The sequence below is a fragment of the Amphiura filiformis genome, chromosome 14 (assembly GCF_039555335.1).
Source record: "Amphiura filiformis chromosome 14, Afil_fr2py, whole genome shotgun sequence".
NCBI lineage: Eukaryota > Metazoa > Echinodermata > Ophiuroidea > Amphilepidida > Amphiuridae > Amphiura > Amphiura filiformis.
Window position 1 is genome coordinate 63,125,852 of NC_092641.1, and position 116,458 is coordinate 63,242,309.

General features: G+C 37.5%; 2 protein-coding genes across 2 annotated transcripts; one reads left to right on the forward strand and one right to left on the reverse strand.

Moving 5' to 3' along the window:
- Positions 1-1,255: 1,255 nt before the first annotated feature.
- On the forward strand, positions 1,256-10,726 carry LOC140170423 (uncharacterized). Its single transcript, XM_072193794.1, has 7 exons — positions 1,256-1,735; positions 3,332-3,590; positions 4,348-4,576; positions 5,353-5,478; positions 6,025-6,253; positions 7,702-7,840; positions 8,377-10,726. The coding sequence occupies exons 1-7, from the start codon at positions 1,620-1,622 to the stop codon at positions 8,824-8,826; spliced, it is 1,548 nt and encodes a 515-aa protein (XP_072049895.1). The 5' UTR covers positions 1,256-1,619; the 3' UTR covers positions 8,827-10,726.
- A 20,612-nt stretch (positions 10,727-31,338) lies between these two features.
- Positions 31,339-95,082, reverse strand: LOC140170424 (steroid hormone receptor ERR1-like). Its single transcript, XM_072193795.1, has 7 exons — positions 94,769-95,082; positions 43,290-43,438; positions 42,336-42,466; positions 38,789-39,059; positions 33,112-33,292; positions 32,452-32,645; positions 31,339-31,524 (listed from the first exon to the last, which is right to left on the reverse strand). Exons 2-7 carry the CDS (start codon positions 43,372-43,374, stop codon positions 31,466-31,468), a joined length of 921 nt encoding a protein of 306 aa, XP_072049896.1. The 5' UTR covers positions 43,375-43,438; positions 94,769-95,082; the 3' UTR covers positions 31,339-31,465.
- Between the last annotated feature and the right edge of the window lie 21,376 nt (positions 95,083-116,458).

Sequence of the window (116,458 nt, forward strand, 5' to 3'; positions counted from 1 at the left end):
TTTCAACCGATAAGCCCAAGTTTTTCAAATGCCCTGGCAATAATCCCAAGTTTTTCATGAACTTGAGTTTTCGAATTACTTTATACTGCACATTTTGCGTCAATAATCCAAGCCTTTTACGATAGAAAATCCAACTGTTTTTCAATTGCTCAGTCGATAAACCAAGTTCAATTGAAAATCTTAGTTTATCGTTGAAAATCTTGGTTTTTCAAATCGAAAAATTTGGTTTACAAATACGAATTCGAAAAACTTCGATTTTCGATCGTGATTCAGTTTCAGTGAAAAACTTTAATTTTCGAATGAGAAACAAAGTTGTTCGATTGAAAAACTTGGTGTATCGACGAAAGATTTTGGAATTATTGCTCATTTGAAATGATATTGGCCTTATTCAAATTTTACCATTTTAAAAGTCATTGATTAATAACAAGTATTGAAGAAAGCATGGTCGTTCTAAAGATTTGGTTCCGGTGCCAACTTATCTTCAACATGTTCAATGATGAGCATTGTCTTCATTGAGTGAAGACAAAGCTTATTTCGCTCTGAATTTGTTTCGTTTACTTGCCACTACTTTTCACTTGAATTTGTTCTTATATAAAAATGTAGTTTTGCCGGGTTTCGGATTCAATATTTTGCTGTTTGACCCTGCAGTTTATCTCTAAAGTTACGTTGGGTGTTTTTTTTCTCTGTGTCTATTTGGTTTGAGTTCGCTTGCTTTTAATTATGTACACGGTGCTTGTGCGCGGTATAGGAACTATAGTATTAATTTCCATCACCTCAATTCGGAGGTTTATCCATCCATGGAAATAATTCTCTTATTTCCATGATCCATCCCAAGCTCCATCACTTTCTTGTTCCAGTGCACTTTTGTATTCACGTATATTGCATCTTCTTTGGGTTGATTACCCTTGGGCCGGCCGGTCTTGTCGGTTCAAAGTTCTATTCTTATCGATATATTTACTTTTATTTATTTATCTACCCTCTTTGTTTATTTTGATTTATTTACATATTGTCCATTGTCACGCATGGGTTCTCTATTTTCTTCAGCTGATCGTGCGTTGATGTCCCGTTGCTATGATCAATCCCATTGAGGCCGTCCGCACCAATCAAAACAATAACCTCCCAATTGGGTGATAATCTTCCTAAGCACGCCCATTATTTTCTATAGTGCCACTATGAATTGGGCGGATCTATAATTGGTTTGGGTGTAAATTGGGTACACAGGCCACCAAACAGATTGTTGTTGCATAGTAACCAAGCCTCCCGCTACCAGATCGATACTAGCTTCACAACTTCATTCACATGTGTGTCAATTGTTTACGATTTCAACACAGAGAAACACAACCGGCTGATTTGCTAGTTATGGTATAAGTCCATACAAGAAGAACTTTGTTTCAACTTGGATAAAAGTGAAAATAGTCATATTTTAGTTAACCTTTGCGTTTAAATATACGCATACCGTTAATTTGGTGGCTACCTCCACTGGAATACCACGGGGATCGTGACTGGTGTTACCCCGCAACGTTTTGGCTGGCTACAATAGGATATTCTTCAAATAGTATTAGTGGAGAAGTTATAGGCTTCGGAACTAGTATTCTTGGATTTAAGAGTTTCTTACCACCATGCCTTCTGAAAGTAAAGGAAACAAGTACCAGACCGACGATGAAGATGTAGATATGGGACTTCTGAATCAAAAATTTCCAAAGTTCAATTGCATCTGTGAGCTGTGCGACTGTGGGTAAGTCTTCATTTGCAAAAGCATCTCTCAAAACGTTTACTGGAGCAACTTTACATGTAGGCCCTATGCAAATCAGACCTCTGAGACGAAAACCCCCCCAAAACCTTCGAATTTTCGTCTCAGATCACTATCTATATTGTAAATCAACTCTAGGCTAAAGGCCTAAAACAGAGCAAAGGAATTCTAACTTTGTATCTTTAAAAAAACGGCTTATGTATGCATGTGTATTTTTCAGAACTTGAAAATACAACAAAAATTAAAACTGGTTCCAACTTGGTGCAAAATAACAGTTAAAGAATTATTTATGAACTGATATTATTTTGATGATGATGGTGGACTGGTAGTGATGATAATAATTATACTATTATTAAATAAACAATGATGATGGTTGAGATCATGACCATGTTGATGATGATAATGATGCCATCATCACCATTATAAGGGATACTCACTATGATAATGATGAGAACAACAATGATGATGAGAATGATGACATTATGCATGAATTATGATCACCATGATAATCAAATAACAATGGTGTTGATGAAGATGATTTATATGATGGTGATTTAATGAATAGCTTTTAACAGGCAAGACCGCATAGAATACACAACAATGATGTAATGTGCAATGATGAATACTGTGAACATGTAGTAGTTTTAAACATTAAATCAAAAGTTAAAATCCACACATGATCTTTTTTGAAAGACAGAGTGTGTGAATCAGTGGCGTAGCCAGGGAGGCAGTGAGATGTCTTATCTCCCCCGGAATACTTTTTTAAAATTATTTTTGACCATTTTCGTCAACAACCCCTGGAAATTTGCCTTGCTCCCACTCTCTCTCCCCTCTGAAAAAGTCCTGGCTATGCCACTGGTGTGAATTTCAAAATGTAGTTGCTGGTACCAAAATGGTGACTCCATTTGAAATCTACACCCCCTGTGTAGACGATCAAGGTCATTTCTTTCATAGGGATTTCAAATGGAATACCGTATATAGCCCTATATCATATGGTTGTCCTCATCTTTCTAGAATTTTCTTTCCAGTATTGGAAACAATTTACATAATTAATTCCTTTCATTGTAACCATCTTCATTAATCAACCATCATACAAAGACAGAGGAAGCAATACTCACACGGTGATACGAAACCAGCCAAACTCATTTCCTCACATCACCTGCCTCCTTTGTATTCACTCATTGTGTCTTAATTAATTTCCATTCAAAATATAATGATATGGACCACACCATATCATAACATCTAAATTAGTTTAGGAGTTAGTACGAGATGGCCCCATATCTGCAATACAATAGCTACCACTGGGGTTCATGGGGCATACAATTTGTTCTCTCCCTCCCCCCACCCCAGCCAAGACAAAACAAATCAAAGAAATCCACTATTTTGGGTTTAAAGTTGCCCAAAATAAAGCCTAAATTAACTAATTTGAGGACAATTGTCCCCCCCCGAAAAAAAAAAATTCTGGGTGACAGCCAATTGCGGGCATGTTGCCCACCTGGACTGGGAAGCCCTTGGCTATGCCACTGATTATCTTAATGGAAGTCTCTTTTTAAATTAATCATAAAATTTCCATTTTTATAGGTGTGTACAACGAAAAGGTGGGCATTCCAAGAATTGCAAGAAGCAGCATCACAAGAAGCTGGGAGATGACAAACCTTGCATGCTATCACACTACCAACAGACCTTCCAACGACCAGGAAAGGACCACAGTAGACGCCTACCAATGATTCCTCCACCAACTCCCAGGGATCATGATAGACCCCCTATGGATCTAATGACCACGCAGAGGGCGGATTTTACGCAGAGAGGGGAGGGTCAACGAGCAGGACTCCTGAAAAGAGTAAGTTGTTTACAGGCCCGTACGCAGGATTTTTTTTGGGGGGGGCTGATTTTGAAAAAGTGGACTTTTTTCCAAGGGGGGGGGGCGATTTTGTGAAAAGTGGACTTTCTTCCCCAAATTTGGACCTTTTTTGACCAAAAAAGCATAAAAAACCTGATTTTTTTGCTCGCTACGCTCCCAAATTCTGAAATTTTGGGACTTTTTGTATACTTTTGCAAATTTGGGGAGGTGCGGTTGCACCCCTCCCCCTGCGTACGGGCCTGGTTGTTTACAAAAGGAGGGAATTGAATGAAATGTAGGAAAAAAGAATTGCTAGATATTTGTAAATGAGGGGGAAATGGGAGCGCCTATAATAAGTACTGGAGGGGTAGAATTCTAACCACCCCCACCCCATTTAAATTTTCTGTATTTCTTATTTTGACTAGGGAAAATTAGGGGGGTTTTATAAAAGCATAAAAACAAAAATTAACTAACACAATTCAATTCTACTACATTGTAGTGCTAATTTAAATTTGTAAAGTGATACTTTTGTTTAACTGATTTAGATCAAGGGACAAAATAAAAAGTTAATTAATAAACTAATATCAGTTTGCTTAAGTCACTGGGTGGGCACTTATAGGGGCATGGGCAGTTAATGGAACAAATACGGTACATGAGCGTACATAGCTTTTTACACAAGAACATACTTGAAATGTTTGATTTTTATCTGCTGATAATGAATACATGTTTTAATTGAGAGTTCGTCTTTATATTTCAGCCTGAGAATTATGAAACAAGTGATGCACCCGTAGAAAACAAAACCAGTTATAACCAGTCATTCCAAGGCCAAGCCTCTTTCCCCGCTATCAAGATGACTAGACCCGGCACCCAACACAAGACACGTCTCGTAAACGCTAAATTCGACTCAAGAACCACAAATAAGGAATCATTTAGAGATTGGATACCAGAACCAGCGATCGGTTTTAAAGACCTTCCTTCTTTTGCGGGTAAGTAACATGCACGGAACTGACAAACAATGGGCTATTCCATTTAAGATCCACACTACCCCAGTGAAAGATTTAGTTAAAGTCTGCCACAGAGGGAGTATCAATTTTGAATAGAATAGACAATTGGGTAACTTCCATTTGTGATACTCACTCCAGTTGTGGGAGATATAGGTAAAGCCATAATATAGGGGGAGTATGGGTTTCAAAATGATTACCTCTGACCAATTACAATTGAAAAACATACTCCCTCTGAGGAAGATATTTCCAAAATCTTAACTGGTTTAACTGGAATAGCCCAATACAGGTGCCAAAGTAAGGCTGCATATTTTTACATTTTGTTAATGGCACTTTCCATGTTGCACAAATCATAATGTCATTGTACATTATGAATTCATATTCATTATGTTTAAACAGTATGTTTGTATATTTACATTATGATTAAATCAAAAAGTAACATTAAAAGCAAGAAAAGAGGGAACATAATGGTCAACAGCTAAATGTAATATTGAATTCCAACATAGTACAATACCAAAGATCTACCACATTAATCTAAATTTAAAATGTTACAATTGGGGGTCCAAAAATGTAACCTTGTGGAACACTGCCCATTTAACCCACTGGACACTACTGGTCATCTAACAGCATTTCTGATTGGTTGAGAACTTGAAATGCTCATTTCAATTGGTTCAAAATTGGACACAATATTCATTTTAACCAATCAGCAGGTAGTTTTCATGTGGTTAATTACCATCTAACCCTTCCTATTTCTATGTCAGGTTCTATTCTCTATCCTGGCAAGACACTTTGTGAGCTGCAATCAACAACACAAGTTGACTTTCCTGGAGCGGTAGCACCCAGACCTGAACAATCAAAGATGGCGCCTGGAAATATCACTATAGAAGGTGTGTAAAATGACAAAAAGTTACTGTTATTTCCGAACTAAATGCTGCGGCTTATACATTATTTTTAGAGCCGCTGAAAATCAGTGTGGCTTATATGGTAGTGCGGCTTATTCGGCAATGTTTGAATATAAAAACCACACAAGGGAGAGAGAAAAAAACGTTTTTGATAAGGATCTTTTAATGCATAGTGCCTGTACATAATTATATGGATTTTTTTTAAAATTCACAAACTAACTTTCAAATCATTTTGCACTTAGCAAAAGAAAACAATTAAGAATATCAGAGCGACAACATGTTATTATATGTAACTCACAAATTCAATGCCTAAAGTAACTGAAATTGTGAAAATTAGCTTTTTTCAGGGATATCTAATGAAACAGCCTTAAAAAAAAAGTTTTAATCATTACAGAATTTCAAGAACTAAAATTCCCATTCCAAGGACTAGTAATTATTGGCATGCAGACTTTTGAGGAAACGTTGCATTTTACAAACCTTGCAATAGATCAAACCAACATAATTTTTTCATTACTAAACTTTTCTTTACAGGCTCACAAGATCACTCCACAACTAGTAAGCTTGCGTACGTTGACATGGGAACAGGACATAAAGCTACCAATATGAAGAGATTACCGCAAATGAATACTAACCGTCATGCAAAATTTGAAAGCCAGACACAAACCATGAAAGATTACAGCCGCGTGGCTAGGAGTCAACCGTCACCCCGTAAACCTGCTCAACCTCATCCAGAGACCATCAGATTAAGTTTTGACTCTAGGTGAGTTGGGATAATTTTTGTTCCGAGGAGGAGGGGCATGGCGAAGTGAAGAGGGGGAGGGGGGCAAAATCTTGCAATTTAGCAATTTTTGTCCAAATTAGTTAAAATGTTCATATTCTTGTTTTGATTGGGGTAGGGAAACTTGGCTAGTTTTTTAGAGGAGGGCAAGTGCCCAGTGGCAGCACCAGGAAATGTTTTCAAGGGGGGGGGGGCAAAATCAACAAATTTTGCGCAAAATTGCAGCAAGAAGTGGACATTTATGTAATTTGGGGGGGTTTGCCTCCAAAAGTGGGGGGAGCTAATGCCCCACCCCCCATTTGAAGTTAATACAACAGGGAAAGGGTTATTTTGAGTAGATACATGGAGTATAACAATTAAAGCTTACTATCATCAGTATAAGTAAGTAGAGTAAATGCCACCTTCCAAATGATATCTTCAGTAGCTATGTGTATCTTTATCAAGAGGAATGCTATCTTCAGTAGATATCCAAATTATTTAAAATACTATCATAGTAAGCATTATTGAAATTGCTATCTTCAGTATTAAAATAATATCTTCAGTAGATAATATAAAAAATTAAAAGCTATCTTTAGCAAGTAGAAAACTATCTTCAGTAGATAACAGAAACATCTAAAATACTAAGTATTATTGAAATTGCTACCGTAAAATGGGGTAACTTCGGTCAGCGGGGTAACTTTGGTCGGTCAAATATATTTTTTGAAATGGTCATATTTTAGTAAAGCAATATTGTTTTTAGTCATATTTTGTGTCAATTTGTTAAGAAATATATTTGGTAGAAACAATAGTCGCTTGTGTCCAATTTCCTCGAAACTTACGAAAAAAATTGTGATTTATATTTTTTTCAGAAAAATAAAATCGATATTTGTGAGCAAGAATGTGTGTTTGATTAATTTTACAAGGGGTCAAATGTCACAAAAAACAACAACTTGCCCATATACAGCGAAGATCAATTTTTTTGAATTTTTTTTTCTTCATGGAATGTAATGCGGCTATTTTAACCCCTAGGGCACCCTTACAAAATTATTAAAAAATCTTTTTCAACGTCAAGGTGTAGAAGGGAACCCTAATGTCATAAAAAAGAGATAATTAGAAATATTATTGGTTTTGTTTGGAAGCAGTGGTTTAAAAACTCTGAAAAGTGCCCAAAGTTACCCTATTTTACGGTATCTTCAGTAGACAGGCCTGCAGCATTTAACAAAATACTGTTAAAGTACAAATGTTTGGGCGATTATTTTTTCACGCTTTGCAAGTTTCCTTACATTGACCTATACACAAAAGCAGCTTCTATTTAAAATTCAATTTTCTTCAGCCTGACCATCATTCTAACCATGTTGCTGATTGGCTCAATAAATCATAAAAGTCTTCTTGTAACCAATCATCATGTAGTACTCATGGGTTTACCATGTTTTTGTTTCTTTATTTTTTAGGTTGGATTTCACAACTGAGCAGAGATCTGAATACGAAGGTCATGACACCAACGTTCATAAACGAGCAGATTTAGCAAAGAAAACACAGGGAAATATTGACAGGCCTAACGTCAAATTCCACACTAATACCACTAATAAGGTTCGTATAGACACTTTCTTTTTTTATTGCAGTGAAATACTAAAAGCTAGCTTAAAGCCAGTTAGAATCAGCTTTTGTGAATTATTTGTGGGTTGATAGATGACCTTATGACAGTGACCGCTCCAGGGTTCAAATCATCAATCGGATACTAAAAACCTTGGGGTGTGGGGCTCTTCAAAAATTTTGTACAGGGATGCGACACACAGATTTCAGATCCTGATTTTCTCTTTACCTACATTGTACTTTTTGCTATTTTTGCCACAATTTTGCACAAAAGGCACCCAAATCATTCTAAGGTGCTTTTAAGGGGACATTTGCCCAAATGCACCCAAGCCATCATTTAAAACCCACCCCTCGACATAAAAATTGCTAAGTACCTCAAAAACTGGTACATCCCTGTACACCGTGCACCCAGAGAGAATGCGGGGACTAAAAATTGGTTGCTCATGGCCTAAATAGTTAAAAATTCTGTTACTCTTCATCATCACCTTAAATTCTAATCAATTTATTTCATATTCAATTCTTTTTTCTTACAGGACACATACCGTCCCCTTGATGTGAGAGAAGGCTACATACCTAAATCAAAAGCTATAGAAAGGGCACGAAGGATACCAACGTCTGCCAAATTTGATGACCAAACAATGAACAAACGTTATTTCAAGAACTGGGGCGCCAAACCACGTGTACGCTATACTAACATACGTGAATCTATGCGATACATTCCACCGCGGGAACCCATGGAGACCGAGACATCTACGACGTCCGTGTACAGGACACCGATTTACATACAACAACTGGATACTTTTAAACCTGTAGAGCAACCTATGGACCATGCAGGCAAGCAAGACTTTAGGACAGTTCACAAGGAAACATATCAAGGATCAAGACCGAAGCCTTGTAAAGCGACTCTGTTTTTATTGCAACAAGAAATGAAGAAACGCAGAGCAGCTCAATCGCATCAACATCAGCGAACGCTTACAGTGTAATGAACTATGGAGATATCATTCTATTTCTGCAAAGTATTTGACACATGAAGTGCTTTATAGCAGCCAATCAGAAAGGGCAGACAAATATGAGGAGTATGTTAAAGCCACGATTTCTCCGTGATACGGAAAAACAGAAAAATTCACGGAATTCGGGGTTTTGGTCACGGAAATTTGAAAATACCACAAAATAGTGAAAAACTGTAAAATGTCTAACTTTTGTGTTGATTTGCAAAAGAAAACAAAGAAAAATGATAATTTAGCAGTAATCAACCATTAAACAATCCACTAGCATTTATTCTAGGCCTACGATGCAAGATTCTGGCCGATAAGTACACACAAGGCAATTGATAATGCTTAATTTTAATGGGGATGTTGAGGGGAGACTACAGTAAAAAGGTACATAAGACAAATTACACTTTTAAAAACATGCTTGTATTCACTTTTCAGTGCTTTATAATGTAAAACGGAAAATCACGGAATTGTCCAACAAGGAATTAAAATTTTGCAACACGGAAAAATCGTGGCTTTAGAGTATGTGATGATGTTTCACTCTATATACCATGCACAGTGCTTTTGCATTGTATAAGACTGATCTCATTTCCTTGGAGGTGGATACATTTATATTTGCTTGTATTTTCTGATATTTTTAGTGAGCATTTATGATTTGTTATAAAAATAGCAAAAATCATGGGATTTTTCTCTCGTGTATGAAATAGGTTTTAAATATTTGTTGCTCAAGAAGTTGGACAAATAATTAATTGCACACTTTGAAGGCTTCTATAAATAATTATGCGCAATGCATCAACATCACAGCATGAGCGCATTATTTTGTACAAACAACAAACGCACTGTCAGTTATCTAATTAGTCTAGACAGTTAATGTCTAATTTTAGCATTCAACTGATTTTATTCAACTCAACTGCTGTAAAAGTAGACCATTTTGTGCTACATTTTTTTTGCACTTTTCTCATTCCAAGCTGCTACAGCAAAAGTAACAATGGGCCATTCCACTTAAAATTCATACACCCCTATGGAAGACATGACCTTTATCTCCCACACAGGGAGTGTGAATTGCAAATTGAGTCACCCATTCAGGTAGCCCCATTTGAAATTCACACTCCCTGTGCAGAAGATTAAGGTCATGTCTTCTATAAGAGTGTATGGATTTCACCTGGACACACAATTATATTTTTCCTCGGTGTATATGTCAATGCAAAGAAGTTTAGAATGGCAAAATAAATAAAAAAGGAGTGAAAGAGTTCAAAATTGAAAAAATTTGAAAAATTTATAGCATGCAAATGTCTACTTTTTACAGTATTATCTATGATGCTGTATGAAGCATTAATAGTTATAAATAACTATGCAATTTTGTACGTACTTATTACTATAAATTTTATATTTGTGCATTATGACGTGTGTGTTTGCTTTCGTAAGAAGCTGGTCTTCAAAATGTTGAAGTAATGTGGATGATTTTAAAGCCATATTTTAAGATTTACTCCAGATGAGGCCCCAATTTTTTTCAAAATCTTGATTTTTACTCTTATTATTATGTACTTTTTTGATACCCTGTGAAAAAAAACCACAATTTGTTTCTTTCATTTTACCTCATAAGTTTGGCTCAAGTGAAAAGCAAACCGATATTATTTTCTCATTTTACGAAGAACAACAATTAAATTTGGTTTCTAAAAAAATTTAGTAATAAAATACTTGCATCGAAAAATGCTTTGCCAAAAGTGAAAAAAAATACATGCTGTATATTTTTTTTCCAGAAGAAAAAAGCTACGCACTTGTGGGATTGATGATCCACTGCTTCTTGCTTTGCTTTGCAGCCAAATATCATTCTCCTAAAAACTACACAATTGAACAGTGGCAGCACCACAGGGAGGGGGCATGGGGGACAAATGCCCCCAGTCAGAACTCTTTCCCCCCTGTTGCCCCTAAGAAAAAACCTAAAATTACAGAAATTTCCACTTTTTGCGGTAATTTTGCACAAATTTTGTTGATTTTGCCCCCTGAAATTCACTTTTCCACACAAAAAAAAAAATTCCTGGCGCCGCCACTGCAAATGAAGAGGCCAAACTTGACCCACATACATGTATGTAGCTACCACCACATGTAGCTACATGGATGAATATAAGATTCTGAAACAACCCGTTTTGTTTTTTTGGGATCAACTTTCATCACGCAATTAATTGGGATTTTCATTTTCACATACATTTGTAAAGCCAAAATCGTATTTCATTTAAGGCCATTCCAATTGACACCCATACACAGTGGGATTTTCACACAGGGTTACCTGAATGAGCAACTCCAAATCTACACCCCCTGTGTGGGAGATTAAAATCATGTGTTCCATAGGGGGTGTATGGATATCATCTGGAATAGGCCATTCGAGGTGCTTTCTATGCTGATTACTTTCAATTTGTCATATCGTCACCAGAGTGACAAAACCCCATCTCTCCTGAACATTTCACTTTTTGAAGATACAGAGTTTTGTCACCACAGCGACGATATATCGTCAGCATACTACGCTAATTGCCTGTAAAAATGACATGTAAAAATGACTTAGGCAATTAGCGTAGCAGGCTGACAATATGAAATTCAACATTCCTATTTCACTGTATTTGTCTTATGTATTATTCATACTCAAAATGTTGTTAAGAATGTAAGCTGTACATATGGTGAAATAAAAATGCAATATAAATTTTAATCTGAGTTGTGTGTTTAATAATACGGTAATTGAAGTCGGTCAAGCGAGACAGAATGAATTTGCTTTTAATCAGGCTCCATTCGGGGGAACTGAACAACCTGCCCCCCCCACTTTCAATGTGCTGTGCACGCCACTGAATTTGAATACCGTAAAACCTTGTCTACAAGCATATAGAAATTAGAATGCTTCTCATGAAAGCTAAATTATTCCAGGTGCCATTATGGAGTTTGAGCAAATAAATTACAGATCCAATCATATACAAACAAGTATTATTGTAAGACTAATCTATTGTATTGATATATTTACACTTATCGCATATTAATACGCCGATTTGGGGTTTAACTTTCTCAACCGGAAGTCAATTTGTGCCGAAATTCCTTCCTACAATGCAATAAGCGTTTTGCATAACAATAGATACAGTTCGGAGGTTAAGCAATATTCTTTGTTATGCAATACGCATATTGCATTGTGGGAAGGAATTTCGGCACAAATTGACTTCCGGTTGAGAAACCCTAAATCCGCGAATTAAGCTTTCATCAAAAACACTATGCTTGTAGACGAGGTTTTACAGTATGTCAGAATTAAACCAAGCAGCCAATTTTAGCTCTAATTTAAGACCTTACTTGTTGAAATGGTTGAGAATTAAAGAAACAGTGATCTAAAACCTAATGAAGAAACAAAATCAAATTACCTATATATTCCACAACTGGAGTGAGTACAATGGATGCATCTTGATGTGGAAATAAAATAAACAGTTTGTTAATAACTTTGTATATATTTACAAAATACAAAAATTGTGCATACAATGTATTTGATTTTAACTTGTTCACTTTGTTCACCCGATCGGAGTCAACAACCTTTGGAAAAGGGTCAATATGATGGATATTCTTCATATGTATCGTTTTGTTGTGCAAAAGACACAATCACAGTACTATCTGCCAGCGTTAGATATTAATTAAATTATTTGTAAAAAAATTAGAGCAATTTGATCATTTTCAGAAATATGTCAGATATGATTTCCACATAGATGTGGGCAACCTTTGAAATCAAAATTAGCCTTCCTTTTCAGGCCGTTTCCCACATACCAATCTGTATTCGCTTTAACCAACACATCTATAAAGCAATGGCGTAACTAGCGGGGGGGGGGGGCATAGGGGGGAAACGTGCCCCAGGCGCCACTCTTAGGGGGTCGCCAAATTGACTAATTCAGCATCAATTCTGCACCCCTCCAAACGTTGAAAGTCAAAAAATTTCGCGCGCATTTCAGCACAAAATCAATTGAGAGAACATTTTAAGACCAATATTCAACATCCAGTAACCAATATTAATTAGACGTAGGCCTTATTTGTCCAAAATTGTTTAAAGAAAGGGGGGCATAGCCCTGGGCGCCACAACCCCTAGCTATGCCACTGCCCGTGTCTAAAATATTCTCGGGTGGGGGGAGGGGTAGGGGCGCCAGTTTTGTTTCTTGCCCCGGGGGCTACCAACCCTAGTTACGCTACTGCTATAAAGCTACCAAAAATCACACTTCAATCATAAACATTGAATATACATGGGTAATTTCAATTTCCTGGCACGTAATAATAACAGAGATGTAACGATGGAGGTAGAACTTTTTGAATGACCCTTGTATTTCAAATGGAAGTTACCCAATTGTCTACTCTATTCGAAACTTATACTACCACTGTGTAAGACTTTACATGTACAGGAGTAGTGTGGATTTTAAGTGGAATATCCCAATCCTCACGGCAATGGAAAAAACAAACCCTTTTCTACGTGCATATGGAACCTTCCAATCATAAGGCTGCTGGAGACCATTATAACCTTCCAATTAGGGTACGTTGGTCATTCAAGCGCAAAACTGATCAAACTGTTGACATGTTCCTCTTGAGGTTGTGGGTTTGAACTGGAATGGCCCATTTAAATACCATACTGTGTCCTTGGAATGTAAAAATAGGCCATTTCAAAGTACCATTTTGTCCGTGTTTTGGGGGTAAAAAAGTGGTAACATTTCATGAAATATCCTTGTAATTAATTGCGAAAGGGGGTATTTCGAACTTTTGGTAATGGTCATGTGCGTCACCCTCCGCAGGGGAGTGACCCCACCGAGTTTACAGGCTGCTGGAGACCATTATAACATTCTAAAAACTATTTTTAAACAACAATGCAGGGACTTTGTAACACAAATGTTATACATTTATCATGTAACACAAAATGTAAATTGCTTTACATATTGTGATAATGTACATGTAGTTTATTTATCATAATTTAATCCAACACCAATACGAGTTTACACGTACATAATTATATGTGCAGTGCCATACACAGTGCTGTACCAACCAGGAGGCCTGGCTAAAAATAACACATAAAAAATTGGTGAAGCGCATCTTCCTGTTGGCATGCCTGCCCGAGGCCACAAGTATCCACATGTTGGTCCATTTCATCATTTAAATTACACATTTGTGACACGATCAAGGGAATGAGTGGGATGTCGCTAATATTGATTTTGAGATATTGGCAAAGAAAGTGTTAAAATTCTTTTGTTTTATATTGTTTTCAGCGATTGATAAATTGACGTAACTTAGCAAAGAAAAAGTCGTATCAATATGGGGTTTTCAGTTTCTGAAAGCACTAAATGTCCTCTTTAGAAACATATGTAAACCTCATTTTCGACCAGGGTCGACATGTGACTCATTCCCCTTGATCATGTCACATTTGTGTGCACTATTCGCTGCATGGACTCAATGATTTTGTAATTTTGCCTCTTGCAAATTTTGGCAAGTTGCCAAGTCATACATATTTATAGTACACTAAAAGGGCTATTCCAGTTGAAATCCATACACCCCCTATGGAAGATATGACCTTAATCTCACACACAGGTGGTGTAAATTTCAAATGGAGACCCCATCCAGGTTACCCCATTTGAAATTCACACTCCCTGTGTGGAAGATTATGGTCATGTCATCCATGGGGGTGTATGGATTTCAAGTGCAATAGCTCAGTGTATGTCCCTGAAATGTATTGAGTTCCAAAATTCAGCTGTTTTAGCTCAATAAAACACTTCCTAGCAAATACAAACTGTTTTCATAAACATATGCCTTAGGCCAAAAAAAAAAGTTGTTTGTTTGTCCTCCACCGCCCACCTCCGATTAAGGCCTGAACAATTTATTTTTTTTTCAATTTTTTTTTTAAATAAGTAAAATTCATTTTTTTTTCGATTTGGAGTATCTCTGGACCTAGCTAGAGCTAAATGCTAAGATCTTTCATGGTTGAAAATAAAATAAAGCCCCTCCAAAAACATTTTATGTCTTCAATATGCAAAGTTATAACTTCATGTCATAGTCTATTATTTTTAGTGACTTCAAAATACATTGGATTTGAAATCATTAAAAGACTTTGACATGAACACAAATTATAACTTTAACTGCATATTAAAGAAACAAAATGTTGGGTTATTTTTAAGTCACCATGAATGATTGTAGCATTTAGCTCTAGCAAGGTCTAGGAATACGCCAAATCCGAAAAAAAAATTTTAAAAAAAAATTCTGCCCGCCCATACGCCCTCTTTCAAAGCTGTGGAGGACAAACAAACAATTATTTTTTTGGCAGAAAACATTTAACTGTCTGGTTATACGATAAACATTTTAATAACATTCATAAACATTTTTTAAAACCTGATGCAAAACATTCTAACATAATTCTAACAAAATTATTTAAGTGTTGACAAAACAATTTGCACAAATGTTTGCGAAAAAATATTTAGAGAATAAATGATAGGATTTTGTCTTTTGCCTATAGAATATCGTGTCATAATGGATGGGCTGGCCAGTATCTACTACGATAAAAATATTGGCCAGCCCATCCATTATGACACGATATTGGATAGGCAAAAGACAAAATCCTATCTTTTATTCTCATTCTTATTAAGTTTTAATGTAATTTTTGCGAGAAAAACTGCCTTTTTCAGAAAAAAATAAAGTTACTTTTGTGAGGACATCCCCGTTGTTTTAAATGAACGAAACCATCACAAACATCTAAGCCGCCGAATCGCGTTCTTAGTTCTCGCATGTGTATTATGCGAACGCATTATCGCATGATCATTGAGGAGCAACAAGCGTGCCGCCGTTGCATGGCGGCGCGCGCCCTGACTAATATCACTATCAACTATTGTGAGATATTATACACCAGAAAACCAATCAAATTATGTGAATTCTTTACAAGACGCACCCATTGAATAAGAATCTAAAATAACATTTTGACAATTTAAAAATATATTTGTAGTGGCTTTTTCCCCTTCAAAACATATTTTTAATGTTTTCATGACCTTTATATAACCCAACATTTAAATATGGGTGTAGTCGATTTTTCATAATTTTAATGCCGCAAATATATTATGCTTTACAAGTCGCTACCCAAAATGTATATTGATTTAGAAATTGTGCAAATAACTTTAAGCATCATGGTCAAAAACATTTTGATATTTGGAAATTAACGGTTACGTACCAATCATTTACTTGCGGCCCAAAATGGGCTGAAGTCCACACTCTTCCTGTGGAAGATTTTGGAAATATCTTCCACAGGGTAGTATGAATTTCAAATGGAATGAGCACAGTAACCAACTCTATTTGAAAGTCACCCTCCCTCTGTGGAAGATTTTGATTGAATCTTTCTCAGATATTGTAAATGGAGCTTCCATCTAAAATTCATACTCTCCCTATAGAATATTTCCAAAATCATCCAGATTTATTAGGAATACACACAAATGTATTAGGAATACAACCAAATGTATTAGGGATACACCCAAATGTATTAGGAATACAGCCAAATGTATTAGGAATTCACCCAAATGTATTAGGAATACACCCAAATGTATTAGGGATACACCCAAATGTATTAAGGATACACCCAAATGTATTAGGAATTCACCCAAATGTATTAGGAATTCACCCAAATGTAGTAGGAATACACCCAAAAGTATCAAGAACACACCCAAATAGCACAATGGGAATGCTTTAAGTCGTCCTACGGTAGCTACCATACTGAGTTGTAACAAATTACATAGTTAAAAATTTAAATAAATTTAAATTGACAAAGTTACTTAGCATGACAACAATTTGTTATGTCAGTGCAGTAACGTTGTAAGTGATTTGGCAAGATAAGCATTTTGGGGTATCAATTTTACTAATTTTATTATTTTTTCAACATTTTAATCATAAAATTAAAATATAATTAAATACTTTCAAGATGTAAAAAAGCTTAAGATGTGTCCATGTTCATAATCCATTAATAGCTCAATTTCGCCCAAAATTTCACTTATGACGTTGTTGCACTGACACAACAAATTACTAAACTGGCCTCGAAAAGAAACTTATAATTTTTCACAAGGTCATATCTTAAAATCCTCTCCATAAAAATGAACAAAAATTGACACAGGATTATTTCAATACTCTACTCTAAACACTGGTCAGTAACCAAACAGTTGTCCAACTGACACAACAGCAAAATGCACTGACATGGAACACCTTCCTGGACCACATTCACAGCCCAACAGATTTCTTTTGGTGGGTTCCAATTATTCGCCTGTACATGAACAAAAATTACACACAGGATTACTTCAATACTCTACTCTAAACACATGTCAGTAACCAAGCAGTTGTCCAACTGACACAACAGTAAAATACACTGACACGGAACAGCTTCCGGGACCACATTCACAGGCGAATAGTTGGAACCCAGCAAAAGAAATCTGTTGGGCTGTGAATGTGGTCCACGAAGGTGTTCCATGTCAGTCCATTTTGCTGTTGTGTCAGTTGGACAACTGCTTGGTTACTGACATGTGTTTAGAGTAGAGTATTGAAGTAATCCTTGTGTTTAATTTTTGTTCATTTTATAGACAGGATTTTAAGATATGACCTTGTGAGAAATTGTGAGTTTCTTTTTGAGGCCAGTTTACTTTAAGTATGACATAATATATATATATATAATATTATATTTTGATTTTAAAATATTGACATATTGTAAATGTGTACGTATCAAAAGGATGCACTTGTCAGCTGCTACATAATGTCGCTTTTACATAATAGCTAGGAATAAATACCAGACTCATCTCAAGTGGATGTCACTTCAAATTATCCCTAAGTAACATGGTTTGGAAATACAAAGAACATTTGTAGTTATTCAATAGAGAGAATATAAAGAGATGTTAGGCTTAAGAGATATTAGGCTTAAAGAGATCTCTCAACTCCGTCATGGCTATTCCTGTTGAAATTCATACACCCCCATGGAAGACATGATCATAATCTTCCACACAAGGACTGTGAATTTCAAATGGGGTAACCGGGCTCCATTTGTAATCTACACCCCCCGTGTGGGATATTAAGGTCATGTTTTCCACAGGGGGTGTATGGATTTCAACTGGAATAGCCAATAATTCACTGAAAGTGAGACTAAAATTCATTAGAGTCTGGGGCTGAGACTATATAATGAATTGTGCTCACAGCGCTTACAATTAAGGTCACACACTGGCTGATACATTCATGGACAAAAAAGATAACAGACCATGTACAAGCAGTCAAAGTCTCAGCATCACCTGATAATGAGGGCCGATTGTTCCATGAAATGCGATAGATGAAACTGCTACACAATTCCCGCATATTTTTACGGTCTATCGAGTAATTGCGAAGGCACGCAGCGCTCTATCGAAAATACCCAAGGCACGCATAGCGCTGGTGTGATTGTTAGACACGGCACGATGGAACAATCGGCCCCATGAATATGCGAGAATTCACAGCGTACAATGCGTGGGGACTTTGACTGTTGATACATGGTCTGTAGTAGTCTGTGGTTACATTGACTAGTATTATACAAATATTAACTGTCTATGAGTGTGATGGTCGAAATATAATCACGAGGTGAAAGATGGATTGTTCCATTCCACGAGCGGGAACGGCGAGTGGAATGGAACAATACATCTTTCACCGAGTGATTATATTTCGACCATTACACAAATTTAAGACAGTTAATATTTGTTTTATATCACTCATGCATAAATTCTATTACTAAATTACTATTTAAGGTAGGAATACATTTTTTCATCAACATAACACCATGTTTTGCCGTGATATACTTCACATTTTGGGGTCCACCCCATACCTAAATCGGTGAGTCTAAGAGTCAGCGCACGGCTTGGCGCAGGCGTACTACGGCAGAGCACTATGATGGTAAAGACTATCACAAGAGAGGTTGATGGTAAAAATGGTAAATGGTAATCAACCAATGAACTGTCTAGAATTTATGTATGAGTCCCGGGGGGTCACTCCCATTGTGGCCTGTACACCATCCGCGATAATCAACTTTTGAAAAGCACCCTAAACAAGGATTTAACCCTTGGCTAAAACGATACCCTAAACAGGGATTTTCAAACCATAAACAGGGATTTATTCCTTGCATCAAATTTCATACCCTAAATTTCATTTCCGCGTATTAGCCATTGCAATTTTGCTACCTTTTTTCCTGATTTTTCATGTTTTTGACACCCTATACGTATCGTGCCTACCCACGAAAAACTACCCTTTTACAGCGTTTTCATTATCGCGGATGGTGTACAGGCCACAATGGGAGTGACCCCGGTATGAGTGATATAAATAAGGCTGACATCTTCTGGTTCCTTTATAACCTGTACAAACCCTGTGGCACCATGCTCTGAAGAGACACACGTCTGATTTTTTTAATCCCACCCGGTTAATTATTCCACACACAAAACAAATTACCAGCATTCCAAGCACTGCAAAAATATTATGAAACATGATCTTCATATCGGCATCGTCTTTTTACAGACAGTTCTTGTTTTAAATGTTTGTGCACTGATACTTATCTGACACCTGGTATGTTTAATACAACCGTGATTTACTTATTTTCCTGAAATGTAATTAATTCAAGTTTTTCTGTTTGAAAATGAAAAGTTGAAGATCATGGGTGCGTTTTGTGATATATGTGTAATTTCAGCTTCTGGGTGTGTATTTCCACCAATCAAAAATCTAAAACTGTTATGCATGACCAATCAGACTATTTGTTTAGGAGATGAAGGAACCACAAACAGGGTTGCCAATTCCCTGATTTGGTAGCCCAACTGGGTGACTTTTGATGATCTCCACCCCGTGCAACTTTTAGCAATTTCCTGTCCCACAGAAACCAATGGTTAAGAAATAAATTGAGCAACTTCAACATTGGCTACCGCGACTTCTGGTAGTTTACTGTCCCAGAGAAACCGATGGTTAAGAGAAAAATTGTGTGACTTTTCGATTATTTGACTCGTGATTTGGGCTGAAATTTTTTTGGCAACCCTGCAACTGGAACAGACTCTAATACAAGGCCACACATGCATACAAAAATATGAAGATATACTCTATAGGCTATTCCATATGAAACCACGTCCCCCTGAGGAAGATTTTGGATTTCTAACAGTTTCAGACATTCCAAATCCAACATTTTCATCAAAAAAAAAAAAAAAATTGGAATTCCATACAAAATTTCTAAATATGACCAAAACTGTAAAATCCGACTAGATTTCAAAATGGGCTATTCCTGTTGAAATCCATACACCCCATGGATGACTTGACATTAATCTCCCACACTTGAGTGTAGATTTCAAATGGAGTCTCCCATTCAGGTAACCCATTTGAAATTCATACTCCCTGTGTGGAGTATGTCTTCTACAGGGGGTGTAGAATTTTCAACTGAAATAGCCCAATTGTCCATGTTTTTATGCCGAATGTTAACATCGTTGTTGGGCAGGAAAAACCTCCTGTGTGTCATTGGCCCCTGAACATGTTTAAACCAAAATCCCCTGTGTAACCTCTTGGAAGTTTTGTTTAAACAAGTTTAAGGGCCACAAGTACATAGTGGTTCAAGGCAGGGCTGTCAACCTTTTGGAATTGCTTGGCGTGAGACAGAGCCATACCGGGATTTGTCGACTACAATGTTCATTTTGACCCATGATTATTTGAGCCATGGCGTTCGAAAATTTGAAAGGGGGGGTAGGGACAACAAATTATTTTGATGATGCGTGAGATTTTACTCATTTTCCAGCATTTTGCGTGACATTTACCACCTAGGAGTGAGATTATACTACCTTGGCGTGAGATCGTGAGAAAGTGACCCAATGCCTGAGAGTCTCAAGGCCAATGCGTGAGAGTTGACAGCCCTGGCCCAAGGACGACATATACAATTATCTCCACTTGGAACTTAGATAGACTATAAAGTTCAACTGTAAATAACATAGCAGTGACATCTCGTGGAAAAATTGAGTTAGCTTGAAATTCCCATGGAACTTACTGCTAATTGTTTCGTTGTAACCCATAACTCGGGGACCTGATCCTGGGTGCGAAGGTTATTTGTGGAATGTCTAGGGTGTGCGCTCTTGTAGCAGCAAAGTCCCTGAATTGTTGTTGAATGGGTTATGGAATGATGTAGGGCCGTATTGGTCAGCGACAACCTGTAAAGTGTGCCGAGGCTTGTGGAAAGTCAATGTCTAGATGTTGTGCTTGTGCTTTTTTTAATCTCCCACATCAGTGGGAGTGTGCATTGCAAACAGAATAGCCTATTATCTCTGTTTCACATTTACATTAATCCTGATGAAATATACAAATATATCTTGATTTTTACTATAATATACATTCATATGTGACACAATCTGGTCCATGGAGGCCAAGGAGGCATTTTTGAAAACTGAGTTATCATAATTATTACCTTACTAGATTTTGCGGTTCTCGGGTCGGGTGGTTCTCGTGATAGGCCTATTTCTAATTACCCAACACCCGCTACCCACCTGCCCTGACCTTTTAAACTACTATGAAATGCGTCTCTCAATGATCGAGATGCAACTTGACACAACTTAATCAACTCTGTTTGTTTTGTAGCTCTGATGTTTACTTCGGTAGGCCTACCCATAATCTGGAAACCAATCATTCGCCTCTTCCAAGCCTAGTCCTGCTAGTTGGAGGATATATGTTGAAAATAGGCCTATTGGTCCGATGAGATGCACACAGTAATGCTTTCCGATGCGCGCACTGTACTCCGCGCACACTCCCGTTGATACTCCGCGATAGCGCACCGCGAGCATTTGATAGTGCACCGCAAAAACATGAACGCGATAGCGCGCGGACGGACACTCTGTGATTATTAGTATTATGATACAGGCTATCAAATACTGAACACACCAAAAGTCTAGCATACTTGTTTCTAAAGTTATGACATTTTGTGATGTCTATTTTCTTTTGTATTTTATTGTTGTTACTCCATATTTTTGCCTTTATCCCAATTTCAAATTTGCCGTCTTTAGCCTCCATGGACCAGATTGTGTCACATATTATTCGGCATGCAATCCATTCATTGCCCATTTATCAAAGTACTTGTCTTCATAACTATTTCAGAATGATTTTTATAATTGGAGTCAAAGACAAATAAACTAGTCCGTCATCACCTGTCAATCAAACTCGCAAACGGTTTGTTGATTGAAATTTCTGAATACAGCCAATCATAACATGCCCTATGGTTAGTTTTTCACTTTCAAACATGCATACCATCTCAAAAGTTAGGTCTTAGTAATTAACTTTCTTTCCTGAAGACACCATGTTAACAATGCTTTGAAAAGTTACTTTTTGCCTTGTAAAAGTACCGACATCGTTTCGCCATTTTTTTGCGATTCCTTATCTCCGATGGAGGAACCAGATGATGCAACCTTCCTTTTACGCACTATAATGAAAGACAAAGATAAAAAGACTAGTTTGCGTCTGACGTCACTGTCAATCAAATTCTCTATGATCCTTGATTGGCTAATAGCGCGTATAAGGAAGGTCGATTCATCTGGCTGGTGCCGATCGGAGAAAAGGAATAGCAGTGAATGGCGAAAAATTACGTGCTCTTACAAGGCAAAAAGCAACTTTTCTAGGCATTGTGGACATGGTGCCTTCGCCAAAAAAGTTTCCTACCATTAAGACCTAACTATTGAGATGGTTTGTATGTTAAAAGGTGCAAAATTAACAATAAGGCGCCCGGTTTTACCGCCGTGTTCAGCAACTCATATCATCACGATACTTGTAAACAAAGACGCAAACTAGTCTTTTTATCTTTGTCTATCATTATACTAACCAACCACAGGCTGTGGGGAGTTGATTGTCAGACACAAAATATTTTCTCTGACCTTTACTATAACTACACCATACATTAATCCGATGGCTTAATGCCATCTTTGTCAGGGGGCATCCAGATAAATATTATCTGGTGAAATGGGGAGACGGAACATGGAAAATTAACCCTCTGAGCACTTCCTGCCGATCTAAAATTGCCTCTGATTGGTCAATTACATGATATTTTCACTTTAATTACCAATCAGAATGGAGCTTTGCAAATAATTCACCCCATTTTTTCTGTGTGGTGAAATTATTCTAACAATGTTGCTGATTGGACCAATTGATAATGAAAACTTCTTTTTGGCCAATCGGCAGGTAGTTCTCATGGGGTTAACTGCAGCATCTTCTTCACATTTGTTTCTGATTTTTCCGAAATATACAAAGATATCTTGATTATATATATTCATACTATATTCAACATGCATCTTTTCAATGCCCAATTATCAAAGTACTTAATTACTGCAGAACAAAAGTAGTCAAACAATACATTGACTATAAATGAAATCAGAGGAGGCTTAAAGGCATTCCTACAATGCACTATGATTGGGAAATTTGATCAATATAACCTAATTTTAAAGGCAAAGTCCCCATTGCCACACACACAAAATGGTAATTTTAAAACTGCAGCCAATGAGCTAATAGTTGAGACTTATAACTTATATAAATGACTTTCTTACAGGAAACATTCATATTGTCCCGCTGCATTAATTTTATTCATAAGTCTCGATGTTTTGAATGTTAAATAAAAGGATGAAAACACCAGATATTTGCACACAATCCCAATGCAAGGTATGGTCAACTGTTCCACATGTGTACAAAAGCCAGACATACCAAGGTCAGAAACCCCATTGGGTTTTGGGAATGCCTTTAAACATCCTCCGATCGTAAATAAAATAATGATACCTTTCCTTTTCATGACCACTCATTTAAGAGAATTAAAAAGAAAAATATGTTACACATGTAATCTCATAAATATTAAAATGCTTGAAGAGATAGTCCTTTAAAGCCATATTATAACATTTTCATACAAAATAGATTAGCAATTCTTTGCCATAAAATGTTAGTTTTTACTGTCAGATATATCCCCTTTTATTTTTGAGCCGAACAACTACGGCAAAGCAAAGAAAATTGGAATTTACTACCAGCGCATATGTCGCCAATATGTACCACTCCTTCGGTCATGTTATGGTATGACCCTTTGTTGTGTAGATCACCGTCCGCACGCCGTGTACATACTGTGTGTTATGAACATTGTGTATGCGTTCAACTAATAATTCCATCGTAATAATAAAACGCCGGTTCCATCGTTTTATTCAAAATCTCAGATTTTGACAAAACTACAGCACCTAGAGTCTTGATTTTTGCAGGGTATATTGGTTTAATAAAGTACAATATAATCGTGTAAAAATGAATTTAAAAAAATCAGTGAGTCGTCCTCCTCAGCAAATGTTATAATATGGCTTTCGTTTGACATTTAAAATGTTTAAGATTAACATCTTCATACCGTAAAAACTTGATAGCATAATGTGCTTTCTATCGAGCACTTTTGAAAACATGAAATTGTACCAAAGTCTGGCACTTTACCAACTGAGCTAATGGGGTCGAGACACAAATTTACAGGTTTACTTGTTAGTATATAACTATGTGTGTCAATGATTTGCTCAAAACTCTTTATACTTTTGTGGATGGGGCACTTCATGTTTGCATGTTTTAAAAGTGCTCGATAGTAAGCACATATATAACTATCAAGTTTTTAAATTATTTTGAAAGAAAATACAAGTTATGATAAAAAAACCCTGACCCAGCATGCTACTCAATTCAACTCTTAAATATTTTCTTCATATATTTATACCAATAAAATAGGACACCCTTGAATGCAGTTTCAATAAACTACACATGTGCCGTTTACTCCATCGTGGATTTAGTGGACGGCTGCTATCACACACAAGCATAATATTTCTCCTGGAATTGAAATTATCACACTATATGTATTTTCCCTAAGATTTTCATAACACTAAGGCCTAAAAAAAAATTGTTTGATTAGGCGTAACATAAAAAAAATTTTAGGGTAGGTAGGTCGGGATTTTTTTTTTTTTTTTTTTTTACTTTTTAAGCTGTAAATTTCTTTTGATAAAGGCTTTGTAACTTTTTTTCTCCTTTTTTTTTAAATTTATTTATTTTTATTTATTTTTTAAAATTTTATTATTATTTTTAATAAAAAAAAAAAAAAAAAAAAAAGTTAGGGTCGGGCCTAATTTTAGGGTAGGTCGGGTTACGCCAATCAAACAATTTTGTTTTTTAGGCCTAAGCCTTGGACCTGATAGAATATGTTGCAAAGCTCAAACGTAACCTGTTCAAAGATTTCATCAATCATTTAATGTTCATTAAACAGGGGTATGAGTGATATCTATTGAAAAAAGAGGAATTTGTTCAAAAGCACCGAAATATGCTCAAAATGGGCTGAAAATGAAAGAAAAGGCTATAATTTTGCCTCAAAAAAATTTCCAAAAAGAGGAATTCAGCTTAAAAGAGGAGATTTCAAGGAAAGGATTAAAGGAACATTCTGGCAATTACAACACTATGCCTTACATATTGACCATAAAAACAAATAAAACAGTTGTGAAAATTGCCGGAGTGTTCCTTTAATTAAAATAGAATTTGTAGCATACCACCTCATTCACTGGGGTTGGGTCACATTATATAATTTGTTTAAATAAAATATCTTTCTTTATCACGATCTAATCTCCACATCTAAAACATTATTTGTATTTCATACCTTACACATAAATTATTTTATAAAATTAATATCAATACCATATATGTAATTCAACAACCAAGCAGTAGTGGCACTACGGGAGGCATTTGCCCCAAATATTTTCTTTGTCCCCCAGTTCCCCCCACACACACACACTTTCAATGCAAAAACTCCAAAATTACTTCTTCTTTTTTGTGGCAATTTTGGGCAAAATTGTTTGATTCCCTCCCCTGATATTCACTTTTCCCCTAATGCCCCCTCCCCGAAAAAACTCCCCGGTGCCACCACTGCAAACAAGCGCACAAATATCACCCTGAGCTGAAGTCAATTTTATTTCATTTGCTAAAACTATTTTTATAATGATCTGTAATAGGTTGATATCATAATGAATACAGTTTCTACCATGTTTGCATGTCGCTCATAGAGGGAGGGGGAACTATAACTTAATTGGCCATACACCTGTTAAACTCCTATCTTAAATGCATGCTTGTTTTGCAATGGGCTATTCCAGTTGAAATCCATACACCCCTTATGGAAGTCATGACTTTAATGTTCCACACAGGGAGTGTGAATTTCAAATGGGGTTACTTGAATGGGTGACTCCATTTGAAACCTACACCCCCTATGGAAGCTATGACTTCAATCTTCCACACAGGGAGTATGAATTTCAAATGGGGTTACCTGAATGGGTGACTCCATTTGAAACCTACACTCCCTGTGTGTCATGTCTTCCATAGGGGTATGGATTTCAATTGGAATAGCCCAATCTGTCTGTAATACATTGTAACACAAATGTGCACTGTACTATTTTTTATCTTGGCAAGTCATCAATGCGTTGAGGTAGCTTTCTGGCACCATCAATGCGGCATCTTGAACATGTCATGTGCATGGATATGCCAAGTGCTTGTGCGAATGCTCAAGATTTGAAGCTGCACTTAACCCCATGAGAACTACCTGCCGATTGGCCAAAATGAAAATTGTGTCCAATTTTGAACCAATCACAGAGGGTATTAACAAGATCATCTGCAAATGCAAGTTTGACCATAAATAGTTTAAAGCCTAGTCATAATTGGCAATTGAAATGAGCATTCCAAGTTACCAACCAATCAGAAATGCCGTTGGATGACTAGTAGTGTCCAGGTGGTTCATGAAATGTGCACTGACATTATCAACTTGTGTACCAAGGTTAAAAATAGTACAGCAATCATTCGCATACACTATAACACACGCTGTATTTTGGGCTTTTAATTCTTTTGCATCTGAACCAAAATAATACACATTTTCTTCTAGGACAAGACTTTTTTAGCCTTAAAAATTAAAAGGAATTTTGTTTATAAAAATACTGATGATAATTCTTCTTCTAGTGCTAATGTGTATACCAAAACGATCTAGGAGTACCTGTATGTTCCACACAGTTGTTTGATGGGATCATTTATTAATTTTTCAAACAAAACATCATGTACAACCAAATTTTAGGCTTAAACAGCTAAATGTGATATCATGCTAATGTATACACATTTTTATAGCTTATTCGGGTATAAAATGTATCTATCAATGAAAAAATTGGTGGCGCTATTTAGTTACTGGAAATTACTCTTTCAAGCTTTTAATACAGATAATTCCTTTTATTGTTTGATGAAATATGTTTATAAAATTTCTATGTTGATTGTTTCACCTATTCCAGCTGTTTTAATGGCAGTATTAATCACCTACCCCTTGCAAATAAAGAAATATGATTTAGGATAAATAGCCCCATCTATAGTTTGCATTTAGTTAATAAATGAAGCCAATTCTATGTGCATCAAACAACCGTGTCCACTCCACGTGCAACAAGCAGAGATACCAGAATTTACCTTGATAACATGATTCGCAATATCTAGACACTTTGAAACAAAATAATATAAATTACATATAAAGCAGTTAAAATATACTTTGTTTATCCACAACTAACAATATTGAACTTTTTTAATACAGAAAACATTTACATCATAATTGACAAATGGAAAAATTCTCTCAAAAATTATGTGACACGATCAAGCACAATCTGTGACATTCAGTTGAAATCCATACACCCCTATGGAAGACATGACCTAAATCTTCCACACAGGAGAGCGAAATTCAAATGGGATCACCTGAATGGGTGACTCCATTTGAAATCTACACTCCGTGTGTGGGAGATTAAGGTCATGTCTTCCACAGGGGGTGTATGGATTTCAACTGGAATAGCCCATTTTTGATTGCATTTATATTAAATTACAGCTGATTAAAAGTTCTTCACCATGAAATATTCTGAAAATATTATATATATATAATATACTGCGCCAATAAAGTATCCTTACACTTGGAAAAATAATCACAATTTCCAAACTGAACAATAATGGGGTAAATTTGTTTTTTTAATAGATGCACTATCTAATCCTGCACATTATGGCACCAAATTGAATCCAACATGACTTCAAGAAGCAAAGTTACAAGCATTTGATTAGACGAAGGTCCCTTTTTAAAAGTGACAAATTCGCCTATTCAAAACTCCACAGTCTAGACTTTTGGTTTGAGAGTGGTGAATGGCTAATTTATGCGTTTGGCTTTAATTTAAAACAAAAGAAACAAAAGAAAACTGAAACAAAATAACTAACAAATAAAATGAAAGTTATGAAAAGTACAGAGAAGTACAAACTGAAATAAAAAATAAAAACTGCTTTAAATAACGCTTCATTGAAGAAACTGTGTTGTCTCTTTGTTGCGCTTGTTGGAATCTTTTTGTATCTTGTATAGGCCAGTTTGTCACTTTTAAAACTGGACCTTCGTCTATTCAATTGCTTGTAACTTTACTTCTTGAGGTCACGTTGGATTCAATGTGGTGTCATAATGTGCAGGATTAGATAGTGCATCTATTAAAAAAAAAAAATTTAACCGCAATATTGTTTAGTTTTGAAATTGTGATTATTTTTCCAAGTGTAAGGATACTTTATTGGCGCAGTATATATTTAATAACACAAGAGTTATATCAGTTGCAGCAAAAAGTGCTTGATGTTGTAATAACCTAAATTTTATGTTACATATATATATGTGCCCATCCACCACAAACTGGTCGTAAAGTCGGCATTTTCCATTTTGAGATACAATCAAAAACAGTATATGGATTTCTATGTAAAGTATATTAGGAATTTGACCTTTGTTGAACCATAACTTCACTTCCAGATGTCCGATGAAGCTGGTTGAGGTGTCATTTTAAAGCTGAAAGTGCATTCTTTCGTAATCTGCAATAAACAGAAAATGACCTAGAGCCGACTTTACTACCACTTCGTGGTGGATGGTCACATATTTATGTATATCATTTTGCTTGATCAGGATACACATATTGAGTAACCATAGACAATCTGTGACATCTAAACTTTTTGTGATACAAAACAGCAACATATCCATCAAATGACAATTCTGAGATGCATGTCAATAATTTTATAGTCTCCTCCGCAGTCAGTGACTCCGCTTGCCACTGTCTGTAAACTTACACATATAACACCATTTCTGATTGGCTATTTGGCTATAAAGATCTAATAAAAAAAATTATATTAGTGTCCGAGTTTGATACTAAGTAGACTATGCCATAGTCGATTTTTGATAAATAAAAATGTTATTAATCATGATGAACGCATTCAGTTGAACTCGAAATTATACGGATAATTAGTACATCAAAATACTAGTATAAAATGGTTATGAAAAAGTTTAGGCTATATAATTATATTTGTGACAGTAAAAGTAAAGTATAGGCCCTACGTAGGCTTATATTATTGAATGCAACATATGAAGAGCTTTGTTGCAAAACCCCTTACATCCACTTTTGACTTTTTGAGAAAAACAGCTTTTTTTAATTGTGCAAGTATTACTTGTTCGATTTGATTCAATTTGGGATTGGATGAAGTGTTGATGAATAGAAACTAAAAGAATAGGTTTGGGACAATTTTCAAGACTTCCTATTTATTTTATTATTTCTTTTATATCGCACCTTTTGTGGATGTAAGGGGTTTTGCAACAAAATAAATTTACCCTTTTCTAGAAACCACCTTTGCAATCAAATTTGAGCCCATTTGTTTGCACTACATTATGTAACTTGACTAATGCTTTGAAAATCAAAAAGAAAAATTGAAATATCTTATTTACTTTTTCAATTATGAATTTTTAATTAAATTCGGGAAAATGGCATTTTTTGGGTATTTCCGAAGCTACACCTTTTGTTAATTAAAATGATTTTTTCAAATATAGTGACCCAAAAACAGTTCCTTTTGGTTTTAATAGGTAAAGAACATTCCAGGCTACCATTATACATCAAAAATTGAAAACAAAACAATTCTATATTCATTTTAAATTCAGATTTCGGAAATTCCTAAGATTTCCCAAACGGAAATATGCGATAACTCGGAAGGGAAGGTAGTATGAAGGTCAAACAACCACCAAAATGTGTATTTTTACCCACACTATAATATTATGCCAATAACTCAATTTGGCCAAAAGTGGATGTAAGGGGTTTTGAAACAAAGCTCTTCATATCATAATGGCATAATTATAATGACACTTCAATACTGAACAATTCTAATTTTAGAATCTGCCAGTTTATTATCCGAAAAACCGACTATGGACTTTCACTTTTAAGCAGAACTTTACCCGGGACTCACACACTGTCAATCATACTTGTTTATCAATAAAATCTAACCACAAGACTGAGCATGGTGGTACAATACGCGCTAGATGCATACGTTCATCCACCAGCACAAAAGCGCCGCATTCCCTAGATAGTTGTGTACCATGTATAGTTATAATGGTACCAGTACGCGTTGGGAGGATTTAAACAATAACGAGATCTGGGCGACCAATCACAAGCCAGATTCATTTTTAAAGATGCATTACATCATCACCAATTTTAGTTAGGCCAGAAATTGGCCTAACTCTCAAGGCAAAGTCAGTAGTCCACTTGGGAAGCTAACAAACAGAGGGCGTATGGTGACTGAAAAGATCAGTTGTGAAAATCTATCAATTGTGCCCACATTAATTAAATCAGAGTTTTAAGCTTAAATGTAATAGCCAGAGTAGTGCACAATTGGCAAGTGGACTACGGAGAAGTCTAGATACTAAGAAGCTTAAATCACTCCCGCGTGAATATGGTCATGACTGATGGAAAAATTAGCAGAATATCCTATCAAAAGCCTAGTTTTAAGTCAGAGTTGATGACATTGTAGGAGAGATTTCAGTCAATCAAAGAGGGCTTGTAATGATATAATTGGCTTGTGTGGAGTGAGCGGATTCAAATCTGCGGTGGAGACTAGTGCATTTACCAACAAAATAAGCAAAACACCATTGCAATTTGTCCATGAACTGTTCACATTGGCCTATTCCACCAGTTGAAATCCATACACCCTATATGGAAGACATGACCTTTGATTTCAAATGGAGTCATCCATTCAGGTAATCCAATTTGAAATTCCAACTCCCAGTGTGGAAGATTATAAGTTATGTCTTTCATAGGGGATGTATGGATTTCAACAGTAATATCTCATAAACTTGCTTCACCAAATTAACCCAATGCTTAATTGAAAGAACTTCATTACCTTCAATGAATGAAGCAATTTTTAATCATTGTCGCACGACAAATAAAACCTTGCATTCACATCAGGAAAATTTCATTTTTAACGTTTGTTGAATCGTCATCGAATGAAACAATTTGTGAATCGCGCCCATTTGTTGGGCGCTGCACCGTAACATGTCATCTTGCGCATGACTCAGAAAATACCCTCCATCATCTCTGTTCATCGTAGTCTAGCATCTCCCCAGCCAATTTGTCCATTTGTAGCATACCATCCATATTCATTCGTAAGAAGCTCTCCTTAGCTTTTGCGCTGATCTCCCGTAATATCGGCAGGCGTTGCAAGATTTTGATGTAGCGTTTTGTCTGTGAGGGATAGGAAGTGGTTATATGGTACCGAAGACATTCTAATATTTTTGATTGGAGTTCGGTGACTTTGCTTTGTTGTCTTCAATTCCTTTAGCATCTGTTACAAATAATAGAAGAAGAAAAACTGAAAACTAAAATACAGCAAAAATTCAGACATGGATGATGTCAATTGACATATAGACCAAATTTAATTGCATTTTTATGTTTAGCAAATAGATTGGACCAAAGAAAACAGGCAAATCAGCCGTGTCGTTTATCAGGATAATATTTTAGTTATTAACACTACCCTATTTTGAAGTTTTCATTGAACTATGGTCTAAATTTTGCCACAGTTTTCCCCGAGTATCGCCGGTTTACATGTTGACTTTTCCCATTCCATTTTACCATGCGATTCCCCGTGTTGTTTTAGCTCCACTGTCCACATCTGGTAGCCAAACGCTTTTGAACCCATAAATGAGCGACTGAATATTGACTGATTATGGACTGATAAAGTGTAGAGCAAATGTGGACAGCAAGCTGTTACGTGAAATCAGAGTTAAGCAGCTCAAATTCCAACGATGGTTTCGAGAACCTAGTATTGACAGGAAGGATAGAAGGCACAAGGAACAGAGGCAAGAAGAGAGTGATGTGGTTATCAAATCTAAAGGTCTGGCTAAAAGAAAGGGGAGCTGAGCATAAAGCGACAGAGCTTCTGGAGATGGCTTATAACAGAGAATTGTGGCATGACATGATCGCGAACGTCTTGGGATATGGCACCTAGCTAAGAATGAGATTGCTTAATTATGGAGTATTGGTTACAATTTCAGCAACATAATCAGCAACTTATTGGGATATGTTAGCACCAATGAGCTGATTACAGTACAGTATTACTATTCTATAATCAGCAACTTACCAGGATAAGTTGGCACCAATGCGCTGATTACAGTACAGTATTACTATTCCATAATCAGCAACTTACCGGGATATGTTAGCACCAATGCGCTGATTACAGTACATTATTACTATTCCATAATCAGCAACTTACCGGGATATGTTAGCACCAATGCGCTGATTACGGCAAACTCAACACTATCTATTTGAAGACTTTGTAACTGATTGATGTACTCCACGGTATATGTCAGCAATTCCATACTCCACCCAAGCATAGATGCATCATCTACACTTAACACTAGGTCTTGTCCAAAACGGATTTGATTTGTGCCAGCTAGATCGAGGGACCTGAAAAACAAACAAACAAATTGACAAACATTACAGTGAAAGGGCACACATTATACACATATGCCAAACAAGCATCGACGCATCATATACACTAGACTACAATGCTGGACAAAATAGGTTGGAATAAAAAATAGAATGATCGAATGTGCACCTTGTAATGGCCATATTTTTGTTATTTTTAGAGTGATGAAATGGCGCTTTCTTTAGTGTCAAGTCTAAATATTACCCCCACCCCCAATACCTAACCCACCAATCAATGTTGGCTACACTTGAACAAAATGTCAGGATTCAACATTGATTGGGGGAACGGGGCTCATTTGCAATACCGTACTAATTTCATTCCAACAATTTTGTCCAGGGTTGTAGGTCTTGTCCAAAACTTAGAATTGATTTGTGCCAGCTAGATCGAGGGACCTGCAAAACAAACAATTTATGCGTTTCTTCATAAGCGCCGTGTGTTTCTTACCTATATGATACTCTCAGAACATTCAGATCCATGAAGCAGGCTTTCAGTAAGTTCATCTGATCCACCATGTTGACAGTTTTAAATCCTGGCACCTTCTTAGCCCATTGGATTATCATGCGTAACTCCATATAGCCATATTTCATCATTTGCATGCTAGTCATGCTATTAGGGCTTGGCGGCCCTGAATGGAGGGAAAATAAAAGATAATGAAAGGAAAATGGAATGGGTTATTCCATCTAAAATCCACACTCCCCCATGGAAGATTTAGCTAAAGTCTTCCACAGAGGGAGTATGAGTTTTAAATAGAATAGATAATTGGTTAACTTCCATTTGAAATACTCACTCCAGCTGTGGAAGATATAGTTAAAGCCATAATAATGGGTTTCAAAATAATTAACCCTGGCCAATTACATTTGAAAAACATACTCCCCCTGTGGAAGATATTTCCAAAATCTTCCACAGGGGTAGTGTGGATCTTAACTGGAATAGCCCAATGAATACAATGATAAGAAATTCTTTACTATACTCCTGGTAACCATGCAGAATGTTGGTTGGGATTGGGCCCTTTATCAGGAAATTCTTGTTCAGAAAATAACGTACGGAAATTTACATCAGTTTCATTGTGAGACGATTTCCTATTTCAGAATACGATCAATTCCAATCTCCTCCGATCCATTATACCCGACTATTTCCGGTCCATTCATGTCTGGTCAGAACTGGTTTGGACAAAAGAAATTGATTGCAAAATGTGCACAAAAAACAACAACCAAACTTCAAAAAAAAATTGGATCGCTATACGATTCTGAAAAAATGAACATAGGGCAAAAAAAAAGAAAGAAAATGAAATTACCGCCAACGCGTAGCGCTAGGCGCTAAATTGGATTTCACATAGCAATGCGCGCGGGTGTCTGAGACATACATTCTTTTTTTCTTGGCCTTAGTATATGCATTCCAAATAAAACAGTATTGAAGGACACCTTTTGATTCTCCTAGAAATATTGCACTCATTAATTTTAATCAAGACAAATGTACTATAAATATATTCTGAATACTAGTGGATGATCCGGTGAAGGTAAAACTCATTTGTATTCCAAATAAAACAGCATTGTCTGAACAATATGGAAATACAAGTATTACATGTTGACAAACGTGACGAAGCCAAAGCTCTGCTCTGCTTTCGTAAGGGAGTAGGCCTTTTGTTTTGAGGCATTCTGATAAAGCAACTCTACACTTCTATTTCCTCTGAAATATTCGGTGAGGATACATGTAGGAAAGAGAAGCTTTGCCATGATGTTTCTGGCGACTTAATTTCTTCAAGCCTATTAAGCCTACCTCCCGGGCGTGTGGCCTAGGCTACCACCGGACCTAATGCTTGGGCCTAACCACCGGACCTAACTCTTGGAGGTCTTCTTAATCCTATCTTATGAAGAATATCTACCTGTTCACTTGTTATGTGGAAAAACTATAGGTTGATCCACTTATAAGAATATCTTATCTGCTATCTTATCTTACTACTTCAAAAAAGAATCATCCGCACATGCACCAACTCCCTTTGGCTGGTCCATACAGAACCACTCTTTAATGCTCTGCGTGCTAGCCATGCGCTTCAATGGAAAAAGTTTGAAATATTTTCTCAAAATATCAAGAGCTATCTTAAGAACTACTGGATCAATACTAGGCATGTTTGTACTCATTTTAATGCATTTTTCATGCTGATTCCAAATATGGTCATGAAAATTTACATTTCTGAAATTTTTGAATTTTTAAAAACTTGTCGTCTGCAGTCAACACCAGCGTGAAGAGAGTTAAGCAACTAAACACACTGAAGATTCAAGATATATATTTTCATCAACTGGGAACATTCATGTTCAATTCCCACCACAAATTATTTCCAACTGACTTGACTCTAAATAACCTTTTCATTACAAAAATAAAGACTTTATAGTTGCTGTAGTTTTGTCAAAATTCGAAATTTTGAATAAACCGCCCGAATATTAGCTGAAGGTGTACACAATGTTCATTAAGGCGACGCAATCTTTTGTTGGTCGAAGCAACAAAAAAAAATTGATTTTCATTGTGTAAATCAATATATTATTGAAAAATGCAATTTTTGCCAAAGCTCACTACCATTCGATAGATACTGTGTGAACTACAAAATCGCAACAGTTTAAAATAGTTGCTAACCTTAGTTAAAGCCATATTATATCATTTCTGTAAAAATAGATTAGTATTTATTTTCCATAAAAAGTTAGCTTTTACTGTCAGATATGTCCCCTTTTAATTTTGAGCCGAACAAGTGAGGTAAAGCAAAGAAAATGGGAATTTATTATTAGCACCAGTGCATGTACTCCAGCGGTTGTAATATGGTACGACCCTCTGATGTGTGTGTGTGCATGTGTATCCCGCACGCCCTGTACGTAGTGTTATGTGTTATAACATCGCATACGTGTTCAACTAATATTTCCATCGTAATAATAAAGCGATGGTTCCTGCGTTTATTTAAAATCTTGGATTTTAAACAAACTAGAGCACCCTAAAGTCTTGATAAAGTCATCATCATCATCATCATCAGCCCATGTCATCCCACTGCTGGGTAAAAGCCTCTCCCAAATTCTGCTAATTTCTCCTGTCTCCTGCAATTCCTGTCCAGGCTGTTGTTCCCAGGTAGCTGACCAGCTCGTCTCTCCATCTAGCTCGAGGTCTTCCTCTTTTCCTTACTCCATACAACGGTTGCCACTCTGTTGTGAGCTGACTCCATCTTCCATCTGTTATCCTACTCAGATGTCCAGCCCACCTCCATTTAATTCTTTTTACTGTTGTTAACACATCCTTTACTCTTGTTTGTTCCCTAATCCAGCTGTTCTTTTTCCGGTCTCTCCTTGTATACCCCATCATCATCCTTTCCATACTTCGTTGTGTAGTCTGAAGTTTCCTTTCCATATCTTTGTTTAATGTCCAAGTTTCACTTCCATATGTTATGGCAGATAAGATGCATTGATTGAAAAGTTTCCTTTTCAGACAATTTGGCATGTGTTTGTCTGTTAGTATATCTTTGTGTCTGCTGAAAGCTGCCCATCCTGCTTGCGTTTTTCTCTTTATTTCCTGCGGCTGATTCCCATCTGGCCAAATCTCTTGTCCTAGGTAAGTGTATTTGGATACACGTTCCAGTGTTTCATTTCCAATTTTGATTTCCTTATTATCTGCATACATGTTGAACATGACCTTTGTTTTTGACATGTTCATTTTTAGCCCCACTTTCCTACTCTCATTGCTCAAATCAGTTAACATTTCTTCCAACTCGGCTGCATCTCCAGATATGATTACAATGTCATCTGCAAACCTTAGATGGTTTAATTTCTTTCCATTTACATTGATGCCTTTTTGCAGAGTATCTTTGTTAAATACTAAAGTACATCACTATTATTGTGTAAAAACCAGAATTAAAAATTTTCTTGAGGGTATTCTCCTCAGCAAATGTTATAATATGGCTTTAAGGCACCAGAACCGAATTTATTTGATCTTTGAATCGACCATCGATGCTGCTTTGATGCTTGTATTATTATCAATTACTGAAACTGAATTAATGGTAAATTTGGATTGATAAATTATCATTACATGCACAGATTCATATACATGTGTATATATCACAATTTACAATAGTCAATTAATTGATTTTATATATTTATTGACCAAGTATCAATGGTCGATCAAAAGATCTTGAACTAATTTGTTTCTATGCCTAAGTAGTATGTACATGGCGTGCGGGAAAGTCATACACACATCAAAGGACCTTACCGTAGCATGACCGATGGAGTGACATGCACAGGGTCTTAGCTAGCCACCCGTCTGCTCTGGCCGTCATTTCAGACGGGGATTTATTTATTTAATCTTTCTTTATTCTGGATAGCTCTTTCAATACATATGTACTGGTCTCCCAAGAGGTCCAGATAACTGTTACATACAAAATGTTAACAAAAATAAGTATACAAAATTACAAATAATACATATAACATATTGAAAAACAATCATGCGATTATGAATCTTACTTAAACAATAGCATTTTTAAACATGTGCAGACTCAAAGTGTCATAATCTAAACGCACACCAACTGGAAGGTTATTCCACAACTTAGTTCCTCTTTATTGTAAGGTTTTTTTACCTAGAGTGTTCTTCCAAAGTGGAACAACTAAAGTTTTTGAAGATTGACTACGGTACCTTTTGTATGCATACATTCGGTAAAAATAAATTGAGAACTCAAATAAGACGGTGCTGAACCTTGAAGGCACTTAAACACTACAACAAGAAGCTGATTTTTCCACCTTTCATCCAGTTTTGTCCAATTTAAAGATTTCATTAAGTCATTTATTGGAGTTCTTATGTCAGCAGCCAGCAGAATCCTTGCTAATCTATTATGCAGTATCTGAAGAGAATTGGATAAATGAGCACTACAATTTGACCAAACAGTACTGCAATAATCAAAGTGTGGCATTACAAGTGCATTGGCGAGCATGTTAAGTGTTCTTGGAGGAAGATAATATTTAACTCTGCGAATAATACCAATGCGTTTGGAAATATTGGATGATATACGATTAACGTGACTGTCCCAACTTAGTTGTGGATCAAACACTAAACCTAAATACTTAAATGAATCTACTCTATCCACAACATTATTTGCATATGAAAGTGAAATATTATCAAAGTTACCAAGTAAATGACTAGTACCAAATACCATAAGCTTAGTTTTCTTGATATTAAGTGTGAGCTTATTTTCATGAAACCATCTAGCAATACTGTCCATATTTCTGTCAATTTCAGTCTGTAGTATACTAGGGTCAGATGAGCTACATAGCAGGGTAGTGTCATCTGCATACATAATACATTTAGAAGAAGTGCTATCAGGCAAAGAGTTTACATAAATGATAAATAATAATGGTCCCAGTATGGATCCTTGTGGAATGCCAATATTAATTTGTTTAAAGTCAGACAGAGATGAATTTATGTTAACAGTTTGAGATCTGTTCTTTAAGTATGAGACAAACCAATTTAAGGCATAATCTTTGATACCATAGTTATACAATTTACTAATAAGAATTTCATGATTTACAGTATCAAATGCCTTTTTTAGGTCCAGAAAAATAGCGGCAGTTGCTTTCCCGTTATTCATATTTTGAAGAATATGATCAGATACATCAAGAAGATTGCTGCTGGGAAGGGCAAAATTAATGCCTGTGACAGATGCTATGTGTTGTATGTTTTGAGAAGCTAATTGACCTTTTTAGTAGGCCCAATTTGTAGAACAAGGCCATATCAGCACATATTTGAACTCTTTGACCCCCCCCAATGGGCTATAGACGTCTGGTAAAAGTTTTGATGGTCAAATTAGGACAGGCAATTTTATTCAAGTGAAGGGCAACCCTCAATTTCTAGCTAAGACCCTGGACACGCAGTGGTGTTATCAGCGCTGGTAGTATATTCCAATTTTCCTTGCTTTACCTCAATTGTTTGGCTCAACATTAGGGGACATTCGGACATATCTGAGAGTAAAAGCTAACATCTTATGGAAAAGAAATACTATTAATCTGTTTTTTATGGAAATGTTACAATTTGGCTTTTTAAAGCCAATTTAAGTTTGCTATTGTTATTGTTAGATGAAGCAGAATACAAATACAGCACTTACCGGCATCCATTGGTGGCATGCCAGGTGGCCCCATACCAGGTGGCCCCATGCCAGGTGGCCCCATACCAGGTGGCCCCATGCCAGGTGGCCCCATGCCAGGTGGCCCCATACCAGGTGGCATCCCTGGCATACCACAGACTTGAGGTATGGGTGGACCATGAACATCCGTATCTGGACCAGGAATCAGGTTGGGTTTTGAGTCCACAAGACCTTGAAGTATAGTCTGAAGCTCTATGGATTCACCTCTAAGGATTGGTTCCGACTTCATACCCTATCGAGAGGAAAATACTACAAGGTGACAACATCAACTAGAGCTATTGTGGCTCAAGAGCCATGAATATCAGGTGGTGACTGCTGACCTCATTCGACCTTTAATCTCATGTTGACTTTTTCATGTTCCCCTCATATAAAGGATGCTTTGCATCAAGATTTAGCCCAGTTTAACATTCTACCTCATTTGACCTAACCTTTGACCTTAGGAGACCTGAGGTTGACCTTTTCATCGAGAATGCTTTGCACAATGTTTAAGCACAAACGGGCCCATTGTAACATTTGACCTTGGGTGACCTCAAGTTCACCTTCATATTCCCCTTAATATATCAAGGATGCTTTGCACCAAGTTTAAGCCAAATCTGGCAAAGTTACAATGTTGCCTCATTTGGCCCATGACCTCGGGTTGATGCTCAAGCTGAGGTACAATTTATATTAAGCTTGTGCCAGTGGTTCTTCTGACCACGTCTGGTGGTCATAGCATGCAATTTAAAGGAGGAGTAGCATTTTCAAGATTTTCACAAAATTACCACTAATGACTTTTGACCCCTATCTGTGTACAACTTATATTAAGCTTGGGTCAGCGGTTCTTATGGCCATGTTTGGTGAAATTGGGACAAGCGTCTGGCACTAGTGGCATTTTAAAGATTTTCACATAATGACCTAGAGCTAATAACCCCTACATTACCTTTCACCTCTAACTGCGTACAACTTTTGTTTTGCTTTTTGTAGCCAGGTTTGGTCGAGTTTGATCCAAGATTCTGCCACTACTGTCCGTTCAATTAGCTTAGATTCTTGAATTTTTAAGATATTTGAAAAAATAAAAAATTGTGGTCAAAGTCATCAAAGAAAAGTGTTAGCACAGCCTTAGACCTAACATGATTTATACTTTTCAAATTCTAAAGTTCAATTTAAAACCCCATTTCTTTTCAATTTTGGTCTTTTCCCGCGATATTTTTATAAAAAGCCGTAGAACGTCGGGTACCATAAACTTTTGGAATCAATCCATTTAGAGCAATGGGGACGAACGTCACAATGCGCAGAGATGGTATTTATTCGACCATCCGCATCAGGAAGTATTGTCCAGCAAAATATTTGCCAGTATGCCTAATTTGTGTTGAACCCCTACTGTCGAAAGATTACTTTATTATTTATGGGAACTAAGGTTTTCTAAAATAGGCCCATCTTATATAAATACATTCCTTGTGTATTTATTTATTTATTTATTTATTTATTTATTTATTTATTTATTTATTTATTTATTTATTTATTTATTTATTTATTTATTTATTTATTTATTTATTTATTTATTTATTTATTTATTTATTTATTTATTAATTAATTAATTAATTAATTAATTATTGATTTATTGATTGTGCGAATGGGTCTGAGAATGGGTCTGAGAAGGTGTAGGCCTATTATAAAACTACACATTTATTTTCAATTTGTTATTTCGTTTTGTTTGTTGAATACAAACTGAAAAAACTGTGAAACAAAAGAACTTTTATACAAGAAAATATTACTTAGTATTTAAAACTATCAGGTTACAGAAAACATTTCTTGTAAAGTTATTGTATCTGAAAATGTCAAGCGAATGCTGATATTCATGGGAAGGAATGGTGGTATTAAACAAAACTCAATTTACATTGTAAACCAGTTGAGAACGAAATCCATAATTTTAATGTCCTTGTTTAGGAAAAAATAATGCTCAGAATAATGTATGTTATGCATAAAACGTAGGCCTACTCGCGCCATATAATTTCGTGTAACAAAAACCGGTGGACCATCATCACCTATAGAACCTATCCAATAACCGGAACGGTATAACAATTGAAATGGCAGGACAGATTGGTGGACAGATTGTTTTGCTAAATTGGATAGGGTCTATGCCCTAAGTTGAGAATGGACCGTCCCACTCGATTTGTAAAAAGGTCACGAACCCTTCGGTGGACCCAAGTAACTGCCCAAAATGAGGCAAAATTGAAAAGAAATGGGGTTTTAAATTGAACTTGGGAATTTGAAAAGTATAAATCACATTAGGTCTAAGGCTGTGCTAACACTTTTCTTTGATGACTTTGGCCACAAGTTTTTATTTTTTCAAATATCTTAAAAATTCAAGAATCTAAGCTAATTGAACAGGTAGTAGCATTTTAAAATATGGTTTGACGAAAGAATCATCAGAAGCAGAAGAATATTGACCTGCTCAACAATATATCAGTGTGGCATTTCATGCCACCTGATATAATTCATTACCTCACAAATACTCGCATGATGCATGCCATCAATCATATTTTATCATTTGTAAACACGCTGACACAAACGCCATGCCAGACATTGGAAGTTTTATAACGACCATGTCATGCGACATATGACATTAATAATACGCTTTATAACCACAAATACCAACTGAGAGTTTTACTTTCGCATCAGCACAATGCGCAGCATGTTTCACAGATACATGTACTTGGATTGGTCAGGCCCGTAGAACAGGGTTTTTTTTTATCGTCGCTTAAGTTCCACCTAAAGATTAGGATTGGGCTATATTTCATCTGGATTCATATGGTAAAACACAAGATTTTTAATCCCCCAAGAAGCTCTCGCTCGTTGTGGATAGCCGGAGTACGCTTTCAAAACAGTTCAGAAACCTAACAAACCAAAAGTCAATAGTCAAACTCAATCCAAAAGCCAGGGTTTTGTGTGCCTCCCATATAAGCAGGGCCTCTCAGAAAAGACCAGGAGAATTTTCAAGAAGCACGGCTATCAAGTGAATTTCAAACCTCACAAAACACTGAGAAAACATCTTGTCCACCCTAAGGATAAATGTGACACCAAAACAACATCTGATTGCGTGTATGAAATTCTGTGCTTAGGGTGCCCCCCTTAATTCATATATCAGCGAAACATCAAGACTTTTTGGGATACGCATGAAAGAGCATAAAACTGAATCTGATTTGGCATCGGAGAAACCATACACCAGGGCCCAACAAAAAACATCAATTGAAAGCGCCCCCAAGAAATCCGCTCTCACGGAAGCCAAAATAAGAGACATTAAAACCAACATAAAAAGGAGACACATAAAGGAATCAATATGGATGAGAAAGTGGGGCAAGCTAATACACCCAACAGGGATTGTGGCAACTACTTCCTTCCGCATATTTATGTCATTTAGTCATTGAGGTTTGTCAACATCACCTTTTTTGTAAGAACATTTTATATAATATATATTTCAAAGTTCTGGAACAGACCATTTTTCTGTCATCAGTAAAAGTGATCTTACCGTGGCAGACACTGATGATGAAGCGGCCATTTTGGTGGAATCTGATTGCAATGATGATGACTCTTCTTCTGTACTCAGTTTTGCTTTCTTCTGTCTTGGTTTGCCACCAGGGGCTCTGTCTTCTCTCACAGCTGTTAAAGGAAAATAGGATTATTTAAATTAAGGGGGTACTACACCCCTGCCCCAATTTGTGCCTATTTTTGCATTTTTCTTACAAAATATATCGCATTGGGGACAAGTAAGATATATGTATAATTTATGATTTAAACTTTTGATCTCAAATCTTGTGTTGAGATCAAAAGTTTAAAATCATAAATTATGATGTCTACCAACACAGATGAACTTTCATGCTAAGATATGTATATAGCTGCATAAATTATAATCATAATGAGATGTTCGACAGTTCTAAGTAATTTGAGTTTTTGACTTTTTATCTTGTGGGAATGTAGTTCGTCAACAAGTCAATAACACCAATTTAATGATGATTTATGGACTTTATGATTACTTGTTGGTTTTGTGTTACTATTGGTAAGACAATGACTAACATTTTTTCACATTTTTCGCAGTTTATATGTTAGTATTTGGTTGGTTTTGGTGTGAATAACTGGCACTTTTAAAGTAATTTTTAACACAAAAATATACTTGCATTAGTCGACTTTTGGTTTACAATAGTCGTAGTCGCGACTATCAGTAATAGTTGCGACTAACGATTATTGGCGACTTAGTCGCCCAACTCTACCACATGTATACAGTACAGTAAAAATGCTCTCCTAGTGCTCTCCTGTTACACTCAAGGAGACTGATTAAAAGCTCCCCTGCAAATTTCAAATGGCAAAACCTGCTTTTTTTATTCTTTTTTCATCCGGGACATTTACGTTTGCAACCACACATCGATATACAGATCACCTAAAACATCTTTGCCTATGACCCATGGCTTCTATTTGATACACCTACCATCTACAAGCATTCCCATGGCTAAACATTTGTTGAAACGGCAAAACTGGCAGTTATTGCGACTGGCTTTGGTTATGATACACATGCCCTGAGCACCAACACCCCTGCAATGGTACACCAACTGCTTCTGTACTGTCCTCTTGAAGAATCTGCAATGAAACATTCAAAATTAGGCTGGATAAAAATATTTGTGTGTTTCCAGTCAAAATGACTGACCCCCGAGGGGGTACTCAGTACAAATGACCATACGGGTACGTGCTGCAAATATGGGTAGCATTTTCAGCCTTTTGGTATATCAATGACCCCTTTTTCAAAGCCTATTTTGGTATGAATGGGTCCTTTTTTAAAAATTTCTCAATTTTTTCGGAAAATAGACCAATTTTTCCTTATATTCTAGCCAAAATTGTCAAAATTGTCCCAAAATTTTGGGAAAATTTGTAAAAACTAAGACAATTTGGGTTAAATTCGGCTGAAAATTTTGACTTTTGGTATATCAATGGGTCCAAATTTCTTGAAAAATTGGTATATTTGGGCCTGTTTCAAAATGGGTCATCAACTTGCTCAATTTTGAAACTTCCTTCTAAATGAAGTTACAGTACATTTTATGTAAGATTCATATCTATCCTTTCATAAAATAACATTTTTCTTGTGAAAACTACAAAATTTCTTAATTATTTTGATGTTTTTTCACAGGTATACAAAAAACGCAAAGCATGTCGGACGAATTTTTGGAAACAAATAACAGGGGCTCCTTGAGCACTTATAATTCAATTGTTTTATTTTTTTGTACTTGCACAATAAATATACACCTTACTAAGTTGATAAATATAAAAATTAAAACCATATGTCATCAACTTTAGATTTCTTGCAATTTTAGAAATGTAAACACTAAATTTTCCGTCCGACATGCATGAATTTTCCAATAAGTTTTTCCTGTAAAAAACTACTCAAAATTTTATTTATTTATTCCTGTGAAGTATCCATGAATTTAATGTAGAAAATGAATCAATAGTTGTTTTAGTCAATTACCTTTAAAAAAATGGACAAATTAAGGGCTACATTTTTTTCCGTCCGACATGAAAACCAGCATGTCGGACGGAATTCTTTACAAGGGCACATTTTGCATTGCCCCCATGCAGGATAATGGCATATTTCCCACTTAAAATGACCAGTTTCATCACATGTACTTTCCTGCAGTCTGATTGGACAAAAGTAGGATGTTCTGTACAATGTACACGATATGCAAATTAGCCTAGGATAATCTGTCATTTGTGCAGAACAAGGTGTACAGTATGTACAAATGTAGCAGTTTTTCTGGCTTCTAATCTGCTCACACATGTCTGCTTACACTGTATGTGTGTGTGTTCACTGTGAAGGTTTACAAGCTCATATTTTAATTCCAATTACTGACTTTTTTACATTATTTTGTGTAATTGAAAATAGATTAGTAGTCTGTAATTTTAAATCCCAACACTTTTCATGATAACTAAGGGCCCTGATGTAGGGCCTCAAGTACATTGAAATTTGAAATTTTTAGCTAACAAGTTACCGCTTCAAATACATGTGTAGGCCGACACACTCACTACACTGTACAATGTACACAGAGAAGAAAACATAAAGTGCATGCATGTCAGTTTATTATGTAAATGTTGAAGAAATAAATGCCACTATAGACTAAATGACTCATAGCCAAAATAGCCACTCTGAGTGTATATGGAGACTCGAGGCGGGTATTATGGTCTCAGGTATGGCATGTTTTTGTTTGTTTTAAACATAGTTTTCGCTAAAATCTACATCGATCAGAAGCTCATTTTGCCTGATACTGGTATCTTTACAATTGCACAAAATAATGTAAAAGAAGCCAGAAAGACTGCTCATCCCACAGTGCCCTGTGCAAAGCATGTATTTGCAGTCTGCACATAATTATGTGCTGCATGTACATCTTGTTCTGCACAGATTAGGCTAATGAAAGTTGATTCTTAGTTTCCCGTCACCCGCCCGCATCGCCTTTTCAATTTGACCGAAACTTTCATTATTTTTTATAAAAAAGTCAATTATCTGCAAATTGAAATGGCAATAACCAAAATTGAAACTCTCAAAATATCTGACATCCCCTGCTGATCATAATCAGCATTTTTCCTTAGTTGTAGGTAGAGGATGTAGTAAATAATGGAATTTAAGGGTTACTTCGTCATGTTTCAAGTGCCTACAAAAATTGTAAGCACTTTAAAAAAAAAAAAAAATTCAGATTTTTTTGCAAAAATGTCTGTAATGATGATCTTAGCATTAATACCTGTTTTGAGATGGTCTTTCATCAACAATATCTAGGTAATAGCCATATAAACAAAAGTTTTGACAATAATGAAATTTTCCAAAATAATGAATAATGAAATCATGACCTCATATTTCACTGAAAAAAATGTGATTGGAAACTAATCATTTCACTTCATTAGCCTTATCCTAGGCTAATTGGCATTATTGTGTACATTGTACAGAACATCCTACTTTTGTTCAATCAGACTGCAGGAAAATACACATGATGAAACTGGTCATTTTTAAGTGGGAAATATGCCATTATCCTGCATGGGGCCAATGCAAAATGTGCCCTTGTAAACAGTTGACCGTCCGACATGCTGGTTTTCATGTAGCCCTTAATTTGTCCATTTTTTTTTAAAGGTAATTGACTAAAACAACTATTGATTCATTTTCTACATTAAATTCATGGATACTTCACAGGAATAAATAAATAAAATTTTGAGTAGTTTTTTACAGGAAACACTTCTTAGAAAAGAAAATTCATGCATGTCGGACGGAAAATTCAGTGTTTACATTTTTAAAATTGCAAGAAGTCTAAAGTTGAAGACATATGGTTTTAATTTTTTATTTTGATTAACTAAATAAGGTGTGTATTTATTGTGTAAGTACAAAAAAATAAAACAATTGAAATATAAGTGCTCAAGGAGCCCTTGTTAATTGTTTCCAAAAAATCCGTCCGACATGCTTGTGTTTTTGTATACCCATGAAAAAACGTCAAAATAGTTCAGAAATCTTGTTGTTTTCATAAGAAAAGGTTTATTTTATGAAAGAATAGATATGAATCTTACATAAAATGTATTGTAACTTCATTTCTAAGAAGTAAGTTTCAAAATTAAGCAAGTTGGGGACCAATTTTCAATTCATTATCATGTCGGACGGAATCTAGCATGTCGGATGGAATTTGTCAATATTTCCATTATTACATCTTTAATAAATAGAGGTCAATACTTTTTAAGTATATACAGCATTAGTACATGACCTTATCTTTATAATGCAGGTAAAAAATATTAAATTTTGAGAAGTTGCTAAAAAAGTCAACATTTCATTCCGTCCGACATGATGCATTCCGTCCGACATGGCCCATTTTTGAGATGTTGCCGTTTCCATGACAATGATTGTTGAATAAAGATTGTATGAGAAATTGAATTTATGAATGTTCCTTTGACTATTTGGCAGGACTTTATAAGATATTGTTGTAACTTTCAATAGAATATCAATTTGAATGTCAAAAGCCTGGGAACCCCATTTCTATCGATTCCGTCCGACATGGTCACTTTTTCCGTCCTACACGAAGCCATCAAGGATTTTTCAGACAATACTGCCATAGCATGATAGCTATGTACCATATCCATACCCATGTAAAATAAAACCAGTCCAGTACTTCTGGAACAAAAATGACAGCCATATTTGCTATCAAATTCCGTCCGACATGATTACGACAATTTTGAAACAGGCCCATTTATGGGTCTTCTTTCAAATTCTCAGTGGCACGTCCCTACCAAAACCAAACTTAAGTACCCCCCCCCCTGGGACTGACCCCTTCTTAACCCTACCAACTAAAAATATCTTTAATTTAATGTTCCAGCTCTTTATTGCTTTATTCCGTGTGGGAGTAACTGGATTTTTGACAAAAATTATGCTCGCTGCTACTGCTGCAAGAGAATGAAGGTTTCCAACAGGTAGACAATACTTTTGACCCCACACAGAGAGACACTTCCGTGGGTCATGCACGCTTCCCGTAATTTTCTGGGAGTTTCCAAGGCAGCGGGATTAAACAGGACATTGTGAAAAAAATCAGGGTCCAGGGATATGCAATCTACATGTATGCTTATTAGAAAAACTCATGCAAATGAAAGACAATCTATTAATAAGAGAAATCCGAAATTGTTTCCACTTGTCACCATACAAACTGCCCAGCCGTGTAAAAAGAAAGGGAACAGTAAATCAGTTGGCTACAATGTAATGATCGCCGTATAGGCATGAAACCCTGTGTACCAGCTCATAGCTGATCTGTGTATCAGAGAAGATGTAATAAAGAGGAGGTTGATCAAGCTATCCTCAAACAAAATATGTGTGAGACCGCTCACTCAAAGTAAATGATGAATCACCCTATTTAGCTGCTTTCCTTCCTTCCTTCCATATACGTGCTTACCTCAAATGGTTGAGTATCAACGCACGGGCTTTACGTGCACAGTTTACCTATGCACGATCCTGGAACCTAGGATTGATTGCAGATATCAGAACCGGGGATGGTCCCCCTTCTCTTTTCGAATAGCTCTGACACTTAACATGCACAGGGTTTGACTCTTCCTGTACACGGACCAACGGCTTTACGTGACTTCGAATCACGGATTTGAAGCACATACACTACCTATATCTGCACGTGATAAGCAGTGTATGGGGCGAGAAGAAATTCTTCAATTAAATTCTGAAATTAAATTTCTGAACTGAATTGAAGGATTCCTGACCATATAGGAACTTTTTGGGAGGGAAGAGAATTTTCACCTAAGGCAAGCCCAAGGCTCGATCCCTCATCGATCGTATCTCCCGGTCGGCAGCGCAAAGCCTTAACCACTCGGCCATCTCGACCAACTTTACAATAGAATACCACAATAGGGTTTGAACCCGGGATGGGTGTGATACACAAGTTGCAGCTAACTGCTTTTAGGGATAGGTCAGTGTGTGCATGTCATCATGCCATACACACCATGCATGCAGACCCTGTCATCTTGTCAGATTTTAGATAAAATATGACTGAAGTTCCATGGCAAATTATAATTTTTGCTACTTGTTGCCACTTTCAGACTCCATTATTTATGATAAAGAATGTTATCAATATTATCCGAATATCTTTATTAGGTTGGCAGGAAATGACAGGAAAATACATAAAATAATAAAATGGAAATGATCAACAATCATCACCTCTCTAAAAAATCCTAAAAATTTCTTCTTTAGAAATTTATATTTACAAAAAATGGTGGATTTGGGGGAAAATTTTTACAGCACTTGATTTCTTTCTTGTATTATAATCCACATGTGGTATCCCATCCAAGCAGCAGGTCCTTAACATACGCGTTTCATACTTTTTAACAAATTCTCTATAGAAACATTGGAAATATTTTCAATTCTGAAGAGAAAAATTGGTCAACCATGGGCGGTCACACACATAACATCATAGGATATTTCAAGTGGATGTCTAACTACTTGAGAATATGACTATGAATAGATGCGACAGGAGTACCTACGGGATTATCTCAAGGATATAATTCCGTTGACCCTCCTCTTTATTACATCTTCTCTGATTATATTTATAATATTTACACTATCACCTCATAAAGTAAAAACGTCAGTTTGAGAGTGCTCGATACGCAGATGGATAGAGCTGCAAAATACAAAATAATATGGTTTATTCGCTGTCGTAGTGCACGTTAGTAACCATTGGTTACTGCTCCAAGCCTGGGCTCATACACCTGTTCCGAATTTTGATATGCCATAGGCTTTGTGTTGTGATCATTTCGATCAGTGGTTCGTAACAAAGAAAGCGTCACTACGACAGCGAATACACCCGGTGTCACAACACAGTGCACAGCACAGCAATCCTCAGGTGACTAATTACCAAACACAAACTACTTCTTTAATACATGGCTTGATGGTCTGCTGCCATGCCTACATGTGCTTTATTAGCTCACTTATTCTGTCTATTGATATGTTTTTTACACAATATTGTAAACTTCTGAGTTCTCCTCCAAACACAAATTATAAATACCTGATTTCCTCTTGAAAGTATCTGATTTTTTTAACAATGTTCCAATTGATTGCATAATCAACCTCATTATCCTTCAACTTTCATATACTGTATAACCACCCGGGTATAAGCCCACCCCCCTAGATGGGCGATTTCACTCAAAAAATGGGGTGGGCTTATACCCGGGAGGGGCTAGTATTTATGAAATTTTTTTTTTTTTTTTTTTTTTAATTTGTATAATATTTATGCCCGATTTTTTTAATTAAAAAAGGTGATCATAATAAAGTTATCAAGTCAAGCAAAACATGCACAGTGTCATTGTATCAGCAGTCATACACAGACCAGTGAGACCACAACCCCCCCCCACCCACCATGCCAGTATCAAAAGCTAAAACCCGGCTCAAGTTTGTGCTATGCATGTACCAGTACATGTACAATCAAATGTTTTCAATTATGCTCCCCACAGACCCGAGAAGGCCCCTGTAGAAAGACCACGAGGCCCGGGTATAAATGCCCAGGGTTTAGCTAATGCCACATGCTTAGACCATGCAGCCCAGCCAATCAACACTCAGGTGGATTACTGACGTTTTAGTGGGTGGAGCATAGTGATTGACAAGAAGCACATGTGTAAACACATATTCACGTGCTCAGACCATGCAGCCAGGCTATTCAGCCAATCAATACTCGGGAGGGTCACTGGGCGGAGCATAGAAGCATGCTGTAATTCAGTCCGGGAAATCAGTAGCCAATTAGAGCATCAGTCAAATATGCAAAACATTTGATTGAACATTGAAGCAATAACAAAACATTGCCAATTGATAATGGAGCAAATCCAGGTGCATGACCTTTCATGGTCGTGTTTTGACATGTTACGATATTTTATTATGAAATGCATGAATGGGGTTGTTAAAACAAATTCAATTGGGATGCTTTTAGAGTAAACAAACACAGGGACAGACTTTTTCTTGTTTTCTTGCTAACATTCTTTTTCAGTAAAAAAGGATAATTAAAAAAAAGACCTGCTACCGTCATTAATATTTTTGTGTACTTTTTGCTTTTTTGGTCAAACAAAAAATGGGAAAAATGGAAAAATGACTAAAATTAAAAAAATAAATCAGACGGTACAGGACAACCTTGCAATGCTATCAATTTATTTTGATGCAATCTAGCGCAATGACTTGGTTTTCGTAATTTATCAAACATGTTCTTGTTGGTGTTTTGTTTACTTACAAAGTGATTAAATTTTAATGCCAATTTCAGCAAGTGGGCGAGGCTTAAGGAGGCACACAGGATCACTAATTATCCATTATTATTCACCTCATAACTCGAAAACTATTTATGTAAAATATATAAAAGTATACATTTTTTGAACGGAAATGACCTCATAAATCCATTTAAAATGTCAATTTTGGGTCAAAAAGTACAATTTTTGAGAAAATCCAAAAAAACAGCTTTTTTGACCAAAAATTTTTGGTCCGCCATAAAAAATTATTTGAAAAGCAAAAACTGTAAAACATGAATTTTATTAATTTAGACAAATAAATCTAGAAAGTGTTTTTTTATTTTTTCGAAATTTTGCTTAGTTTTTAAAATATAGGCAAAAAATCAGTAAAAACGTTTGACCCGTGTTCAAATTTTTGAATCATGGGTGATAAAAAAAGTTCTAGGCCCTAATTTAAAAAAATGAAAAAACACTATCTAGATTTTGGCCATATCTAAACGTTTGACTTAAAAACTTACCTCAGTGATGCTTCATCTAGACGCTATGGCGGACCAAAAATGGTTAAAAGTGGTCAAAAGTGAACTTGCCGAAAATCGCGATTTAGAAAAATACGGCGGATTTTAGGTCCATTTTTGAAGATTATTCCATAAATATATAATGCGGTGACTTGTGACGTTTGGCCAAGTTAGAAAATGAGAAGGGGCGTCCTACTGCAGCAGATTGGCATTTTTTTGGTGATTTAGAAGGTAAAATATACAATATGACAAAATTATCCGTGCACATTCGGCAGATGTTTATCCACATGGTGTAGCCATTTTATTTACTGCAGTCTTGTTTCCATGGTGCAGCAGAGCTTCCGGCAAGGTCGCGGTGTCGCGTCGGTGTTTTAGGAGCGACAGGGCGCGCGGACAGACAGACAGGTTACGCGAATAAGTTGCACAGTGCATGGTCGTGTTACCGCGAACGAAACCATGATTATTTAAGCACAATTTTGTCCTGTTCCGTATAAAAAAAAGATCATGCTCTGTATTAAAATTTGCGGACATCAGAACATTACAATTAGCATAGAATAACTGACAAGCAATTATTTTAGCAGATAATCAGGAAGTTTTATGAAATGAAGAATAAATTGAGACATAATCATGATAATTGCGATTTCTGTTTTGTACTAATTTTCATAATTTTGCTTTAAAAATGCAATGTTTTTAATTTATCGTTTTTGGTGATTTTCTTTTTTTTGGTGTTGACAAATATTGCACTACTTATGTTCATTGTCCTTTTCTGAACCGCAAACACGATGTTGTTACTACTCGTTGCTTTTTCTTTTTAGTTGAGAGGCACCACAGCGGCCCGTCCGCGCCAAAGATAGGCATTTTAACGCCCGTTATAGCTAGGTCTACACCACAGGAATCCCAAGTAAAATTTTAAAAGATTCTGATGTGTCGCATTAGGCCTACTCAATATTCCGTTTTCTTATTGTAATTGTTTGTTGTTATCATATTTTATTTTTAACTTTTTACGGACTATCAAACACGTACAAAAGTCATAGGCCTATTATAGGCCTAAAGCCACAATAAAGTTGTAAAATATTTTGTACCGCATAAAAAGTGAATAAAATACAACAACAAAATTTTTTTAAAAGTGTGTCTGTTGTTGTTTTCAATCAAATAAATATGTGTAAAAAGTGGGGTAAAAGTTGTAATATGTCTTGAATAAACTTCTTGTAAAACGGACAAAAAGTAGGCCTAGGCTATATATATGTTAAACGGGCAAAACACGGAGAGGTCACAAGAAAACTGAAAAACACGGAAATTTACATAGGCTAACAAAACCGAATTTCACGGAACACTTATGGCTTTAAATTAGATTGTGGTTTATGCAGTAGGCCTACCGTATATAGGCATCATGCATGCTATAAAGAGCGTTTTAAAACACTGCATGAAAACATTCACGAAAAATGCTTTAAAGCAGTTTACCTTTTAAAGTATGCAGAAAACATTATAAACGTGAAAGTTGAAAGCCAGACAAACATTGCAAATAAAAAGGCATTCGGCCAGGGGATATTTTAGAAGAAAAAAGTCACTGCACGTTAGCAAACGGTAAAATCTAAAAGATCAGGCTTGAGAGGGAGGGGTTGCTGGCAGAAGGTTGTCTCCCCTCGAGTTCTGTAAACTTTTACAAATCACGCGTTTAAATCACGCATTTTACTGACTCGTTTTTAACGTTAAGGGCTGAGAGCTGAGAACACATCAATCAGACATACCATATTGCATTCTGATATCAAATAATTTTGAATTTTTGAAATTTGCGATATAATACAAATTTTATGATATTTTTTACATTTAATTAACAGTCCTCGAAGTAAAGTTTATCAATCTAATGATATGCACTTAAAGTTGAAAATTGACACATGTCTGGTTCACTAATGTATTTCACTAATTCATTTAATTGACTTGTCATTATTTTTAATTACCTACAGCTCCATGAAAGTACACACTAGGATCATTAATGTCATTAAGTTTATGGTATTGATGGTATTGATATGCAAAAATGAATACAAACTCTGCAAAAATGCATAAAATGCACACAGGTGCCTACAATTGCACGAAATTTATATCTGTAAAATGTCATAAAATTAAAAAAAAAACTCCTTTTGATTTACTGAGAAGGGTAGGTTTCATTTAAAATGACATTCCATTTAATTGAGTTATCATTTTTGATAACTCCATAAAAGTACACAGAACCTCTTTATTTAATGTTGAATGAAATTACACACATGTCCCTACCATCTCTTAACCTGTCGCACAGTAGCGTAACGTTCTCAAAATGTGATAAGATTTTCTGCAACTTAAGTGATGCAAAGGTGCATAAGTTGTCGGCAAAATGAATAAAAAAGCTGCATATAAATTTCATTACAAAAGATTAAACACACTCTTCATGAACTAAATGTCTACACTGCTCAACTTAAAACACTAAGATGTTCAGTCCATAAACAGGGTGTTTATTTTCTACAAGCAATATACAGGGTGAGTCAAAAACGCGCAATAGTATAACCATTTTCTTAACCTCATTGGCACTGAAGTAGAATGGAGCACCCAAAGTTTTATTGTCCCTGGTCTTGTATAGGTTAAATACCACTAAATAGGCCTGGGCGATACATTGAAATACGATGAGGAACTATTTGTTTTCATGGCATTCAAAAGACTGCATTAAAATCGCTGAAATTGATCAAGTTATATAGCCAAAAAGTACTTTTTAGAGTTTGATGCTTCAAAATGGTACATTTTCTCTCATTATATGACATTTTTGATGTAATAGTACCAAAATTCATACGCACGGCTTCGGTTTTTAGTAAATAGTCGCCTTATCATATTGTAACTTTCAGCTTCGAGGGCGCACTGTCATTTTAAGGTGTTTACGGTTCAGTGCGTTAAAACAAGAAAAGTCTCAGGTCAACCTATGTTGAATTTTTGATCATTTGGCATCTAAATCATATACTATAGTTTCACCTGATATTGGTGGCATTGAACTGTGAGAGTTCTGAATATGAGAAATTCCACCCGAAATTAGGCATTTTCCCATTGAAACACGTGTAATACATAATTAGTGGTATTTAACCTATAAGTAGAGGAAACATTACTTTTATTTGAAGAGCTTTGTTACAAAAGCCCTTACACTTACATCCACTTTTTTACTTTTTGAGAAAAACAGCTTTTTTTAATTGTGCAAGTATTACTTGTTCGATTTGATTCAATTTGGGATTGGATAAAGTGTTGATGAATAGAAACTAAAAGAATAGGTTTGGTACCATTTTCAAGCCTTACTATTTGTTTTATTATTTCTTTTATATCGCGCCTTTTGTGGATGTAAGGGCTTTTGCAACAAAATAAATCTACCCCTTTTCTAGAAACCACCTTTGCAATCAAATTTGAGCCCATTTGTTTGCACTACTTTATGTAACTTAACCAATGCTCTCAAAATCAAAAAGAAAAATTTAAATATCTTATTAACTTTTTTAATTATGAATTTTTAATTAAATCCGGCAAAATGACATTTTTGATCAAAGCTATAGCTTTCGTTAATTACAATGATTTTTTTTCAAACATTGTGACCCCAAAACAGTTCCTTTTGGTTTTAATAATTAAACAACATTCTAGGCTACTATTATACATCAAAACAATTATTTTCCTAAAATTTTATATTCATTTTAAGTTCAGATTTCTAGAAATTCCCTAAGATTTCCCAAAAGGGAAATATATGATATCTTCAGAAGGGAAGGTGGTATGAAGGACAAACAACCACCAAATTGTGTATTTTTACCCACACTATAATACCATGACAATAACTCAATTTCAGCCAAAAGTGGATGTAAGGGTTTTTGCAACAGAGCTCTTCATTTGTTGTTACTTTTCATATTTACCCTTACATTAAAAATGTTCATTCTCTATAAAAGAAACATACACATTTATGGGCGGGTTTTTCAAATGTCGAAAGGATGCGTGCAAATTGAAGTGGTGTGAATTACAAAATATCCAGTATAAGTTGGACACATTTCAGGGAATTGGACAATTGGAGTTGGAGTTGGGTGAGGTATGAAGGACTTAAGTAATATTAGAAAGTTAGTTTGAACCGAAAAAAGGAATTGAAAGAACAATAAAAATCAACCTTGATTTAAGTTTAAAAGCCAGTTTCAGATCTGGTGTCTTTATTTCGCATTGTGTGCTCTCATTCAAATTACACGGTGACTCGTGGACAAAGAGTTAAAATGGGTATCGCCGTAAAATGACTCATGAAAGTTAAATGGTTCACTTTTTTCACAAAAGGTGAATATTGAGTGTGGCATCAATAATGGGAAAGTTTAGCGTTGAAATATTATTTAATCATCTTTATTAACAAAAGAAGAAGAACATATAACCCCAAGATCAACTGAGATCCATACCGATCTCAGGCAAGGGTAAACACAATTACAAACAGCAAATATACACATAAACAATGAGGAAATACATCATGGCGGTGAGAAAAAGTTATATGACTTCTTGGACATTCCACTTTGGCTCATATCTTGAGTTGAAGATTGAGTAAGATGACATGAGAACAGATTTGGTAATTTGGTCTTTCAATACCTTGAATTTTTTGGGGTGTTAAGTTGTTTTGACAAACGAGTCAGCCTATTTTTGTTGTCGGTGTCAATCAAGCCTCTAGAGCCGACTTCGATGGCAATTAACGAGCAATCATACCCGGCGCCGGTAATGTCGGAAACAAGGGAAGCGTGCCGATCATGTTTGATAGAGTTGGCTTTACCAATGTTCGGCTCGAATGGCACCGACAGTTCAAATAGAATGACTTGCTTGTCTGCCGCCAACATAAAACAATGTCGGGTTTTTGGGATGTGGCAATTATGTTGGGCGGTATTGTACCGCCACCGATGGTATTATTTTCAATGTCGGCATATACTTGTAGATTGCCACACTTAAATTTAGTATTTATCTCTATACTTTTACCAAGTAAGAGTTTTGAAGAATTAAGAAGTTTCAGAAGAGTTTAAACCGGTTGATTTCACTTTTTTTAAATAATTATCATAATTATGGTTCAGCAGTGCATTTTTTCACTGTCTGGACTCCTTTCTACTAATATATCGCAAATTAATAAATTATATGGTCTTTAAAGGTTTCTTGAACATGTTAAGGAAAGTCGCGCTTTTAGCCTTTTTCACACTAATTTGGCCATAAGTATTGTAAATTTTGATTATGAAAAAGTCCCGATATTGAGCCAGAGGGATTATCAAGCTGCCCCGGTTACCAGGTCTGCATGCCATACAGGCTGCGCACTTGCTTTTTTATTGGTGTCTCCGGTGGCATATCAGCGGTGAGCGGCGATAAAAATGTTCCTGATGGTCATAATTTTTGGCCTGTTTTACTGGGACAATTGCGCACGAAGCGCGCAAAACCTTTCCATTTTACACTATTTTAGCACAAACCAAGGTGATATGTTGTGGTAATTGCACTATTTTTGCCCCAAAATTAAGGTGTTTAACGGTCTATTTCTGTTCGATGGAGCTGCCCCACGCCTGTTGCGGATTTTCTCGTCCAGAGGCTTTCCCCCACGAGTGACCGAAAAATTGGGAGGAAAGGGCGTTACCAGAGGCGTTGTGAGGCAATATTTGCTTGATTTCCCATGCCAATTGAATGTTCGACTGATCACCACAAACTATACAATATAAGACATAGGATTTCCCGACTAGATCAGTCTTACTTTGTGGGAGAACTTCTTTAATTTCTTAGTCATTTTTCGGGCTGAAACTAGTATAGAAATATTTAAGCACGGCTTTTTAATTCTCACTGCACGGATTTCTATTCTCACTGCACGAACGTGCCAGGAGGCACGTTAAAATAGCCCCTGCATTCGGCCAAAACATTCGCAAAAAGTGTTGTAAAACCAAAAGCTTTTATCGCAATCATGGTATATGGTAGACCTAATAGGCCTACTAATGGAAATGTAGTTAAAATTGGTTATGAAAAAAGCACGAATTTGCGTTTTCGATTATATTTCTCTTTTGAAATTATTATTTAGCATTAAAACATTCATGAAAATGCTTTCATAAACGCTGCTTTCGCTATATGCGATTTCAAATATCGACATTTTTGACATAGAGTTGTAGGCCTATGCCTAGATGGTCGATATGATGTATTGAAATGTCAACGTTTTTGACATTGCGTTAATGGTCAATCAGGAGTAGAGAACGTTTGAAAACGAATCTTAATAAATCCGTGTTTTAATATAAACACTTTGAAACATTATTCAGGGCCTTAGGTATCTAATATAGGCCTACCGGTAGTAACTGCTTGCCTATTTTTTATGGTCTTCAAAATGAAGACGAGACTGAACGACCGCAGAGGCTCCCGAACCAAGGCTGGGACTGCATAAAATATAAGCTAATATAATAGGCCTATATTCTTGTCCAACTATACCAACTTGGTAAATCAAATAACAACAATGAAATGAATGAATGAATGAATGAATGAATGAATGAATGAATGAATGAATGAATGAATGAATGAATGAATGAAATAAAACAAATTTTAAACATAAAATAATAAGCCTAATGATGTACTATACGGGCTAAGTCTAGCCTATACTAGCAAAATATTTAGGGCCTACGTTTTCTATCGTATCTACCAGATTGCGTCATCATTACAGGGCTTCTTACGGGTAACTACTTCTTACAGATAAATTGCATCTTTTCAAGTTCAGAATGAAACTTGAAAAACAAAACAAAAACAAACAAAAAGTTCACTATTATGTTCATATAAAAAAACCTATAATTTATACCACTATATCAGCACTTTTTTGGCAAAATTTATCGAGTAGGCCTACTCATTCTGGGACGGGGACGGTGGTGGTCTGTCGGCCCGCAGTTTCGCAATGCAATGGTGCAAGCTTTACCTACCTTGGAAGAGATTAATACGATAAAATACGGTAGTGATCGCGATTGGCGACTCCAGCGCCTCAATCAGTAATCACCTCGCCCATCCAGTTTACCATGTGTGCGTGTCTTTGCTAGCTGTACGCCACAGTACGCGTTACGAGAACGCGATCTATTGCGGGAAAACAATAATTTATTTGCTTTTGCATTTTGACGAATTTTTTAATGAAAAAGGGTCTTTAAAATAGCTTTTCTTATGGTTCAAATTTTAAGATTTCTTTAAAATCTATTAATAACAAGATAAAATACGGTTTGAAGATGACATTAGTGATGAAAACTCAATTTTGGCTATGTAACACTTCACTGATCCTGTGTGCATCCTTAAGGATGTTATAAACTGTCCAAAGACGTGTCTACTGGGCGGGGCTTAAGGGCATATCTGGAGCATCGAGCGTGTGGTCTAGCAAGATCGCAAGTTCTAGCAAGCTGAAACCAGTTTGGGTGATTTGGGGAAATACCCTAGCTGCTCACATATCATTATCGTAACTGCGTTCACTGCAGCTCACTGTTGTTTATAAATTTGAGCATAAATTGGCTTAATAAAACCTCAAAATAAAGAGGAAAAACAAACTTAAAATGAAATTATTCAACAAGATTTGTTCAAGAGATGTCATATTTATTCATTCATCATTGATTTGATGGTAGTATTTGGTCAAAATTAGTACTGGGCTTATACCCGAGTGCACCCTAGTTTCTCAAATATTTTGAAAAATAGGGGGTGGGCTTATAACCGAGAGTGGGCTTATACCCGCGTGGTTACGGTACATACTTGGATAATTCCAATGCTCTGCAGGGTCTATTGTTCTATTGTTTCCGATTAGAGCGCTGACATATTGGAAAATGTTGCCAATCAATATTCATGAGAGTGTACATTCAATGTCCAGTTTTCAAATTGGATGACTTGTGTTTGGCAGGTGTGAAATACATCTGACTGGGCGTTTTAATTACGTAATGAATAAAGGCATTGACATCATCGAATGGCTGCCCAGTGCTGTTATGTGTTTAGTTATACATGTATAATTTGTACATGTATATAGGCCTAATAATTAAAAATGTATTCATCATTCCTTTCTTTTCCCTTCTCTGTACTTATTCTTTCCAAGGCCTATACTTTATCACTCCCTCCGGGGCCTCGCTCTCCTTGTCCCCTCTCACCCTCCCTCTCTCATTCCCATCATTTTCCTTATATGTGACCCCTCGGCGCAACTGAGCACGGGTGTCGCCAGTGCCACTATTGAGATATGCTCCATCGAACTTAACAATAAACAATAGGAAACAAAGGATTTATTGACTGTTTTATTGATTTTTCACTACTTAAATGTCAAGTACTATAGACATGATATACATCATTTTAAAGCTAATTTCAAGAAGAATATTTTGGTTGAATATCTCAAAAATGATGATTGGCGACTTCAGGGCTCAGTTGTGCCGAGGGGTCACATATTTCTATTTATCTACTTGTCTTTATTATATCTCTTCATTTCTTTCTCTTTCTCCCTTCCTCCAGCCCTCTCTTATTCTCCATATCGATCCCCTCCTCCCCTCTTAAGACTTCTCACTGGGGTGAATCTGCCCTCCCCAGCCCAACCCGCCCCTCTTTGGGTACACCACAATTTTTATACCAATCTCCTTCTTAAAATAAAATTAAATGGAAATTTCTTTAAAACAACCTTTATAGGCCTATACTTATACTCAGGTGGTGGCCGCATTGCATTCTCTAAATTCAGTAAATTTTCATCGTCAACCGTGCAATTGAATGGGATTATTTTGACATTTTAAAACGCTTGAAATATCAAAAACAAATAGGCCTATGTTGATAAATAATATAAATACAAGCTAAAACCGTTGGGGTTCGATAATGAACCCCACAAAACTAACTGACTATATTGGAAAATGCCATACGGCCGGGCGGTTTCACAAGTTGCCAGCTCGATCATGTCATCCGCCGCCTGCTTATACTTTATACTTACATTGTGATGTGCCCTGAGTAATTTAATTTGATGATTTATCTTTGTTTACAAAGTTACATGAGTGATGACATTTTGGGAATTCCCTCTCAAATTGAGCAAAACAAGTTGAATCATATCTAATTTGGAATATTTGGAAACCCCCTTCAGATTGTAAAGAGATGACATCATATATGGGATTCCCCTCAGGAAGTGATGTAATGGGATTTCCCCTCAGGAAGTGATGTCATGTGAAAGGTTTATGTTATAATTAAGACTTTGGAATTCCCAGATTGAGCATAATGTGAAGGCAGTAAATGGCCCAGAATAGAATGGGGTTTTTCCCAAGCTTGGTATATAATAAGAAAATGTAAACAATGATTCACAGTTGATAGTGTTGATCTGGGCTATGCTTACAGTCCAATTCCTTGAGAGTAAGGAAATTACAAACCAGAAATATTTTATGTAGTCAAAGTACTACTATTTACCAGTGTTGTCGGAGAAGATCTAGAATACGTCAAAGAACGTTATTCTTCCAAGAAAGGAAATATATTCTTCTGTCGACTTGCTGAAGTCTGGTATTTTGATTCAACGCAACTGTCAGAATAAGTGGGGACAACTGCATCGCAGTCCTGCTTCCTGAAGATATTGTGTGAAAGGTGGAAATAGCACCAAGTTTGGAGAAAGCAGCGCAAGGAGTTAAATTTGGAGAACTGCGCAAGGAGTTTAGCATAGGAGAACGGCAAGGAGTTTAGCATAGGAGGACGGCGCAAGGAGTTTAGTATAGGAGAATTGCGCAAGGAGTTGTAAACGTGTTTGGAGAACACCATTTTCGTGTAAGGATTTTATACGCAAGGAGTTATCAATGCAAGTGTGCAAAGGACTTCGCTGATTGTCGCAGGGACAAGTGAATAGGGATATATTACATCAGTCGTCCAGAACATTACAAGAACTTTATGATCACCAAGAAGAAGAATGCTGGCTAAGTACAAAATAGATAAAGAGAGATTATATTTGATTAATGTATATGTGCATTTGTAGTCATTATATTGTACCAAACGAAACTTGCTTTCAATTAAAGACTTAGATTTTGTTAGCTTAAATGAACAGTGTATTTGTGTTGTGCATTCGTGTGAGTTCGGGTAAAAGGTGATTTTGGCCTTGAGTCAAGTACGACTCGTAACAAAATTGGGGGCTTGTCGTCCGGGAAATACACTGTAAAAAAGTTGACATTATTATACTGAGTCTTGAAAGTGAAAGTACAGTATGACAGAGTTCAAAGCAGAAGAGTTTCTTGAAACTATAGATTGGGAGAAGTTTGATAAGTTGAAGAAACCTGATTTATTAGCATTTGCAAAATACTATGAATTGGATGTAAAGCAAGCCAACAGAAAACAAATAATCAAAAATGCCTTGATTGAAGTTTTGGTTGATGAAGAGTATTTTGAGGAATCCGTTTTGGACAAGAGAAAAGAGGTCAAAACTGAAATCGGGGATGCAGTAAAGTTGAAAGAACTAGAAGTTCAGGTGGAAATGGAAAAAATGAAAATGCAATTGCAGTTGGACATGCAAAAGCTAGATATGAAAAATAAAAAAAAACAAGAAAGATTAGACATGGAAAACAAGAAATTAGAAATGGAAGAAAAAAGCACGCTAAGAAAAGATGGCGCTTGAGCACCACAAATTAGAAACAGAAGAAAAGGAAAAGGTAGCAAAATTGGAACTTGAAAAACAAAAGTTGGAAATGGAAGAAAATTTGAAACAAAAAGAAATTGAAGAAAAGTACAAGTTTGAACAAGAGAAGTTGGCAAAGCTAGGTGACAAATACTCATCAAGTTTCTCCTCAAAGTCAGGGTTTGATGTTACAAAGTATGTAAAGCTGGTGCCTAAATTCAAAGAGAAAGATGTTGACGAGTATTTCCAACATTTTGAAAAGGTAGCTACAAATTTGAAATGGCCTCCAGAGCATTGGACCCTCCTGTTACAAAAGTAGTTTTGTGGGGAAGGCCAGGAAACTTACTCAGCTCTACCAATAGAGAAGTGTAACAATTATGAAGAAGTCAAACAGGCTGTCCTTAAGGCCTATGAACTGGTGCCTGAAGCATACAGACAAAAGTTCAGAGATTCAAGAAAGCAAGCAGATCAAACCCATGTAGAATTTGCTAGAGTAAAAGAACACATGTTTGACAGGTGGCTTGGATCAAAAGAAGTCAAAGATGATTTCGGCCAACTTAAGCAATTGGTTCTTATAGAAGAGTTCAAAAAATGTGTCCACGCTGACATTAAAACCCACTTGGATGAAAGCGCTAGCAAAATTAAGACGCTAAGTGACGCGCGACAATGGCAGACGACTATGGCTTAACTCACAAATTGAATGCGAGTAGTCATAACAGAAGTTATTCAAACAGGTTCAGCCATAACCAACCTAGAGCAAATCAGGGTGGTACACAAGAAGGAGATCTCAGTCTAATCACAGATCCTGGTCTAATTCACAGCATAGTGCTGGTGGTAGAGGGACCCCATGGAGTTCAGGTACCAGACCAACAGGTGGGACTGAATTTAAATCCCAATTAGTTTGCAATTTCTGTAAGAAACCAGGACATACAGTGACCATGTGTCGGAGCTTAAAAGCCAAACAAGATGCACAAAAACAGCAGCAAACTGCTAGTAATACTGTAGGATGTGCAGTGTCACTTGAGTCAAAGAAACAAGTCAGTCAAATCAAGAAACAAGAATTCCCACAAAAGGGAGGTGAGACAGACAAGGTGTGTGAAGAATTTGAACCATTTGTGTTAGAGGGAGTAGTATCACTAGGTGATAATGGTAGTCCAAAGCCCATTAAGATTGTGCGAGATACGTGTTGTGCACGGTCTATGATTCTGGAAGGAACTTTGCCCTTTAATGAGGATAGTTCAGCTGGTAATGCTTTGATCCAGGGTATTGGGATGGAAATACTTAATGTACCTCTCCACAAAATTAACTTGACATCTGACTTGGTTTCTGGTCCTGTAACCATAGGAGTTAGACATGAATTGCCAGTCAAGGGAGTGTCCATGTTGCTAGGAAATGATTTGGCAGGGGGAAGGTTTTCCTGACCCAATAGTCACAGATAAGCCCTGTTTACAGGATGACAATAGTGAGGAAAAGGAGATATTTCCTGCATGTGCAGTGACACGGGCAATGAGTAAGAGAGCCTCATTAGAAACAATTGAGGACAACCAAATTGATGACATAGGCTACAGTTTGGAAGACACATTTGTGTCAAAGTTGAATGAGAAAGAAGATAAACTTCCTTCTCCAGGGGATAAAAAGACCCCTCAAAATGACACAGCCTCTGAGCATGAACAAATTGGGGAAACATTGAGAGACCCATTAAGTCATGACAAGCTAATTCTGGAGCAACAAAATGACCCAGAACTCAAAGAGATCAATCAAAGGGCATTGACCCTAGAAGAAGCAGAACAAAATTCTGTCTGTTTTACAAACAAGATGATGTGCTAATGAGAAAGTGGCGCCCTCCTGATGCACCTGCCGGCGAAGAGTGGAAGGTAGTGCACCAAATTGTGGTACCAAAAGTCTACCACACTGAAGTTATTAACATAGCACATGATAGTCCCATGGCAGGGCATTTGGGTGTTAAGAAAACTCATGAAAGAATTCTGAGACATTTTTGGTGGCCCACTCTCAGAAAAGATGTTTCTGAATATTGCAAAACATGTCACATATGCCAAGTAGTAGGGAAGCCAAATCAGAAAATACCTCCTGCTCCATTGAAGCCAATTCCAGCCTTTGATGAACCATTTAGTAGGGTTATTATTGATTGTGTAGGCCCCTACCAAAGACTAAGTCAGGTAATCAGTACCTTCTGACAATTATGTGCGCGTCAACACGCTTTCCTGAAGCCATACCCTTGAGAAATATTAAAGCAGTGACTATAGTGAAAGCTTTAACTAAGTTCTTCACATTTGTGGGGCTCCCCAAGTCCATACAGTCAGACCAAGGATCAAACTTTACTTCTGGAGTATTTCAGCAGGTCATGTATCAATTAGGTATAGAACAGTATACCTCAAGTGCATACCATCCAGAATCACAAGGTGCACTAGAAAGGTTCCACCAAACATTGAAAAACATGATCAGGACATATTGTTTGGAATTTCAGAGGGACTGGGATGAGGGAGTACACTTGTTGTTGTTTGCTGCAAGGGAAGCTGTTCAGGAAACTTTAGGATTTAGTCCTTTTGAGTTAGTGTTTGGACACACAGTGCGCGGGCCCTTAAAGTTGTTGAAAGAAAAGTGGCTCAATGAGAAATCAGATATCAATTTATTGGATTATGTCTACAATTTTAAGCATAGGCTTAACAGAGCAACTGATATCGCCAAAGAAAACTTGAAACAGGGTCAGGCCAAAATGAAACAATGGTATGATCAACATGCCAAAGAGAGAGTGTTCAAACCAGGTGACAAAGTTCTAGTACTGTTTCCAATTCCAGGACACCCATTACAAGCCAGATATCATGGCCCATGTGAGGTAGAGTCAAAAGTGGGTGAAGTAGATTATATTATCAAGACTCCTGGTAGACGCAAGAGCAGGCAGTTATGCCACATAAATATGCTCAAAGAGTATGTTGAAAGAAGTGACAGTGGCATTCCAAAACCTGTGTGTACAGTAAAACATGCTAATGTAGACAAACATGCCGATGTAGACAAAATCGCCAATGTAGACAAGAGTAAAGATGACAATTCTGATGTCACATTTGACCAGGATAAAGAGCTGGAGCACAAAGAGTATAATGTAAAATTGAACAATTCTGATGTGCTCACTAATTTGGACTCAAAGTTAGATCATCTTTCTCAAGATCAACAAAGTCAAATTGCAAATTTGATTCACAAATTTGACAATATATTTCCTGATACGCCAAGTAGAACAAATGCTGCATTTCATGATGTAGATGTTGGTGATACAAAACCAATCAAGCAGCATCCTTACAGAGTCAATCCATTGAAAATGGAACATCTCAAAAATGAGATCAATTACATGCTAGACAATGATATCATAGAACCAAGTAGTAGTGAGTGGAGTTCACCATGCATTCTTGTTCCCAAGCCTGTTGGTTCATACCGATTGGTCGCATGAACATGAGAGCTGCAAATGTTCATTCAAAGACAGACTCGTACCCAATTCCAAGAATTGATGATTGCATAGACAAAATTGGGAATGCAAAATTTGTTAGCAAATTTGATCTTTTGAAAGGGTACTGGCAGGTTCCACTCACAGACCGTGCCAAAGAGATTTCTGCTTTTTGTACACCATTTGGTCTTTACCAATACAAAGTTATGCCATTTGGGTTGAAAACGCACCCATAACCTTTCAGAGAATGGTAAATCAAATTGTGGCAGACATAGAGGGATGTGAAGCGTATGTAGATGATTTGATTGTTTACAGTCAAACTTGGGAACAACACATGGAACAACTCCATCAATTGTTTAAGAAGCTGTCTGAAGTACAGTTAACAGTCAATCTGGTAAAAAGTGAGTTTTGCCATGCCACAGTCACATACTTGGGATATGTTGTAGGTCAAGGTCAGGTGAAACCTATCAAAGCCAAAGTTGAAGCAATTGAGCAATACCCCACACCTGTAAACAAGAAGGCACTCATGAGATTTCTAGGAATGGTTGGCTATTATAGAAAATTCTGTCCAAACTTTTCAGAGATAGCAAGTCCTTTGACTGATTTGTTGAAGAAAGATGCAAAATTCATTTGGTCAGAACAGTGTGAAAATGCTTTTCACAAAGTCAAATCAATACTCATGAGTTCACCAGTACTTACTGCACCTGAAGTAGAAGGGGAAGGGGCATCCGGGCACAATTCTGTCATTTTCCGTGTAAATCGACCCCAACCACCAAATTACACATAAAATCACAGAAATGCTGTGTAACTGCTGTGTAACCTTAGTACCAATTTTTTCAGGGCAAAATGCAGGGGAAAGTGTAACAAAAAAAATTACACACACATTACACAGAACAAACAAACAACACAGGATTACACAGAAAAACAACAACACAGGATTACGCAGAAAAAACAACAGCACAGGATTACACAAAAAAACATCCTTGCATTTTTAATTCACTCCAATCCAAATTACACGGAAAAATTTCCCCTGCATTTTAACTCATCCAAAAAAAAATGCAGGGGAAAAATTTCCCCTGCATTTTTTTAACCTCTTCATCAAAATCAAAAAATTTTTTGATTTAAAAAAAAATATTTTATTAAAAAAATCTTATAATAAAAAAATGGAATCGTTTAAAAATTATCGCAACATCGAAAAAGAAATTACTCTTGAGTCAAAAGTTGAAAACAAGCATTTGTTTGTATTTTACAAGGATCAGTGGATTCAGCTTAGTCATAAGAAAAATCCAGACAAATTTTTTGGTTATCATACGATGATTAATCGATATGATGGAATTTTGTGTACTGAACTTGGGCTGTGTAATCCGCTTAAATATTCGAAAGAGCTATATTTGAGACACAAAGAATCATATAAAAAGGCTTCTAAAAAATATTATGCTAAAAAGAAAGCAGAAAAAATCAATTTAGAAAAATAAATATTTTGGTTTAAAAAGAATATAATAAAGAATAAAGCTAGAATGATTATTCAGTAAAATTTCAACCGAAAAGAATTTCGCGAATACGCTAGAAAAAACGGATATCGAGGATACTCTAAACTGAAAAAGGAAGAGTTGAGAAAATTAATCAGCAAGCCTCCTCCGGATTACAAGACGATCGAGGAAGCAAAAAATGAAGAAAGACGACAAAGAGGAGAGTACACCAAAAAGGAATTAAACACGCTTGCAAAAAATGCAGGCCTTCGAGGATACTCAAAACTGAACAAAGATGCACTCAATGAAAAACTCAAGGAAAATTACATCCTTTCTTCGAAAATTTTTGACATTCAGGAACCTTCCAAAGAACCTCGTCATCCATTCAAGACCAAAAAGATCGATTCGGCTCTCAGCAACTTCGTCGAACAGTACACGATTGGTGGACACGATGGTTACGACCCCAACACCTTTTTTGCAACTGTCAAGCAAAGCATCATCAGCCTTTTTCAAACAACAGACAGAAAAAAGTTCATTTGGTTCTCAAGTGTCTGTTTGAAAAAAACAAACCTGCAAACTGGTGAAACTGATGCTATAAGTAGCGCATTTCGTTCTACCACGAAGGAGATTCTAGCAGGTACGGATCTCGATGATTTTTACTGAAACCACGACGAGTCAAATTCTAGAGAATATCGCCACATTCCAAAACAGTGGGAGTGGTTGGATATTCAAGGAGATCGTATCCTAGAGATTCACATGGTCAAGTACCAACCGATGCAAGGAGCTTCATATATTCCACTTTCAGAATTTTTAGCGAAAAGCAAGCGATCATCAATCTTAAAAATAGCGATGATCAGTGTTTCAAGTGGGCTATTACTCGAGCCCTCATTCCAGTTGACAAAAATCCAAATCGGATCGACAAAAAGCTTTAAGCAAAAGCGGATCTTCTCAACTGGGATGACATCGAATTTCCAACTCCTCTTTCAAAAATTGGCAAGTTTGAAAGGAACAATCCAACAATTTCCGTAAATGTGGCAGGATTTATTTCAAAGGGTTCGTGCAGAGACACAAAGTATGAATATCTTATCTCTCCTCTAAGAAAGAGTCCTCACATCGGTCGAGAGCATCACGTCGATCTTCTTTTGTTTTCGGGAAAAAAATTTGATGGTGTTGAAACCGTGCACTATTGCTTGATTAAGAGCATGAGCAGACTTCTGCATGGACAAGATTATCAAAAACATGCGAAAGCGATATTACTGCGGAAACTGCTACACATCTTACACTTCCGAAGATTGTCTGAAAGAGCATGAAGAACTTTGTCTAAATAACGAGACCGTGTTAATTGAAATGCCTAAAGTAACGGAAAACAACGATTTTACGATTCAGTATTTCAAACATCATTTCAAATCTCAGAACGTCCCCTTTGTCGTCTCGCCGATTTTGAATCTTTTACTGAAACCGATTCAAACCTGCCAACCAGAAGTCCTTCAAAAAACGACAAAATACCAAAAGCACGAACCTTCGGGCTTTTGCTACTACATCAAGTGTTTTGATGATTCCGTGTACTCCCAAGATCCGGTTGTGTACACCAAACAATTTGAGGATGAGGACATATCTCAAATCTTCGTGAACAAACTTGAGGAGAACGTTAAAAAAATTTACAACAGGTTTTGGAAACTGGAAAACAATCCATACATACATGCGAGAAATATGATCATTAGTCCCAAAGAGCGAGAGATTTACGAGAAGTCCACACATTGTCACATTTGTAAGGAACCTCTAACTCCAAGTAACAAGAAAAACTGTACCGTTAGAGATCACTGTCACTTTACTGGGAAATTCAGAGGAGCTGCTCACAAAGAGTGTAATTTCACTTACAGAAAACCAAAGTTCTTTCCGGTATTCTTTCACAACCTTTCGGGTTATGATTCTCACCTCTTCATCAAAAATCTTGGTAAGACAGAGGTAAAATTGACTGTATTCCAAACAACGAGGAAAAGTACATCTCCTTCAGCAAAAAAAATAGTGGTGAATTCTTTTCGTTCGAAAATGGATCCCATCGATCAGGAAGACGAGTTCACACACTGCTATATTTTGAAGATCCTCTAACCCCTAAAGACAAGAAAAATCTAACTGTAGCTGATGTGTCATTTCCTAAGAAAAAATTCTTAGGAGCAGCTCACAAAAACTGCATTAAACCGGTCGATATCAAATATGAAATCAGATTTCTTGATAGCTTTAAGTTTTTGTCTGCCGGCTTGGATAAACTTGTCGAAAATTTAACAGGGTATGAAGATGCTATCAAAACCTTTGTTGGAGGAAAGTTTGACACCGTCAAAGATTATAAGAAAGCTTATCGAAAACGGACTGGAAAGAGTCTTACGCATCAAGATTATTGTCATTTGTTGCGAAAGAACAATTGTAAAAATCTTCAGCAGTCTTATAAAGATGAAAGGTTAGACCTTCTCCTGAGAAAAGGAGTATACCCTTACGATCACGTCAACTCTCTCGAGAAACTACGGGAAACCAGTCTCCCTTCCAAAGAAGCGTTTTACTCCAAACTCAACGAATCGGAAATTTCCGACGAGGATTATCAGCACGCGCAGAATGTTTGGAATACCTTCCGAGATGGAAACCATGAGGGAGTACCACGATCTGTATCTCAAGTCGGACGTTCTCCTTTTAGCCGGCGTGTTCGAAAATTTCAGAAAAGTCTGCCTGGAAAATTACGAACTAGATCCTTGTTGGTATACACAGACCCCGGATTGTCCAACGACGGCATGCTGAAAACGGCGGATGTAAAATTGGAACTCCTCACGGATTACAACATGTATTTGATGTTCGAAGAAGGTGTTATAGGTGGAGTATCCATGATCTCAACCAGATATTCCAAAGCCAACAACAAATACATGGGAGATGACTATGATGATAGCAAGCCCTCCAAGTTCATTCAGTACCTCGACGCGAACAACCTCTACGGCTGGGCGATGAGTCAGCCGCTCCCGGTCGGTGATTTCAAGTGGATGACTCCGAAAGAGCTAGACTCCTGGGATGAAATCCCATGCACTCTTGAAGTAGATCTGGAATACCCTAAAGAGCTACACGATCACCACAACGACTATCCCCTAGCTCCGGAAAGACTTCTCGTGAACAAAGTGGAAAAACTAATTCCAAATCTGTACGACAAGAAAAAATACGTCGTCCACCACGAGGCTTTGAAGCTGTACTTGAACCTTGGTCTTAAACTAACCAAGGTTCACAGAGGGATAAAATACCGAGAGGAAGCCTTCATGAAATCATACATCGACAAGAATACCAGACTTGAACAAAAGCCAAATCGGATTTTGAGAAGGATTTTTCAAATTGATGAACAACAGCGTCTTTGGCAAAACTATGGAAAACATCAGAAATCGCGTCAATGTCAATCTTGTGACCAGCGAAGCCGAAGCTCGGAAATTAACCTCGAAACCCAACTTCGACCGATACACCATCTTTGATGAAAATCTTGTGGCTGTTCACATGAAGAAAATCAAACTGTACTTCAACAAGCCGATCTATCTTGGAATGAGTATCCTGGATATCTCAAAGACAAAGATGTATGACTTCCACTACAATTACATCAAGAGGAAGTATGGTGGAAGGGCAAAGCTTTGTATGACTGATACCGACTCACTGACCTATGAAATTCAGACTGAGGATTTTTACACTGACATTTCGGGTGATGTGAAAAAGCTTTTTGACACATCCAACTACCCAGTCAATCATCCGTCGAAAATTCCGACCGGAAAGAACAAAAAAGTTCCCGGCATGTTCAAAGACGAAGCCGGAGGAAAGCAAATCACCGAATTTGTTGGTCTTAGAGCAAAGTTGTACTCTTACAAAATGCATGAGGGAAAAGAGGAAAAGAGATGTAAGGGTGTCAAAAAAGCAGTTGTTGAAAGAAAAATTACCTTTGACGACTACGAGCGTTGTCTCTTCGATGAGAAACCTCTAATGAGAAAGATGAATGTGATTAGGAGTTACAAGCACGAGGTGTACACTGAAACCGTCAACAAAGTTGCCCTAGATCCGCACGATGACAAACGAATCATACTTGAGGACAAAATTCACACACATGCACACGGTTACTGTGTTGAAAAACTTGAATAAGAAATTTTACTTCAAAACTCTGTCGGTGGCAACTGTGTACCCTCGGGTACTATCATAAGCTCCTGTCTAACAAACGCTCTCTTTGGTGCTCCCTTCGACAAATAGTACAAAATTGGATCACCCGGTGTCCTCACGATACTATCAACCGTGTAAGTTTCCAGAGACCAAATGGGATCGGTTCTTGCGTCTTCTCTCACCTCCCTCCAACTCTCCGGGAGCGTAAAGATATCTCAATCTCACGTTACCTGGAATTTCAATCTCATTTTTCAACTTCTGTGGAGCTGAAGACATCGTTTCAATCTTTTTCTTCTTGATAGCATCAACCGGTTTCATTCCTATCAGCCGAGTCTCTTCGCTGTTCAAAGCTCTGATCACATCCAGAAGCCTACCCACCCACTCAGTAGACCTCACATTTTTCCGACCACGAGCCTCCATCAGTATTTCCTGCAGTACTGATGACCAAACAGTCTTTCAGCCAAAGTTCTGTTGAATCTTTCAACAATTGCTTGAGCTCTATGTTGACCAGGCAACCCTCTTCTGATATCGACCTTGTGCTTTTTCATCACTTCGTTCACTTTGCCCATGAATTCTCTTCCAGGATCGACCTGCAGAAGCTTGCCACTTTAAAACTCGAGAGTAAATTTTCTCAAATGCCTTAGCCACCTCCCCAGATTCCTTCGAGCTCAGAGGCTCAGCTTCCTTGTATCTGCTCGCGACATCCACCACAGTCAACGCGTACTTGTAAAGCTTTTTTCCTTTACTCGGTCTGTCGTGAGGAGAAACAACAAATCGGCTTGATGAACTTCATTAGGTACACTTACGTTAAATTTTGCTCTGGGAATGTACTTGGAGGTGGTAGGTAAATTTGCCACTGAGTCTGCTTTTTAAAAAATTTTTAGCTTTTTCTTTCGTCACTCCAGCCTCTTTCGCCAGCTTGTCTATCGCAGAAACACCCTTCCAATACCCTCTCGGACTGTAGTAAACCTTAGACATTTTAGTTTCAGCCATCTTTTATTTTTAGCCTCGATTTGAAAATAAAAACAGTTTAAGAAAATCCCGGCTAATAAAAAACAAACAAAATGGCAAAACAATCAAGCATACTGAAGCAAAAATTTGAACAATTGTTAGAAGAGCAAAAAGGATCCTCAATTTTGAAATGGGTTGAACTAGAAGAAGGTGGAATTTACGAAATTACCAATTTTGAGATCATGGAAACCAGGGTTGGAAAATCCGGAGTCATCACTCTCAGTGATGACACTCGAGTTTGGAGTTGTTCTACCCTAACAAAAAGGCTAGAGAACTTGGACTTGGACTTTGGTGAATCAATAGCTCTTGTTAGACCCACGGGCAAAAAAGAAAGCAAAACAACCGGGAACATGTACCACAGTTTTGACCTTGTAGTGAAAGAGTTGGAATATGATGAAGACTCAGACTAGACGTACCGTCCCAAGGTAACCAAACAAAAAAAAATCCTCTTTAGACAAAATAGTCTAAAGAGGATTTTTTTATTGTATCAAAAAATGAATTGTACGAGTAAATACAAGCGTTGTTTTTGCAAATTGTGTAAAAAGAAAACCCGCCTTAGAAAATGGAGCAAAAACCGATTTGTCTATACGGTGCAATTTAATCGGTTGTTTAAAGAACCTGCACGAGTGGAACGAAGTCTGCCAAAATGTGAAAATTGCAGCTCAGAATACATGGTGAGTGACGTGTGTTATAATTGTGGTTTGGAAAATGACGCGCCTCTTACCACGAACTCACCCCGAGTTAACATCGACCAAATTCGACAACCGATAAAATACTGTGAAACCAAGACCCACCAGTTTGAAGAATACATCAAGTCTACCGAGGAAATGTTACGAGTACTTCCCAGATTTTGATCGACAAATTTGTTAAAGAAAAAAAAAAAATTGTTCGAGTCCCTAAGTAAAAAGACTTGTTAAAAGTCTTGAGATCAGACCCGGTCTTTTCAAACACCGTTCACAAGATTTACTACGAAATTACGGGCAATTCTCCCGTTGATTTTTGGCACGATCGGGCTAATTTGTTATGCGATCTTGATAATATACTGAAAATTTATCTACAAAATAAACCTGAGAGAAATAATTTCAATATCCACTACGTTCTCTTCTACCTACTCAAGCGAAGAAATTATTCCGTAACTCTCGATGATTTTCCAGAGATTAGAGGTTCAGCTCCCACTCAAATACTTTTATCCAAAGTATTTGAGAGCGACCACACCGTTCCGAGCAATCCCAGTCCGAGCAAAGCTAATTCCCGTTCTGAATCGATTTTGTTTGATCTTCGTGGAGATACTCTCCATCATAAAGTTGTGGTTCGGGTGGAAAAGAATCCATCAAAATTCCCGTTAAATTATAATACTGTCTCATCGCGTCATCGACGTCCGAAAAGGTTCTCTCCGAGTGCCCATGTTTTTTTAATTGATCGTTGATGTAATCTATTCTTGAAAGACGTGCTAAATTCCAAGAATCTCGGTCGTGCTGAAGTTTTTCGAGAGCGAGATCGTGTCTTTTACGTTCTTCCGAACTACTGAGAGAGTTGAACAAATAATTGCTCCCTGAAAATGCCAAAGCGTTAACCACGGCTCCACCAACCATGAATGCGAGTGACGCCATTTTTCTCTTTATTTTTACAAAACCCTCTTAGCACAGATAGTGCTAAGAGGGTTTTTTTTGTAAAAATAAAGAGAAAATGGAAGAATTCCTTGATTCACGAGCCAATCTCTGAGCATCGTAGCGAAAAGACACTCAAAGTCAACTTTCCGATATCCTCTGCATCAAGCTGCGAGAGATTAGCCGGCTTCCATTTCAGGAACTTTTTCATAACGAACGAGTTAGTCCATACACCGAGACTTATCGTTGCTGCGTGATACGCGCCGTTTACGATCATTTTTACGTTTGGATTGGTTTCTGCCATCTTCTTTATTGTAACTAAAAATCACCGAAAGGATCGACTTTTGGTTGATGATCGACCACTGTGGTCACGGTGGGTGGGCTTTCAGTCGTACCGTTTAAGGTAGAATACCCATATGCCACTATCCCTCCAACGGCGGCGACCGCTCCTCCAACAAGAACTGGACCTGACAACCAGTTTGACACGCCTGAAGACATGGTCTTAGGTGTATCTTTGGATGGTGTTGCTTGCATTGCTTCAGGGGCTTTCATTTTGCTGCCCTTTCTTTGTTTCTTGCGGCTAATGCTTTTCCAGCGGCAACCCGGTTCGGTTTTTGACTTTTGCTTGATTCACTCCTGCCGTCACCTTTGTCGGAGGCGTCGTGTCCGCTGCTGGAACGACCACCTTGGGTGGAACGTCTACCTTAGGCGGAATGTCTACTGATTTGGTTTCTAGATCACTCATCTTTTATTATTAGAAAAAAAACTGAGCAAATTACTCAAGTACCTGAGTAACACCTGAGCAACATTACTCAAGTACCTGAGTAACACCTGAGCAACATTACTCAAGTACCTGAGTAACACCTGAGTAACATTACTCAAGTACCTGAGTAACACCTGAGTAACATTACTCAAGTACCTGAGTAACACCTGAGTAACATTACTCAAGTACCTGAGTAACACCTTAGTAACATCTGAGCAACACCTGAGCAAATTACTCAAGTACCTGAGCAACACCTGAACAATATATTCAGATACCATGAGAATCCAAACAAAAAAAAAATTCAAGAGGAAGTATTTATTCCTCTTGATTTTTTTTGGTTTCCAGGATCTCAATCAATCACATCAATACTTGGGGAGTCGTCTACTGTGCACATAGCTTCTGGTGGAAAGCCAACTGTTTTAAAACCGTTGCTAGTTAACAGAATAGCCTCCAACGAGCTAGCATATGTCCAAAACTATGATACAGCCCACAGGTCCATTTGTTTAAAGCTAAATCAATAAAGGGTCCTTCGTTCAGAGACTCTTCCACAGCATCGCGATCGGTAATCGCCAAATTTTTGGAAGGAAGAGTCCGACCAAATTTACGTAAGTGGTAACGGTGCTTTTTCATTGACCTGGTCACTATCCCACCCATGTGAGCCTCGTATCTGGCGTAGAGTCTCATCAGGCTCTTTTGATCAAGCCTCATCGATCTCAGCGGAGGTTATGGTCTTTCCCAAATACTCTTTGCTTTTTCCTGCCTCTGCTACGCTGATCAACCGTTCCCCGCAGCTGTTCCGTTTTAGCAGAGTCCGTGTTTACAGGTTCCTCCCGTGTAGCCGTGCACGTCTAAGGTAGACATTCCACCTAAGGTAGACATTTTGCCTATGGTAGACGTTTACTCAGGGTGGGCAGAACGCATACGGTCATCGCCTCGTTAACTATATCTTCAATTTCAGTCATCTTGCTTTTTATCTTAAGATTATTTTTGCCACCAGTACTCAGTCGGTTGCTCGGTAATTAGAATTAGTTTGGAATGTTTTTGTTTAGCTAGCTTTTTCTGATCTCTTTCTTCTCTTCTAGAGTTGGGATTATATCGTTCTCCCTTAGAGTCTCGCCGAAACTATCTTGATCTTTTGTGTAAAACAGGGCTGTCCATTTTGTCTGCTCTCTAAGATCGGTAACGATGGAGTTATATTTTTGTGTAAGCACCCAAACGGAGCAATTATCGTGTCTTCCCGAGAATGCTAGCTGAGAAAGCATCTGTTTCTTTTTGGTTAATGATCTGTCAGAGCTGCAGTCGTCGATAATGAAAAGTGTGTGTCCGTCTTGTATTCCATAAGTTTCAGTAGCCAAATTTCAAACAATCGTTCAGCCAATCGTGGGACTTTGGACACCAGTTAGGATCCATTGGAATGACATCAACGTCCTTAAAAAACCAGAATCTGTTTAAAATGCGCTTTGTTGCGGCGTCCAGGTAGGGCAAACGATTATGATGTATTCAAAGAAATTCTTGTATTCCCTCTCGAGTAAATCCAAAACAAATTCAGTCTTGCCACAGCCGGTGGCTCCGCAGATTATAGCCGAGTTCGCGTGTTTTGGAAACATCTTTTATTCTAGTTGTTCACGCTCGGCATTTTTCCGGATTTGATATTCACCTGTGCATCCTGTATGTAGTACACGTAACCGTGCAAAGCGCCTGCCGTCTCGGCTTCTTTTTCGATCTCGATCTGAATACTCTGACTAGTTCCTTCAATTCTCCTACCAGATCCGTGCAACGTGTCATCATCCGTGGTTCTCATGTCCAACCAAAGTCCATACTTGGTCGTGAGATAATCTGGCAAGATCACATCAGCCAATTCTGCTTCCTTGATTACGTGTGGAACTGTTCTGAAAGTTTCCATCCGAATAGTGAATTTGAATTTCTTTGAAGTGATGGTGAGGCAGCATCCCAGAGGAGTACAGCTGATTTGGAATACCGTCGAGCGTTGTTGAAACTTTCTTGATCTTTGGGTTGTAGAACTTTTCGGTATCTCGAGCGTAATTGGCTCCTCCTCCATCCGCAGCTGGGTCTACAAAGAGAATCAGAATACCTTTAATGGACTTTGCTCGTGGTGCTAGAGCGATATTCCAGACGGTGTCTGACTTGTTCAGCGACTCCTTGCTGTGTCTGATGACTCTGTCGCACATGACGACGCTTTTTCCATTCACCTTGTTCCTGAGATCCATCGCTAGCCCAGGATCTTTGACTACATCAAACTCGAGGTGAATATCTGAGATGGAATAGCTGGCTGCTGTATCCGAGGACACCACGACTCTTCCGTAATTGTTGAACGTCAGCTCGTAACTCAGCCTATCCTTCATCTCGTGCTGAAAATATGGATTATGAGAATTCAGCATCTCAAAGTCCAGAGGGATGCAGAACATGTTGTTGTTGCCGAGGGACTTTCCTACAGCAACATCCTTGGCATCTGTACCTTTGTCAATAGCGTCGATTCTTATCTTTCGACCTGCCTCAGACTGGATACCCTGATCAGCGGCGTTCTCTCTTTCCTTGCTCGTCTTCCAGAGATCTTGGTAGCATAGGAATATATCAGCATCGTTCAGAGTGAAGATGTTCTGTCCTTCCAATTTAACCTCAATTTTTGACACTATCGCTCTTCCGAGATTATTTACGATAGTCCTGTCGAGATCTTGGTTTCCGCCGTCGACGGAATTTAGAGCAATCTTGAACCAAAGATTGCTGGTTCCAGGGTATATTACGTCATCTTTTCCAAGATCAGGAAATCTCACCGTGAGAATTCGGTTTGGTCGATGGTACTTTTCGAACGTCGTATTCGAATGTTATGCGTCTTCCACCACCTTTGACTCCTCGCGCTTTGCGCAGCTGTCGGTCAGGGTGAAGTTTATTTCCGTATTCAGTTGACATCTTTTATTTATACGTAAAATAAAACCAAAAGATGTCAGATTTTAATTCTCGAGAAGAGATCCCGATGGAAGATGTTAACCCTAATGACTTCGAGGCCACGGTCGGAGACGTAACGGGAGCAGTTGGTGGTACACCGGCTGAGACTGATTTTGGTGGTAGGCAAATACAAACGGAGGGTCAGAGACGACGAGGAAGCGTCGAGTGGGAAAAAAAATGATATCAGTGAAGATGATATGGAAAACCTTACCCAGCGTCTTAAAAAACTTCGTGGGGGTAGACTTCCAAATTTTACAGTTGCTGAGCTGACTGAAAATATTAAATTCGTGGAAAAATTAGACCTCAATACACAGATCTCCACCATCTGGAAAAATTATATAGAACAAAAATTACATAGACCATTCAAATTAGACGGTGGTAAAACGTTTAAGTCCAGTACAACATGGTCAATGACCGATAAAGGTATTTTTGTTGAATACAATAAGAGAAAAATCAAACTGACCCACGACAAAAATCCTCGAAAATTTCTAGCTCCTAGCACCTTGAAAGATAATTATGGCAGTGGAGGTACAAGCTTTGTAAGGGATATCCTTGGGGTTGCGGACTTTTCGAGCAGCACTAAAAAAACACAGCGACAAGCTGAAAAAGCGTCGGTCAGCGTAAGAGATGTACCACAGCTTACCAGTACACCCGCTGGTATACCAATCAACGCTAAAAGAGTTTTGAAGAGTCTTCATCATTCAACCCAGGACACAGATGGCTTAGCCAATGAACTGGCAAATGATCCTCTTGTAGATCATGAAGAAATCCGAAATTTTTTAACCGAACAAGGACAACTCAAGAAGCTGTCTGATGTCTATGAGCACCTTGTCCGAAGAAGGAATGAAAAGGAAACTGAACTGAAAGAATTAAAGTCTAAGGGCGCAGTTCGGTCAGTTTTACTGACCGAACTTACGAAGGTGATGAAGGAGAGCCTCTGCTACCTGTCAGCGAAGAAGATGCTGAAAGAGCTAGGGAGCTTGAAAGTGATATCAAAGAGTTTGACAACGCCATCGCAGATCAAGATGCCAAGGTCAGAAATTCGCTTCAGCGTCTGCGAAGATCGATCGAAAGTTTCATAGACAGCGATGCTACCACGGGAAGTCGGATTCGAGAACTCTTTAGACGAGAGGGTGTTACCATAGTTTCGCTGCTCACAGCCATCGGAATGACGATAGCAACCGTCGTCGAGGCCATTGAGTTAGCCACCAAATCCGCAGTCTCAGCAATCACACCGAAGCCTCCAGAACCAAAACCAGGTCCTCCTAAACCAGACCAAGGTCCTGAACCTGGACCATCACCAGGACCCGAACCCCCACCAAAGCCTAAAACTTGGACCGATTGGATTAAGGATCAGCTCAAGAAAATAGCCAATCTCCTTTTGAAACTCGGAGACAAAGCTTTGATCGCACTTCCAGGGATCATCGGAGCTGTTGTGAATTTCTGTCTCAAAGCTGCGGGGTCTGTTGCTGGATTTCTAGCTGATCACATATGGACATTAGCTTTGGGTGTTGGAATTTTGTTGTACACTACAGTTATGGAATTTGTCAAAAAGAAATAGAAAAAAAATCTTTTCACTAGAATTTAGTGAGAAGACTTTTTGTGTGTGTTACCGAGTTTAATCCAACTGAAATTGAATCGTCTGCAACGCGTGAGCTAACACATACCCTCATATCAAAAAATTAATTATATCACGCTGATATTGATCAAGATCAAGATCAAGATCAAGATCTTGAGTCAAGGGAAAATTTAATCGACCGTTTGCCAAAAAAATAAGAAAATTGCAGCGGCTGCAAAAAATAGAGAAAGCTTTTTTTCTCATCATGCATTAGAGGCTCTTCAGTCAAGGGTGGACTTTCAACCCTTTCAGTCAAGGGTGGACTTTCAACCTCCTCTAAAAACAACGGACTTTCCTCAGGAGCACTGTCTCCAACATTCAGTCGAGAGTCGGTGTTTACGTCTGAGTTTAGCCCTATCTGCATGTCATCCGTGGTGATTTGGATAAAATTGTTGTATCCGTTTACGGATCCCACGAGGATTTCCATATTGCTCGGAAGCAAGTAAAGTCCGTGACCCACAACAAAATCCAGTTTGCTTTGAGCATACTGAAGAGTTCTTTGGTATCTGTCGATCGAGTCCGGAAGATCCACGACCGAGTTGATCGCATCCTCGACGTTCGCTAGAAATCGTTTCTGAGCGTCGAACGCCTTGCCAGAACGCAGGATGCGGATCTGGCTTGAGCTTGGGATCCGAGAATTGCCCACGTGTAAGTCCTGATGGAGTCGTTGATTCTCGAAACTCCCGCACGTGTGAAACCCTCGTTCCAAGTGTCTGCTCCGAAGCTGCCGATGGCAGCCATGGCATCTCCTTTCCGAATGGATCTGTCGGTTATATCCGGATCGTGATCGAACAGCTGTTCAATGTATAGAATTTTGTCAGTCTGCTTGTCCACGCCTCCGCAGCTGTCCGCATCAAAGTGAACTTTCCAGTCCATCGACTGACTGTAGTTTCCTCCGTTGGTAAGCTTCGACCATTTTTTGGTGGTCACGAATTTCCAGTCGTAAAATTGTTTGTTGAAGAAGTAACTGCCCATTCCGTTGGAAAGATCGAACTTTTGTCTCCAGTTAGCTCTCGTGGACACTCCAAATTCGTTGCAAATTCTTTCGTAAGCGTGGGTGTCGATCCCGTTGTTCAGAGGATTGAAGGATTCCTCCGAGGGTAGTGGACAGGACATTTCCGACAGGATTCTTCTGATCTGATAATATGCGTGAAATCTGAACACGGATCGAATCATCGGATCTTTGTGACTGAGAAGTTCTTTGGACACCCGCATCCTGACGTGGCGCACCAGACCGCGAAGTTCAGCTGGTTTTGCCAAAATTGCAGCTGGTTGGAGAGCCAGTCATCGTACACCTCTTTTGCCGTGACTCTCGGAAGTTTGTACTTTTGCCACAAACTGGAAAATCTTACGTAAAATTTTCCTTTTTTGTTGACTTGAATTTCTTGATTCACAAGACTGAAACCGTGCGTCGGTTCGAATACTCCTCCAGTTCTCATTTTATTGAAAGATAAAAGAAAAATGTTTGTCACAATTACTGGTGAAGGTCCCTACAGACTGAGTCAAACTATAGAAAACACAAACGGAAATCTGAAAATCGGAATCAAAAGTATCAGCGGACGAGTTGGTTGGTACAACATCAAAAAGAACTGGATTGAGGTACACACTTGAAGGAGGATCTCCCTCAGAACCTATAATTATCCCTCCAGGATTGTGGAATTTTGAATCCCTGACCAAATGGTTCACCGACGAAATTGTCGGACTGGAATTTGCACTCAACGAAGAAACGGAAAGATCGTTATGACTATTCCAGAGAACTATGAAATCTGGTTTCCCAAGCAAGTGCTGAATCTATTGGGAATTGATAACTCTGATTGGCTAAGAGCTGGAGAACACGAAGGAGATCGCGCGATCGAGTTCTTACCCAAGGATCGAGATTTACCTTCGACAGCTAAATATTTCGAAAAATCTTTATTGTAACGACAAAGATGGTATTTTAAGGGGTTCACAATTACTCGGGTTTATCCCCCTCTCAAACAATCCTTTCGGTGAATATTTTTCCTTAAATTATAACAAACCTGATTTGATAGCATTGACACAGTCGAGCATTCATGAGCTGGATTTTGACTTCAGAGTAGTTTGGAGATGGGGCGAAAAACTGGATAACCATGAGCAGCCTATGGATTTACGATTATTGATAAAATAAAAGAAAAAAATGAGTATTCGTGGACCACGATTTAAAACTAAGCCACCCTCGGACAACACCGTCCAGGATCTTTCAACCTACGTCAGAAAGACTGGGGCAAGAATGACTGGAAGGATTAATATGGGAGGAAAAAAATAACAAATTTAGGTGAAGCAACAGATCCTGAAGACGCGGTCACAAAGGCGGAAGTAGGAAGACTTACGAGTTATCTAAACGGCATAAAGTTGAACACAGCCGGAGGATTCATGACGGGGCCTCTAGACATGGGTGAGGAAAAAATAACCAACGTGGGAACAGCGACGGATGATAAGGACGTTGTAACCAAAAAATACGTGGACAATTTAGTTCGACATGAGCACGACACAAGTTTGCACACGTTCTAGGCAGATTCATGGTGTGGATGAACGAAGACGGGACGCACTACGCTTCGATTAGAGCTCAGAAGAATACAGATCTGGATGAGAACAAGCTAATAGAGATCAAAGATGGACAAAACACCACGTTCAACGCAAAACCGATGCAAATAGGAATCACCGGGCTAATTTTACAATGCTACCCAATCCTGGCAAGGATCTGAGAATTATGCGACTAAGTAGACCGCTGCAATTTTATTTCAATGAACCACATTCCATCAATCAACCCTGGAACCTTTCCTTTTCGGCAAAACAAGATCATGCTATGTCCACAGTCCTTATGGAATTTCAAACCGGCAGGAATATCAAGCGGATAACCATCTTATGGAATGCTAACTCCGTGAGTTTCAGGATAACGAACGGTGTCTCAGAAAATATCTTTTCTACGTCAGTTACCATCGACTCGAATGTCCTCAATCATTTTTCGATAGAGTACGTCTCTAATAATTTATGTTTTTGGGTTAATGGCGAACGTAGGGAGATGTACAATATATCCCCTCTAGCAAATTTGATCGAATCACCATAGACATTGATCAGCTGGGAATTCTCAGTTTTACTGAAAAGAACCTCAGCAAACAGGAGATCATCCAGCACTTCGTGCAACACCACGTTTTAAACTTTACGGATGATGAAGTTCTAGTTGACTAATTAAATAAAAGGATGAAGAAACCTACAGCACCGCAAATGTACCCTGATCTTCCACAGGGAGAGGACCGACAGGACCAGGGAGTCCAATTTCGACTAAGTAAGATATCCGAAATCCGCAACTCCCTCGAAAAGGAAGTTGACCAAAGAGATCAACTAAGGAGAAAATACAAAACAGTATGGAATGTGTTTTACAACACGGCTCAAGTAGCAGGACTCGTCGCGGTTGGAAGCGGAACGGGAGCTGGCGGGACTCGGGCCACGGGTGTGGGAGCTTTCGTAAGCATTCCTCTCGGAGGAATAGCAATTTTTGGAGGTGTCCTTAGTGGAGCATGCGTGGCTCTCGGAAAAGCAACCATGAAGAAGGTCGAGAAGCACGAAAGCGTCAAAAGAACCGCAGAGTCCAGTTTGAACACGGTGAACGATCTGGTGTCTAGAGCTCTTGAAGATGGGGTTGTGAGCAATGAGGATTTCCATCACATTCTGCGGGAAAAGGAAAACTACCGAGGTCACAAGGCTGGAATCAAGCACAGAACCAGAGCGGATCTAATTGAACTTACGGCTGATAGAGAACGTGAAATTCGTACAGAGGCGGAACAGGCTGGATTGGAAAGGGAAAAAAAAGAAACGATGGAAGCCCTCCGAGATACTCTGAAGTCGTAAACAACATTCTGCCTAAAATAGAATTTAAGTTCGTTTTGTACAAATAACCACGTTTAAATAAAATGGATCTTCCAAATCTAACGGATGACAACTGGGTTGAGAACCTGAAAGCGTACGGAAAGTATCGGAAAGAAATGTGGGATGATGAAAAAAAACCATGCGGTGTTTGGAGATGGTACTATGACGAAAAAAAAACAAAAATGAAGGCTGAGATGGTGTTTGATGATAATTATCCCACGTATATAACATGTTGGTACAAAACGGATTAGTAAAAGCTGAAGGTAGATACAAAGACGGCGCACCTAGAGAACCGTGGGAATTTTGTGCTGGACGGGATCCTTTAGTTACTGGATACGCCGCATTTGTAGTAACCTACTTGATTACAACCATTTTAAACTGGGTGTGGTAAACTACAACAAAAAAAACCTCTTGTGATTAATAATCACAAGAGGTTTTTTTATTTCTGCACGACCTACTCATTCTGTCTCTTTAGCATCGTTGTAGGCTTTTAAAATTTCTGTCATGCGTTTAGCTTCCATCCTGATTCTTCTCTCGGGAGAATCCAAAAGAGCACTAGTAAAAATCCAAAATGAAATTATCATCTTTTATTTCATGAAATTTATCCACAAAACCAAATTTGTCTCGGTAATTTTTAACATAATCGTGTCTTTTTTCCCAATTGGTAGTTCATTCATAACAAAATCTATTAACTTTTCCGATATTTTTATTTCTTAGAATCTCAAAAAAAAAATCCAGGGAGGTTTTAAACACAATTTCATACTATATCTATTTTTGTACCACTTAACAAAACACAATATTAAGTTAACAGCTTGATGTCTAACCTTTTCTCCATTGTACCCGCTTGCCGCGACAAATAAGTTTCCAAGACTAGTCCCATTCCACATGAAAAAATTTCCCTTAGACGCATCTTCTAATTGTTGAAATATTTCATCATCGGAGCATTCAAAATATAGAGAATCAGCCATTTATTTTTCGATAATACAGGACGTGGTCAAAATTGGTAGTGCTCCATTCTTTGCAGAGTCTGACGATGTTTTCGCGTCCACTCAACGCTGCACTTTCTATCGCGCCGTCGAAATCGGTAGCGCCAGATTCTTTGCAGAGTATGACGATATCTTCGTATCCACCGAATGCGGCACCCATCATCGCGCTGTAAAGATCGGTGGCACCGAACTCTATACAGAGCTTGACGATGTTTTTGTGCCCACGTAATGCAGCACACTTCATCGTTTCGTTAAATTCAAGAGCACCGGATTCTTTACAGAGTCTGACAATGTTTTCATTACCGATTATCGCAGCACCTATCATCCCAAGGTCAAAATAAGTAGCTCCCAATTCTTTACAGACTTTATCCATGTTTTTATAATCGTTTGATGAGATGTAAACTGTTTCATCATTATCATTCTTAACAACGTAGTATAACCCCGAGCTAAGTGACTCCGGTGAACCGATTTGTACCTTTTCATCCATGAGTTTTGTAATTTTAGCTAGTGTTTGTAATTGATCCATTTTGTTTTTATTAATTGGGATTTTCTTAAACCAAAAATTATTTTTTATTAATCGGGAAAAAATTAAAATAATTTTTGGAAAAATTATTTTAATTTTTTTTGAGGATTTTTGAATTTTGAGATGCAGGGGAAAAAATTCCCTGCATTTTTTTTTTTTTTAGGTTGTAAGGAATTTTTTACTGTGTAATTCTGTGTTGTTGTTTGTTCTGTGTAATTTTTTTTGTTACACTTTCCCCTGCATTTTGCCCTGAAAAAATTGGTACTAAGGTTACACAGCATTTCTGTGATTTTATGTGTAATTTGGTGGTTGGGGTCGATTTACACGGAAAATGACAGAATTGTGCCCGGATGCCCCTTCCCCTTCTACTCCTGATTTTCAGAAGCAGTTCAAGTTGACTGTTGATGCCAGTGACATAGGCTGTGGAGGTGTTGTGATGCAAGAGGGTGAAGATCAAATAGATCACCCCATTTGTTACTTTTCAAGGAAATTCAACAAGCACCAGAGAAATTACTCCACAATTGAGAAGGAGTGTCTAGCATTGCTATTAGCATTGCTACATTTTGATGTGTATTTGGGTACCACAGTATACCCTGTGCTTGTTTTCACAGATCACAATCCCTCACCTTCATCAACAGGATGAAGAACAAAAATCAAAGACTGGTGAGGTGGAGTTTGACCTTGCAAGAGTACAATCTGGACATCAAACATATTAAGGGAAAAGACAATGTAATGGCTGATGCCTTGTCCAGAATTGCACAAAAACTGACAAACAAAAATTCCTTTTAAAAAGGAACTTGTGTGACAAGTAGTCACTGTGTATGTTGAGTTAAGCACTCAATGTTAACATTAAGTTGAAGTTGATGTAAAAGAAGAAAACAATTAAGAAAGTTTTCATTACATTCAAACTTTCTTCTTTTAAGGGGAGGTGTGATGTGCCCTGAGTAATTTAATTTGATGATTTATCTTTGTTTACAAAGTTACATGAGTGATGACATTTTGGGAATTCCCTCTCAAATTGAGCAAAACAAGTTGAATCATATCTAATTGGGAAGATTGGGAAACCCCCCTTCAGATTGTAAAGAGATGACATCATATATGGGATTCCCCTCAGGAAGTGATGTAATGGGATTTCCCCTCAGGAAGTGATGTCATGTGAAAGGTTTATGTTATAATTAAGACTTTGGAATTCCCCAGATTGAGCATAATCTGAAGGCAGTAAATGGCCCAGAATAGAATGGGGGTTTTCCCAAGCTTGGTATATAATAAGAAAATGTAAACAATGATTCACAGTTGATAGTGTTGATCTGGGCTATGCTTACAGTCCAATTCCTTGAGAGTAAGGAAATTACAAACCAGAAATATTTTATGTAGTCAAAGTACTACTATTTACCAGTGTTGTCGGAGAAGATCTAGAATACGTCAAAGAACGTTATTCTTCCAAGAAAGGAAATATATTCTTCTGTCGACTTGCTGAAGTCTGGTATTTTGATTCAACGCAACTGTCAGAATAAGTGGGGACAACTGCATCGCAGTCCTGCTTCCTGAAGATATTGTGTGAAAGGTGGAAATAGCACCAAGTTTGGAGAAAGCAGCGCAAGGAGTTAAATTTGGAGAACTGCGCAAGGAGTTTAGCATAGGAGAACGGAGCAAGGAGTTTAGCATAGGAGGACGGCGCAAGGAGTTTAGTATAGGAGAATTGCGCAAGGAGTTGTAAACGTGTTTGGAGAACACCATTTTCGTGTAAGGATTTTATACGCAAGGAGTTATCAATGCAAGTGTGCAAAGGACTTCGCTGATTGTCGCAGGACAAGTGAATAGGGATATATTACATCAGTCGTCCAGAACATTACAAGAACTTTATGATCACCAAGAAGAAGAATGCTGGCTAAGTACAAAATAGATAAAGAGTGATTATATTTGATTAATGTATATGTGCATTTGTAGTCATTATATTGTACCAAACGAAACTTGCTTTCAATTAAAGACTTAGATTTTGTTAGCTTAAACGAACAGTGTATTTGTGTTGTGCATTCGTGTGAGTTCGGGTAAAAGGTGATTTTGGCCTTGAGTCAAGTACGACTCGTAACAACATGCATACGTATAGCGATTACTATTATAGAGTAATATAGATATGGACATGGCAGCTTTAATACATTCTGATGTGTAATCGATCAGCAATTTAGCATTCAATTTATTTAAATGAAGTGCCTAAAGTCAGGTGGGTGGTAAAGATGATTGCATCAAGAGCTAAAGCCTCCCTTGTAGACTTCAGACCGACACACGCACACATTTGGGATACATGAGAACAATGGCACCACTTTACACATGACTGCCCTACCCTTACACATGACTGTATTGTGGTCACTTATTGATACTCGCCTGTTGTGTAGAGCATTAAGCGCTCCACAGACTCCGAGTATTGTACGTACAATATTGTATGTAACATATATACGTTATTTAATCTATTGCCATTCTATTTCCAGTAATGTTTTTAGTTCTAACGAATGTTTGATGACGAAAAATCGATAATATGTTACATACAATATCTAGCAGAAATATATTATCGATTTTTCGTCATCAAACATTCGTTAGAACTTAAACATTACTGGAAATAGAATGGCAATAGATTAAATATCGTATATATGTTACATACAATATTGTACGTACAATAAAAAGTCTGCATACCGATTTGGATCTGGAAGGTTTAAAAGGGAAGATAAACTTGGACAATAGAGCTGTCAACTAATTGATGGTTCCGACTTCCTTAGAATCCCAAATGCTTCCCTAGATAGGCAGATGTCTAAATTGAAAAGAAAATGGATTTTGTAAGAAAATGAGAGACAACCAAGCAGGCTTCAGAAAGGGTCATTCTTGTCAAGACCAAATTTTCAGCCTAAACCAGATCATTGAGAAGTGTTTGGATCAACAGCTACCCTGCCTCATTTATTTGACTCAGTGCACAGACCCTCCCTTTGGGAAATCCTCCGCATCTATGGAATACCTCCCAAGATAATTAACATCATAAGGAGTTCATATCGGGACACAACATGTGCAGTGAAAGCAGAAGGACCCTTTCTAGCTGGTTCAAGATCATCACCGAGTCAGACAGGGTGACATCTGGTCTCCATTACTCTTTGGCTTAGCCATTGACTTCATCATGAAAAGGGCTGTTGATGAAAACAACAGAGGATTAATCCTATTGCCAAGGAGGAGTTCAAGATATCCAGAAGAAAAGTTAGCTGATCTGGATTATGCTGATGATATAGCTCTCCTTGAAGAGACTGGTGTCAAGATGGCAGAGACGACCGAAGCCATCCGCGTTACTGCCGGTAAACTAGGACTCCAGATGAGCTATAAGAAGACAGAGATCATGTCCATCAGCCGATCCAATGTTACAAAACCAGCTGTCCACCTAGGCAATGAAGGTCTCATCAAAGTAGTTGACCATTTCAAGTACCTTGATGCCTACTGCAGTGCTGACGGGTCTAATGTCAAAGAACTGAACAACAGAATTGGCAAGGTGTGGAAGGATCGTAACATCAACCTGGAGACCAAGCTGAAGTTCTACAATGCTTATGTACTCTCCACACTCCTTTATGCCGCTGAGTGCTGGACACTCAAAGAGAGGGACGAGGCTAGACTTGATGCCTTTGACATGCGCTGCCAACGCAAAATCCTTCAAATGATATGGTCACAGCATATATATCAAACAGCCGTATTCGATCCAAGACCAAACCGCCCCAACTCACATCAGTTATCAGAAAGCGCCGCCTACAGTGGTTTGGCCATCTGCAACGAATGGACGAAGACCGCATCCCCAAGAGGCTCTATCTTTGGAAGCCAACCCATGGGAAGCGCAAACCTGGTCGTCCTAAGACATCATGGAGAGGCGTCATCCACAGAGACATCTCAAGGCTGGACCTAGGGTGGACTGTAAAGGAGGCTGAGGTTGCAGCTCTGGACCGTAGGACTTGGAAGCATCTCTTGAGCCAGGCAGCATGTGCAGAAATGCATGAAGCTGACTGGTAGGTAGGTAGGTATGCAAAGCAGAGCTCCCTTAATCTTAGTCCTGCCAGCAAGACTTCAGATAGGGACCTGAAGTCTTGCAGCAGTACATAGGGATGCACTGTACGTTAAAAGAAATCCAAACTTCAAGCATCAAGAAATACATACCTTGTATTTGTCAGTTTTACCTCAGAGATGCTGTAGACCCTCTCTACACAGTAAACATCACAAGTAGAATGCTGCTCAATATGATAAATCCAAATCATGAAAATCAAGACATTTTGCAGAGCAATATTTTGACCACTTTTGCACTAAGTAAATTACTCCATGATGAAGATTGCAGGTTTTGCCAACTCAGGGAATTTTGAACCCACCCAAAAGATGAGATCAATGTTGATCAATTACCACAACTTTGTGAGTAGACTACATGTAGTACAGTGGGATTAAAATCATCCACGCATGCCCAAACCCTGGTACAATGGGATTAAAATTATTAGTGCATGCCCAATCTGTCCTGGAGAGAGTTCCTCAGCTACATGTACACTTAGAGCCCAAAATGAGCCCACATATTGTGATGTTTCTTATTTGTGGAATAGATATCAATAGAGTGCACTGTAACTCTAGGTATGACGAGTTACTGGAACTACCTTAATCTTTGTGTGCATTTACTGCATTATCCATACCGGTACCTATAGTATGACCACTTAAGTCACTATTGCCCATGCAGGGAAGAATTACTGACCCAACTTTACCCTGTTTTATGCCAGTGGCATAGCCAGGATTTTGGAACCGAGGGGGCACAACTTGTACATGTACCGACGGAAATATTTTTTGCCGACGGAAGTTGTGATTTGTTGACCCCAATTTTTTTTGCATGGTTTGAAAAAGTGAAGAGCAAAAAAAAAGGATATTAGTAGGGATGACCAATGAACCATCAACTTGATTAGAACACTCCCATAGACATGCAGGGAGCTCAACTGTGCACTGCTTGCACAGACATTTAGAAATTGAGCTCATTCTTTTATTTTTCATTATTTTCTGTAAAAATTGGAGATGTTAATGCCAATTATGTTTTGTAACTATCCTGCAAATTACAGCAACATAACTTATTTGGTTTTTCTGTAAGTGTGAGTCAAAATTGGTCCATCGCCAGAGTGCGCTTAATTGCCAGTGGCCAAATGCAGCACTGCTCAGAATGGCACAAAATATTCAAATGAATAAGATCAGGTGAACACCTTGACCTACTGAGCTGTAATTTGGCAGAGTTGTCGTTATTACCTCTATCATACCCTCTGTAAAAAGGTTTAAAAAAAGTAGATCTCGAGTTAAAAATTAAATCACCAGCTTCCCTTTGGAATTTCCATACACCTTTCGAATCATGTTAAATAGACACCTTTCTGAACATAAATGTGAAGTTTCGTGCTCATTTGATGTATTTTTCACCTGATCTCAACCCTAAACATTTTCTTATATTTATACCATCTGCACTGACTTGCTGCTATACACGCATTGGAGCTGTACTTTTAAAATACTGCGCCTAATCAATAATGAGTCTTTTACTCCATTGTTAAAGTACTGTGCTCCCTGTAGCATATGGAGTGACCAGGCCCTAGAGTGTGATGTACATGTAGCAGATGACAGTATTCATTCAAGCCTATCAAGGTCAGTTATTAGCCACTTGATGAATGGCTGGGCATTATCACTGTTCTTCAAGATAAATTACGTATAAAATATTTTAATAGACTAAGATGCATGTCTTTACATCGCTGGCCTAAATTGCTTTATAATGTCACAAATGTAATGTATATTTCAAACAAAGCCAAACACCTTCGGAGGATGTCACATCTACAAAATGTATTTATTGAATGTGGTATGGATCACATGTTTACTGATATGTCACTGTGTAATAACTGGGTTAACAAATGTATTAATATTCTTATTGATAACTCACATCGAAAATGGGAGAAGAACGCTATGTCTAAATCTTCTTTGTTAGATTATAACTTGATCAAAAACATGCCTCGTCTTGAAGGGTATCTGTTAAGTAACTTAGATTTCTATGCTGCATCTCTTAAATAAAAAGCACGCTCGAACACCTTACCACTCAATGGTAGAACCCATCATTGGAACGATGGTGCAACCCGTATTTGTCCATTATGTAAGAATGGGGTTGAAGATCTAAGGCACTTTATGTTTGTTTGTCACGCACTACAAAATGTCAGAGCCGCTGAATACCACACTCTTGAATATAATCTAAATGTAAACAACTTAGATTTTATCTGGCAGCTTTTTATATCAAGTGATTTAAATGTCAAGACATGTTTTATGTTAGGTATCTCCAGTGATTATTTTCTTGATGTTTATAATATTGATGTTGACTGTTTGTTAAGTATTTTTGACTCAGCATGTAAATCATTTTTAAAAAGAGCCTGGGCCATACGTAATAATTGTATAAAGTAAGTCGACGATCTCTTATTTTATCCTTTACATGTTTAATACTCGGCTCTTCATTCTGTAATTTCACGTATAATATAGTTTGTTTTCTGTGTACAGTCCCACTCGATCTGTCGGACACCGCTGCGATACCTACTCGATCGTAAATCGTTCACTATCGATATCGCCTCACTCAACCCAGTGACTTTAACGTAGCGCTGTTGCGCCTGGGCATCCGCAGCATCCCGCCCGGCCGGGTGTCTAGAGTTCGATTTTGGGCTTTCACTGTTTTAAATACTGTTTTAGTTGTTTAATTTTCTCTTGTTCCTTTTACATCTTTATGTTTTTCTATATTTTGTAATACCTTTGTAAAATTGTACATGAACGCACCGTCATGTAGACGAGTGCCGCTGTTTCACAAGCGTTGTTCAAATAAAATTATTATTATTATTATCAAAGAGATACCTTATGCTGCTGCCAATCACAATAGAGGTTATACATTTTGTTTAAACCCCAGAAGTGATATCAGGACAAAGCTGTGCATGTTAGTACTTGATTGTTTGGATTCCTATGTTGAAAATCCCTTGTAGTACATTAGTATTTTTTCTTATGTGTAGTGTATATTGTTGTGGAAAAAAGTTCACCTGGACTTTTGATTTTGTGCCACTTCAGCCATTATGGATGATTTTGAGCAAATGTTTTCTAAAAGCATGATTTCAGTGCCTTGGGTTGAAGAAATACTTAATGCTATTGACTAGTAAAGTGCCATTTCATAAGAAACCCCTTTGATACTTTCACAATATGTTTTATGCTAAAGTCCATGGTTTCCCTCAAAGTCAAAATAATTATTTTTGATGGGAATGGGTAAAAGCCAAGGGATCACAACATGTAAAGCTAAATGCTATGTAGGCCTACCGTACCCATTATAATTCTGCCCTAAATGACACTTGATGTACCCTGTGGAGCACAGGAGCAGTTACAGCCATGCCAGCCAGTGACCATCTATTTCATTCCGAAAATAACCATAAAACATCATAAAACATGTTCCAGTTATACATTTTCCCCCAAATTAGTGAATTTTATTTTTAATCTTCCTTGAATCCTGTTGATTTTCTTCTGTTTTTCCCTTCTCTTTTTTTTTTTTTTTTTTATGCAAAATTCTTCCCCAAAGCAAGGCAAGGGGTAAAATTATTCCCTCCCCTTTGGGGGCGATTAACGGAAGAATAGACACCCCTGTAAATAACACAGGCCTAGGCCTACCAGAACATTTTGTGATTCTTATTTCATCAAAATAATAACAAGAAATTACAAGTAACACTATTAAAAATCATGATTTTCCTAGTGGGGATTATGCACTTTCAGTTTCCCACGCGTTTGAACGCGAATTGGATTGCGTACTTTTTCGATGTCTAGTGAGCAAATTTCTTCAATATTTAGAGAAAATGATGTCAAATTTTCTATTCTAATATTGTTTGGTAATAATGTCTTTTGCCAATAGTATGTCTAGTGAGCAAATTTCTTCAATATTTTGAGAAAATGATGTCAAATTTTCTATTCTATATATTGTTTGGTACATGTAATAGGTCGCATGTCATAAGTTGGGTATGCAAAAAGGGTGGAGGGATTACACTTTTCTGAAAATTGCGTTACAAATTTGATTGGCTTTCCGTAACCCCATATCCTACAGCAGTGGTTGACACCCTCATTTTAAGCCTAATTTTATACTCTTTCAGTATACCGAAGCATATAATTATACATTATTCAGTAAAAAAATCACATCAGTTGAAATGAAATATGCCAGGGGTGGAGGAGCAGGCGGATGTGGAGCAGGCGGATGCGGTAGTGTACAATAGGGCCTATGAAAATTCACAAGTCAGCATGTCAAAACTACTGGTTACTTTTTCAAATCTAGTGAGGGTATGATGTATTGACAGCTTTGAATGTTGAATTCGTACAACTAAAACAATTACTGACTACTTTGTGGTACTACACCCCCTGATAAATTTTTTGACTAATTTTGCATTTTTCTCAAAGAGTAACTACACACTGGTAACAAAAGTTATGTATATTATAGGGGTAAGGAATCCAATTACTTCACTGAAATTTCAGTGATTCAAGACAAGGGGTTCATTATATATGTTAGGAAATGAGGTACATTCTAGCGGTACCTCTTTTCTTATCATAAATAACATACCGCTTGTCTTGTGTCACTGAAATTCAAGTGTAGTAACTGGATTCCTCAACCCTATAATATACATAACTTTTGTTACCTGTGTGTTATTATTTTTTGAGAAAAATGCAAAAATAGTCATAAATTTATCAAGAGGTGTAGTACCACCTTAAAGGGTTATAATCCATTTTTGTTTCCATTTTTGATGAAATCCTAGTTGAAATTCAGTATTTTTAGCAACATGCTAATGTACATTTCTCTTCTTGATATTCATTTCCTCAATAATAGAATAACCGTCTCGCTAATTACTCGTAAAAAGGTCATTGACCTTCACAATGTAATTAACATACGTACAATTATTTTAAATAGTTCATTTGAAGCATTAATGTATTGAGAACATATCCTCCAAATCTGATGACATTCTTGCATAAAATACAAATTTTACAGTCATTTTTGTAATTGAGGTCCGATTTGAGAAAAACGCATTTAAAAATTGAGATTTACATAGACGCCTGTGTATTAACTAATTAGTAATTAAGCATTATCTCGAAAATTAAGCATGTGTTAAGGTTAAAAAGGATGTTAATTATTAGAGGTTGTCAATATACAACATATCAAAAAATACTTTTTTTGCCATTTTTGACCATGTAATGGAAATTGTACCCAACTTATGACATGCGACCAATAATGTCTTTTGCCAATAGTATATTTTAAAGTTGTAATTTTGTGTTTTTGATCACAAAGATCGGATATTTTCGTTCCCGATTCGAATTCTGAACCCTTCGTAAGGCCAAGGGTGCCGATTTTGGCAGAACTTCCTTTTTGGATACTAAAATGCATTCGATCCTTAATTTTGTTTCAACCGAGTCTTAAATTAGCAAGCACAATAAGGTTGGTAGTATTTGGTACCACTTTTATATACATTGATGAAATTTTAAAGATTTTTTTTCAAGTTTCTAACCGGCGCAAATCGTTAAGTGTGTATTTTTTATTTACATCCAATATGGCGTAAGCCAGTCCTTAATATACATAGGTACGGCGATATAGTACTGGCAAGCGAGGCTAGATTTTCCTTCATTTTTCCTACCCGGCGATCGCACATCAGTGATAACGAGCATAAACGCTGTTTATGCCGGGTCTCGCCAATCACACGCGCCGTTACATAGCGTGTATCCATGGCTATTAAATTCATACTAATACTATATGGAGGCTTGGCCTAATATGCTGGTTTCATACTACCCTGCCGCTTGCCGCTGAGTGGCGTGGCGCACACGTATTGCAGACAAACGGACACAATCAAGGCTTGTCATTGGTTGAAACGCCCTGCCGCTTGCCGCTGCGGCAAGCGGCAGGAAAGTATTCACTCGGTCGGACATCCGGGAGCATTGTCCCCTTCGTCCCCTTTGCACAAGCGCGTGCATAGCAACCAGCTCAAGAAAGGGGAACTGCACATGCGTTGCACATGCGTACACTGCTTTTACAAGGCTATATTTCCCTTGTGACATTAGCCCGAGGTACTCACACCTCCGTCACTACGATTTCCACTGTCCTTCTCCGTACGAAGGTCTGAGACTCCTGAGCATATCTGGTCCAGGGTACACATAAAATACCACTTTTTCTCATAAATACCACTTCCTACCATTCCTCACGTGAAGATGAGACTTAAACAAAACATATTTGGTGCATGTTCGTAAATTTTGAGCACATTTGAGGATGTAAAAGACCAGACTTGTGACTGTTATCGTCGCCGTGTTTTGAACTCTTCCTATAAATAGATGCTGTCAGTGTGACGTCATCACCGCAACGTGTTTTCTCGGTGCCCCGTTTTTACGTACGTAGGGCATTCATGGCCCTAGACCTAGTGAGGAAGGAACAGGGCCATGATGTTTCGGGCTATTGTGACATCAGCCCGACCAAGAGAATGGAGGCTTAGGCCTAATATAAATAATTTTAAATCCTGCATATTTTTATACATGCATGTAAGCTTAAAATAATTTCCATCATCTGTGCAATCTGTTTACGTTTAAATCCAGCTTACCCTTTACATCCCTCACACGTGTATACATTATAATGGTTTCCAGTGGCTCTATCTGTACAAACTCGGCAAAAAAATAATCTCTTCTTCGTCGTCGACTTCGCCTTCCATTTCTACATGTTCTATTACGTTTATATCTAGCGTTCCTTGATCTAGAATCCCCACCCCCGATTCACTGCCTTGTTGCATTGGCTCTGCTGGAGACGAGCCCGGCGAGAAATTCTCCATGATTTTATTTTACTGGTAAATAATGAATGACAATTCAATGTAAATTTATTCCTGATAAAAACAAAGTACGGTAAGCTTAACTCTCTCGCTCGCCGGTACTTGCTGGTACGGAAACAGAACGTTTCGCCCCATACCGGTACGTACATACCACGACCAGTTCGCCCAATACACATAGGCCTACTTACACTGAAATCAATAACCAGAACCAGTTCGCCCCAATAAGGGGGTGCAATGATTATGTGTACCCCGGGTGGTGAATTCTCAAAATGGTCTGCCAAAAATCGCTTGCCCCCCTTTTGACGTGCCAAAAATCTTTGCCCCCCCTTACACATGCAAGATTTTGGGGAACCCGAATTTAAAACCTTAAATTGTCTTATCATATAATGCGAGCGCAGCGAGCAGGAAATTTTGCATATTTGAACGTGTTCCAAACATTTTCCTACGCCTTTTTAGGGCGTAAATATATTGGTACCCAAAATATCTGTGCCAAAATTGCTTGCCCCCACTTTCGACCTGCCAAAATCGCTTGACCCCCTTTTGATTCCGACCTGCCAAAAATGCTTGCCCCCCTTTGGCCTGCCAAAAATCTTTGCCCCCCTAATTCACCACCCCGGGGTACATAATTATTGCACCACCCCTAAGGGGCTGTGCAATAATTATGAGTGCTGGGGAGGGTAGAATTGGGGGGGGGCAAGAAATTTTTGGCGAGCCGAAAGGGGAGGCAAGCATTCAGTCCCGGGGGCACTTCAACTTTGGAGGTGACGCGTATGTAGGGCTGTTAAGACCCCTTTTTCAGCATCGCTGTCACCCAAAGACCCCATATTTTTTTACAAACACATGCTCTGTCCCGGCTCTGTCACCCGAAGACCCCTATTTTTCTATTTGATCTGTCACCCAAAGACCCTCACAAGTTCAATTTGAACAGCAACTTTCATTTATCACTGATTTTGTTACTTATTTTGAAAAAACAAAGAAATTTGACGCTATTTAGAACTAAAAATTCGATTTTCACGGTTTTTGTGGCGCTGTTTCGGTTCTCATCCAAAGATTCCATTTCAAAAAAAGGTCATGCTCTCACCCAATGACCCCATATTTTTTACATTTTGCTCTCACCGAATGCCAAAAATCATGCTCTCACCCAATGACCCCGTATTTTTTACATTTTGCTCTCACCGAATGCCCCTTAGTGCGAAAGTGCCAGCCCTACACCTATATCCATTTCAAATTGAAGTGCCCCCCCCACGGGCATTCAGTTTGGCAAGCCGAGAGGGGGGCAAGAGATTTTTGGCACATTCATGCGGAGCCTTTTTAATAAAACGCTCTAAAAAGGCTTAGGAAAACAGTACGGAATCACTCAAATATGCAAATTTTCCTGCTCGCTACGCTCGCAACATACATCCAGACGTGACCAATTAAGGTTTGCAAATTGGGATCCCAAAAATTTGGCATGTTCAAACATGGGCAAAGATTTTTTGGCGGGCCGAGAGGGGGTAGACTTCTTCGTAGTCCACTTGCCCATCTTGCATACTCTGGCTATTACATATAAGCATAACACGCTGATTTGTATTAATTTGTGTGCAATTGATAGATTTTCACATCTGATATTTTCAGTCACCGTACTCCCTCTGTTTGTTAGCTTCCCAAGTCAAGTGGACTACTTACTTTGGGTTGCGGTTAAGATTCTTAACACGGGACGCTATGGAGAGTAGCTGAGAGTTGGGCCAATTTCTGGCTGGGAGTGTATGCCCCATGCAATGATTCCTACTCAGATGAAGTCAAGGATACATTCTTTGAAGAGTTATCTGATGTTATAAACAGAACAAAGAATCAGGATATATATGCTAGTGGTAATGGAAGACATGAATGGACATGTGGAAAGTGAACGATCACCGTGAGAAGATTACCTAGGACCCCACAGTGCACCAAACTCAAGTCGGAATTACAATGGACAACTCATCTTGGAACTTTGTGCCCAACATGATCTCTTTGTCACAAACACATTCTTCCAACAGAGGAGTAGCCAAGTATTCACATGTACAAGTGGAATGACCTCACCAAAGCTTCTCAGCTTGACTTCATCCTCATTAAAAAGACAGACCGATGCAAAGTGAATAACTCAAAAGCATAGATACTGATCACAGACCAGATGATGGAAACAAGGGTCAGGAGAAGAACACGGCCAAATAAAAGGCAGCAACCTGAGACAATAAACCTCAGAAAATTATCAGAAGAACCTGTGAAGGCAGCCATCGAACAACAGATGGATCAGCTATTCCAAAAACTATCAGATCAGGAAGGAAAGACAGGAGAAGAGTGGGACATCCTGGAATGACATGGTCAAAGCAGCAACCAAAGAGGAGAAAAGACTCTTTAAGAAATGGTCCAAAAGCAACCTGGCAGCAGACTACAACGAATACAGGAAAGCCCGACGTAACTACAAGAACACTATCAAAGAAGCCAAAGACCAGATCTGGCAGAAAAATCAAATAGCTCAAGCAGAGAGTTCTTTAAAGCAGTTAAAGCCTACAAAAAGCGAGACGAGCCTTTTGACCCAACCGCCATCATAAACGACAAGGATGGAAACCCCCTCACAGACAGCTGCGAAATAAATCACCAACAGATGGGGAGAATACTTCGAAGATTTGCTCAACCCAAGCGGTGATGGTGACAGACAACAGCAGCAGCCCTTCCATCCTCGGTTCCAAGAGGAAGTTGATCCACTCATACTCCAGGAGGAAGTCAGAAATGCTATTAAAACCAGTCCCAAAAACAACAAAAGCCATACTTGCTTGTGGAAATACAGGAGTCAAATGGCTGACAAGAGTGTTCAACAGGGCTTGGGAGGAGCGAGCAGTACCCGATGACTGGCAACGTGCAATAATTGTCCCCATCTGGAAGAAAAAAGGGAGTAAACGAGATTGTAGCAAATAGAGGAATCTCTCTACTCAGCCATACTGGGAAGATTTATGCAAGATCTTAGAAAACGAATAAGACCAGTTGTTGAACATCAGCTGAGTGAAGCGCAGTTTGGGTTCAAGAAGAACAGAGGGTGCACTGATGCCATATTTGCTCTGAGACAGCTGTGTGATAGGAGTATTGAGTACAACCAAGATCTGTATACTATTATTCATAGACCAAGAAAAGGCGTTTGATCGAGTAAACAGAGATCTACTCTGGACTATGCTATAGAAGGGCAGCCTCAGTACTGTCAGGACACGGACAGGACTCACCAAGTGGTTTCCTGTGAAGTCAGGTGTCCGACAAGGATGCGTCCTCTCGCCTCTTCTGTTCCTCATTTTTATGGACAGAATCACCCAAGAAGCAAATCTAGATGAAGAAGCTCTCAATGACCTACTGCACTGTTTGCAGATGATATCAATGTCTCATATCATCCATCATGACAGCCTTAGCTTACAAAACCGTACCACAGCACCAGACTGCACGCAACCTGCCAGAAGTATGGCATGAGCATAAGCATCCCAAAGACAGAAACCATGCTAATCAGCCGATCCCAAAAGACCCTTCCTTGGACATCAAGATTGACAACACAACCCTCCAGCAAGCGAAGGAGTTTAAGTACCTGGGCAGCATCTTTACTGAAGACGGGAAGCTCGAAGATAGACCGAGAAATTGAAACCAAATGCCAGAAAGCAAACAACATCACTTTCATGCTTGGGCCTATAATACTTTCCATGCACCCAGCCGTGCCAATGGATGCAGAAAGAACGATCATCAACGCAATCTATACTCCGACTCTCTGCTACCAGGCACAAACATGGGCTATGAACAAAAAGACTGAACGGAAGATCACCACCTTTTGAAATGAAATGCCTACGCAAAGCTGTAAACAAGACAAGACGGGACAAAATCAGGAATGAAGCCATCAGAGACATGGTTGGCACCAAGCCTATGCTAGACCAGATTGAAAGCCATCGCATCAAATGGTTTGTCATCTTATGCGCATGCCCGCAAATCAATCAGCCCTGCGGACCAACAACAGCAAACTGTCCGGTACCAAGCCTGTAGGAAGACCAAGAAGAAAAATGGATTGAGGGGGTCAAGAAAATCCTGACAAGGCACAACACCAACCTGACAGATGCTACCCATGCAGCCTAAGACAGACGTCCCATCATTTCCCCGCGACTCTGAGAGGAACAAGCGGAGGACAAAAGTAAAGTAAAGTAAGATCGTATTGATTGGCACTGGTCGCATGCACGCACTACGACAAAACAGTGGATGGTATGTAATAATTTGTGTTGGGCGAATCTTTTTTGGGGCGATTGTGTTTTGGGGTGAAACGTCTCTCGCAGTCACCATGACCTCGTTATTTTACACTAGAACATTACACAGACTTCTTTATGCGAATGGATTTTGAATGACCGTGCAAAAGCTTGCGCAAACGACTATTGTACCTCCAGTAGGATAAGTCAAAATATACATAAAGTATACGGATGTCGAATTTTGGACGCCTTGTATGTGCAGAATTGATAGACTACAGTGGGACTTTCATGAATTTTAAAGGAGTATTTCGTGATCCTAGCATCCTCTTTTTATGACATTTTTCAGTAGATATCCACGAAAAAAGCTTATTCCCAAAATTTTAGTTGATTCCGATTTTGCGTTTGCGAGTTATGCATGATTATGTGTATTACACTACTCCATAGACAATGTGTTGTAATTTCGTTCTGGTGCACCAGAACGAAATTCAAATTTGGCGATATTTTTGCTAAACGAATTAATCTGCAAGAAATATTTGGTACATAAACCGTATGTAGCCAGAGGTAGGCCTACCCAGTGGTGTAAAAATCTCAACTTTTTTTGGGAAAAGTGGGGGGGGTGAGGCTGTGGATCAGGAGGTCAACTTTGGGCAAAAATGCTCAGTTTGGGAGAAACGCGGATTTTTTTTTTAATATCTAGGATTTTTTTAGGAATTTTGATCAACTTCATCAAAAATTGTTGAAATTTGGGTGAAAATCAGACCTTGTTTAATATGATGTTAAGTTGTAAAATTAAAAACATTTTGTAATACGATAAATTAAAACTCGCCGGATAAAAGAGCGCAGGATGGTCTGAGGGGGGTATGCTACATCACTAGGCCCATACTATCTTCGACAGAATTAGACGAGGTATTGTTGGTCGAAGCAGCTAAAACCAAAAGAAAATTTGATATTTATTTTGTTCACAATTTTAAAACATTTTTCATAATTCTTCCGCCCTTTTTCTTTAATAGGCCTAATTCTTACCGCCCTTCTTCTTCGGTCGCCCTTCTTTTTTTGCCGCCCTTGATTTTACCCCGGCAGGCAAAGCCCCCCCCGTACTGAAATGCATAGGCCTACAGTTTATGTCTTGAGCTGGTGCGATATCCTTTGAAATTAGGCTATTTGGTTTGCTATCTACTGAAGATAGCAAGTGCTTTTGTTTGCTAATAGGCCTAGTAAATGCAGCAAGGATTTAACTCTCGTCATGTGAAGTGTAAGGCCTACTGATGCATTTAATATTAATAGGCCTGATGCTATTTATTTCATATTTTGTGGATACTACAAGTTATTTTTAAAGCCAGTTTTATTATTCCAGCCATCACGTCCGTTCATTTGTATATAGGCCTAGTTCATTATTATAAGAGGGTGGTATATCAGTCGGCTGCTACACCCAGGCTACACCCTGCTGTAGGTATAGGCCTACGTAATTATATAATGCCTGGCTAATGCCCCATAGACGTTGACACCATTTTATCTCGTATTTCCTATATAATATTTATTACTGTCCTCATTAAATATTATTAAGCTGTTGTAGCTGCTATATAATATATCATCTAAATAATGATGAAAAGCAAGGTTAGTCTGACAATCTTGTATATGTGACCGTACACGGCAAATGAGCCGTAAATTCCTCCCCCAGTCAATTTTGTTTTATTTCGTGTTTAAAAATAAACATCATAAACTTAAAATGGTATATCATTTGACTTCAAACGATATCCAGAAGCGGAGTTATGGTTAGTTAAACTTTGCTCCTTCAACAAAATTATAGCTTTTTTCGTTTCTATGTGTGTCTCTTTTTCCACATTGCTGGCAATAAATATCAAACAGTCATAATTGGCGGTTATTTCAAATCATCCCCAAGTCAACGAGGTTTAAGAAGGTTCTCTAATTGTTAATTGTTGGTTATGCATACCTATACAAATAACCCACCACTTGAAAAGGATTTAGCAAAAGCAAACAAAGACCAGAGCTATTAAAAGTTCTATAGCCATCTAAGGTAGAAGCTTATTATCCACTTCAATAATAGGATTATTGATTGGTGTTGTGACTATCCAAATAAGACAGATGTCGCGCCAGCTTAAGTGACCGATGAATACGACCTTCGTACACATTTTACACCATAACTCAGAATACAATTTAGGGAATTTACAGCTCGTTTGTGCTGCCGGGTCACATATATGCAAACTTGAATGTCTCACTGGTGAAAAGCTCCTGATTATCTTAGTTCTACATTCAGTTACTAAATTCTACTCGTGATTATAGTACAAGAGGTAGGCCTAATTCCTCAAATTCACTTTACTTGTTGTTCCCCATTTTAAGAGTAACTACTATGTCTCAGAACTTCATGTTAGAGCAGCTAATCCTACTCTGTTGATGTTCACACACGCTCAAACATTGATTCAATGTCTCATGGTCAATTCAAGCAGGGGGTGATTGATCATTAGGCCTACATGATTGTTTTTTAATATAATTTTATTATAGGCCTAATTTGTTTTTGTATGATATATATTTGCAATGATACTGTAAATATTTCTTATACTTTGCAACAGGGCCATATGCCCATGACAATTAAAGGTGGGTGACCTGATTGACAGCCTCATCCCCAACTTTACCCTATCAAAATGCAGATTTTGGTATCAGGTGAAAGATCATATTTTTCTCATTAACATATTGAAATTAGACGTTCTAATTCAACAGTTTTTTGATGATATCTTCGGAAATACACCGACTTGGAACTTCAGTATATTAATGAGAAAAATAGGATCTTTCATTTGATATCTATTTATTACATGATCATGATAATTATCATTAATAAAAACACTGTAGACTAAAGTTTAAAAGAATTTGATTTTCCAAATATATCAGGTCACCTTCCTTTAAGTGTCTGTCTGCTTTTTACTGAAAAAAACCCCAATGATTTCAGGAAAATTCTATCCGTGATCAATATGCGTTATTGAGTTATGCGTTAATATGAGTTATTGGTTTGGTATAATACAGAAGATAGCGCTTTGCTATCAACTGATTATTACAATATGTTCGTTATCTATATGCTGTTGAGTTGTCCACTGAAGATGGCAAATCTTTTCTTGATATCTCAAGAAGATAGCAATGAATTTTGGTTGATTATCTATAAAGTTTTAATGGTTCTACTGCAGCAAGAATTGGGTTTACTATCTACTGAAGATAGTACAGCTCTATGGTTTGCTATACATTGAACATAAAGGTTTAATGGTTTTACTGCAGCAAGAATTGGGTTTACTATCTACTGAAGATAGTACAGCTCTATGGTTTGTTATACATTGAACATAAAGGTTTAATGGTTCTACTGTAGCAAGAATTGGGATTACTATCTACTGAAGATAGTACAGCTTTGTGGTTTGCTATACATTGAACATAAAGGTTTAATGGTTCTACTGCAGCAAGAATTGGGTTTACTATCTATTCAATTCAATCAGTCTTTATTTCATTCAAAATACAACAATACAATAACAGCAAAACAACACATTTGAATGAGGAGATGCTCAGAAGGCCAAAAAGGCCTGAACAAGCACCCCCTTAACCTTAGCCTAAGTTTCTTAATTTGTCTAATAAAAAACAATTACATACATACAAACCCCCCCCCCCCCCCCCGGCCCTCTTTCATACATTCATGTAGAACGAACTAAGCAGGAAAAAAAACCTGAAGATGGTACAGCTCTATGGTTTGCTATACATTGAATATAAAGGTTTAATGGTTCTACTGCAGCAAGAATTGGTTTTACTATCTACTGAAGATAGTAGTACAGCTCTATGGTTTGTTATACATTGAACATAAAGGTTTAATGGTTCTACTGTAGCAAGAATTGGGTTTGCTATCTACTGAAGATAGTACAGCTTTGGTTTGCTATATACACTGAACATAAAGGTTTAATGGTTCTACTGCAGTAAGAATTGGGTTTGCTATCTACTGAAGATGGTACAGCTCTATGGTTTGCTATATACATTGAACATAAAGGTTTAATGGTTCTACTGCAGTAAGAATTGGGTTTGCTATCTACTGAAGATAGTACAGCTCTATGGTTTGCTATACATTAAACATAAAGGTTTAATGGTTATACTGTAGCAAGAATCGGGTTTACTATCTGCTGAAGATGGTACAGCTCTATGGTTTGCTATACATTGAATATAAAGGTTTAATGGTTCTACTGCAGCAAGAATTGGGTTTGCTATCTACTGAAGATAGTACAGCTTTGTGGTTTGCTATATACACTGAACATAAAGGTTTAATGGTTCTACTGCAGTAAGAATTGGGTTTGCTATCTACTGAAGATAGTACAGCTCTATGGTTTGCTATATACATTGAACATAAAGGTTTAATGGTTCTACTGCAGTAAGAATTGGGTTTACTTTCTACTGAAGATAGTACAGCTCTATGGTTTGCTATATACATTGAACATAAAGGTTTAATGGTTCTACTGCGGCAAGAATTGGGTTTTCTATCTACTGAAGATAGTAGTACAGCTCTATGGTTTGCTATACATTGAAAATAGAGGTTTAACGGTTCTACTGCAGCAAGAATTGGGTTTGCTATCTACTGAAGATAGTACAGCTCTATGGTTTGCTATACATTGAACATTAAGTTTTAATGGTTTTACTGCAGTAAGAATTGGGTTTGCTATCTACTGAAGATAGTACAGCTCTATGGTTTGCTATACATTGAACATAATAGTTTAATGGTTCTACTGCAGCAAGAATTGGGTTTACTATCTACTGAAGATAGTACAGCTCTATGGTTTGCTATACATTGAACATAAAGTTTAATGGTTCTACTAGTACTGCAGCAATAATTTGGTTTACTATCTACTGAAAATAGTACAGCTTTATGGTTTGCTATACATTGAACATTAAGTTTTAATGGTTTTACTGCAGTAAGAATTGGGTTTGCTATCTACTGAAGATGGTACAGCTCTATGGTTTGCTATACATTGAATATAAAGGTTTAATGGTTCTACTGCAGCAAGAATTGGGTTTGCTATCTACTGAAGATAGTACAGCTTTGTGGTTTGCTATATACACTGAACATAAAGGTTTAATGGTTCTACTGCAGTAAGAATTGGGTTTGCTATCTACTGAAGATAGTAAAGCTCTATGGTTTGCTATATACATTGAACATAAAGGTTTAATGGTTCTACTGCAGTAAGAATTGGGTTTACTTTCTACTGAAGATAGTACAGCTCTATGGTTTGCTATATACATTGAACATAAAGGTTTAATGGTTCTACTGCGGCAAGAATTGGGTTTTCTATCTACTGAAGATAGTAGTACAGCTCTATGGTTTGCTATACATTGAAAATAGAGGTTTAACGGTTCTACTGCAGCAAGAATTGGGTTTGCTATCTACTGAAGATAGTACAGCTCTATGGTTTGCTATACATTGAACATTAAGTTTTAATGGTTTTACTGCAGTAAGAATTGGGTTTGCTATCTACTGAAGATAGTACAGCTCTATGGTTTGCTATACATTGAACATAATAGTTTAATGGTTCTACTGCAGCAAGAATTGGGTTTACTATCTACTGAAGATAGTACAGCTCTATGGTTTGCTATACATTGAACATAAAGTTTAATGGTTCTACTAGTACTGCAGCAATAATTTGGTTTACTATCTACTGAAGATAGTACAGCTCTATGGTTTGCTATACATTGAACATAAAGTTTAATGGTTCTACTAGTACTGCAGCAATAATTTGGTTTACTATCTACTGAAAATAGTACAGCTTTATGGTTTGCTATACATTGAACATTAAGTTTTAATGGTTCTACTGCAGCAAGAATTGGGTTTACTATCTACTGAAGATAGTACAGCTCTATGGTTTGCTATACATTGAACATAAAGGTTTAATGGTTCTACTGTAGCAAGAATTGGGATTACTATCTACTGAAGATAGTACAGCTCTATGGTTTGCTATACATTGAACATAAAGGTTTAATGGTTCTACTGCAGCAAGAATTGGGTTTGCTATCTACTGAAGATAGTACAGCTCTATGGTTTGCTATATACATTGAACATAAAGGTTTAATGGTTCTATTACAGCAAGAATTGGGTTTACTTTCTACTGAAGATAGTACAGCTCTATGGTTTGCTATACATTGAACATAAAGGTTTAATGGTTCTACTGCAGCAAGAATTGGGTTTACTATCTACTGAAGATAGTACAGCTCTATGGTTTGCTATATATTGAACATAAAGGTTTAATGGTTCTACTGCAGTAAGAATTGGGTTTACTTTCTACTGAAGATAGTACAGCTCTATGGTTTGCTATACATTGAACATAAAGGTTTAATGGTTCTACTGCAGCAAGAATTGGGTTTACTATCTACTGAAGATAGTACAGCTCTATGGTTTGCTATATATTGAACATAAAGGTTAATGGTTCTACTGCAGCAAGAATTGGGTTTACTATCTACTGAAGATAGTACAGCTCTATGGTTTGCTATATATTGAACATAAAGGTTTAATGGTTCTACTGCAGCAAGAACAGGGTTTACTATCTACTGAAGATAGTACAGCTCTATGGTTTACTATATATTGAACATAAAGGTTAATGGTTCTACTGCAGCAAGAATTGGGTTTACTATCTACTGAAGATAGTACAGCTCTATGGTTTACTATATATTGAACATAAAGGTTAATGGTTCTACTGCAGCAAGAATTGGGTTTACTATCTACTGAAGATAGTACAGCTCTATGGTTTGCTATACATTAAACATAAAGGTTTAATGGTTCTACTGCAGCAAGAATTGGGTTTACTATCTACTGAAGATAGTACAGCTCTATGGTTTGCTATACATTGAACATAAAGGTTTAATGGTTCTACTGCAGCAAGAATTGGGTTTGCTATCTACTGAAGATAGTACAGCTCTATGGTTTGCTATACATTGAACATAATGGTTGAATGGTTCTACTGCAGCAATAATTGGGTTTACTTTCTACTGAAGATAGTACAGCTCTATGGTTTGCTATACATTAAACATAAAGGTTTAATGGTTCTACTGCAGCAAGAATTGGGTTTACTATCCACTGAAGATAGTACAGCTCTATGGTTTACTATATATTGAACATAAAGGTTTAATGGTTCTATTACAGCAAGAATTGGGTTTACTATCTACTGAAGATAGTACAGCTCTATGGTTTGCTATACATTAAACATAAAGGTTTAATGGTTCTACTGCAGCAAGAATTGGGTTTACTATCTACTGAAGATAGTACAGCTCTATGGTTTACTATATATTGAACATAAAGGTTTAATGGTTCTACTGCAGCAAGAATTGGGTTTACTATCTACTGAAGATAGTACAGCTCTATGGTTTGCTATACATTGAACATAATGGTTGAATGGTTCTACTGCAGCAAGAATTGGGTTTACTATCTACTGAAGATAGTACAGCTCTATGGTTTACTATATATTGAACATAAAGGTTTAATGGTTCTACTGCAGCAAGAATTGGGTTTACTATCTACTGAAGATAGTACAGCTCTATGGTTTACTATATATTGAACATAATGGTTGAATGGTTCTACTGCAGCAAGAATTGGGTTTACTATCTACTGAAGATAGTACAGCTCTATGGTTTACTATATATTGAACATAAAGGTTTAATGGTTCTACTGCAGCAAGAATTGGGTTTACTATCTACTGAAGATGGTACAGCTCTATGGTTTGCTATACATTGAACATAATGGTTGAATGGTTCTACTGCAGCAAGAATTGGGTTTACTATCTACTGAAGATAGTACAGCTCTATGGTTTGCTATACATTGAAAATAAAGGTTTAATGGTTCTACTGCAGCAAGAATTGGGTTTACTATCTACTGAAGATAGTACAGCTTTGTGGTTTGCTATACATTGAAAATAAAGGTTTAATGGTTCTACTGCAGCAAGAATTGGGTTTACTATCTACTGAAGATAGTACAGCTCTATGGTTTGCTATACATTGAACATAAAGGTTTAATGGTTCTACTGTAGCAAGAATTGGGATTACTATCTACTGAAGATAGTACAGCTCTATGGTTTACTATATATTGAACATAAAGGTTTAATGGTTCTACTGCAGCAAGAATTGGGTTTACTATCTACTGAAGATAGTACAGCTCTATGGTTTACTATATATTGAACATAATGGTTGAATGGTTCTACTGCAGCAAGAATTGGGTTTACTATCTACTGAAGATAGTACAGCTCTATGGTTTACTATATATTGAACATAAAGGTTTAATGGTTCTACTGCAGCAAGAATTGGGTTTACTATCTACTGAAGATGGTACAGCTCTATGGTTTGCTATACATTGAACATAATGGTTGAATGGTTCTACTGCAGCAAGAATTGGGTTTACTATCTACTGAAGATAGTACAGCTCTATGGTTTGCTATACATTGAAAATAAAGGTTTAATGGTTCTACTGCAGCAAGAATTGGGTTTACTATCTACTGAAGATAGTACAGCTTTGTGGTTTGCTATACATTGAAAATAAAGGTTTAATGGTTCTACTGCAGCAAGAATTGGGTTTACTATCTACTGAAGATAGTACAGCTCTATGGTTTGCTATACATTGAACATAAAGGTTTAATGGTTCTACTGCAGCAAGAATTGGGAATAAGGTGTTTACCAGACTAAAAAGATAATTCACAGGGCAATAATTAGGGGTTCATTCATAGGATTGAGGGCATGATCGCTGTTTATGCCCGAGGCGTGAGCCGACATACCCAACATTCTTAGCAATTCAATACAGATGAAAATAATAAGGGTTTACAAGTTTAAATAAAATATCCATACCGTTTTCCTTCATAAATTGGAAGAAAATGAGTCTAGGCCTACTTGCAAGAGCAGCTCGGCTCATGAGGTCAACGGCCGGGAGTCAACGCGTGATCGCGTCATCTTTTGCGCCAGCGTGAGATGGGCGCGGTGACATCTTGCGATATCGCAAAAACTAGCAAATCGTGGATCGTGTTAATTGGGTTCCAACGCTGCGTGGCGCAGCTTGTTTATGCCCTGCGTACTGGTCATAAACGGTATTTATGACCAGCAAAAAGAGCGCAAATCCAATCAGAAACGTCGTTATATCGTGAGTATGTATGAACGGTTGATTTTCTGCCCGGTAGAAGGAGCTGGTCAGCCCAATAAAAGAGTGTTAAGTCCGATTCTTACTCCAGTCCACATAGCAGCGCGATGTGATGCTATAAAAATTGAAATTTGAGCCAGGTTTTTACAAGCTCAGCGGTGAAGATTCTCATTGCGCGGTGGAAATTCCTTGTGATTGGCTGCTGTAAAATCAAGGTAGGCAGAATGACCTTAAAAAGGAGATGCAGACCCACATGATTTTAAAACATTGCAATATCGCGCGATGAAATTAAAATGTACAAAATGTATATTTCATCGCAAGATGCTGCAATGTTTTAAAAGCATAAGAATTGGACTTTAGGGTAGGTGGCACTCTTATCCCGGCTGATACACTACTGCTGAAGGTCAATGACCTGCATCATGCCGCATAGACGGAGGTTATAAATATTATTAGAAACTTAGATCAATAGCCTAAAAAAAAACACAACAAAACACAAACGTCAAATCCCAACTACTTTATTACGATTAACGATTGAACTATAGAAACACTTTTTAAAATTCTTGTCAAATAGATTATTATATTATACATGACTGTGTCTAGGTCTATGAAACCAAACATTTTAGAATCTTTGAGGAAACTAACAAGTTACATGTTATATCTTGGTTTCCCTACCTGGGCTATTCCATTGAAATCCATTCACCCCTATGGAAGTATATATATGGTCCACAACTTAAGTCCCCCCTAAATACTTTTTTAAATAAATCAATAAATATGTGACGAAATGCAAACATTTAAAAAGGTATGGGTAGCCTGATTTGTTTTATCAAAGATCTTAATTAGGATCTTTGGTTTTACACATATGGACCAGATTATAGTGTCACACATCATTGCGTTCAGTCACATTGGTTCATTATGTACAAAAAAAGAGACTGTTTTAAACAATGTTAAAAGTTGCACCTGAGTCCATAAGAGTCAGCTCTCAAACAATATGGTAGGCCAGGTCAATAGAGGTTGTGCATATGACGTATCATACCGTAAATATGGCAGACTACTGAAATGCATTCAACAAAAGCATGATTGTAGTACCGCGACAGTTCGTCTCATACACATAACAAACGCACTACTATCAAATAGCTTGATGACAACATTTGATTGGATGGACTGCACTGCACCATGATTACGGTGAAGGACACTTGTTCAAATCATTTGTTTGGAGCCAATCGATAAAAGCATGCAGGGCTTCTATTCATGTGTTTGTAAAAGAAAAACTGACTGCTATGGACTCGGATGCAATTTTTAAAACGGCCTCTTGCTTAGTATGCTTACACAATTAACCATTGTGACTGAAAGCAATGATGTGTGATGCTATAAATTGGTCCACATGTGTAAAACAAACACGGCTATACATACCTTTTTGCATTTCATAAAATATTTTTCGACTTATTTTAAAAAGTATTAGGGGGAACTTAAAAGTTGTGGACCCTATATTTCAAATGGAATCACCCGAGGTAACCCCATTGGAAACTCACACTGTGTGGAGAATTAAGGTCATGTGTTTCATAGGGGGTGTTTGGATTCAGCCCAATGAGATTAGGCCAAAAAAAAGAATGGTTTGTCTCAAGCTCACAAGTGGTTTGAAAACAAATGCAAAATGCAATTTTTTTTTTAATTCCCGACTTTTTCCATGGTATTTGGAGAAAAAAATCTGATTTTCGCCGAATTTTTCTGGAAAAACTAAAAAAAAAAACTTTTTTTTTTTTATTAAAAAAATTCTGCATTTCTTTTTTTCCAAATCTCACGATTTTACAAATGCGCACGCAAGCTTTGAGACAAACCTTCCTTTTTTTTTGGCCTTACCTAACATAATATTTTTTTTAACTGTAAGGCTATGTCACAATATGACTTACACATGCACATACAACTTTTAAGTTAACTACAAAGTCACATCAGTCACAATATGATTATGTCTTCATGAACTACTGCAGTCTCAATATACAACTGTACAACATTTAATTGTACCCACAAAATATGTCAAGCTGCACATTTTCATAAATGTGACCCGTTCTGACGAAACCAGGAACAAGTCATAATTTTTGACATTTTATGATTTGAATAAAATGTAAGCACTAGACAATAAGCTTTAAAATGATGCCAACATTATATAAATAGCATCAATACCTTATGGATCATTTTGTAAATGATACCTTGATATTTTTGCCAACTTGCTATTCTGAGAAATGGGTCAATTAGTTTGCTGCCTTACACAGGATTGAATAGGGATTATCATAGTACAACTGTTAATTATTGATTATATAAACCTCTTTTTAATAAGTCCTTTCAATGATTTGAAAGTCCACTTAGTTCCACCGTCCACGGTCAAATATCATAAAATTAAGAATTCCAAAATTATGATTTTTTTGTGGGAATGTCATCTTTAAAAATTTCATTTTCAAAAACATGTCTGGCGACTTGTTCCGGGTTTTGTTGGAGCTGGTCACATGTGTATTCTAGAAATATAACTCTGCACAAAAAGTGTCTGTACACATTTAAACAAAAGCAATTTCTTAGGTTCGTATGCACAAAACAGGTTAGACCAGGTCTAACTTTAGTGGTCTAAATACAGAGGTTAGACTCAGTCAAGGATCCCTTTAATCTTGTTTTTTTCACCTTTTCTTATTCCTAACAAAGTCCAAAAATTAAATGGTGACGATTTAATATTAAGCTGCATGTATTTGCACGTAACAAGATCTACAAAAATATCGAATAAGGTATGCAAATACCAACGGTTCCTTCTCTGTGGGACTAATCTCCAGAATTAGACCAGGTCTATAAAATTTAGACCTGGTTTAACTTGTTTTGTGCATACAGACATTAAAGCAGGGGTGTGATCCAATTAAAGCTTGTGCAATACCCAAGGTGGATGTGGAAGAAAATCCTAAAAAACAGTGTAAAATTGGACTAAAATACCTCAAAACAGGCTGAAAATCAATTAAAATTGCATTAATTTTGGCCAGAAAAAACTCTGAAATTAGGAAAAATTCCTGAGAAATCACACCACTGTTAAAGACATTAGAACAGTGGCGGCACCAGGGGGCAGTCAGAAAAAACCCAAAATTACGAAAATTTCCATTTTTTGCGGTAATTTTGCGCAAAATTTGTTGATTTTGGCCCCCCCCATGAAATTCCCTTTGCCCCCCCCCCCCCCCCCCCCCCGGAATTTTTTCCTGGCGCCACCACTGCATTAGAACTAGTTCTTGAGGCATAATAATTTGACTCCTCCTACTGCCCATGGGATTAAGGGCTAAATACATGCATGTCAAGCTTTCAAATACACTCACATTTTTAATGCTCAGTGGGCCATACCTATATAATATTATTGTTAGTACTATTACATGACTACATCATCATCAGCACCAGTGGCGTAGCCAGGTTTTCGGAACCGGGGGCTACAACTGGTAAATGTACCGACGAAAAAATGTTTTTGGCGACAGAAGTTGTAAATTGTTGATCCCAATTTTTTTGGCCAGTGCGGTCCTCGAAAATCTAAAAAGTGGCAAATTTTTCAAAAAATTTTCAAAGCATTTTTACGTTTATATATCAATATCCTTCAATGTGCTAACATAAACAGCCAAAAATGAAGAGTCATATCCAAGCTTTGAAGTATTTGAGCAACATGTTCTTTGTTTTCTTCAATGTGTACACACAAAATTGTCTATTGTTGACCCCCAATTTTTTTTTACCCAGGGCCCGTTGTCTACCGATTGCCTAAGATGAACCGGTGGCACTGATGAAGGGGGGGGGGGCACAGCACCCCCCACTGGCTACGCCACTGATCAGCACTATATTGAATGATACAAGTACCTTTAATATGTTTATAACATGTTTATAATGTAAAAAAAAACATTTTGAGTTTGCTGAGTGCCAGTGCGGACATAAAAATATTATGGCATACACCATGGGCATACAGTAAAGATACCAATACAAGTGAGGTCCTGAGTGGACTTGACTAGTAGGTACATTGTAAGCAGTCAAGTTAGCTCAATCGATAAGGCGTTCGACTATGGTGCGAGAGGTTGCGAGTTCGAACCCTGGTGGTGCCTAGTAATAGTATGCTCTCGTGGAAAAATTGAGTTAGCTTGAAATTCCCTTGGACAAGGAACTCACTGCTAATTTGTCTCGTTGTAACCCGTTTGAAACTCGGGGAGCTGATCCTGGTTGCGATGGTTATTTGTGGAATGTCTAGGGTGTGCGCTCTTGAAGCAGCAAAGTCCCTGATTTGTTGTTTAATGGTTTATGGAATGATGTGGGGCCATAGTGGTCAGCGACAACCTGTAAAGTGTGCTGAGGCTTGTGGATCAACGTCTAGGCGTTGTGCCTGTGCGTAGCGCACTACATTGTATAAATCACTGCGTTTTTTTGTTTTTTTTTAAGTGCATTTAAGAATTTTGCTTCTTGTGGATCAATCGCTATACCAAAATTAGACGCATCGGTATTTAACTAACGCCCATATCCAGATATATATTTATTAAGGTGCACGACAAATTCGTACACATGCCAAAATGGGTATAAAAGGGTATCAGATGGCTAAAAATGTAACCAATGTTTGAGGTCTGTCCTGTCCCAGGACAAGGCCTGTCCTGTCCCAGGATGATGACTTGTACCGAGTACCCCTCTCCAGAAGTGTCATACTCAACTACATATAACAGTAATCATGTCTAGTTAAACACATTGTCTCAGGGGACAAACCAAACGATTGACGACACCCTTTCAACATAGCAAATCTTGTTCCAATGACCCCATATTTTTTACATTTTGCGCTCACCGAATGCCAAAAAACATGCTCTCACCCAATGACCCCATATTTTTGACATTTTGCTCTCAGATCCTATTAAAATGAGGCTATAGCACCCTTCCCAGTCTTCTCTAATCTTCAACTCCATAGACTTTACATGTAAAATCAGAAGTTCATTAAAAAAGAACCCCATTCAAGTTTACATAAGTTTGTAATAAAATTAGCACGAAATGCTAATTGAGCAAGTGTATACGTAATAGTACACTAGTTTTAAAAGGGGGCTATACAAATATTTTTTACGTATTGTATGTCACTGGTATGTATATGCGGTGTGTTCAAAAATAACATTCCCTCTGAAACATAGGTGTGCAGCCCACACATTAGAAAGCATGGGGTAAATAGTTTCAAAATTAAATATTGAAATGGGTGGGTTGGGTTATATTTACTCATTAAAATGATGCATAAATTTGTAAGAAGTGGTACAATAGTGTTTTTTTTTACATTATAAAATGCGCTATTGAGAGAAAAATATCTGCAGGATAGACATGTGTGTGGTAAGCTGCAGAATTCGGCATATGCTTTATTACTTTGAACCAAATAGTGTGTGATCGATTATGCCGCATGATCAATATTTATTATTTATTGTTAACTCTTTAAAAGCACAACGCATACCCAGCTAAAAATACAAAATTTTCATTTAAACAATATTCTTCATTACGACAAACATAAACTGGCCTCAAAAAGAAACTTATAATTTTTCACAACGTCATATCTTAAAATCCTCTCCATAAAAATGAACAAAAATTGCACACAGGATTACTTCAATACTCTACTCTAAACACATGTCAGTAACTAAGCAGTTGTCCAACTGACACAACAGCAAAATGCACTGACATGGAACAGCTTCCTGGACCACATTAAACTTATATGGTAAATAAAACTGAAACTGAAACATTCACAACCCAGCCCTGTTTCATGAAAAAAGTGTATGAAAAGCAGAAAGCAGCCCCGTTTTATCATCTGTGCAAGGATCTTGTGTGCATTCTCACAGATTTTTTGTGCTGTGTGTCAAATGTTGGGCTGTGAAAGTGGAGGAAGTCCAGGAAGTTGTCCCATGACAGTGCATTTTGCTGTTGTGTCTGTTGGACAACTGCTTTGTTACTGACATGTGTTTTGAGTAGAGTATTAAAGTAATCCTGTGTGTAATTTTGGTTCATTTTGATTGACAGTTTTTTAAGATATGACCTTGTTATTCACCAGTTGTAAAAAAATATAAGTTTCTTTTTGAGCTCAGTTTAGTAGACTCTCGCTGGAGTTTTATTATTCACAAGCTAAGGAGAGTGCGAAAATGAACCGAACACCAACATTTCAACTCCAGCGATTGATTTTGTAGCATAGTACAAAATCAGAAATTTTAGTTAGATAGGCCAAGACCACCTTTTATGCCCATGAATATTCATCATTATTCATAAAATAACCAGCTGCACGTGGAGTTACAATGTACTAGTATATTACATAAATTCAAGTCATTTTAATATTCATAAAACAAGCTGCATGATGGGGGGGGGAGTTATATTTTATGAATATTCAAAGAAAGTGGCATGAATATTCATAAAACAAGCTGCATGATGGGGGGAGTTATATTTTATGAATATTCAAAGAAAGTGGCATGAATATTCATAAAACAACAAGCTGCATGGTGGGGAGTTACATTTTATGAATTCATAGAAAGTGGCATGAATATTCATAAAACAACCAGCTGCATGATGGGGGTGTTACATTTTATGAATAATCATAAAAAAGTGACATGAATATTCATGAAAAAGTCACATGAATATTCATAAACAACCAGCTGCATGAGGGATTTAAAGCTTTCATTTCATTATGATACAATTCACTTAACCCTAGAACTACTGAGTAATATTTTGTAACACAGACTACGAAGAGGGGGGTTGCATCATCATCCCACCATTATATTTGGTACCAATGTATAGCCATGGGTCTCCTCTATCCAGTGATACCAAATTAAGTACGGTATATGCATTAATTAAATTACCCACATGATGTCGCTATGATGTGAGGGCACCCATGCAAATTTAGGATATTCTGGCTATGTACAAAAGTATATAGGCAAAATTTTTGGCTAAAATGTTTACAAAAATGTTATTTTCACCTAATTTTCTCCTAAATATAAAAGGAAATGACTATTTTTACCTAACTAACAAGTAAAAGATCAGCTCTTGGATTAATTTGGAAAATTAATTGATTTTACTGTAGAAACCAATGGTGGGCCTCCCCCATCGTGGTCACCTTTGATGGCCGGTTCTACCCCCGGGAAAGGTGCTGGGGTAAAAAATTTATCACTTAAATGAGTGCAAATGATGGATCTACGATAAGCTTACATGTAGGTCGTTTGGGCATAAATGTGTGCATTTTTTCATGACCGATAAAAATTTTTAGGGGGTGGTACAACCCCCCTTCATAGTTCTAGGGTTAATGATGACATAAATCTAAATACATTATATACCATCAATCACTATAAAGACCTAACATATATTTTTATAATATATATACATTTTATAGAATTTATACATTTTGTGCAGTAAATGATACTTATTAATCATTATAATTTGTGCTAAGTCAATTCATCACAGATTCTGGACTTCCTTCAAAAGGATAGGACAGTCCAGTTCACATGTGAAGTTAGTTGCTGCTCTCATGAATATTCAGTGTACAATTCATCAACTCTAGTCAATGATACATTCTGATCAAAAAAGAGCATAATTAAGATCTAAATCAAAATTAGTAATATTTAGAATGTGTCCCCTTTATCTGCCTGATCATAGACATACACAGTACACTAGAGATCCACAACATGCTAATCTATCAGGCACAGTTCTTTAACCTCAATAAATGTGTACATTCATTGAATGACCTTTGAAAATTTGGGTACAAAAACTCATACTCTGCAACTTGAGGTCAAATTTTGCACTGCGATTGTTTAATTGTGGTTATTGAACTATGCCATTGGGATGAGGCCATTGTGGTCCATAGTGATAGCAAACCTTATTTTTGACAAAGCTAGTCTTTGTCATACCAGGCTGTAACCAAGAAATCAGCTGCTAAATAACTCACAATATTTATTTTTCCAACATATTTACAACTGTACATATTTACCAGGCTATTCCTTCTGAAATTCATACACCCCCTGTGGAAGACATAACCTTAATCGGGACAATTACCCAATAGGGTGCAACTTGCTAAACTTGAGTCTAGTCCTCGTTTACGGAGTTTAGGGTTAGGGTTGGGCAGTC

What these genes read in the sequence shown, in the direction of transcription:
- LOC140170423 (XM_072193794.1), top strand. Translation starts at nt 1,620, where the DNA reads ATGCCTTCTGAAAGTAAAGGAAACAAGTACCAGACCGACGATGAAGAT. An exon ending in TGGAAATATCACTATAGAAG is followed by an intron (nt 5,479 to 6,024) that starts GTGTGTAAAATG and finishes TTTTCTTTACAG; the next exon opens with GCTCACAAGATCACTCCACA. An exon ending in AGATTAAGTTTTGACTCTAG is followed by an intron (nt 6,254 to 7,701) that starts GTGAGTTGGGAT and finishes TTTATTTTTTAG; the next exon opens with GTTGGATTTCACAACTGAGC.
- LOC140170424 (XM_072193795.1), bottom strand. Translation starts at nt 43,374, where the DNA reads ATGTGTATCATAACCAAAGCCAGTCGCAATAACTGCCAGTTTTGCCGT. An exon ending in GTTCTGAGAGTATCATATAG is followed by an intron (nt 32,646 to 33,111) that starts GTAAGAAACACA and finishes TTTGTTTTTCAG; the next exon opens with GTCCCTCGATCTAGCTGGCA. An exon ending in ATTGGTGCTAACATATCCCG is followed by an intron (nt 31,525 to 32,451) that starts GTAAGTTGCTGA and finishes TATTTGTAACAG; the next exon opens with ATGCTAAAGGAATTGAAGAC.